The 141845-nt window shown below is 50.9% G+C and overlaps 7 protein-coding genes across 10 annotated transcripts; 4 read left to right on the top strand and 3 right to left on the bottom strand.

Moving 5' to 3' along the window:
• The first annotated feature begins 20832 nt into the window (after positions 1–20832).
• LOC122388296 (homeobox protein MSX-2-like) lies at positions 20833–26295 on the top strand. Its single transcript, XM_043379249.1, has 3 exons — positions 20833–20972; positions 25568–25717; positions 26052–26295. The coding sequence occupies exons 1-3, from the start codon at positions 20833–20835 to the stop codon at positions 26293–26295; spliced, it is 534 nt and encodes a 177-aa protein (XP_043235184.1).
• Positions 26296–29259: 2964 nt separating this feature from the next.
• LOC122388322 (fructose-bisphosphate aldolase-like) lies at positions 29260–30749 on the top strand. Its single transcript, XM_043379299.1, has one exon. The coding sequence runs from the start codon at positions 29375–29377 to the stop codon at positions 30467–30469; it is 1095 nt and encodes a 364-aa protein (XP_043235234.1). The 5' UTR covers positions 29260–29374; the 3' UTR covers positions 30470–30749.
• A 470-nt stretch (positions 30750–31219) lies between these two features.
• On the top strand, positions 31220–35673 carry LOC122388324 (regenerating islet-derived protein 3-gamma-like). The gene is made up of 3 exons (XM_043379303.1): positions 31220–31525; positions 34479–34769; positions 35222–35673. The coding sequence occupies exons 1-3, from the start codon at positions 31521–31523 to the stop codon at positions 35550–35552; spliced, it is 627 nt and encodes a 208-aa protein (XP_043235238.1). The 5' UTR covers positions 31220–31520; the 3' UTR covers positions 35553–35673.
• A 2329-nt stretch (positions 35674–38002) lies between these two features.
• On the bottom strand, positions 38003–41770 carry LOC122388323. Its single transcript, XM_043379302.1, has 6 exons — positions 41486–41770; positions 40995–41184; positions 40434–40666; positions 40049–40159; positions 39434–39621; positions 38003–38881 (listed from the first exon to the last, which is right to left on the bottom strand). Exons 1-6 carry the CDS (start codon positions 41663–41665, stop codon positions 38395–38397), a joined length of 1389 nt encoding a protein of 462 aa, XP_043235237.1. The 5' UTR covers positions 41666–41770; the 3' UTR covers positions 38003–38394.
• A 1938-nt stretch (positions 41771–43708) lies between these two features.
• LOC122388319 (protein TFG-like) lies at positions 43709–64729 on the bottom strand. 2 transcript variants are annotated; one of them, XM_043379294.1, is made up of 7 exons: positions 64706–64729; positions 61092–61225; positions 52115–52256; positions 51632–51750; positions 51197–51347; positions 46551–47190; positions 43709–44842 (listed from the first exon to the last, which is right to left on the bottom strand). In XM_043379294.1, exons 2-7 carry the CDS (start codon positions 61152–61154, stop codon positions 44446–44448), a joined length of 1512 nt encoding a protein of 503 aa, XP_043235229.1. In that variant the 5' UTR covers positions 61155–61225; positions 64706–64729; the 3' UTR covers positions 43709–44445. The 2 variants fall into 2 exon arrangements, with proteins under 2 accessions (XP_043235229.1, XP_043235230.1); XM_043379295.1 differs by lacking the exon at positions 64706–64729 and adding an exon at positions 64655–64691.
• Positions 64730–65299: 570 nt separating this feature from the next.
• LOC122388317 (furin-like protease 1) lies at positions 65300–140240 on the top strand. 3 transcript variants are annotated; one of them, XM_043379289.1, is made up of 15 exons: positions 65300–65587; positions 69494–69745; positions 84393–84491; positions 99035–99199; positions 116639–116767; positions 119904–120069; positions 121777–121949; positions 122599–122808; positions 123481–123579; positions 125875–125983; positions 126274–126391; positions 132655–132859; positions 133172–133259; positions 135150–135338; positions 138372–140240. In XM_043379289.1, exons 2-15 carry the CDS (start codon positions 69587–69589, stop codon positions 138932–138934), a joined length of 2472 nt encoding a protein of 823 aa, XP_043235224.1. In that variant the 5' UTR covers positions 65300–65587; positions 69494–69586; the 3' UTR covers positions 138935–140240. The 3 variants fall into 3 exon arrangements, with proteins under 3 accessions (XP_043235224.1, XP_043235226.1, XP_043235225.1); XM_043379291.1 differs by having other exon boundaries at positions 65300–65591; XM_043379290.1 differs by lacking the exon at positions 65300–65587 and adding an exon at positions 65660–65691.
• Positions 104349–107358, bottom strand: LOC122388318. Its single transcript, XM_043379293.1, has 2 exons — positions 105872–107358; positions 104349–105529 (listed from the first exon to the last, which is right to left on the bottom strand). Exons 1-2 carry the CDS (start codon positions 106766–106768, stop codon positions 104450–104452), a joined length of 1977 nt encoding a protein of 658 aa, XP_043235228.1. The 5' UTR covers positions 106769–107358; the 3' UTR covers positions 104349–104449.
• Positions 140241–141845: the final 1605 nt, after the last annotated feature.

The raw sequence follows: 141845 nt of genomic DNA, 5'->3' as shown, positions 1-141845 counted from the left end.
GCTTTCGCGATCAAAAGCAACATACCCATACATGCATACATACATACATGTTACAACATACCCCACCCGGCTCTGATACAACATGTACCTGCCGCCATCTTGGAAAAAACATCCTCGTGCTAAAAAACAGCGGACAGCTGGAGAAATCCATTTTCACTCACGCAGCCTTAGAACCTACCCTCACCACCGCTACGGAGATCTTTCAAATTCGTGCACATCTAAATGCCCAAAACACACATTTTCTTGCAACTTATTTTTTAGAATGACGTTAAAAAAACATAAAATCGGCTCTCACCTCGAGACGCGTCCACCCAGCCACACGACAGAACAGGGAAAGATGGCGCCCGGAAAACCTCGTCGGCTGGTCGTATCACGAGCGCCATCTATTGGATAAGTTTGGCACAATTCGCCCTGATACAACTTGGACATGATACAACTCTCCCCGCTCTCCCCTATAGCTTATTTTCCTTCTTGTCATAAGCTCTTGACATTTTCCTTCTTGAAGATAAACTACTAAAATTCGAAGACTACGTACATGAACTGAATTAGGTCAAGTTACAGCTTATTTTCCTTCTTATTCAAGCATAGGTACCTGTTACCTAACCTAAAGCTAAAAAGCAATTCCTCAAAAGATTGAAGAACCCAGTCTACATATCAAAGCATATCAAGAAAAATACTCGGCTCAGAAGTCAGATCGAGATGCAGGAAGAGAAACAACACATTGATCCGTAACTGTGCCAGACAGAAAGTGAGGAGATACGAATAGTGAGTAGGAATTAACATTTTTTTTGACAAACTAAGGTATATCATCATTAACCTTCCAGGCGGTGGGGGGGGGGGGCATTTTTTTGCCCCCCCCCCTTTAGTTTTTTCGATATATCTCGAGAACCGCTGCGCCGATCGTCACCAAACTTTCAGTACCCTCCCGGGAGCAGCTAGCGCACATGGTGACCAAAAATTTTCCAAAGGCTATGATAGGTTGGCCGCTAATGACGTCAGAGTGACGTCATTTTTGCCATTTTCGACCCAAAAAAAGGTTTCACGGGAAGAGCTGTCAGGCCTACAGCTTTAGAGATACAGAAAAATGTGTCGGACATAAAAGGTGTGAAATTAAAAGGGCTACAAAACTGCTATTTCGGTTTTTCGAATTTTTTGGATTTTGACCCCCAAAAATCAAAAAATAGATTTTTTGAATATAATAGCCAAAAAATCCAAAAAGTTTTTTGAATTTCGATTAAACCGGAATATATGTGATAGCCACTACCACCTTCTATCTACATACCAAATTTGAGATCGATACCTCTTTTTTTGGCCAAGTTATAGCGAAACAACTGTTCAAAATTGATGACGTCAAATTTTCAAACTCAATTTTTAGCAATTCTAGACCTCGTAGCGCAAAACAAAGACCACCATTAGACTCCCCGTGACGAGCTGCATCGAATCGATACCCATTTTATGCAAAAATATCAACTTTGAAATTTGACCTTTTTTGACCTGACCTTGACCTGACCTCCACCAGAAAGTGACCTAAACCGTACCTGATGGTCTTATAACCAACACCATTGAGTTGGAAATGAAAAACTGGCCATAAAACATGCATCGCATAACCTTAGTAAAGTTGGGCTCATGTGGTGACACTTGGTGACCTTTGGTGACCTGACCTGTGACCTGACCTGGTATGACCAGTGACCTCTAATAGCAACATATGTACTAGACAACTGACGCCTTATCGCTGATTTTCGACAAAATGCGTTTTACTCGGTGTTATAGCGCTTTCCCTAGAAGCCCCGTGAACGGTGAAACATTTTATCTTTGACCTGACCTGTGACGTCATCGGTGACCCCGAGGTCAATGAAATTTGGTTTCCTTCGACAAATTTGACAGGGCTATCGAACGCCGTTTGAATTTTCCGGATCCGTCCAGTAGTTTCGGAGATACGGGGGGGGGGGCAAAAAAGTGCCCCCCCCCCCCCCCCCCACCGCGCGGAAGGTGGCTGGTAGGCCCACCGCCTGCCGGGTTAATTTAAATATCTAATCAGAAGCCATGAAATGCCCGTTATTTGTGTCATACGTGAGACGTGAGAATAGGCTAAAGACCCATACCGATTCTATAATGCAGTGGCTGCCGAAAATCTATGATGGTTACTGGCGCTAAAATCCTATTAAAAATCCCTTTTAATATGAAAAATAAAGCCATATAACGATGAACACTCGTTTTTATGTGTTTTAGTGTGCATTAGTTCCTGGAAATACATATTTTGAAATTGATCGTTGTCTATATAATAACCATCATTATAACAAATCATGGGTTAATATGTGGAGGATGTGTTAATCTTAAAAATATCATAATGTAAAATATTGCATGCTTGTATCATAAAAACATGGAATTTGTCTTAAATCAATTAAACTGTCTAAGAAGCTCGTCAAAGTACGCCACAAATTCTGGCGTGAAATGGACGCCGCTGAAACCGCAAACAGCTGATGATTGTCGGTGTTTTGAGATGTGCACAGCTGCTCACGGTTAAAATCCTTCTACAGCATCCTCAAAACCAGCGGCTACCAATACCGTAAAGAGCGTGCCGTGTTTTCGATTTCACAGAGTTTTATAAGATTGCGTACTATATATCCAGCCTTCGAGTGCTGCCATATCCATTTCACGACGTTTATAAGATTGGGCCCTGGTGTGGGCGGTCTTATTCCCGCCGTTGACGTGACGACTGATACCGGCCAATACAGGCGGCCTGTCTCTCGTCTCTGCCGTCTTGAGTGCGACGGCGACGGACAGTAAATGGACTCGGAGAGATAATGTGCGCGCACGTGGGACGGCTAAAGTGAGTCGTCTATCGACCGCACTGTGCCGCCGGCGAGCAGTGTGGAGATCGGAGCGTTTATTAGTGTTTCCTGCGCCCACCATTCGCGGTGCTAACGTGTGTGTGTGTGCGTGTGAGAGTGAGCCGCTCATTCTGTCCGCTGCGAATGGTCATTTGTGTTGAGTGTTCAGCCATTGACTATCAGCTGTGAGCCGTGGGACAGTTCTTGGACGCGCTAGTAGTTTACGACCTTAGAGTGTAACATAGCAGTGATAGATTAGTTTATGATACGCACCGTGTTAGCGCTATTGTACGTCCGCGTTTGTTCGCTTCGCCGCTTCGGTAACGTAATGTGTGTCGTGTTGTACATTGTGTGATGGGTGTTTGTTGTGTGTCGGCCATGTGACGGCAATGTCACTGCCGCCAATGCCTCTCGGCCCAGCGTGTGTAATTTACGACATGCGTCAGTGTGTGACGGCACCCGGCTGCCGAGACCGCGCCGTCACCAGTTTTATGACTGGGTGATTGTTGGCGGGGATAATGCCTGCCTCAGTCAGACATTGTATAGTGCGTAATGTGCATTGTATGTGAGTGTATGTATATCGCGCATGTTGAACGGATCGTTACGAGTGTGTGCGTGCGTACGGGACGCTTGAACGATTGCTCGCTAGTTGTTGGATTTTCCGCGGATGATCGCGAAAAACCGGGCCGGCTATGTTAGCGAGCAAATAGGCATTTTGGATATCGTCGCAAAGACGGCCGGCGCTCGGAGCGCGGCGGTCGGTCCGCCGCGCCACGCCGCTCACATATGTGTCATCTGGCCCCTGTCCTGATTCTCATGCCCACGTGTTGTGCTACCACGAGGGCTGAGACGGGACGGGGGCCCGACAGTCTTCAACGGGACTCCGCCGGTGCGACACGGCCCGGTGTCATACGACGTGGCCGACGCGGCCTGAGTACGAACAGTCTCGAACGTGACTCCGCCGGCGCGACACGGCCCGGTGTTACGACGCGGCCGACGCGGCCTTACGTGAACGACGTGCCGAGAACGACGAATTGCGCTGCATCTGTGACCGCCGTATTTACCCGTTTTAATCGTTTCGCTATCAATCAAGAATAGACTTTTTCATATATGAACAATAACTTTATGGTCCTCCGGGTGACGAAAGAGAACGAGTACGAGAACGAGTGAACGATCGCGAGCACGCACGAACATTTCCGCATCGAACGGGTGAACTGAACGACTCTCACGAACACTTATTGTTTACAATAATTTCGTTGTTTTCAGATCACTATCAACAGAAACGTTCCCAAATCGATAATGGACTTGCTTCCGGACAAGAAATATCACAGTCCACCACAGCTAACCTTTAATGTCTCACTTTAATGTCTTGTTCGATAAGAGGAAAATACTGGATCATAAAGGCTGTTCTAATGCTCCCTCGCTTTCCGAATGCAGGCCTGTATGATCCACAATAACCTTCCCCACTCTCAGACTGCAGGCCAGTTCGAGCAGCGTCTGAACGCAAAGCTGAAGAGTCCAGACAGGATCCCGGACGGCTACCAGGAGGCGCCGCTGGCCTACGACGCCATCTGGGCCATCGCGCTCGGTAAGAGACACACGCCCTCCGGGCCATTGACCTCGGTAAGAGACAGACGCCTTCTGGGCCACTGGGCTCGGTAAGACGGACGCCCTCTGGGCCATTGGGCTTGGTAAGACGGACGCCCTCTGGGCCATCGCGCTCGGTAAGATAGGAGATGAACGTTCTTCCGGAGCCATTTAGCTCGGTAAGAGACAGACTGAAACGGGACGTAGCGCTCGGTAAGAGACAGACTGAGACGAGACGTCGCGCTCGGTAAGAGCAGGACAGACGCCATCTGGGCCATCGCGTTCAGTAGGAGACAGACGCCACCCGGTTCATCGCGCTCGGAAAGACACAGACTGAGACGGGGCATTAAGCAAGCTCGGTAAAAGAAAGACGGACAATAGCACATAATAGGATACGGACGTCATCTAGGCCATCGCGCTTCGAATAATTTTGCACCTGGATAGGTAAAGCAAGCAGGCATTAGCTCTGAAGTTAGTAAAAATAACTTAAGTTGCGTAGTGCATACCAGTCATGCATAACATGGGGAAAAGTTTGATGCTCTGATACAGCAACTGCGTTTAACCTCTTCTGCCTTTTCTTGCAGCACTAAACAAGACAGCGGCAAACTTGCAAACGCGAGGTCTTTATCTGGAAAACTTCACTTACACCCACACGGAAATCGCTGACGCCATAAAAACTGCAATGGAGCAAACATCATTCCAAGGAATTTCGGTAAAAGCGATATTTTATGTCAGCCACTGACTAAAAACGACTTCGCCCGTACAAAAAAGGAAAATGAGGAAAATATTAAGAGTAAAGAAACATCCAAGTAAAACCTAAGTCGTTCAACGTAGAAGAAGTCAGACAACGAACTCGCGAAGTTTTTATTCACTTTGCCTACAAACTTCCTGGGTGTAATTATTGCAGTATTTAATTCGGAATCATTACCTATGAATGTATAAGCCTCAACACATCTAACGTTTTTCCACCTCCCATCATCTCCCAGGGTCTGGTGAAGTTCAGCACGAAGGGTGACCGGCTGGCCCGCACTCAGTTCGAGCAGCTTCAGGACGGCAACTACGTCCGGCTCGGGTTCTACGACACCAACACGGACAACTTCACCCAGATCGCCAACGCACGCTGGATCGGTGAGGGCTTCGGAAATCATCCACGATGGCTCATTCTCAGTGAATTCCTTCAATTCGGCGTGAATTGAAGGAATTGAATGGCTGTGTTGTGTTAAGCCGACGTCAGACCCTTGTGTGACAAATTTGAGTCGCGAAGTATTACCATTCATCCTATCATTTATCATTTTATTCGTCTTCATCCTTCTTTGCTAATAGCATGATTTGCGCAGATCACGTCATCAAACAGATGCCGATCGTCATTACAACCCATCTGTTTTGACAGGTAACAAGGTGCCGCAGGACCGTACGATCGTGATGGTAACGCTGAGGACCGTCTCGCTGACGCTGTTCGTCCTGATGTGCTGCCTCAGCTTCCTCGGGCTGGCAGTAGCAGTCGGTCTGCTCTGCTTCAACTACATTTACCGAGAACGAAGGTCAGGGGATTAGGGGTTACGTAAGCGGCAGACAGGAATTGGAGAAAGAAAGCTTTCCTGAGAAGGTTGAAGTCCATCCTCCATTTCACCCTGGAGCGTGTCAGCCTCTGAGTATAAACTGTCGCTGCATGGTAATGATTTAGTGCCCTGAAAGCCACACGCAGCTTCTGACAGTTCACATCTTAGTGAGGTTTAACTCCTTACTTTCGTATTTATGCAGAGCTCAAATAAGTAACGAAATTCTCCGACAGTAATTTGCTGACCTCTGGCCTGTCGCCGAGAAATAAACAGGACCGGCGACCACATATAGAACGGCCTAAAGCAGACAATCGAGACAAAGCAATAATCCTCCCTCGCCCACTCCTCTTTGCTGTCACCATCCGAAGCGGCGCATCGGGCACCTTATTCACCTGTTTCACGGTACCCCTGTCCGACGGCAGGCTGATCCGCCACTCTCACCCGGTGGGTAACGACATGACGCTGGTCGGCATCTGCCTCTGTCTGCTGTCGGTGGTGCTGCTCGGCCTGGACGGACGCTTCGTGCCCGAACACCACTACCACGTGGTGTGTCAGGCGCGCACCTGGACGCTCAGCGTCGGCTTCACACTCAGCTTCGGCGCCATGTTCACCAAGATCTGGCGCGTGCATCGGTTCGCCACAAAGGCGGAGGAGAAGGTAAGATATGGATGCGAATATACAATGCACATGTGCATAGGAACAATAAATAGGAACACGGACGCAGCTACATAAATGTTGCGATGCTGTTTCATTTCCGAAAAAAAGAATATTGTAGAAATTACTTGGAATAACGCCATAGGCGGCGGAACGGGGAGGGCACCGGGGCACCGTGCCCTCCTTTGATTTTGGCATTTTAACATTAGCCCTATGGGCGTTGCATGGAAAGAATGGGACCAAAAGTCGGCAGTGCCCCCCCCCCCCTTAATTGAAGGTGTTCCGCCGCTACTGAATAACGCGACCTATAAGATTGCTTGCTTGCGACCAGGATTGCTTTTTAAAGCTGTTGATCCAGTGCAGTGACTTCTTTACCGACTACAGTGCATCTACTTCTAACAAAAGCTTCATTGTGGCCGTTTTCACGACGGAATAGCAGGCATCTATTTAATCCCCATTTGATCCTTTGGTTCCTCAGGAATTTTAGTAGTTCTTTTTAGTAGGTTCCCCAGCTTTCGAATGAATGGTGCGTTAGTTTGCTATTTTTCTATTAAATATCACATCGATTTACTTTATCTAAGGATTTATCACTAATATCAACATAAAGCGTAAGCACAATTATAAAATTATGAAATTATTAAATACTAGTACAATAGTTAAAAAAGATACTGAGTTGCCAGGCTACAAAGAATATATTCATTTATGGCGCACGACAGACATTTAGAAAGCAGCGCCCTGTTTTATTGCACGCTGCTAGCCGCTTCCATTGGGTTTTGCAGGCCGACGTCATTGGTCGTTACACGTATGATGTCACGCGACTTGTGGCCTGTCACGGCTCTTTAATGATCTCCACTAAATGAATGCAACAATGGCCTTTTAAGTTGATCTCTGTGGCCATCTGTCTATGGAGCGACCAATATGAAAGTTGGGTGAATTTACCGGGGTTACATGACTATGAGCAAGCAAATGTGTATCAGGAATGGATTTAGGTGGAGAATTGCGCTGGACCATGAGTGCTCGAACGCTCCCAATTCCACGCCGGTTTGGCTTTGGAGCCGAGACAGACGATGCGGGTCAAGGTCACCGCTGGGGTAACGGTGGATTGGCTGCGCCCGAGCACCCGTAACGCGGCACAATTCTCCATCTATGGATTTTCCTATTCGCTCAGCATTGTGATAGGCGTTCGTAATAGCATTTACTCTGCTCATGTACCTATCCCCGGTTATTTAAAAGAAGTTTTTGTGGGGGAATATCACGGCTTTAGGTACTCGGTGGCCCTATTCACGACTTTCAAAGAATGCTCCGATAACTAAACACCGCACAGACCTACTGCATTAGTGAATCTGACAGAAGGTCTGTGGAATTACATCCCCCCTCACCACACCCCTAAAAACTCATCCAGTGTCCAAAACCACTTTTATCGACTCGCCAAAAAAACAACAAAAAAACACACACACATACACACACAAAGCATGGGGCATGTCAGCTCTCAGTTCATTTATCATTGTCTTTACCATGGTTCAATTGCATTGCGCGATTTAAAGCACGTGAGTGCCTATATAGTATATATGTAGAAAATAATATCTACAGCAAAACATCCAAAATTACAAAGGCTACAATGCTTAAAAAGTAGGTTCATCAAGGAAGCCCATTTTTACTTGCGTTGTGTTGCCAACCATGCGATTCCAACGCGGGCTATTCGCAACGTCTGTTAAGGCACGTTAACAACTGACAAGCCGCCACCGCTGCCACTTATTCATAGATGGTTGATATCGCAGCTTGGGCGTCAGCAGCGCGGCCCACAACGCGTCGGCGCCAGCGCACGCAGCTGTTGGCACTCGGCAGCCGGTGTTGCGACTTAACGGCCGGCCGGCTCCATGAAGGAGAAGCTCTTGGTGAAGCTTTGTGATCGCCTCATAGCCGCCTTGGATGCCATCTTTCTTGGCAGATCCATCCGTTCAGATGGTACGGTGCAGTCTTGATAAAGGACGAAGTCCAACGCCGCTAACCCCGCGACCGCCACCCCACAACGTGGCCGCAGACCGAACGGGCGTGAGGGCCGTAAGGGCCACCCGCCATCCGGTAGGTGGCTGAGCAGCCGGGCGCAGCGGCGCCTGGGCGGCGGCCGCGCTGAGATGAAGTCCCAAACCGCCATGTCGCCATCACCGCCATCACCATTGCTGCAGCTGTTCCCAACCGCCTCAATCGCCGCCGTTTTGCCAGCAGTCGCGCCGCGGAATGGCAGAAGCTCCAGAGTAGCCTCCAGCGCCCCTCTCCGCACGTGTGCAGGTGCACTGCGGCCGCCGGGTCCGACGTCCAGGCAGAACATGATATTTCCATGCTGCTCCGACGGTGGGCTGGTCTTGTTTGGGCGTTCCTCCACTGTGACGTCGGTCACGCCTGCCCCGGCCAGGGCGCAGAGGCCGACGTGTCACCATCCGGTTGCGGTCCTCAGTCGGGTCGCAACGTGTACCTCTTCCGCAGCGTGGAGCGCGCTCCCGCTGGGCAGCGATACAGCCAAAAGTAGCATGCGGGCGGCCAGCGCTGCGCCGGACAGCGGACCCATGCCGGGGGTATGCCGGTCTCGGCCATTAGCGGGGTCGTCGGGGCCGAGGCTGTACATACAGCTGGTGACCGCGTGAGCCGCCAATCGAAGCTCACGGCTTATAAGCTCGACGCGGGCATCACACGCCGTCCCGATGGGAGCTCCACGACGCCGCCGCGAACTCCAGCGCGGCTCGCAGCGCGAAGACCAGTACGGACGGCCGGGGCAAACGGCGTGCGGGAGTCGCAGGCGACGTTCTGCGGACAGAAAGGGTTGGGCATAAGCTGGTCGACAGGACACTCTTGAGCCGAGCCTTTGATGTAATTACAGATGATCCAGAAGCATGCACAAAAATTAATGACACACTATTCTCATTTATGTATTTGCTACATATGATATGATATACCAGCTCATGATCAGTGACGCATTCTGGGCAATATGTTCTAAAGTGAAGTAACTGAAGTTACAGCTTAAAAGCTTAAAAAACAGCTTAAAAAAACACACACACATTCGATAGCTTATGAGAATAACATGCCTTGTGTGCTTAATGCAGGAAAATATTTTTTTCACTTTTTTAGAAACAGCAAAAGAGTTGTCAACAAGCCATGTCAACTATCTAAACAATTTTTATGGAAACTGCTCTAGCTAGCTTAAAGTTCCACAACGTTTCCGGAGCACCGTACCCAAACTCAGTTCATGTTACAAGAAAAAACAGTAATAATGCCTCCTAATTTTGAATGAAATATAGGTATGAGTAATTTGATTTGGAAAGCAACAAATTTCCGCACATCATTTTAGCAAAATTACTATTTTCTTCAGCCATCAGGTTACACAAAACTATAGTAAACTTTATGATCTAGTTTACACAAAACCAAAGCCCCGATTTTAACAAATGTAGATTAAATTTAAACAATTTTAAAAAATGTATCGTGGAGAAAATGAAAAGTGTAGATTTGTAAAGCCGGGATATTTCACGGATTAGGCACTTAAAGAAATATCTTCACCTTTCTTTGAGCCACCAGCCTTCACCCAAGTTTTACACGAATGTAGTGAAACAGACAATGTGGCAACTCAAAATTGTGATGGTTTGAGATAATTATGACGGTAAAAGAAAAAGCAACACAAGGTTCCTTACCCTCGTTTTTTCACATGGGTTCAGATGAGGCTTCAACTGTTGCCGACCTGAGGAGCTATAGGGACTTGAGCTTTCCAAAACTCAATTTCTAAGGGCACTGAGCAGTGTTTGGCTTTCACACGAATGCGATAGTAAGTTATATGAAGTTGACAAAGCAAGCAAAGCAAAGCATGATGCCCCGCGCGTCCGCCCGCGACCACGCCCCGCGTCCGACTCCCGACCGCCGCGTGACCCGAGGCGCCCGGCGGTCACGTGACCTACCGGCCGGGACTGCAAACGGCCTTCACCACCATTCTTGTATGACGTCATATCCTACTGAGGTGCTGATTGGTCGGAATTAGATACCTGAAGGTAATTATCTGCCGTAGTTATTTTTGTTTCATTGTTTTGCGTGTTTTCTTATATGAAATGTAATTAAAAAATTTGCCATATTTTAATCATCATTAAAACATAACTGAATAGGTATGAAAGAGAACTCGATATATACTTTCCTTGTTTTTAAGAATTCCGGAATTAGATACCCGAGGGAGCAAAGAGGGAGCAAGTTGCCACGCTGATTTGATACCTCATAGTCGAAAGGTGGGCTACTAGAACCGAAAATTGCTGTGTTTGTAAATAAATAAGTGATTTGAGGGCAAAGAATGCCCGGATTTAAACTTCTAAAATTATTTTGAACATAAAATATTTCAGTTTGAGGGATGTTAAGGCCTCAAAGAGTAGGTACTTTTTAGGTATCAAATAAGTTCCTCTGCGAAAGTTCCGTCGTGAAAACGGCTTGTGCAAACATTGGCTAGTCTGGACACAAAGGCGTATAGGCAGGTGCGCTTTTTCATCATTATATCCTTTTTTACTTTCGGGCTGACAATGCACACGATTTTCCCCTCAGATAAAGGTGCAGCCGCGGCGTCTGTACATCCTGGTGGGCTGCCTGCTGCTAGTGGACGTGGCCTTCCTACTCACCTGGCACATCATGGACCCGCTGTACAGGGACATCGAGAGCTTCCCGCTGGAGGACCCGCACAACACGCAGGAGGACATCAAGTTCAAGCCGCTGCTGGAGCACTGCTACTGCCCCAACCTCACCACCTGGCTCGGTAAGGAGGGAAACGAGTCCCGTGGTTATCGACTCAGCCTCAATGTCTGACTCTCATGTATGTAACGAACTTTGTCCTTGAGCTCTGGACTGTCATTGCCATCAACTGACTGGGGAAGGATTTCCCTATATCTCGTCTTCATACACACATGAATATCAATAAAACTTATGCTTCAACCTACATAACCTGTTTCCGGCAGGTATATTGTACGGCTTCAAGGGCCTGCTGCTCATCTTCGGTCTCTTCCTGGCCTACGAGACGCGCAGTATCAAACTGAAGGAGATCAACGACTCGCGGCTGGTCGGCATGAGCATCTACAACGTGGTGGTGTTGTGTCTGATCACGGCACCCGTCTCCATGGTCATCGGCAGCCAACAGGACGCCAGCTTCGCCTTCGTCGCGCTGGCCATCGTCTTCTGTTGCTATATCTCCATGGGGCTCATCTTCTTCCCAAAGGTATGAGTCAGCTCATGTCGCAAGCGATTGGTGTTGTCATGGATTTTGTTCTTCAATTTATCGATATTTATTCATCTCTTATTACAAATCATTAAAACATTCATAGCTGCCCAGGATCTGTGCCAAATGAATAGCAAACGTCAAATCCGTGAATAAATCATCACATTTTATAAATGTTATACTTGATACAACGGGAACTTTATTTCGGAACCCAGCCATAGTGAGCTTGTCACATTGTGCGCTCGCAGATTATGGACGTGATCCACAATCCCCGTGAGCGGGTGGACCCGGCTGAGGAGATGCCTAGTCGAGAGGAGGAGGAGCGCTACAGGAAACTGCTCTCCGAAAACGACGAGCTGCAGAGACTCATCGCCGAGGTGAGTAGAGATGCCCCGTCGATTCCGATATTTGCCCTGAAAATAACAAAAAATATAATATTGATTCCGTCTAATCATATGAGCATACACGATTCTCCTTCGTGTGTCCTCAACGCCCATTCCCATCGGTGTTTCATATCATTCAGGTCTCAGGCGACGTATAACACATCTCGCACTCCTTTCGGCAGAAAGAGGAAAAGGTGCGTCTTCTCCGTCAGAAGCTGCAGGAGCGGGCTGCCGCTCGCACCACCGGAGGAGCCGTGGTGGCTGCCCCCGCCCTGGGACTGGTCGCCGCCACTCGCATGCTGGACCCCGGTCAGCCGCTGGGTGGCTCGGGCGCCGGCCCGTCCGCGTCGCGCCGCCCGAGCGCCGACCGCCGTCCGAGCGCCGACCGCCGTCCGAGCGCTGACCGCCGACCGAGGGTGACGGTTGTCTGTGCCACTCCGCCACCGGGGGAGGGTGCTGACGCTGACCGATACAGTCCAACACCTCGGTCCCCCTCGCCCCGGCCGGAGACCCCGGACGGACCGTGTTTCAGTATCGCCGTCCCACGTCGCGGCGAGGGCAGCAAGGGCAGCTCGCCGAGCCCCGAACCGGTGTTGGCGGCAGCGGAATCCGAACGGGAGCCCCTTCAGCCCAGTCCGGCGCCCAACCAGTCCAGTCCGCTGACCAATCAGTCCAGCCTGACCAATCCCAACAGCCAGCTGTCTAATCAGTCGCTCCCAACCACAACTCCGTGCAGCCCCGTAGCGAACCAGGCGAGTCAGGTTTCCAAGCCGGGCAACTCTGTGTCTAACCAGCCTAGTCCAGTTCCATTGGTGCAGAGTCCCGTACCAGTTGTGCAGAGCCCAACACCACTAGTGTCGAGCCCTGTACCACTAGTTCAGAGCCCGGCACCACTGGTGCCCAGTCCTGCACCACTGGTGCAGAGCTCCGTACCCAGTCAGCAGGATGGCCTGGACGCAAAACCAGCCACCACTCCCAACGCCAGTCCCGTACCACCGGGGATCAGCGTCCTGGGCATCATCGCCTACACGAAGGGGCCGCGCAACCCGGCCACGGGCGACTTCGACCCCAGCGAGAGCTACCTGTAGGGCTCTCAGGCGAGGACGTGTCCTGCTGGAATCAGGTGGTGTGACGTTTTACAGGGTATGTGAGCATATGTAGGATTGGCTGGGTGGGGAGAATGGGAGGCATACATACATTTAAACTATAGCTGACGTCATAATGAACACATGAGTAGACATTTTCGGGACCTTTCACCTTCCATTCCACTTCCATGCAGACAACGCACACATAGGCGGCGGAACGGGGAGGGCACCGGGGCACCGTGCCCCCTTTGATTTTGGTATTTTAACATTATCCCTATGGACGTTGCATGGAAAGAATGGGACAAAAAGTCGGCAGTGCCCCCCCCCCCCTCCCCTTAATTGAAGGTGTTCCGCCGCTACTGAACGCACATCCATGCACCGAACCATGAATATCCATATACGGTCGTTTGAAAGACAGCAATGCCGCTAGATAATGAGCATTTAAAATGTCGTAGGGCGGTATAAGACCCTGGTGTGAACGCACAAACATGTGTAGTGTATGACGTGTTTTCGTGTGCAATGTGGGGACATAGTAAAAATGACTATGTCGTATCAGGAAGTCCGTGTGATGAGTTAATCAACGTAATGCAGATTATTCCTGGTTGACAATTTGATGACTATCATGTTCGTCGGTAACAACCAATCAAACGCTGATTGTATTAATTTTGCGATCTAACACACCAATTGGTCGCATATTATGATTTTAAGTAGAGCTGAGAAGCACCATTAATATTTTATATGTAGGTGACCTTATGCCCTAGTGTAAAGACGAAGAAACCAGACTGACCTCCAGAAGATGTTGAAGACGATGCTGTAGTCGACGATGATGAGAAGAAGACGACGAAGAGAAGACTTCACTTCACTTCACTTCACTTAAGGTCTTAAGGGCTTAAGGTCACCTACATATAAATTATTCAAGTAGAAACAATGCCCTACATCCAAGAGGCGTTCCGACAATTAAACAAGCACCATTAATATTGCTGCAAAGCATAAATAAGCGTTTCATGCTCGTAATGCTCGTAGCGTTGAACTTATTTTAATGACGGCTGTCACTTACTTTTGAATTTAATGCTGAATGGTTTTTAATTAGTAGATAAATCCCACCAGTGTGACGGCAACATAACAGAATGATAGTCGTCTGATTAGTCGAGTTTCCGATGCTGCTTGTGTTACCGTGTTTAGCCACCACCTATTTTGCACAAACACTTATAAGCATTTTTTGCTGAAACGCTTTTTAACTTATGGCTAATCAATGTTCTTATTGGTGTAATTTGTGTGTACCAAGTGTATGCAATGCATCACATGCTATACCCATATACCCATGTACCCATTTCCTGTGCTAACTGTTCTGTTGCGAGGGTGAGAGATCAACAGATCAAACAAAAATACTAACATTACGCAATGCTACGCGCTTGTAGTGGCTACCCGATATTGCTGTTAAAGAAAGAAATAATCTTATTAACCCTCACCCTGGCAGGGGGGGGGGGGGTCGATGCGACCCCCCTAAGGTTTTTCGAAGATACAAATTTGGCACAGCCTATGGGGCAACCTATTTGCATATGACCTAAAAATTTCAGGTCTAGGTGACCTTGGGTCAGGTCACTAGGTCAGAAAAACCGGTAAAAGGTTATGGTCAAATTTCAATTTTATTTTTGCACCTGTCCAACTCATAGTGTTGGACTGATTTCCTTCAAACTTTCAGGATGTGCTAAGTTCACCGAGTTGTATAACATATAGTTCGGGTTTTTTTATGTCCTGACCTGAGGTCAGTTAGAGGTCATTACGTCGTAATGTTGAACCTATGAGGAAATACTAAATTCGGAAAATACTGGAGATATCCGCTTCGTTCTATCACTTTTGTGCTTTGAAACCATAGTTCTTAAAGGAAAAGGGCCACCTTCGTGAAATATGAAGATATCGTTGTTTTTCATTTTGACATTATTATTTTTCATTTTCTTTTTAAAACTGGTGCCAGAAGTGCACAATTCGCTAAAAAGTATTTAAAACTATTTAACATATTGGTACTATGTTGATACTCTCTACGGCACCTACTGTATGATGGCATAGCGATGACGTCACACTCAAGCCAATCAGCGTTCAGAAGACAGACTCGTCGGATTGTGTCAAATAAGCTGATTTGTTAAAGCTGAGCTGGTTGGAGCTGATTGGTAAAAAACCAAAGCCTCGCCGCGGGTGGCTGTATTGTCGGATAAGAACGCATTCCTGGGATAAGGACGCATTCCTGGCGTATTTTCTTTTAAAATTGCCGATAACTACGAATGGAGGCCGAAATCGGCCGTAAGGAGGTAGACAGATAGGTTTTCGGACACGGGCTACAAGATGGCTATCTCAGTTTCAATCCCCATGTTAAAGGTGGCCCTTTTCCTTTAACAGCAGGTCACTTGGTGCTTCTTTGTTTGGTGTACTTATCCATGGGTCAGGTCAAATGAGGTTAACTGAGGTCAAATGACGTTTTTGCCAATAACTTAGCACATAATGACGCTAGAGCTTAAAAAATGGTCTCATTGTGTTGAACGTAATTAATTAATTAAAGTTTACTTAAAAATTAAGGAAAATTTTAAGTACACTTAAGCAAGCATTAAAGTATATCATTCGACGCGCCTTGACGTGCTGAGTTCACTGGTGCTTTTCTTTTTTAGTCTATCTTAATTAGATCAAAATTTATAAGCGAAAAACTTTTGACCTGTTTTTTGCGAAATTTTTACATTCATACCTCCCAAACGCCCTTAAATATTGACCTAAAGCAACCAAATTTGCACAGGGGCGAGAACTCTAGGGGGACCACCTACCTACCAAATTTGGTGTTTCTAGGTGCCATAGGAGCCAATTGCGAGGGGGGTCGCATCGACCCCCCCCCCCCCTCCCCCTGCCAGGCCGTGTTATGAAAAATTCCCTGCCAGGGCGAGGGTTAATGCAATCATTGCAATTAGCACAGTACAAGGAAGGAGCTTGAATCTCATGTTGAAGTTACTGATGTGTTCTGTTAATGAGATGTTGATGTGTTGGTAACGTTGACAATGGTGAGCCGCACCTATAATTGTAGACCAGCCAACCCACCGAGCTGTGTTGTAGCGCCACGCTTTGATTGTTGTTGGTTCCTCGCTGTTGCCCTATGATTGTCCAATGAGTGTATCATTGGTATACCACCCTGGCCCTGGTCACCAGTGTATAGACAGTCCGTTGAGCCAACTCGCCCGCGGCGCCGCCGGAACGTCTGTGGGGACCAGTGTACGCTCCACGGTCCCGGGACGAGACCAAGCTGAGCGGCACCCTTTTGAGAGAGGCCGCTCTCCTCATTTGCAGCTGGCGGCGCCGGCGGCGGTGCGCCTCATCTGTATTCAAAGCTGGCCCGATTGTTTGCTATCCGTTCGGAGGCCTGTTTAATCCGCGGCTGTCGCGTGGACCACCGCCGGCGGTGTGCGCCGCTAAACAATGCGCGATGTGAGGCCGGGCCACTTGTCGCCGGCCAGATTGAGCCAAGATTGCTTTGTGAGTTTTGCGCCGTCGGTTGGCCGCGGGCACCGAGAGCCGGAGAGAGAGAGCCGAGCGGCTGGAATCGCAGCCGAATCGCCGCCGGCGCCGGCCGCTCGCAGCAGCTTTGACCCGAATAAAGGTGCATCAATGCAACGCTTTCTCTTTGATGTCTGGAAATTTCTAGAATGTATGACTAGGTGTGAATAAAGCGCCGGAAGTCAAAGAAAGGCGCAGTGTTTGTGCCGCACGCTCTAAGAAAACACACTGAGACAACAATCACTTCTCTGAAACAGTAGGGGGCATGTATGTACATACATAAGCGAATACAAATATGCTGTGGCACTTAGTTAGGGGAAGATGGGGGAACACCGACCCCCTTAACCTTTTAGGGTCTAGTCACGTAATTTTTGACCAAATGATCTCTCAGTTTCATTGTATTGTCGCATCAATTTTACATTCATATCAACCAATTGTTTTCTTGTAGTGTCGTTCATAATTGCATTATTCCACATTTAGTAAAGGTCTACATTTTTCGGGGTAACACCGACCGTTGGGTAACACCGCCCGAGCTCAGCAGGCAACGCAATTTGCAGATTGCTGGACTATTAAGTTGTTCTTGTTATCGTAAATTTCGAGGCGTTTTAGTAAATTTCTAAAATACAGTGGAAACGATTTTATCATAAACCTGGGACAATGTAGTACTCATTTATATAACTAGACGACTTTAACCCTCGCCCATGTAGGGGGGGGGGTTGGTGCAACCCCCCCCCCCCCCCTGAGGTTTTTCTTAGCTACACGCCGAACCGTTTCAGATAGCCTGCTCAAATTTTCGGTACCCTCTGGGGCCTCCTTTGCGCAACTTTTGGTATTTTCTTTGTCAAGGTCATGTCAGGTCACGGAGTTATGACGTCATAAAGGGAACAACCTCCGGCCAGATTTACGCTAAATTGGAGATTGCCTTACATTGGTATAAATGCCGACTGACCTGACACACTGATGGATTGTTTTAGAATCACAACTGGCTGATTTGACATTGGCACAATGTCCGTTGACATTTTGAAGGTTACTAAAGGTCAAGGTGAGGTCAGTGACCTCGGTTGACCTGTAATGACTTCTTGCACTTGTATGCCTTTTCGGGGTATTTTGATGCCCTGAATTCGAATTTGCTATCCATTTCAGGCATCGTCGGTTGTTTCTTGTAGTTCATTTTGGGTCAGGGTCAGGTCAGTGACGTCACACGCCTGACGTGACCCAATGCACAAATGACCTTACAGACTTCCGATGCTCCCAACGCATCATTTTTAGAGTTATGACATCGAAATACACACCAAACGATAGAGAATTGATCAAGAATCACGATAGTGAAGGTTTCAAGTCGATATCTATTACCGTTTTGCCGCAATCGGCGCGGAAATCTGAAAAAGTTAGATTTTTCCGAAAATTTGACCTTTGACCGGTCATAAGTAGGTCAAATGTTGACCTAGGACCAAAAAAAATACCACCAATCGCGAGATCTCGTTGAGAGCAATCCGTTGGTCTTTTCCGCTAAGCTCTACGACGCTCCGTTTTCAAACGCCAGGGGGGGGTCGCACCACCCCCCCCCCCTGCATGGGCGAAGGTGGCAAAACACCGTTTACGGGCGAGGGTTAAGTCCCAAAATTTCATTTTCTCGAAATTTTTCATTATCCTCTAAAAAGAAAACATAGCAACAACGTTCTTTCTTTATTTGAAATGCGCCACTCCTGGGTTAGGTGTCACAATGTGCTTTTAAATACCGAATTTCCCAATTGGGCGGTGTTACCCAAGTGTCTGCATTTTTCTTTTAAAAAATCCTTCAATATGGCAGCACGACAAAAATTTCGCTAGAGCAGGAGCACGTAATGCTTGGATGAGTCCCAATTATGGCATAAAATACTTCTTCAGGACTAATGTCTGTCAAATAAGATCAGTTTTCTTCTGCTTATTATGCTAGAAAAAGTATAAAACGCATTCTCGAAACATAAAATTAGGAACGCCTCGCAAATCACCTAAACCAATGCGGTGCACTGCCCAGTGCCCATACCTGCACTTCTGTTGTCGTCACGCTGCCAAAAGACAGTCAGCTGTCGCTCTAGACCTTTTTATATTTCTGATATCGGGTGGGCGGTGTTCCCCAAAGGGCGGTGTTCCCCCATCTTCCCCTACATACAAGCTACATATACAACAGACATGCACATTGCACAGCGATTCACGAATACATGCAATATTTAGCAATGAGGCTGTGAAAGCAATAGCCAGTTAATAAACAATACTGTTCTTTAAACAGACTGCAACATGACAATAATATGTAACCAGACCTTATACAGGCATTTATCAAGACGACACTTTGGAATAAACTTTCATGGAGAAAACCCGCTGCGTGACTATCATGCAAGAAAGAGCTGATAGTAATAAAGGACGGACTATTACCTATAGCGGATTATTATACCAATGATACTTGTGCCTACTACAATTTGCATTGTTAAGCGCGTTTAAGAAGTCGCGGGATGTTCTAGGGTTAAATTAGTTAGACAGCAAGCCGTAATAGCGAGCAATCCACCCATTTATATGCTTTGGTGAAATGAGACATGCATGATTTAAATAAAAAAATAAACCACTAAAGGATCACGTCAGTGACCACTGCACCGCGTCGCGGAGTGGCGCACAGCGTTTTCCTCACTCGCAAGCTTCTGATCCCGCTCGCTAGATGGCAGTAAGCGACTGCGCCTGAAGGATGCTGTGCCGCAGAGCAGCGTGCGCTGCGGCACAGTATCCAACTGAGCGGAAAGGCACCGGCCGTGGTCCGGTGATTCCAGTGACGATGTGCTTTGACGATGCGATAATTCGACCACCCTGAAACGACCAATGCAAATGGTAGACGGAGCCGATATGTGTAAACATAGGTAACATGAACTACCTGGATTGGACACTTATGATTTTGATAACTTATCAAAATCATAAGGACACTTATCAAAAACACTTATGATTTTGATGAAACTTTTATTTGATTTACTTTGATACCTATGTAAATCGCTGCTTAGCGGCAAATGTCTGAGCAGTCAAAGCTGGACCAAAGCTGTCCCCGAGGAACTGGTCCTGGAAACGCCTAGATGTGCAAACTAGAAACTCAATTTTTGACGCAATGTTTTCAATAAAAAGCAAAAAAAAAACAAATTTCGAAATCCTTGCTCAAGTGGTTTTCCATCGAGAGCAAAAAAAAAACTACAGTTGAGGTCCTATCGCCCCCCCCCCCCCCACACCACCACCAACACCAGGAATAGGGTTTTTTCCAGTAATAGTTAGGGTTAAGCATAACGAAAACATGTGACAAAACCTACATATGTGGCAGCGTATAGGCTTCGACTTAACATTTACGTTAAGTTTACTTCAGCCATCTTCTCAACTAGCGCATTAATGGGTATATCCGATATAATTGTTAAGACTATAGAGCATTCAACCATTCGCTTGCTCCATCATTCCTTAAAGAATAAAAGACAATCCATTTTCATCTAATACGCCCTTACGCATTCTGATGCGCCATCCAAGGCAATTTGTCCTCAGAAAATCAGCCTTTGCGGACAAGTGGTCTCCACCTTCTCCCCTTCGTCACATCATAAACCCATTCCCTGCCAGCCAATCAGGCTCCAGCCCGCGAACCTCTAGCCAATCGGCGGGCGGGCAGGCGATGCCGACAGCTGGGGGCGGGGCCTATCCGTCCCGGGTGGCGGCGGCAGCGGAATGTGCCGCGATTCATCACCGTGACTGATGGGTGTTTGACAGACTGTCACAGGTCAGGAATCAGCGTCCGAGTCGGGAATCGGGTGTTGGACTCAGGAGTTCCAGGCTCAAACCTGTATTCAGGAGGCAAAAGCCAGAAGACTCGACGAGTCAGACTTGACATTCTTTAGCAGGTTATTCATTAGACCAGTGACAGAAGCCGGGGTTTGGAATCAGGTGCCAGGAACTAGGAGTCAGGAGCTGGGAGCCAGGATGAGTGGCGCCGACCCGCACCGGTCGTTCCTGATCAGAGACATCCTGGGGCGGAGAGATGAGGCGAAGGAGGAGCAGGAGGAAGAGGACGCCATGGCCGCCGCCTCCGCTGAGGATGGCGCAAACGAGGATTTCGGTACGTGTGCAATAATTTTACAGATCTGTTTTAATGGATGTAAGGAATTATAACTGTATAAATGGTTATTTCTAGCATTACACCAGCATTGTGAGAAAATAATTGAAATAAACATACTTTGCAAGGACATCGTTCTAACTATTACGGCTAAATAATGTTCATTCATTCGCTATTCACCTGTTGCTTCCGGTCTATCCCAATGTCACACAACACAGCAACAGCATAGTCGAATCTGGCTATTTCTAACCAAACGTCTATAAGCTTCATAAAGAAGCACATCAGCTCATTTCAATAATGCATAACTAGGTATGCGCATATCGTCATCACAAAATTTCCTCGTTTCCCAACGAAACAGAAAAGCTGACAAACCCGCACTCTGCTGATCATCTGCAAGCCATTATGATCTGCTAATCCTCGTTTGATATTCACAGAACATGATAACCATGGAATGAAAGCAATGTGTATTGCGCATACCGCGACCATAGGCGGTGGAACGGGGAGGGCACCGGGGCACCGTGCCCCCCTTTGATTTTGGCATTTTAACCCTAGAACGCCTAGGGGGGGGGGGGGGGTTGTATCAACCCCCCCCCCCCCCCTGAGGTTTTTTCGAAGTGCACGCTAAACGGCTTGTCGTAGCGGGCTGAAATTTTCAATACCCTCTGGGGCAACCTTTGCGCATCTTTTGCCGAAAAAAATTGATCGGGTCATGTCAGGTCACGGAGTTATGACGTCATAAAGGGAACAACCTCCGGCCAGATTTACGCTAAATTGGAGATTGCTTCACATTGGTATAAATGCCGACTGACCTGACACACTGATGGATTGTTTTAGAACCATAACTGGCTGATTTGACATTGGCACAATGTCCGTTGACCTTTTCAAGGTTACTAAAGGTCAAGGTCAGGTCAGTGACCTCGGTTGACCTGTAATGACTTCTTGCACTTGTATGCCTTTTCGGGGTATTTTGATGCCCTGAATTCGAATTTGCTATCCATTTCAGGCATCGTCGGTTGTTTCTTGTAGTTCATTTTGGGTCAGGGTCAGGTCAGTGACGTCACACGCCTGACGTGACCCAATGCACAAATGACCTTGCAGACTTCCGATGCTCCCAACGCATCATTTTTAGAGTTATGACATCGAAATACGCACCAAACGATAGAGAATTGATCAAGGATCACGATAGTGAAGGTTTCAAGTCGATATCTCTTACCGTTTTGCCGCAATCGGCGCGGAAATCTGAAAAAGTTAGATTTTTCCGAAAATTTGACCTTTGACCGGTCATAAGTAGGTCAAATGTTGACCTAGGACCAAAAAATATACCACCAATCGCGAGATCTCGTTGAGAGCAATCCGTTGGTCTTTTCCGCTAAGCTCTACGACCTTCCGTTTCGAAACGCCAGGGGGGGGGTCGTAACAACCCCCCCCCCCTGGTCGTTCGTGTTATGAGAAATGGCCTGGTCGTACGAGGGTTAACATTAGCCCTATGGGCGTTGCATGGAAAGAATGGGACCAAAAGTCGGCAGTGTCCCCCCTCAATTGAAGGTGTTCCGCCGCTACTGACCGCGACATAACTTCCTGAAGGTTCCTGTCTTGGTGTTATTTCTCGTTTTTCAAAACTACATATGCACTGTACTTATACAACAAAAGATGTCCTTTTGTTCAAATCAAACAGCGTTCGTGCTTTCCTCATATTTGCTATGAATTGCATAAAACATTCAACCTGCACTCTCAGGTAATCAGTGCTTTTGGAACGAGGGCCTCCAAGCTAGCTAGCTTAGGTCTCATCTCATGCCATTTTTTCTGCCTCCCAGTAGCTCGCGCATTTAACATTACGGCTTTAACTCTTCACGCTTTTCATCACAAGACAAATATTTCAAAATATGTCTTTACGCGACACTTGTCTTAAGTAGCTTTATATCTCAAACACCATGCCTGTAGGCTGTAACTCTCCTTTGCCTAATTTCGCTCCGATGATTCAGCTGGAATGGCTCACATGCACATTCGTATAATGTGTAGGGCCGGGGTCACGTTCCCGTGTTTTACGTTTTTTTAAAATGTTTTCACCATTGCTTTATTTTTAGGATATGGGACATAAGCAATAGGATCGCCTAAGCCAGGCTGTGCACACAAACCTGACTTCAAATCTTTGTAGCTTGAATGGCTTTCTTGAATGGCGATGGCTTTCCAGCTAAAGCTAGTCCAATAACTACAATGGTTTACACGAAATCCTTCCAGAGAGAGGCTTATAGACGGACTTTGAGCCACGAACAATATGATCCGCATTCCGTAACTCGTAGTCTGTAAACGAGATACCCCATGACACAACGAGGATAAGAAGGAGCGAACGTAGGGTAGTCCCTGCTTTCGCTCCTTGAAACCAAGAACCAAAATTATGAACGAATGTCTTATTTTGACATGAGAAACGCACATTTTTAGTCAAATATTTTTCTAATGCTTCAGATTCTATTTACACATTTGCACAGTTTTGGGAGTTGTGCTTTTGCTTGTTGGTATAGCCTTCCTATATGTATTCTTAGCTCTAGTTAGTCCAAGTACATAGTTATAACACCCATGCATGTCGGCCATAATAAAAATTCCTCTTCGGCACACTACCGAATACGGTGTCACTCACGAAGCCGCATCTCCCAAATTACCATCAGCGGTCAGTCTGTTGATTTCTTCGCATCAGTAATTGTCCCTATCATCATAAGATCGCACCTCATCAGCCGATGCGACACTCCCTCTCCCCCCTCCCCCCGGCCATTAGGCGCGCGATCAGCTCGCTTTTGGTGGCGCGAGGTGCCGGGAGCGTCCGGGAGCTCGTTGGCGCTAACGAGGCGCCGATTGGTGCTGGTGTGTGCTGATTGTCCGGTCTGTTAGTGGGACGTCGCCAGACAACAGGATCAGCCCTGTCCACTGCGAGCGACGGGGAGGGGAGGGAGGGAGGAGGGGTTCCGGAGAGACACAGAGGGGCTGAGCTTTAGCATGGTAGATGAGGTGTTGTATGGTCAGCGACACAAATGGAGCAGAAGATTGCTCAGAGTTAAAAAGCAACACAGCCCTCGGCTAGAAAAAGCGTATGATTCCACGAACACTAGCTTTGAATTGAATTTGAATTTGAACATTTAGCTTTGAAGCTCATAAGACCCGAAAACACTTATGAGAACCTTCAATAAATATGCTTATTATTGGCAATATGGATCTGTTCGCTCAGCGAACAAGAGCAGGTTCGCTGGTTTGCTCTCCTTCCGGCTGAAACAAGGTGGCGATCTTTAATCGCCGTTTTCCAACCCACCCAGCCTATTCCTCCCATGAAGTAAAACCAGTTAGACAACCGTTCAAATTTAAACACCGCCAAACATCTGCTCAGTTGTACTGTGCGCCGTGCAGACCACCTCCGCCCGCTGCGCCGTCTTTATCCGTCGTCCAAGGTGGCATCGCGCCGACCACCTCCCACCGTCCCGGCACCCGTCCCCGCTCCTCCGACACCAGTCCTGTCGGGTCGCGCCACACCGACACTGTAGCAGCGCTTCAGCTGCGCGCTTTTCCGCTCAATTTATGCACCAATTAGTCGTGAGGGGGCCGGTGGGGGGCCCGTTTTGATTGGGGCCGCCGGCGCTGATGTCGATTGTGACAGCTAACCCGTCATTACCACCTCAATGAGACGCAAACTAGTTTGTCGACGGGGGCCGCGGTGCCCCGAGCGGTTCCCAGGCAGAGGGGAGAGAGCGGAGGGGAGAGAGGGGTGGGCCGGAGGCGCCGAAGTGGCACTTCTGATAGAGGTTTGTGAGTGATGGACGGCGATGAGTGCTGCTTGGTTGGAAGGTGCATTGATTTGGGATTAGCTCTGCAGTTTTGGGAAATGCCGCAAAGTCAATACGTTGGAATAAGGACGACACTTGTACGATAGAAGTACACCCAGCATTCCACAAATATGCTCTTAGCTTCAAATGGAATGTCTCTTGAGCTGAGCTTTTGCTCTTGGATGTCATATGCAAGAGGAGGCTCAGGTATAGACGATTGCCGTTTTCCTGATTCGCCGCCCATTACTTTTGGTGATGATGTATTGAACAAAAATCGTTGAATGCCCATGCATGCTCCCTAATAATCTTTGATGCACGGTCAAAGAAAATGTATCACAACATCAAATGCTGTGGGCTAGCCGTTGTCATATTTGTCCATTTATTCATTCGTAAAGGTGCAGGTATGGAGTCTGCACTCTGCCCTGCCGTGCATCTTAATTAATGTCTTTCTCGCAGGTGCATATGGTCCATCCAAGTGTTCAAGCCACTCGCTAGCTTCGCCTGACAGCATTCGAGGCGGCTGCCAAAGCCCCGAACCAGCCTGCAGCGAACACCAATCTAGAAGACCCCGAAGGTCAGTTAACGGGACGATTGGCTAACAAAAAAAACAAAAAAAAACTGTGCAATGAATACCTCACAGTGCGTTCGGCTACTTTGCGCACCATTTGACGCCTTGTCTTTTCTATTTTGCTCTGTTCTTGCACCACTATTGTCTGCTTTGCTGTCCACAAATTATCCGCTGTGTAATGTGCCTATGTCCGCTGGTCGCCGTCACGTCTGTTCCACTGTGCTTCAGACGTCGGACGGCGTTCAGCCACGGTCAGCTGGCCTTCCTCGAGAGGCGGTTCCGCGTACAAAAGTACCTCTCCGTGGCGGACCGAGCCGAGGTGGCCGACACACTCACACTCACCGAGACACAGGTCAAAACCTGGTACCAGAACAGACGGTAAGAATGCGATTTATTGAATTGTAAGTTTAGCTCATAAGTTTAGCTTCAGCTACATTAGCATCAACACCACAGTTAATTCTTTAGGAAATGGAAATTTGGCTTGAATACCTATGTATTTGATAATAACATGCAAACTTGAAAATATCACGTCAAATAAATATGTTTTGCCAGCTAGCATTTCGATGAATAGGCACAATACAATGTGGTATTTTTAGAGCCGCAACAGGGGAACCGGGAATAAGTAGAAGACTATATGTTATGATTGTTTCTCAGCTACTCATCTCTCACAGCTGACACAATTTCTCCTGCATGGTCCATTCCAAACCTTCAGAACAAAATGGAAGCGGCAGAACCAGCTGCGTCTGGAGCAGTTACGTCATCATCCCAGTATGACGTCACAGGGCGACAAGCCGGCCGGCAGCTACCACAGCCTGCTGCTGGACATCCAGTCGGCGGCAGCGGCAGCTGCGGCAGCTGCAGCTGCCCAGGGCGGCTGTCTGCTGCCGACCTCGGCAGCGCCCGCCGTCTTCCCCGCCCTGCAGTTTCTACCGACCAGCTCTGGACACGTGCAGTAGAGGGTGGCCGAGCGTATGGAGCGATATGTAAGTACGTGCCCAGAAATTATGAAATGTGGCGAGGTGCGAGACAGACGGTGATTTAAAAGAAAGGTGATGTGATTTGTTGTTAAGGAGAGATGCAGGCGCAGGGATGGGTCATAGGTATGTAAAGTTAACCTAATTAGTATGTGCAGTTGTGTAAATCAGCAAGTTAAATACCCAAAAAGTGTTTTTATTTCTACTCGACATTGTGTGCAGTGGTAAGGCATAATACTTAGATGTAACTCTTCGCTATATGAAGCTAAATAAGAGCATGTGGCCTCGAAGAATGGAAAAAGCAGCTGGAGGTGTGGAGAGTGAAACGAGTTTGTGAGTGGGCGTAGATATTTGCGCACATTCCATGAAAATAATGCAGCTCGAGATCAGCTGACTCATGCAGAATCGCTTATTTTTTCCTGGTGGTAACGAATTCAGAAGCCATGTCTAACGACCAAAAGTACCGATTCATCTAAAGCAGAGCAGTGGTTAAAAAAAGCACAGTTTTGTTCATCCTGATGAAGAGTACCTGCAGCCCGACATACGATGTGTAGTTGTGTGTTCTGTACATTATATGAATTGTACATGCTGAAACTTGTAACTTGCATGCTTTTTAAAAAGTGGTTTACAGTGCTTTGAGCCATAGACCATAGACCATTAATGCACTTTATAGAGAGGTCTATGTCTGTAACTTACATGAATGTAGATTGTAGATATTTAAGCGAGACATTGTTTACTGTTATGTGTTTGCTTCAGCCGTTTGGACAAATAAATGTGACGTGTAGTGGTACGTGCGTGCATTTAGGTAAAAGCCATGAATTTTTATTATTCATCAAATAAAACGTCGGTTTAGACACACCTATTCGCTACAATAACTATTTCTGTTTACTGATTCTCACAAATTGTACATGGTATTTGACATTGCGAGTAGAGTACCTACAATCTACATATATATTTAGGATGACTCAAAGCTCGGCGGTCTCCCGGCGCCCGTCTCGGCTGCCGGCTCGGATTATGCTCGCTCTCCGGGCCGGGAGCCGCTCCGGAGTCTCTCCCAGCGGTGTTTGCGGCGATATTCACCGCGCTCCACCGGCACAAAGCCGGCCCAATTGGCGCCTATTGATATAAACTGGACCGCTTTTCCTTGCGAGTGGCCCGGTTAGGGGCCAATTTGGCCGGCCGGCTCAAAGCGCGTCTAACGAGCGGGCCGCCCCCGCTGCCCCGCGCCCATCCCCTGTCGTCTCATCCTGTCACCGCTGCCGTCCGGGACCGCTGGCGGAGAGGGACTGACGCATGAAGCTGGGCACCAGATCCGGGCATCATACATGGGCAGAACCCACAAAAATGCAACGACGACCGAGTTAACCGTGCCTTCCCCTTCCGACAGTGCCCGGTGATCACCTAGGTACGCGTTTTTTTCAGTAAGTTTTAATTTTTTAACACGCAATAGATCTCTCACAGCGTCTCTCTTTTTTAATACTGGTCAATACTGGTCACCTTGCTGGTCACTTTGGACCGTCAGAAGCGTGCTCTGGTTCATTTTAAATCAATAGGAAACACTGATACAAATAATGAGCCTAAACTTAAATTATCACAGCCAGCAACACATACACAGCGTTTATACGAACCAATTGGATAGCTCGGTGTCTTAGCTTTTTTGAGGTCATACATATATGACGTTATGAAGTCCATATGTAATCCGCTTATGCTGTGATACTCTAATGGTTTTTATAAATTATTTTGCAATAATGATCGTAGAATATTTGATACAGAAAGAACAGCGGGAGCAATTAAGGAGCTAAAGGGGAAGAATGCCACTATGCGTTGAAAGAAAAGGAAAGAGGGAAGAGATCAATAGAGAGATAGGAAGAGAGAGAGAGAGAGAGAGAGAGAGAGAGAGAGAGAGAGAGAGAGAGAGCAGAAAACATTGTTGCCGTTTTATTGCTTCTTGTTTAATGTTTCCAGTTACGCATCTGTCAGCTCTTTTATATCTCTCTCTATCGTTCGTGACTGCTCTACCGTCATAACTTCTCCCTCCACTCCGCTGCAATTTAAAGTCAGAGTGAGATGCGTCGGCACGACTCCAGCTCGTTTTAACTCCACATCATTATCTATTCGTGCCGTCTGCCAAAACGCTTCCTCTCTGGCATTCATAAGTTTTCCAATTAAAAAACCATCCACTTGTTTAAATTCAAAAGCGGCTCCAATTAGGACAGGAGCGTCCAATTTTTCGGAACGGAGCGGCCGGAGAGAACACCGCACTCCCAATGGTAAGTGCCGTTCGCCCCCCCCCCCCTTAGCTCGGCAGAGGGGCCGCTCAGACGGGCTCGAGCACCGTTCTCAAACTGTTTTCTAATTAGACCCTCGAACGCTAAACCGAGCGTTGCAGGCTTTGTGGTCGGGCACGGCCGGCGCTGTCGAGTTGGTCGCTGTCTCTGAGGAGCGCTCTGCGGACGACCTGGCGGGTCTCCGCTAACGAGAGGAGCGTTACGATAGATAGGGACATCAAAGCAGGCGGCTCTCGGCCACTGCTTGCTAGACTCCTCACTTCCGACACGTTTACTGAAAACAAAGGCCCGGCCCGGCCCTCGTACTGACATGTTGATTTTGGCTTGGCCGGCTGTTTGGGATAATGAAAGGAGATGAGATGAAGATCACGAATTATTATCTCAGCATGGTGTCTGGATTCTGAAAAGGTAATTACGTGTGGGTGTGCAAAACGAAGCAGCTGATTAGGAGCCATAGCGATACCAGCTTAAACAAGGGTGATGATCGTTTCGTCTGGAAACGCTGACTTCTCGGCATTAAACCTGGAAACTTAAGATGAGTGTAGGCATCGGGGACATTGTATTGAACGTGTCTGGGTATTTCCATGAGGCGTAGTCTACAGTATATCTCGAGCTTCAAACAGATTAACTCAGACAAAAATCAAGGCTAAAAGGCAGTGTTTATTCAGCGAAGCCCGCTAAAATTGAAAATAGTTCCCGAGACAAATTATGCGCATTGTCCGAACAAAACGCGGGAAATTTTTGCCGATCGTTCCGGGCCATAAAATTCCGATATGTGCACCCACTTCCACTACCCTCCTCCCGAGCTTCAGCGCGAGCTCGAGCAAATCGCTCAAGCCGTGTGCGCGTCAGGAAAGGGCATTTTGGCCGCTGACGAGTCCACGAGTACGATCGGGAAGCGGCTGGACGGCATCGGAGTGAAGAACACAGAGGAGAACCGGCGCGATTACCGCGAGCTACTGTTCACGGCGCCGGCGGAGCTGTCCGACTACATCTCTGGGGTGCTGCTCTTCCACGAGACCGTCTACCAGACCACGGCCGACGGCAAGTCCATGATGGAGCTGCTGCGCAGGAGGAAGCTGATCCCCGGCATCAAGGTGGATACGGGAGTGGTGTCACTGATGGGAACAGACGCGGAGAAGACCACTCAGGGGCTCGACGAGCTGTCCAAGCGCTGCAGTCAGTACAAGAAGGACGGCTGCCAGTTCGCCAAGTGGCGCTGCGTGCTGAGGATTGGTCTTAACACCCCCAGCTACCAGGCGATGTTGGAGAACGCCAACGTCCTGGCGCGCTACGCCTCCATCTGCCAGGCCAACGGACTGGTGCCGATCGTCGAGCCGGAGGTCCTTCCTGACGGCGACCACAGCCTGGAGCGAGCCCAGAAGGTCACCGAGACCGTGCTGGCCTTCGTCTACAAGGCGCTGCATGACCACCACGTCCACCTGGAGGGCACCCTGCTAAAGCCCAACATGGTGACGGCCGGCAAGACCAGTCGGCTGGTGTACCGCGCCGAGGACCAGGCGCGCGCCACTGTCGCCTGTCTGATGCGCTGTGTGCCGCCCGCCGTGCCCGGCATCACGTTCCTCTCCGGAGGTATGACTGAGGAGGAGGCCACCGTGATGCTCTGTGAGATCAACAAGGTGCGCGGGAAGAAACCCTGGTCGCTGACGTTCAGTTTCGGCCGCGCGCTGCAGGCGTCCGTGCTGCGGGTGTGGGCCGGGCGCAAAGAACAGGTGTTCGCGGCCCAGCAGCAGCTGCTGAACCGGGCCAGAGCCAACAGCCAGGCGGCACTGGGCACCTACCAGTCCGGCTCGTGCAAAGGAGTCGCCGCCCAGGCGGACCAGTTCATCAAGAATCACGAGTACTGAATGGGACCGCAGTGCGTTTGGTAGCGACAGACTACGAGGGAAAATTGAACTTTGAAGCAGACCTACGAGTTCAATAGGCTTGTACTTATTTATGCGACTTTTTTGTGTGCATTTCCAACCAATATCTAACCATCATAACTATTGTTCGTCCTCAACAACCGAGTTTTGTGCCGCCTACTTCACAGATTTAAATTGGTCACCAATCAATGGCGTCAATCTAAAACATTTTTTTATGTGTCGGCTTCGAAACCGAAATTTTGTAAATAATAATGCCTCTTCGGTAGAATGTTGTTGAATCAATATGCGTCATGCGATTCGTACCTACCTTTTTCACATCCTATAGTTGTTTTCACAGCACACACCTAGCGTCCTCGCCAAAAGCCATTCCAGTGCACACTGCACATAGCATCCCGCTGAAGTCCGGTCAACCGACTGGACGATGACCACAAATTAACTTCACTTGTTGCCTGTAAAACCAGCATGAATTGAGATCGACGTCACCGTCCACCGGAGTGGGAACTGGGAACTGGGAACCTGTCTGGAACCTTACCCAAACATGTTACATGCACTAGCTATTCATTTACACCCAGCGTAGTTCTGAGGCTCCGTCTCAGGTTATGAGTGATTGGTGTCACTTTATGACACCTAGCCTGAGCCGAGGCACCGGCTACAGTCATCGGATCGACCATTGTTCAACAGTTGGAGTCTGGAGATCTGAGAGCCACCCAGGCCTCATTGTGTGACACTGCCGCAGTCGTCAGTCGACAGTGCTCAGTGTCGAGTCGTCAGGGCTCAGTCGCTAGACGTCTGTCGCAAATCGTCAGTCATCGGTCGTCAGTCGTCAGTCGCCGTTCGTTTTTTTATCAGTAGGTAGCTGCGCCGATCATATCCATGCGAGAAAAGTGTTGAAACCAGCGAGTGTGTCAGTGCATCAGCCACACCGCCGAATCGGCCTCTCGTGGCAGTGTGGCGTGAGATCAGCCAAAGAACGGCGTAAGAAGAGGATCATTCATCGAGCTAAGGCTTGCACGGCATTTTTGGCAGCTTCAACATGAGGTGAGTGATAATGCTGTCGCGTACACTTAACTATAAAGCCACTATTAAAATCGATGCAATACACCTTTTAGGAGTTGCGACTTCTTCCACCACCACTACATTAATAATTAGAGAAGTCTGTAATGAGTTTTGCTCATAACCCTCGCCGGACCTATTGGTTTTCTACATACGCGCCGGCCGAGGGGGGGGGGGGGTACGACCCCCCCCCCCCTCGCCGTTTCGCCCCTGGTGGAGCTAGCGCGTCGCGGAAAAAACGAGCGGGTGCGCCGTTACCAGACGCAGAGATTGGTACCCGATTTTAAGGTTCTAGGTCAACCGGTGACCTCTGAGGTCAGGTCAAGTGCCCCAAGGTACGGTTCAGTTTTTGGTGAATAACTTCGCAATAAACGGCCGCAGAGCCGCGATTTTGGCAGCATCGTGTTCGCCTCGCTCAGGCGCGTCGAATGATATACTTTTTGTCCGGGTCAGGTCAACTTGGGGTGTTGACCTCAGCTCAAGGTCAGGTCAGCACCCCGAGGTCACGAAGTTGGTCGAAAGAGGTCATGTCGCATATCATTCGATTCGGCAGGTCTTCCTGAGTCCATTGGTGGCTTTCCCGACTCGCTAGCTCAATTTGATCAAGAGTTATTGACGAAAAACTAATATGACCTTGATGACGTCATAAATGACGTCACGCAAGGTCAACATTGCAAAAGTGACGCATCTAACCTTGCAAGGAATGCATCAAATCACGATTCTGTGTGCTTGAGATAGTTGGAGATCGTTCCCGGCGCCAGAATAGCAGTTTTCATTTTTCCCCATTGACTTATAATGGTGAGGTCACGAAAATGACCTGACCTCATATGACCTTTAGGAAAAATCCGAGATATAAAAGTTGTGAGACTCATAATGGATACTAGATCCTGCAAGTTTCATTTCCCTGTGACATCTCCTCTGGCAGTGAGGGCGTTGCGAAGTTGCGACATCTGAAGACCGTGCAGAGGTTCACTTATGACGTCATAGGTCAGTGACCTGACCTGACCCCAAAATGCGGTTGGTGTCAAAAGATCCGGCTTGAACCAAAGGTCAGGTATGCCAAGTTTCAGCTCTCTATCCCCAGCGTGTTCGGAGCTATCGCGAAAAAACCCTATGGGGGGGCGGCACCCGCCCCCCACCTCGGCCGGCCAGGTATAACACAATATGTGAATTACCTTTGACATGAAGGTTTTTAACACTTCCACATCCCACAAGGTTTAAAATCATCCTCATGACTCATGGTAACGTCGATGTCCAGGCCTACCGCCTATCCCTATCCCTGTTCGTCTCCAATTCCTCAGGAGTCAGGGAATCCTTTGGCCCTCAATGCTCCTGGTCCGTCTTAACCCGCGCGGGGCTGGGGGGGTAAATTTTACCCCCCTCGCGAATTTTTGCAACATCTCAAGAACGGCGGCACGCAGCGCCGCCAAACTTTCAGTACCTTTTCTTACATCAATTTGACACGTTCCCTGAAAATTTGAGCGAACTCTGTCGGAAATTTTTTGAGAAATTGACGTTTTAGTGACGTCATGTTCGCCATTTTCGCCTCAAAAACGGCAAAATTTCAAACGCCGCTAACATGTTCATTTTTAAAGGAAACAAGACGTAACAAAAAAGGTTATACGTAATTCTACTTTGTTTATCAAATGGCCATCTCGGTTTTTTGAAAATTTAGGATTTTGGCCCAAATTTTTTCAAAAAACTGACTTTTTTGGGAAAAAAATTATAAAATCCAAAATTTTGAGTGTATCGAAAAAACCGGAATATATGTCAGAGAAGTGGTCTATGTGCCCCTACATACCAATTATTAGAAGAATCGGTTAAAAAATGTGGGAGTTATTAAGAATTTTATGACGTCACGACACACAAAATTTTGAAAAAGGTTTTTTTTTGGAAGTTCTAGACCTCGTACGGAAACAAAAATAGCACCATTCGATTCGCCGTGAAAACTGCATCAGATAGACCCCTTTTTAGGCCTTAACAACCAACTTCAAAATTTGACCTCACTTGACCTGACCTTGACCTGACCTCGACCTGAAATTCATCCAGAGGTGGTCAATATCACTTATTGAGTGTGCCTATTGAATTCTATGAGTAAAATGACCCATAAAACATGTGTCGCACATGCCCTTTTCTATATTTTGTTTTTGGTGACCTGACCTGACCTGACCTGACCTTGACCTTGACCTCTGAATGATATTGTATGCAACGAATATTGTCTTGGTAGCCTAAGAACATGTTTTGGGCAATCAGTCTCAGTCCATGACTCCATTCTTCGGCAACTACGGTGCAAGGTCGATACTGTAGAAACTTGCAATTTGTACCCTTGACCTGACCTTGACCTTGACCTCAAACTTTAAATTAAGTACATGTTTTTAGTTGTTCGTGATGAGATCTTTCGATTGGCGTTTGAATTTTCCAAATCGGACCATTAGTTCGGGAGATAACAGGGGGGGGGGGTAAAATTTACCCCCAGCCCCGCGCGTTCGGCTGGAGACCCCAGCCCCGCGCGGGTTAAACTAGTCCAAGGTTCAACAGTTTTGGTCCTGTTCCCTACCCTTGTCCCCGCCTCAGAGCCTAGCCTAGCCTATCTCTACCCGAACAGTTCGGTAAAGGTTCCCAGCGTCTCAGTCCTAGCCCTGCTCCTCCGGTCATATCATGGAATAGACCCTGCTTTTCTGAGCGTCAAAGCATACCCATCAAATGATCAAATCCTATCCCTGCCTCTCTCGAAGCTGACCATAACCCCGCGGCCCGCTCGTTCCAGACCCAAATGTGTCCTCCTTCGAGCTCTTCCAGTCCTAGAACTGGCTCTTTCCTCTGGCCGTCTCAGGATTCGCCCTCTTATTACCCCGTGGCCCGTACCCGTCTCAGAATCTAGCCCTTTTGCTGCACCCCTCCTCAGTTCAGAACTGACTCTGCCTCTCTGCTCTCTCAGACTACCGTTGGCGCTGCTGTGGGCGACACTGGCACCCATCGCCCTCGCCGAACTCTGCGTCTGTCCTCCCGGCTTCCACCCGCTCGGCACGGACGGGTGCTACCATCTGGTGGCGGACGGTAGTTTCGGGGCCGTCCAGGTGGCGTGCCAGTCGCTCGGTGGGCAGCTGCTGAATGTCGCCAGCGCCGAGGAAGACGCTGCGGCGCGCTCCGTGATGACCAAACATTGTAGAGCCATGGTCTGGATCGGGCTTCATGACGAGAGTGAGAGCAGCGGAGAGCCGGAGTGGAGGTGAGTCAAAGAGGAGAATGGAAGAGGGACGCTCGTGATTTACCCCGCGTTCGATGTCTCTCGGACGACGAAGATTCTACGTCGTCCCGGTCCCGCCAATCCCGTTCAAGGTCAGCGGAGGCTTGGCTCATGGCTGTGGTTATGGAACGTGATTGACGGACGACGAAGAATCTTCGTTGTCCGAGAGACATCGAACGAGGGGTTAGAGTGAACGAGCTGCTGGTGCACTGAGGGGTATGCTGCGCCGCAGTACACCGCAGCGTCACGGCACAGCATGCGTCAAATGCCTTTCGCACTTCGCAGGTGACTTCGACTAACTTTCAAGGCATCACTGATAATATATTCACCTATCACTACGCTTAGATAGATCAGGCTGCTGAATCACGTGTCGTGTCCCACACACCACCCGCGCCCGACAGAGGCCGTCCAGCTCATGCCTGCCGTTTCCTCAGATGGTCGGACGGCTCGGCGCCCACCTTCACCGACTGGCACCGGGAGCCGGGGACAGGCCGGTGTGTTGTCAGCTGGCTCCACGGCGGCTGGCAGCAGCGCGACTGTCGTCTGCCCGCCCCCGGTCTCTGCGTTCATCCGTTTACCCCACCGCAGCCCTGCGAGCCGCCGCCCGACCGACTCCACCGCCACCTATCGGCCGGCGATGACAGGTGGAAGTTGGTGCCACCGCCGCCAGAGGCGCCACTACCGCAGCTGGCCTGGCCCCCGCAGTGGCTGCAGCAGAGGTTTGTGCTGCGAGACGCGCCCGTACAGTGGCACCAGTGGCTGTGAGTGACGCCAGACGAGACAGGATGCTGGCAGCAGCTGACGCCATGGCGGTTTGGCAGGGATGGATGATGGATCCCAGGTGTAATTACCAACTACGAATAGAACGTCACAGCAGACCGCTGCACTGGCAGTGTTTTGTAGGTGTACACTGTACAGTGGATCTTGTAAGGATCTCCAGACGCAACTAGATGGCGTTGAGCCTCAGTCGAGTCCATGTGAGATTCAAGGAGAGGTCACTACCGAGCTGGGCCCGATGGGGATGTGGGCGAGGAGGGGGCGGGGCGGGTGGCGAGGTCACGGTGCGGGTGACCTGTCAAACAGCCCCGGCGCGGCGGGGCACTGCCGCAGGCAAATGGCGCACTCCAGCGTTGTTCCAAATCGCGGTGGTGGGCCGGGCGGCCGGTTAGCTTGGCAGTTGGCTGCTTTTCAAGCAATAGAAAGATCGTATCGTTCGCCAGTTTTTTTACCGGCTGGCGTTCCATGCGTAGAGCGCCCTTTGGCAAATAATTATCACGCAGGTGATTTATTTTTTGCTGGTAAGATGGGCATTTAAGGTCAAATCAAGTCGCTTAGAGAAGATGAGGAAAAGTGGACGAATGCCACATTTTTTGTGCAGGAAGTCTGGAGTTAAAAAAGCTAAAAGTAATATGTGTGAGCCAAAAACAATAACATCAGTTAATAAAAATATTTGACCCCAAATTAGCCTCTGTTTTGTCTGACCATGAGTGTAAGACACCGGTCCTATATACGGCCTCGCACCGGTCCAACCGGGTTCAACCCGGCCCAACCTGGTTCGGCTCCCCCTTTTTTAATATAAATTTGGCCCGAACCATTTGAAAGAAAGGAATCACAAGGACAAAGTCCCCGCTGGCCGCTAAGCTGAGATTGTTGCTTTGACCCTGCTCTCTACCCTCTGATCAAGCAATTCCTGGTCTATGGCAGAATTTAGAGTCCAAATTTTAACGTGCACACATAGCCGCGCACGGCCGGTCCCCTCACTGACTTCGCCTGGCGGCAGCCTGCCACCAACCAAAACATACCCGTCAGGAGCCGCTCAAAAACGTCAAACACACGTCGCGTTTCGAACCCGGACTTTTGCAACCGGGACGTGCGCTCTCACCACATCGCACATGGAGTCCAACGCTCTACCGATCGAGCTACCGGGACGGACATTTACCTTGGGGTTTCGCCTCGTGACATTGACAGACGTCACACTTTGGCCGAACTTTAGCCGAAACACTGAGCAAGCTCCGCAGGGCGAAAGGTGCTTGTAGCGTTGAGGTTGGGTAACCTGTGAGCTGAATGCGATGTCGTGAGTTCGAGCTCCACTCCCGGGTCTGGTTTTATCTAGACACGAACCAAAACCTTTCCTTCCACTGCAACACAGATAAGCACGATGACATCTTTCCCCAATATCCTTTCCCCAATATCCTCTCCAAAAGTCAAAATTACCGCTTATAAATGTTAAGCTAAGTTTCATTTTTAAGAAAATATTTTTGGTAATTTGTCTGGAGCCATTTCGACTCTTTTTTTCTTTTCTGATTCTTTTCGACCCGATAAAATCCACCAAAATTAAACGTGCCAAATGAAAAATATCTTACTCAAATAACAGTTAAGAAAAGCCTCATCATGCATCATGAAAAGCATCATGCAACTATCGACTGAATAGTTGCATGCTATGAATACGAGTACGTCCTAGATTTCAATTATCATTGTTCAACATTTTGGCTGGAACTGACGCTGCCTCTGTCTTGCCCGTTTGTTTGAGATAATGATTCCCTTCAGTCGCATTCTTGCCGGTTCCACATGAGCAGGTTACCACCATACCGGAGTGAACGCACCCACAACCATCGTCCCGGCCCTCCCCTCAGCCTCGGCGCAGTGGCGGGCGGCCCTGGGCGGCCCACTCCCGGCGCTACGCACGCCCCATGCGCCGTGATACCGCGTCACTCCCCCTCCCTCCTTCCCCACAATGACCGGTGACCTCACTTCCCTCGGGATTTGGACTCGCCCTACCCCGACCGTAGCGCCACGTGGTGGCTCTGGAGATCTTAAATAGACCCACTGTACATACTCTGTCGCCAACTACTTGGGTAAAATGCAAGGTTAGAGCGCACACAAGCACATCGCATTGAGGTATTAGCTAGGATCAGGAACTGTTTCTAAATGGTTCCAGCTTCTGCAGTAAGTATATAAGTCGTATTACTCGAATGAATGTCGCGAGTGCGACTTGACCCGTTACTCGCGGGGCCTCAATGTGATCATGCGGTCCTTGACGAACAGATACAAACTGCAGGCATGCACGAGCTGTAAGTACTTACTTTGCTCTTTATCATGCTATCGCATAAGTAAATAGCTGTGAAAAATTCGTTGATTGCTAAGAAAACAAGGTAGAATCAACAGCGTTTGAATGTCAACATTGCACGGCCGTTGGGCATATTTTCAAATGAAAATAAAGCGTATGAATGTATATTATTCCGATCGTAAAAGCATATTGAAAAACCCTCAATATTAAAAAAATAAACAAAACGATCTCAAGCACAACATAAAAGAACAGTAAAATGACCAATTGGCACACAACACCTGCGAACGAAAACAATTGAGAGCGACCTAACCTAAAAGTACCACAATGGTGCCTCTGTGAAACTCGATAAACGAGTGTTTCTTGCCTGCGAACGTAAAAATAAGCAGTAACACTCACGGAGACATTACCAATGCTACTCCTTAAACTTAGCAGCAGCGACACGGAATAAAATCACTCAAAAACTACTCAGCCTCCACACACCTCCGTACCATACTCAGATCATAGATCAGAAGCCTCAGCGGCGGGCGTGGTCAGGGGGGTTTACCCGTACCACCTGCTATTGTAGCGGGACGAGTAGGCCCCCTGATACTGGCTATCTGTGCGGCGTGGGTCGGGCGCCGTCGGTTCGTATCGACCGTGATACTGACCGGCGCCACCTGCTCCACCGGGGCGTCGCTCCGAGTACTGGGTCTCGGCGCCGCTCTGGTCGTACCGCCGGTCCGCTGACTGGGAGGAGGTACGCTCTTGGTCGTACCGCTGGTTGGGGTACGACGGCTGGTACGACGGCTGGTGCAGCGTGTACGTGCTGGTGGGCTGGGCGGGCCGGGACCGCGGCGGTGGCGGCCGGTCCTCGATGACGCCAGAGGAGACGGCGGTGCCCCAGCCGCCGGATGACGACGCGCCGCTGTTGATGACGCTCTGGGTGTCGCGCCGGTCGGGCACGGTCGGGGTGGCTGCTGCCGTACCCCCGTCGGAGGACTGCACGGCCGAGCTCCGCAGAGGCAGCCGAGACGGAGAGGGAAGACATCTAGAAGCGGAGAACAGAGAGTGAGAGGGACAGAGCGACGGGGAAGAGAGAGGGGAGAGAGGGTGGGGAGCCATTGCCGGAGGGTGTTGAGCCGCCGACAGACTTCAGAGGCGGTGAGGAGCGCAGCATTGGCCGCGGCAGGCATCTGTAACAAAGAACGGCCGGTCTCAGGAACCCCGGAGACGTATGAGGGACCGGGAGTCAGAAAAGCCCGTAAGCCCTTTATATCCGTGAAACTGCTGCATGCATGTTAGAATAACGCTTAAATATCGCCAGGCATGCAAAAAGAGATACCAATCGGTAGTTACTGTGTTAGTAAAAGCTCTTTCAGACATATGACTTAGCATCAAAACGTTAAAAGACCGGTTACATCAACTACTTGCTCACATGACAAAAAGCATGCAAAAATTGACTGAAATCGTCAGTCTACCACTGCTTTGATGAAGTTCTGAACGCACTTTTTCACTGATAAAAGGTCCCGAGCAAAACAAAAAACAAAAATCATGCACACAGCGCTCGCTACCGACCCCAGCCACCGACCAGTGTCCTCACCTGCACTGGACCGGGTCAAACTCCAGCCCCGTGGAACACTCGTCCACTTTGGCACATTTACACGCGCAGTCGGTCTCGGACCAGATCTTGGTGCCCGGGCAGGAGGCCGCCTCGTGTTCATTGGAGCAGAAGCAGCGGCAGTTGCCGGCGTCATACACCTGACGGACGCTACAGTTGGACGCCTTCACCTGAGCCGTGAACAGCCAGCGGTTAGTCGGGCGGCGGATACGAGAGAGACGGCGGTTTACCGACGGTCAACAGTCAGCCGTCGGGGTCTGCATGACAAGTGCGCTTTGGGACCCAGTGAAACGGTTTGAGTAAGTCGACAAACATAAGAGTTACTGAACTGGGAGAACTACGCAGCAGCATGACACGGTACAATCGTTCAGCTAAAAACGATAATGCGTCGTGAGTTACGTCGCCCTTCATTCATTCATTCATTCATTCATTCATTCATTCATTCATTCATTCATTCATTCATTCATTCATTCATTCATTCATACATTCATTCAGTACCTTGTAACACACGGGGTTCGCTTATCGGTGGTAAGGATGAACAAGAAGCGTTAACTGTGATTTTTACGCAATACATAGAGCAAGTGACGGTGAACGTACCCTGCACGTGCATTCACATTCGACGTGTTTCTCCATCTCGATCCGTTTGACGCTCGACTCCTGGCCATCCGGCGAAATGCTCTCGTCGTCGGCAAATCGTAGCGCCAGCACCTGCAGAAAAGGAAAGGAGCGGAACGTTCTATTAATCTACATTTTCTTTAAAAGCTTCATTGATGCAACGAATCAATTCGGTTGCCGGTAAGTCAATACCTCCAATTTGGCCATGCACTTTTATACCCCAATGAAGAATAGGGTGATATTTATCTTGGCAAAAGACTTAGAATCAACCAAGTAAAGCTTGGACTACAAGAAACGGATCATCATCATCTCCAATTTTTCAGTCCACTCCCGTTCCCACATCTTAACACCCCAGTCTCCGACTGACCTTTTTGCGGACCCGTTTAACCTTCGAGGGCACACACTCGAGCAGCTCATGACCGCAGCAGCCGGAGCAGCGCGGTAGCAGCACACACGAGGGTGTGTAGACCACCAGTGGGTCGGTGGGCGGCGGCACATGCACCGGCACCTTGCGCGGCCGGCAGCCGGCGTCCTTGATGACGTTGCGGCGCTCGGAGGCCACCTCCTGGAGGTCCATGGCCAGCGGAGACGAGCTGGAGCCTGCCGGAGGGACGGAACGGTGGGGTAGGAGTGTGGCGAGAGTGGGACACGGTGGAGTAAAAAAATGCAGGTGTACACCTGCTACAGATACGGACTGGTGTGGTGCATATCGACGGAGACAGCCCACTAGCACATACATAGTTACAAATGGCAAACGGACGATTTAACGTGTTTCAAACGATCACTTGGCAAATTTAACGAATTATTAAACCTCGAGTCGGATCAAGACGGCGTCTGAGATTAGTATCGCCCTACCCAGTACAACGGGGAGTGGAACAGACGGAACAGAGCATGATCGCTCTGCCAAGTACGCAGGGAGGACACCTACCCAGTAGGGTGGGTCTGGCGGCTCCCAGCAGGCCAGTTCCAACCCCCATCGGCCGGCCAGTGGTGTTCGTGTCGGCGATAAACGAGGCAAACGCCGGGTTTGACGCGCCGCGTAGTGAGCTCAGCAGCTCGCCAAAATCCATGTCCTGAAGCTCCTTCAGACGATGAAGCGGAATCTTCAGCTTGCCTCTCTGTTAAGACGGCAAATGAGTTAGGACAGCGGAGTGGAAGAGAAACAGCAGCTTGTGCGCCGCACACTTGGGCGGTGGTAATTAACAGCCGACGAGATGCCGTACTCTTGATGAATGAGCTGTGTCGCTCAAGACGAACTTATTTTACACACGACGTTTGATGTTGGCTCAATATAATCAATAACTGTGATACACCTGTTTTCTGAATAGCTCTGACCTTTAATTGAGACCATTGCCTTATGACGTATTTATCCCTCCCGACGCCTTTAAGTACGACCCAGCGTCCACGGTCGTAGCTCACCTTCACACGAATCATGTCCCGTCGCGCAGTGCCCGTTTCGTTTCTGAACCACCTGTGTCTGCGGGTCGCCCGGTGAGCTCTATAGAAGTCAGCCGCCTCATCGGCCTGTCCGCAGCAGCCGGGAACCTCCACAACTACCAGCGAGAGGAGCAGCAATGTCTGCCACCAGCGCGGCGCCATGGTCTCCAACACCGGCACTGAGGGAGAGGGAGAGAGTCCGTCGTGCGCGCGCGCCACCAGTCCACTGAGCCGAATCCACGGCCGGCGCGAGGCCTGTTTGGAAAGCTCTGTCAATATTTGCACTACGTCGACTCTGCCCCCCGCGTTTGGAGGCAGGGGCGACGCCAGCGTCCAGGCGCCCGCCGACCTAACACTTTTTTCGAGACGGTCTTCCTGGAAGATTAGATCAGAGGTGCCGCTCGAACAGGGTCGGAGATCACTGTAACATGTTTACACTTCATCGACAGACTCACACTTCATCAATCATGTAATGCTTATTTCAAAGACGATCAAAGATCATCTGATATATTGGCTTCACGACTGTAAGTGAAACCTCGTGTCTCAGTTCGCCTTTGCGTAAATATCCCGCGCGCCCTCTGGAATAGGAAATCCCGGTGTGCGGTGACCAAGACTGACCTCGGAAGCCAACAATGAGCTCACGGTCTGGTGTCAGATCCGGCCACTGACGGTAGAGCTGTGGCTGCGTCAGCACCGGGGTCCGTGACGTCACAGACGTCATCCGACCGCCATCAAGGGGGGGGGGGACGTCCGGTGTGGTTCAGATGCCGGTGTTGGGTCATGTGGACTGTAACGGGACTGAGTGAGCAACATTTGGGGAAGCTCATTGATACAGCTCGCATCGACATTCGACTGTATGTACTCGTAAGTGGTAAAAACACCCAATGCTCCTACCGTTCGACAGCTGCAGGTACCGACGGCCCATTTGGAGCAGTACTGCTCTCTACAGACACAGGTGTTGTGCTGAATAGAGCACCTCGCGCCCCGCGGAACTCCAAGACTATTTAGCCGCAACGGGAGTGATTGACGAAGCCATGGGTAGCAGACTGAAGTAGGGGAGAGTGGGGCAAAGCGGCCACCCGGGGCAAAGCGGCCACCCGGGGCAAAGCGGCCACCCATCGTTTTAGCCCTTCATAGCTGGCGTCAGTTCCAATTTATGGTTTCCAATTATACTTCTCTTCACGGTCGTTCGAATGAGCCAGACCGGGGTTTCAGGCCCATCACCATTGTTCTGTGAAACGCGGAAAAGCATTTCTTGCCAGGTTACCAACTATGTTTACAATTTTTAGATGTTATTTTATTCCATAACCGTTTGGAATTTTTATAAGCGTTCTTGTCCATGCATTGCATGGTTATCGTACATGTATTCTACCAATTTTAACGTTTTTTACCCCACTTATAGCTAAGCTGGAATATTTTTGTCTCTGACGGTATGCGCGGGGCAAAGTGGCCGGGGCAAAGTGGCCACCCCCCAATTGGCCATAAGTTGTTTCCATCTGGATACAAAACATTATTTATATTCAAATGTGTCGTCATGCATTCATCTTGGCCACTTTTCAGTTGCATGAGTTACCAAATAATGCAATTAAATGTTTTTTTCATGAAAATCTTTTCTTTGTTTACCTACAGGTGGAAGATGATAAAGTAAACATCCATCCTCGCTTAACCTTGTCACCATCAAATACCCTAGTCGTGCACGAGGCAACTATTTTGTTTCTCATATCGGGACTTGAGAAGACGCCGGTGGCCGCTTTGCCCCAGGGTATGGGGCAAAGTGGCCAATATGCATAGGTTTAAAGTTTTGTCAATATCTTTCATATGTGAACGCCTTTGGAAATAAAACGCAGTTGAAATAAAAGGCAACTTAATAGGGATCACATTGGTATTGAAAGAATCTTTCCAAGTTTAAAAATCAAGCGTTGGCATCGTGAGAAGCGTTAGGGTGGCCGCTTTGCCCCACTCTCCCCTACCTACAACAAAACTAGCGAAACGAGAAACAACGACTTCGGACTAGGTGAGAGAAGTTTGGAAACTGCGGAACTGGAAGTATCGCAATATCATTATGCAATGGCGAATAGCAGCACACATATTTCAAGTGTCCAATTCGAGAAGCGTGATCGTGCATTAAAAACGGTTATAAAAGTAGGGATGATTGATTACGGGAATGTAGCCTTTCTTAAATAAAAAAAAACACACACACAAGGATATGCTTTCTATGTGTATTTATTAGCCGATTTTCGTACTGATCACACCATTCCACACAATCGTTCAGACTTGTTCCCGAAACGTTCCCGGACCCACAGTCTGTTTGCAGAGCCCGGCTAGATACACCGTGAACTATGGGGATCAGACTAAGTTCCGCGCGTAGGCACAGCACACACGACTAAACCGGGAACGCCAAATGCCAAGAGCCATATAGCGTTTTTCCATGGCTCCGTGATAAAAGCGTAACGTGCATAGCCGTCACACAGACCACCGTATCGGCAACGGAGGAATGGGCTGGGCGCATCGCCAGCCACTCTCAAGCAAGCACTTCAAATAAAACCATTTACGCTTCAATGTAGAGGAACCCCAATCGATATGGCTAACACCGAAAATAAAAATAAAAAGCGCAGAGTAATATAATTCGTCGGCAGCTTTTTGAAGACACCACTAGTGTTCTGGTGTTTCAATCTGTGCTTGCCGGGTGCCAGGAGCTACTAAATATCACAACGGCACACAGTTCGCGCAGCAGCGAAACTAAGCCTCACACAAAGATGTGGGGATGGAGGGGATTTCTCCCTCCGCTCTGTCGCTCAGCCGGCTCTAGCGAGTCACCCCACAGACAGACACACCGACTGAGCTCTGCTGCCGGGGCTGGCCGGCCGCTGGGACCTCACCTCACCTCAGCTGGGCGACACTCGGGCCGAGCACCTCGCCGACTCCGCGCCTACCCGGCACGCTCAGCGCCTCTGCTGCTGCTGCGGCCCCCGCTGCTGCTGCTGCTGCATGCCGGCTCTCTGCTGCTGCTGGGGCGCCCCCATACCGCCCCGCTGCTGCTGCTGCTGCTGCTGGCCGGGCTTCTGCTGCTGCTGACCCGGGTAGCCGTACCCGGCGCCCGGCCGGGCGTACCCGCCGGCGGCCGGGCCGCGGCTGTACGGGTTGGGCGAGCCAGCGCGCGGGAACCCGCCGCCCACGCCGGCCGTCTGCGGGTGGTGGCTGGCAGCGGAGGAGACGGGCGCCGCGCCGCCGCCGCCGCCGCCGTGCACTCCGCTGTAGGCAGGGTACTGGTGGGCGGCCCCGGCGCCGGCCGGGTGGTGCGGCCGAGGGCCCACGTTGGTAAGGTCCGCCCCCGGGTACCTGAGGGGAGAAGAGGAAGATTGTTATCTCGAGCTACAAAGCATCTTCCGGGAATCAGAATACAGATTGTAACGAGCCAAGACCGAATCCAAGCCCATAACGATTTATGGTGCAGAGCATTGAAAAGCACCGTATTCGGAAACTCGCAGCAGAGGGACAATCTACACAAAGTATCTTATGATTCGTTCTGTCTGTAGGTACCCGTATCATGGAAGATGAAATGATAAAACTGACGAGCAGATCAGCTACAACTAAACTAAACAAGCATCTGCGCGCAACATTAATGAACCAAAATTATTACGAGCGAGCGAGCGAGCGAGCGCAGCGAGCGAAGCGAGTCTTTTCAATATAACGGCAAAATCTCAGTATGAGCGGCCCGGCCCGGCCTGGCCTGCAGTGTGGCTAAATTCATTTTACGTTAGGGGGAGGATGTGGAAAAAAGGCCGGAAAGGATGTCGTTATTTTCATAAAACTTGACTTTGACCCTTTCTTCATACAGGTATGTCACCGTTTTCATGTAGGTACTTCACGAGAAAATGATGTAGAAATATTGAATAGGTACTTATAAGATTTTGAAGGCATTCTGATGTTCGGGAGAGGTTTTTGAGTCGGGTCATACATTCAAATATTTTGGTTATTCGAATGGTTGTCTTGGCGTCTTTTGAGAGTTTGCGAGGTTCGTGTTTCTCTTGCTCCTAAAAGTTTATGTTCGAGGTTACATTATAAGTTGTGACTGCCGTGAGGATGTCTTTATTTCTATTTTTAGGATGTCATTATACTTGTCATTATGGGTGGATTTTCCCGCAACATTACAATTTTGGACACACTGCCGGCCTGTAACGCTTTTGAGAGGCTTACATCTCAGCAACCGCTAGACCGATTGGCCCGCGGTCTTTTTTGCTGGGTAGCCCCATCCCTTCTACCCCGTAATTGACTACTTTTGATACATCTCAGTGACCGTCGTGGCACGTGCCACGTGAAAAGTCAAGCGTGTTCAAGCTGTTTTGCAAAAGTAGTGATTTTGAGAGGCTCATATCTCAGCAGCCGCTTGGGTGATTGTCTTGCGGTAATTTTTGTAGGGTATCTGCATCCGTTCTACCAAAGGTCGGATACACTTGATCTATGTGAGTGACCCCCACTGCACGTGCAAAATTAAAAATACAAAAAGAAGAGGTGCCAAATTTGTTCCCATTTCAATAACTCGGTAATTACTGGGGCGATTTCGCTGAAACTTGGCATACAGGTAGGCACCCACCAGGCAATGCATTCCCATGTCTTGCGGTTAGGATGCTACTGCACGTGCGCACGTGCAGGGGGCGCTTCCAGATCTCGAGAACGGCTGGGCCGATTGCGCTCAAATTTGGTACACGGTTGGGGACCAGTTAGTAAGGTGCCGTGCAAAAGTCAGTTTGGACCCCGTTTGCACGTGCGCACGTGCAGAATGCCGCTTCCAGATCTCAGGAACGGCTCGGCCGATTGCGTTCAAATTTGGCACACCGTTAGCGACAGGTTAGAAGGGTGCTTTGCACAAGCCCGTTGAAAGTACCCTCTCGTCCTTCCGCACGTGCAGGGCTCACTATCTCGCTCGCTCGTTCTTCGCCCAAAAGGTGTTTTACTGGTTATGTAAAGACTGAACGGGCACAAGTAATTAAAGACAAACAAGCTGTACTAAACAATCTGAGCCATCCCCTGCATTACAATCACTCACGGTCCGACGGCGTGTGCCGGCGTCTGGATGATGGCGGCGCCCATGCCGACCGGTGTGATGGCCGTGGGCAGTCGCTGCTGCTGGATCAGCTGCTGCGCGCCGGCGCTCAGGTAGCCGCCCGGGTACTGGTGCTGCAGCGCCTGCTGCTGCGCCTGCTGCTGGTGCTGCTGCTGGTGCTGGTGGTGCTGCTGATGGTGCTGGTACTGCTCCGACTCGCCGCCGGTCGACTGCTGGCTGACCGGGGTGGTTGGAGCCCCGCCGTACTGCGACTGGGGCGGCTGTGTCATGTAGCCCTGTGGGTCGGCAGCAGACACCGCCGGCTGCTGCTGCTGCTGCTGCGGCTGGTACTGGTCGGCCGGCGGCTGGTACTGCTCAGCCTGCTGCTGATACTGCTGCTGCTGCTGGTGCTGCTGCTCGGGCGGCTGCTGCTGGTCGGCCGGCGGCTGCAGCGGCTGCGGCTGCTGAACCACCGGCTGCTCGCCAGATGCCGTGTAGTTGCCGACATCCCCGGCCCCGTTGGGCTGGGCGCCGGTCGGCCCGGCAGCGGCGGAGGGCGGCTCGGCAGCCCGCTGGATCGGGTCGAACTCGCTCGGAGCGGCGGCCAGCAGCGGAGCACGCAGCAGGTGGTCACCGGCCGGCTCTGAAACATCGGTCACACAGGTCAGCTGGGTCACAGGTGATAAGTGAGCTCAGCTAGCAGCTACCGTAGTCAGGGTTCGGTATGCTAGGGACGCGACTCAAAACTGAAATATTACTTGTCGCGGATAGATTGGAAACATCTTACTGGGCGAATATTCATGATGGATTTGCTATTGAGACTGTGTGCGCCGGTGCAGATTGTTTTATATTGTGCGGCGCAATGCGAGCCCATCACCATGGCATTCCGTCGTACCTAACACAAGGTCCAGACACCGTTCAGTCACCGAACTCTAAGCGTGACGAAACACAACATAAACTAAACAAACAAAAGCACGCAACTAAAAATCACGCGCATGCAGTCAGTGTAACTCTACGGCGCAAGCGGTGCTTCGCCGTCAAACCACACAAAAATAAAGCGAAACCTAAACTAGACCATAAAACATCGGCAGTGTAACAAAACGCTGAAAATGTGCAGCAGAGGGACCGCGATCTCTCGCCAGCAGCCCTCCACCTTGGCTCGGTCGTGGTATAGGGCGGCGGGTGACCGAATGAGGAGTGCATAACGCCAAACCAGCAGTCTAGTCCACAAACTCCACCAGTTCTACCAGGATCTAGCACCGGCCGCCGCCCGCCGCCCGCCACCAGCCGGCCGGTAGGATCGCGTTCACTCCAACCAACACACGGGCCTCGGGGAGGAGCTGGTTCGGTTAGCGGTCGGGTAGGGCCAGCATGCGGCCCAGACTGACGGACACAGCCAGGGAGGACGAACAGAGAGCCAGCCAGGGGACGTGCGCACCGCGCCCGGCACTTACCAGTAGCGCAGATGTAAATTTTGACCTCCTCAAGGGCTACATGTCAGTTCGAGCAAACGCGATCCTATGAAACGAGAGGCTGTTTATTCAGGCAGGGCAGCGGCCGGCCACTACGAAGGAACACAGCGGTATAAAATGGTCACCGCCCGGTACCCGCGGCACACTCTGGCGCACTGAAGGCGTTTGTTGCGGGCTGAAACTGACACGGCGCCTGTGGCGGGGGTCGGTCGAGTACCGCACATGTACGGGGAGCAAGGGGGGCATTTGTCGTCCTTCCGACAGCGGCCGGCCGGAGCGGGTGGTAGCGGGCGGCGGGCCGAACACCGATCAATAGACCACAGTGGAAGGGCCAGCGACCGGGCGCCCTTCCACCCACCAGTGTTCACTGAGCGGACCTCCCCGATACAAGCCCCGGCCAGGTCCGCCTAGCGGGACCCTGTCCACGACACCCACGAACGGAGCACAGGCAGCAGCGACAGCCACACACGCACATCAGTCAGCGAGAGCAAACGACAGCGTGTGCAGTAATTGACGCCATACACGAGACAGGACTGTGCAGTGAAACCTGCGAGTTCAAAACAGACACAACACAACACAAGACGGTGCGTAAACGGTTGGGTTACACAAAAACGATACATAGCCTCGGTTGTAGACTAGAAATGGTATCCCGAGTAAAATAAAGCGGCACACGCGACAGACGGATACATGGCAACGCACGCGATCGATAGCAAAACACATGTGCCAGGGCGTACTACGCGAAATGAATGCCACAACGCCGGGCCTAAAATCGATACCAGGAGAGACTGCACCATTCAAAGGGAGATCTACTTTATAAATCGTCATAGCATAAGCACCACAGGCGCTAGATAGTTCACGGTTAAGCATGAAAAGGCGAACGATTAAGCATATAAGGTAATGCTATGCAACAAACACTTGTAGCTGCTTAACGAATACATACTTAACCTATGGACAAAACAGTACGGCACACGACAAACACAAACGTTTCCTTTCGGTTAAGATTGGTATACAAGGATGACAAGCGCCGTGAGGCCCTTTCAAGTTCTAATACTGCATTGTTCTCTAGTCGCGGAGGGCAAGTACAAAGTGACTGTATGGTCCCCAATCCCCTGAACGAGCTATATTCACACGCGAAAAAGAAAATAGTACCTATTGATTATTCATTGAATCGCGATTACCCATTCACGACCCGGTGTACCGAAAAACTGAGGGGCAAAACATTCATGTTCCGACTCGATTACGAACAAGTTTCTTGCATTTTTCATAAAAGACGCAGATTGGTTAAATAATTGCATAGCACACCTTCCCCCAACTACGCATTGCCCAGACTGATGGCCGTGTATCAGCACGGTCCTATCATTTTCCACAAACGGGGTAATCATACAGATTGTCCGTGCGCCTTCCAATAAGAGCATGTAACCAGCAGTTGACTAGGAATATGCGACTAGAGCTTATCTACGATTAGATTCGCGGCGGCACATTAATATTCTGATCCCTACAGCTCCTTAGACATATGTCGAGCTGTTAGCTCGGTGTGTTCATGTAGCTCAAACACGACGTGTTACGTGGATCTTATGGGTCTTTTCTAACAACACAGCAGCATTCCTTCTTGTAAACGTCGCGACACTCGGGAAGAGGAAGCACATCAGACGGCCGGGAGGGACCGAGTCCGGTCTCGGGGCAGGTAAGGTCTCGTGGCGGGGCTGGTGAAAGGTGCGAGTACGGCCGTTGTTTGTGTAATTGGTGCAGTGTTTATGGGGAGGGATGGGGATGGCACCGGTCCAGGTGCCACGCATTGCGTGGGGCGGGGGCGGGGGGGGGGGGAAGGCGAGGGGAGGGGACGGTGTCTCTGACGTCACACGGCCAGCGGAAATGAGCCCGACTCGCACGCTAAGGCACGGCGTACGACCCAGGATGGGCGCGGCACGCAGTGGACTGGCCCGACCGGGCTGAACCATCGGTCACAGAGCCTCAGACAGCAGTCGGCGTGTAGTGACGCAAGCGAGAAGCCATTCAGCAGCTCAGCGGACGGACAAAACCGCGCCTCTGACACCAACTTCGCACTAAACGGTAGCGCCAATTCAGCATCTCTGACTGAATTTAGACTTGATATTCTAGTTGCCTAAATCTCAGTTACCAGTTACCCGCACGCGCCAACGCCTGGCGAACAAACAAACAGCACGTTTTTCCAGTGATTTGTGAGTCAGTGGCGGTAAGACTGCCCCGGAGTCGGACAGGGTCACGGGGGACGAAAATAGCACACACCGCACCGCTCGCCGGCCGGCGGCGGCTCGGGGGCCACGGAGCGAAACAGGCCAGCGGGGAGGCGAGCGCGACGGCCGGGGGGTGGCGCGGGTGGTGTTCCGGGGTAGGTAGAGTGGAAGGGACGGTGTACCGGGCAGGGGAGATAAAATACTTTGGCAACCAGTTTTTAGAAAGATAAGATTTTAAGAGGTAGGCTGGCTACTGAGCTTGTGCTGACATTCCGTCATACCCATTTCACCCACCAACTTCCTAACGTTTAGAGTATCCAACAAGGTGCACAGCAGCCTCCGTAGAGGGCCCACCCGTGAGTTAGTTGTGACCAGCTGCTCGCCAGAGACCTGTCAAGGCCTCATTTCGCGAATGGTCTGCCGCCTGGGCGCGGCCAACCCAAACATGCTGCCTGAGCGCTGGTCTGACGGTCGTTCCGAGCTGCGCACACCCGGCAGGAAGCCCGTATCTCGTCCCGGTCGGTCCTACCAACGCAGTGGCGCCAGTCTCACAGAGACGAGTGGCTAGGCAGTCTACCGGCGCTGCTAGCCGTCCAGGAACAGCTACGGCTCGCAGATAGATACTCAGCAGCTATTGCGACAGTAGCGCGTGGTAGAAGAGTGTGTCGGGTCTCACGACTCCAGATCTCGAGCCCAGAGACAGAGACAGACACAAAACACGAGCGAGCAGAGTTCTGTCGGTCTAAAGCCAGCAGGCACCAGGGACTGTGGTCTGCTGTCAAAGGACCACCACCCGGCTGATGTATCTGCTGTTATCTGCCAGTAGAACAGCAGTACTGACAGCAACAGTTCTAAACACCCGTCGAGCATCGCCTACCGCCGCCGACTGAGCGCCTGGCGACCGCCGAGCGCGCCGGCTAGTGGAACATGTCCAAGCCGGCGTGGACACACTCGAATATCCAACCTGAGCGCTTTGTGGCCGGTGTGCTGGGCGGAGAGCTGTCGGTGGATCCGCGCCGCTGCCGGCCGCCGCTCAGCTCCTGGCTCTCCAGAGACTCCAGCAGGCGATCGATCCGCTCCCGCAGCTGCCGCAGCTCGCGGCGCACCAGCTGCACCTGCAGTAAGGGGGAGGGGGAGTGGTCAGCACGCGGCGAACCAGCTGTTACTGCAGCAAGGGGGCAGTCAGTAATTGACTAGGGCCTCCTTCAGCGTCCAGCAGCTCCTCTGTACCCCTTTGTCCCTCCCTTAGAACGCAACAGCGGTCTCTCAGTACGTAGTTACGTACCTGCTGACCCTTCCCCGAGATCGTATACAGTTCACAATGCAGTTGATTATTGTCTCTTCAGCCCTCAATGAGACCGTGTCTGTCCCTGCAGTCCCGCAGTCTCTTAGTTCTTACCTGTTGACCCTCCATGGGACCGGGCCGGCCATTGACGAACAGGGTTATCTTCAGAATCCTGCTGCACTGGATGGCGAAGGCCAGGTCCGAGCTGTCGAATATGGTGATTAGGTCCCCATCTGAAACGGCCAACATGGCGTCAGAGAAAGGGCAAATAACGTAACGTCTGCCGGAGAGAAGTTTTCGAGCAACGTGGTATGTGAGCAGTCTCACTCCACGACAACGGCGGAGAAGAAATAGCATATCACTTAGTCCATAACACGACAAAAAAGTTATTCGACATTTGCGAGGCCATTGGCGTTACACACAAACGGGTAATTCAACATCATAAGGGTCACAACCATCATGACGTAGATAGCCAGACAAGACAGACGCCTTCACCTCATAAAACGCATGCAAAACGGTCAGATGGGACCCGTAGTACCGAAGCGCTAAAATCTTTGGCGCATTGCCAGCGAGGCAGTCGCCAGCGGCGTCACCCACCTTCGTCCTTGTACTTGATGAGGATGTCGTCGTTGTTGTTGATGTTGCCGCGGAAGACGCGCTGCATCATCAGCACGAGCTCGTCGTAAGTGATCTCCTCGTTGTGAATGGGGATACGACGGATGTCGTTTCCCAGCTGGACCTGGTGTGAGAGACGGACAGTCGGGGTCGCGGGATTGGGGTTACACTGGAGTCGAACCTCGATCGCGGCCGCTTGGATGTTCCAGGTTCCAAAAGGATATACGAAGACAACGGATCATACTGCCTTACAGTAGGATCATATTATGCTTGGCCACAATTGTGTTTGTTCAGACATTTTATTTAAACTGAAATAAATTATTACGAGCGAGCGAGCGCAGCGAGCGAAGCGAAGTCTTTTCAATATAACGGAAACATCTCAGTATGAGCGGCCCGGCCCGGCCCGGCCTGCAACGCTTTTGAGAGGCTTATATCTCAGCAACCGCTGGACCGATTGGCCTGCGGTCTTTTTTGTTGGGTAGCCCCATCCTTTCTACCCCGTAATTGACTACTTTTGAATTTGATACATCTCAGTGACCGTCGTGGCACGTGCCACGTGAAAAGTCAAGGGTGTTCAAGCTGTTTTGCAAAAGTAGTGATATTGAGAGGCTCATATCTCAGCAGCCGCTTGGGCGATTATCTTGCGGTAATTTTTGTAGGGTAGCTGCATCCCTTCTACCAAAAATAGGATACTCTCGATGCATGTGGGTCACCCCCAGTGCACGTGCAAAATACAACAATAAGAGGTGTCAAATTTGTTCCCATTTTAATAACTCGGTAATTACTGGGGCGATTTCGCTGAAACTTGGCATACAGGTAGGCACCCACCAGGCAATGCATTCCCATGTGTTGCAGCTTGGGTGCTACTGCACGTGCGCACGTGCAGGGGGCGCTTCCAGGTCTCGAGAACGGCTGGGCCGATTGCGCTCAAATTTGGTACACGGTTGGGGACCAGTTAGTAGGGTGCCGTGCAAAAGTCACTTTGGACCCCGTTTGCACAAGCGCACGTGCAGAATGCCGCTTCCAGATCTCAGGAACGGCTGGGCCGATTGCGTTCAAATTTGGCACACCGCTAGCGACCGATTAGAAGGGTGCTTTGCACAAGCCCCGTTGTAAGTACCCTCTCGCCCTTCCGCACGTGCAGGGCTCACTATCTCGCTCGCTCGTTCTTCGCCCAAAAGGCGTTTTACTGGTAGTAGGCTGTCTTTCTCTTTATATTCATAACAGCAGAAGATTCTGCCAGTCACACTCACAACCTCAATGGAATTAAGCAATAACCGTTATGGCAGGCCTGACAAGTAGATGACCATTTATATAAGGATCGTTTACGACTAAAGGCACCGACCAATAAGGAAAGTGACCGGCTCAGCGAGCAGTGGTTCGAGCAGGAAAACCTGCAGCACTAGCGTAACTACTGGATAACCAGAATGAGCAGGACGTAACAAATAAAGAGAGGACTGTCTCTGTGTAGAACTTATGTTTCTGTAAAATGCACATAGTACACATTTCACCAGCACACCCTCCCCAAGACTGCGCCCCCAGTTGGGACCCATTTGTTACGGACGAGTCGATGTTATGCCGAGGTGAAACATAATGTTATGATGTGAATGAATGAGGTATGAATGAAAGAAGTTATGATCGAGATTCGAGACGAAGCGATGCGAAAACGAATGAATGAATGAATGAGTATACTCGAATGAATCAATCGATGCAGTACAAATAATCGAGTCGATATACACGATAAACGATACTGTGTTCCGAATTATGGTTCGAATCAAGGTTGGCATTAAACGAGAGTGTTCTACTTATTTTTAGCACAAATTTATCACTGCTTTTGTAAGCTCGAGAAACTGTACTCGCGCTCTGATAATGGTAATACCGCTGCGGGCGGTGACACCCTCCCCCCTGAATGTGATTGCACGCGCATTCCAGGCCGGGCACAGTTCACACATCTGTAGTCTTCGTATTCACAGCTGTGGCCTGTCGGCCTCCTCGAGGAGACAGACTCTCGTTGCGGGTCTCTGCAGAAGTCTCTGTCGACAGCGCAGCTTCAGCGACCGCACCCGGCCATCCGCGCCAGGGAAAACGTGCGTGACGCGAGCCAGGGGCCAGAGACCTCTTGGAACATTGTCCTCTATCAGCAGCACCAGATCGCCGATCTGCAGGCTCCTTCGCTCTTGCTGCCACTTCCGCCGCTGTGTGAGACACGGCACGTACTCCCTGCGCCATCTCCTCCAAAACTGATCGCTAATGCACTGAGCTCGACGCCAACTCCTTTTGCAGGGAGGGTCCGCTGGGTCGAACAGTCCTGGCGGCAGCGAGCAGGCTGGGTGGCCAAGGAGAATGTGCTTTGGAGTGATGGCCTCCAGATCAGTCTCATCGGTGCTGACATGAGTCAGCGGTCGACTGTTGACGATTGATTCCACTTCAACGATGACTGTGCTTAGAGTTTCTTCCGAGACGACGACTCTCCCGAGCACTGCCCTCAGCGCCCGCTTCACAGACGCCACCATTCTTTCCCAGATTCCTCCCATGTGAGGTGCCGCCGGCGTGCTGAAGTGCCATTCGATATCTTCTTGCGATAGCTGGTCAGACAGGTACTCTCGATTCCAGCCAGCCAGAGCGCTTCTCAGTTCTTTCTCCCCCTTTCTGAAGCTTTTGCCGTTGTCCGAGTATACTCGAGCTGGCTTGCCGCGTCTCCCGACGAATCTTCTGAACGCCATCAAAAACGAGTCGGTGTCGAGTGAGTTTGTCAGCTCAAGATGGACTGCTCTTGTCGTCAAGCAGGTCACCAGCAAGCAGTAGCGTTTCTCCGTTTTCCTGTTCCTTTTGATGAGCAGTGGTCCGAAGAAGTCGATTCCCACGTTGTGGAAGGGTCTGCAGTCATCGAACCTGACTGCAGGCAGATCTGCCTCTCTCGGAGGCTGCGGTAGAGCCCTTCGTCTGCGGCAGAGAGGGCAGGCAGATAGCACGCGCTTGACGGCGGCGCGTGCGCACGGCACCCAGAACTTCTGACGCATGTCATTTATGACATGCTCGACTCCGGCGTGCATGAGGGATGAGTGGTAGGCAGTTACGACGAGCCGTGTAACCTCTGATCCGCGGGGCAGAATCACTGGATGCCGGGCCGTCTCGTCTAGCGGGGCGTTGGAGAGGCGCCCGCCTACTCGCAGTATTCCGTCGCCGCCCAGTTGAGGTGAGAGTGACAGCAGACTGCTTTTGCTGTCCAGAGCCTGGCCGTCACTGAGTCGGCTGATCTCAGCTGGGTAGTGTTCGGCTTGTGTTTTCCGGATGATCAGCAGCTCGGCCTCCTTTAGCTCCGCCACTGTGATTGGTCCCGATTGTCGCATGCCCTTATTTCTTCCGTAGCTCGCTTTGAAGTTTTTGACGAACCGCATTTGCCAGGCGACAGTTCTCTTGTAGCGAATATATGATGAGAATCTACTCGGGTCTGGCAGCTCAAGTGACGAGACGCGTCCTCTCGAGATAGCACCGACCATCTTCACCTCGGGATCGGTACTTTCAGGCGGTGGGAGGCTGATACCCGCCGGCCACTGCTCTTCGTCTTCAGCGAGGAAGGCTGGCCCTTGAAACCAGCGCTCACTCGTGATCAGCAGGGCAGCCTCAGGCAGCCCGCGCGAGCAGTCGTCAGCAGGGTTCAACTTGCCGGGAACATGGTGCCACTGAGAGGGCTCCGACGAGTCTTGTACCTCAGCGATCCGGTTGGCTACGAACGTGTGGAAACGTCGGCTGCTGCTGGCGAGGTATTGCAGGACAACCATACTGTCACTCCAAAAGAAGGTCCGATGAGGTTGCGGTGAAAGCTCCTGCGAGACAGTACTCGCCAGGCGCACCGCCAACACTGCCGCCTGCAGCTCCAGACGGACGATTGAGAGCTTCCGCAGCGGCGCCACACGGGTCCTGCACATGACGAACGAGCATGTGACTTTTCCCGTTACAGTTTTTGCTCGGAGATAGGCGACGGCTCCAAAAGCCGTCTCCGAGGCGTCACAGAATACATGCAGTTGTCTCTCAACGACCAGATCGCTGCCATCTTTATAGCTGCGAGGGATTTGCAGCTGCTTCAGGGTTCTCAGCTCCGTCTTCCACTTCTCCCACTGCTCCAGCTCGGCCCCGGTCACCGGCCTGTCCCACTCGAGCCGCAGGGCCCACAGGCGCTGTACCAAGACTTTTACCACGAGCAGGAAAGGAGCGGCGATGCCAAGCGGGTCAAATATCGACGCCACCTGCTTGAGAATGCCGCGTTTGGTCGACGGTACGTCGAGTGGCGATACTTGCAGCCCGATCATGTCCATATTTGTGTCCCACACGATGCCTAAAACCTTTTCAGTAGGCATTTTTTCATCCAGATCTCTGACGGAGGCGGCGCGCTCAGAAGCTGGCATCTGAGCCAATACTTCACGGGAGTTGCTGAGCCATTTTGTCAGCCGAAAACCCCCACTACCGACGATAGCGGTCACCGCCTTGGCACGCTCAACTGCAGCAGATATAGTCGACTCTGATCGGACGAAATCATCGGCGTAGAAGCTGTTCCTGACGGACTCGCGATCGGTGCAGCTGCCGATCGTACTATCTTCCGCCGTCCGACGCAGCACGAATGCTGCCGATGCTGGCGACGATCTGGCGCCGAAAATGACGCGGTCCATCTGATATACATCAGGGACTCTTTCTTTTTCCATGTCTCTCCAGAGAAAACTCAGTGCCGCCTGATCCTCTTCTCTGACCGCGACCTGGTGAAACATCTCCTCGATGTCTGCAGATATTCCGATTCGATCTTGCCGAAATCTGATCAGGATTCCGATACTGCTCTGCAGCATGTCAGGTCCCGTGAGCAGGCGGCTGTTGAGCGATACGCCGGCGTAGGATGCTGCAGCGTCGAACACGACTCTGACTTTGTCGGGTTTGTTCTTGTTTACGACTGCATGGTGCGGCAGAAACCAGCGTCTCTTTGTCCTCTTCTCACGCTCCTGCGGCTTCAGCTTTCTGGCATAACCTTTGCTGAGGTAGCTCTCGAACGTCTTCTGATAGGCTTCCGCTTTCTCCGGGCAGCGCTGCAGCGACCTCTCCGTGCGCTCCAGCCGGTCCACCGCTGCCGTGTAGTTGCAAGGCAGAGTGACGTCATCTTCACACCACAGCAAACCTGTCTCATAGCGGTCTCCACGCCATCTCGTAGTGGTTTGCAGAAGCTGCTCGGCGCGCCTATCGTCTTCAGATGCAGACGTCTTTGAGCTGTATTTTGCGCCGAATGAGTCTGTCAGCCAAAATTCTTTCAAAAGGCTATCCAGTTCGTCTTCCTGAGTGGCCTCACGATGCACGTGCAGGACGTGCTGCAGTTCGGGTGGCACCAGTCCTGCCACAGTCCCCGACAGGGACCAGCCGAAATCCGTCCTTATCGCGACGGGCTGGCCTCTCTTTCCAACACGAGCTTCCCTCTGGACGATCGCTTCGGAGACGTTGGCACCGAGCAGCACCTTCACCTGTTCGGGACGAACGTCACGTATGTCCAGTCCCTCGATATGCTTCCATTCAGCTCTTTCTGTGCGGCTTATCTTAGGAGACGGCACGCTGAGAGTCGGCACAGTCCAGACTTCATCCACAGTTATGGAGGTGGTGGTTGCGTCCCGCGACAGAGGGTGCAGCTCCAGTGCCACTTTCAGTGCCGTTCTTGTGCGTCCAGTTCCTTCGATGTTATCCAGGCAGAGGGATTGAGCCTCTCCTTCGAGTTTCAACGTCTTCAGAATGTCTTCGCTGCAGAGAGATACCTGGGCCCCGGAATCAAGAAGTGCGAAGGTATCTACGAATCTTCCCTCTGATCCCATCACTCGGACGGGCACAGTCTGCAGGAGCGTCTTGGTTTGTCTCCGCTCAGAGCCAGGCGCAGCTGCGGCCACAGTGCGGTGAGATGCAAGGGTGCCAGACTCACGCTGGCGCAGAAGCACTCTTCTGCTCCCGTGCAGTGTGGGATGGTGCCGCCCGGTGCAGCTGTCCTCATCGCACTGGCGGCCAGAGATGCAGTTTCTAGACTGGTGCCCCAGTTGAAGGCACGAAAAGCACCGGCCTGACTGGGCGACGAATAAAGCTCGTTCTGTCTTCGTTTTCTCGATGTATGGAGGACAGGCAAGCAGGTTCACGTGATGCTGATCACAAGCGCGCTGCGCTGCGCTGTTCGGTCGTTCAGCTCCGGTGGGTGACGTCTGCTGCTCGCGCGCTGCCATTAGCGCGGCTCCACCGCTTATCCCAGCAGCGGTCATGGCGCTGGCCTGACGAGCCGGTCGGTCCGTTGCACTAATAGCGCTGCGGCTCTGCTTCTGAGGTTCTCCTCTGATCCGGTTTCTCGGCTGCGACTCATTAGCAGAATAGAGCCGGTCTGTCGAATTTAGACCAATCCGCGCTTGCTTGTCAAGCCAGTCGTCAAAATCGATCAGTGATGGACGAATTGGCTCCATCTCCACCACCGTTTTTCCCCACTCTCTTCTCAGGTCACTCGGGAGCTTTGTTACAACCCGTCTGAGGTTTTCGGTGCTGTCCAGGTCGCCAGTGAAACCCATTTTTTGCAACACCTTTACAGCACAATGCACAGATGCATGGTATTTCTCCAGACCGGCGACATCCATGTGTCGCACCGGCGGAGCATTGAGCACGGCAGCGAGGTTGGCTTCAACAATATCCTTCTCCCTGCCGAACCTTCTCATCAGAGTCTCCAGTGCCGGTTGATAGTAGGAGCCATCGAGCAGCATACCTTCAATCAGCTGTCTTGCGATACCCGTGACTGATGATTGAAGGTGAGCCATCTTTTCGGCGTCTGACAGGCTCGCTTGGTCATGAATTAGTGTCTTAAACAGGCCGATCCAGCGGGGCCATTCACTAGGATTGCCGCCAAAACGGGGCAGCTGCATTTGAGGCACGCTCCGCTGGCTGGTCGACCTGCGGCCGACAGAATCCTGTCTCTCGGACCTGTTCATTTCAGCGATCCACGACGTGGCGGCTCTTCCTGCTGGAGGGTTCTGTTCTCTGTGGGGAGCAGCTGTAGATGGCGGCCTGGCGGCAGCTCCTGTGGACGCCGGTACAGATGCTGCAGTCACTGCTGCAGCTGCCTCTTCAGTTGGCTCGTCTTCACCGGGCCCAAAACTGTCATTTAGATCGTCCCTTCGTTCCCATGCCAAGTCACTTTCAGCGGCTTGCTGCAGTCTGGCTTCCAGCTCCGATATTTCCGCCGCAGCCTCTGCTCTTTTAAGCCTTTGCTTTCTCTCCAGTTTCTTCCGTTCACTCTCTAGCCGTTCCTCTTCTCGTTCTAGTTCCAGCTGCTCTCGAAGATGCTTGACCGCAGCTCTCTTCACCTGAGCTGCAACTTCAGCCTGGCGTCGGGCTTGCTTTGAGGACACAGAAACTGCTGACACGGCCGTGGAGCGAGAAGAACTGGAGCTCGATACGGACCTCCCGTCATCACCTCTGGACGACAGATGCTCTTTTATCTTTTGCTTCACCTCCTGCTGGGTCCTTGCAATATCAGCGTAGTAGTCGCGAGCTGCTTGCCTCTGGTCATCACTAGTCAGAAGCTCTAAAAGCTGACCATTAGCTTCATCGAGCTCACCTGCCAGATCATCAACCTGTAGCAGAACCTTCTGGATCTCTTCCTTGGATCCGTTCACCAATATCAGCGTCTCAGCTTTATTGCAGGCTCTGGTGAACTGGGATTTCTTCGAGCTTCTTCTCTTCTTTATTTCTTCGATGTGGACTGTATTCATATTTACGTTAGTCAGCCTTTTACGTATATTGACTGTTAGGCTACGTTAACAGAACTACATTGAATGACGTTACGTTAACATTATTTCGAAAACGAACAAACGATCCGGCCCGGAGGACCAAATTGTTACGGACGAGTCGATGTTATGCCGAGGTGAAACATAATGTTATGATGTGAATGAATGAGGTATGAATGAAAGAAGTTATGATCGAGATTCGAGACGAAGCGATGCGAAAACGAATGAATGAATGAATGAGTATACTCGAATGAATCAATCGATGCAGTACAAATAATCGAGTCGATATACACGATAAACGATACTGTGTTCCGAATTATGGTTCGAATCAAGGTTGGCATTAAACGAGAGTGTTCTACTTATTTTTAGCACAAATTTATCACTGCTTTTGTAAGCTCGAGAAACTGTACTCGCGCTCTGATAATGGTAATACCGCTGCGGGCGGTGACACCATTGGACGCCCAGGACACGCCTATTTAGAATTTTAGATACATGACGGGCAGCAAAGGTAGGACGTATGAGGGCGCCATGAGACCATGAAAACTATTTACAGTCACCGTGATGAAAACGGGGCCATTCTCCTAGACGGGCGCCGAGTGATTGAAAACGCCACGGTGACTGTAGAAAACGCTAAGTGGTCCAGGGGCGCTGAGAGGCCAGAAAGGCGCCAAACAGTCGAGAGATGCACGGTGGATAGAGACATAAAGGCGCTAGATGGTCAGGAAGGCGCCGTTAGACCATGAGAATGGCACAGTGCTGTCAAAAGGGCGCCGAGTGATTAAAAACGCTATATCATCCAGGAACGCGAGACGGTCAGGAGGACGCCGTTGGAGCATGCGAAGGGCGCCGTGCTCTCGAAAGGACGCTTGTAAAAGACTTGTGGGTGCATTTTCATCATTGTGGGGGCATAATTCAGGGTTGTGGGTGCATTTCTGCTCCCACAGATATAAAATTACACCCCTGCTGAGAAGTAGGGGAGTGCTCCCACGAGGAAAGCCAAGAAGGAGGAAAGGTTACTCTCCTCTCCCTTCCCAGCTACTTACTATGCCGCTTTGACCACTGCCATCTCAGCACCTCAGCATGAATTAGTCAGTGAAATCATGCTGTTCAACTTATAATTTGGTGGGTTACTAGGAATAGTGGAGAGCAAATGAATATAGATGAAATGCATTTCTCACCTTTATAATAACCTTTCCATCAAGGTCTGGGAAGCTGCTGGTTTTCTTGGTCTCATTATCCATTTTTGTACTTCAGTATCCAAATCAAAATAAAGAATCCTCAACAATGTCACCACTTTGGAGCTTCAACAGGCCTGAAGGCACACAAAAATGCACTGTAAGTTATCAATAGTGTGTTGCAAAGCATGCATTAGATATATGGAGCATGCCAACCATTTAGCTATGCCACTGTAGAATATATTGTTTTACCTCTATGACTATGACTATAACTGCAACAGGTATAATTTGATTGTGTGTACAATATTCTAGGTCAATATGTATATAGTTCATGGCAATATAGTTCAGTTTTTATTTACTTTTGAGCCCATGGTTACTGATGGACACCCATACAAAGTCAGGACATTTCCAGCAGCCTCAAGGGTGTGATGATCCTCATTCACTTTACAGGCAGTGAATGACCGAAATCAGCTCCTCTCTGAGGTGGTCTGCGCTGCGCCCCATCGCTCGACTGCTTTAAAGCGAGGCTGGGAGCACCCTGGTCCCACTTACGCTACACCACACCTAATTCTGATTGATCCTGGACAAGCCAAATACCAGGAGCTCAATGAGAATGGGTACCACCCACAGACTCTCACTATTCCTGGTACTGTAAGACGTAAGGTAGGTGCAAAGGGTGATTTTCATGATTCATCCCAGGGGGAGGGGAGGGTGTCCAAACACCCCTCCTTGGGATTTTACAAATATCAAAAAAGGGTGTACCATTGGCTTTTCTTAGCAAAATCAATAAGGTATTTTGCTCAACCTTGAATCGGATGAATGAGAGGGGGTTCGGTCAACTTTGCCTGCTCTATGGGTTAGCTGGTGTGAAAAATGCAAGAATTTGTGACACAAGCCACACAAGCCTATTGTTTGCACTAGTGGATGGTTGCACATTTAATAGTTAAACAACCATACGAACAGCACTCTAACAAAAATGTGGAATGGCACTAAACGTCATTCCTCCCATTTAACATTTGTCATATCAGTAGGTGGAACTATGGTCATGAGTACCCAAATATAGGAACGTTCCCATTTTTGGGAACGGAGTTCCCAAATATGGGAACGGGCGTTCCCATTTATGAGAACGGAAGGTAATTTTTCGGCCGTTCGCCCACTAAAACTTATTAGTGCATCACGTCTCAAAAAAGTGCACGCTAATTTAAGTACCGTAAAATGGGGTGTTAAAGGGACCCTCCCACCTTCAAAAAAGTTAATGAATTGGCATGAAAGTGATGTCGCTCGGTTCAGAAAGAGCAAAAACGAATATCTACCAAATTTCATCGAAAAATATTCACCGGTTTTCAAGATATTAGACTTTTACTTTTGTTTACTTTTTGGGATCTCCGCTGTTCCTAGCGACTTTATTTGAAAGTGCGGCATTTGTTGCGCGCAAAGCAGCATATACCACCGCGTGCTACAAAACGTTTTAGTCAAACTTAATGACGGACGTTCGAAAGCCTGGTGACGTCATCAGATTCCCGTAATGGTTAAGAGATAGGGACCACGCTGGTCCCACCCTGCAAGTAAAGGGAAGAAATTTCTTGAACACCATAAAGCTGCGGGGGTTGCGACCAGGGTAAATGGTGGTTTCTGAGCCTGGCCGCAAACTTGGCTATCTCAACTCAAAACTAATGTTAAGGTGGGAGGGTCCCTTTAAGGGACAGTGGGGTGCTAAGGGACAGTTGCATGGGAAAAACTTTGAGTCATATTAACTTCCTAATTTGAGAAGGTTCAATAAAAACTTCAGTGTGTTAGTTGACACTGTTTTGCTCTTGACCATAGGACAAAATGGTATGGTTTTTCATGCAAGTGATTTGGTTCAAAAATGGATTTGAAAATCATGCTACATTTTCACAAAATTGAAACATCTCCAAAACTCTGTGTGTACCACATAAACTAGTAGGTGTAGAGGGAAAATGAATGCATAGGTGTATTGTCACATGTATTGTACATGTTTCCTGAAAAACGTGTGCAAATCCACCCATTCATTCATCATCCTCTTCCTCTTTTCCGGACAAAACATGCATATTTTGAGGTGGATGTGGGGTGCTAAGGACAGCTGAAGAAAAAATAAAAAATAATATCTAAATAAAGTTTTCTTTCAGTAGGCATGGAAAACACCAAATTCCACATAAAATGCTGGCAAGTTCATGCTTTTATCTCTAACAAATCTTAAGTTATGTAACAAAACATCTCAACACTCTCTTTTACAATGATGGGTCAATGGAGACTGATGTAGGTAAATGTGATGTCATCATAAAAAGGCTAAAACAAAGAAGGCAACATAATGACAAGTGACTAGCTTCAACATGGGCTTTTATTGATGACAGAAGGGTACTTTTTGGTTCTGTTTACCTTATAATTAGCACATTTTCCAGAAGCGTTAACTGCATTACACGTAATTGGCTAAAAAGGTCATTAGTGGTGAATGAACCTGACTTGTTTTGTGACAGAATATGCAAAACATTTTAATAAATAAATTGTGTGCCCTTCCACACCCCAATTGTGGGCATTTGATGACCATTTCTTGGAATAATATAGGTGTCCCTTAACACCCCACATTGGGGTGCTAAGGGACAGTGATAAAAAATAATAAAAAATAATATGCAAATATAAATCTTAAAAACTTTAATGTGGCAGGCATGTAAAGCACCAAATTCCACATAAAATGCTGACAATTTGATGCTTCTATCTCCAACCCTTCTTGAGTTATCTAACAAAACACCTCAAAACTGTCCCTTAACACCCCGTTTTACGGTATCTACTAAGTCTCTATAAAATTATCTTTAATCTGACCGTTGAACAAGGAAATTGACCGTCGAATGATATTTTTAATGATTTTTTGAAATGACGGAATGGTGAAAACATGCATTATACTACATTTAACATGCAATTTTAAGGAAAATGAAGCGTTTTTTACATTTTGTGGTCAAGTATAATAATTTTCACCTGGTTATGAAGTTTCATACTAGCGACACCAGATGCTGACATTAGACATATGCAAGCGAACACGCGGACAGTCCCGAGGTAATATTGTTGACTTTTGGTGTCGGGGCGCACGACCGCGTGGAACGTCGGTGATTTTACTTAACTACTGTTGTAAACTCAGTTTCAGTGGTTTAAAATCATTCAGTTGTATTTTATCAGCCCGGAAAGACATATTTTATTTGGATGCTAGCTGTTTAGCGTTGTTTTATAAGGAGCGTCATGAGCGTGGTTTTTGTCTTCCGTGTTTCTAAGCATGATCGTTTTGGGGGAATTTCTCTTATATAGGTCGCTCTGTGTGGCTTATTTATAATTTTCATGCTGATTTCGATCATTCCTCGTGCCCATCCTACCAGGCCTTTTGCCACTTACACTCATTAAGAAAGGAAAAAACTAGATTTTCATTGGGACTAGGTGTTTGGAGGGTGTAACATGACATATTCACGACATAAAACTGACTTGAGTCCGATTTATGTCGTTGTGTACCCGGCTATGGTAAGCAACACTTAAAAAACTATTTCACCAAACATGCGTCATAACTTCACAACAATTCACAAAGGAATTATTTCGTCCCAAAACACCTCACCCACCCAACGCCGGAGACATTCGACGGCGATTTCAGGTCTCGAGTATCGACACAAGACACGCAAAAGAAAGTCGATGTCGGAATAACATTGACGCATTTTGGCGTCTTCTTGTAAAGAACTTTAATTAGAAGCGTTATAACTTTGTCATATTATTCAAAATATTTATTTTGCAGTCTGATTGAAGTTTTTATGGAGTAATTAGGCAAATAGCATTAGATATTTATTGTTTTATGAAATTAGCGTCATCAAAATTATTTTTATTCTGATATTTGCAATACTTTTTTATGCCCAACCTTGAAAAAGAACCTTCTAAAAGTTGCATTCATACCGCAGGATAAAAGCAATAGTTGACAGGGAAAATATTTCAATCAGACCGACCCCGCGTTCGATGTCTCTCGGACGACAAAGATTCTACGTCGTCCGGCCAATCCCGTCCAAGGTCAGCGGGGGCTCGGCTGCGGTTATGGAACGTGATTGGCCGGACGGCGTAGAATCTTCGCCGTCCGAGAGACATCGAACGGGGGGCGAGTATCAGAAAAATATCTGCCTGCCTGAGAAACTTCAAACCCAAGCCAGCAATTTGGTTTGGCGCTCAAGCCCGTTTTAGCCTTTCATATGGAAGCAAGAACCATCATTAATCATATGAACTGGCCTTCAAACCGTTTCTTTGCGCGTTGTGGCGCGTTGTGCTGTTTGCGTGGATGTGTTTGTGTTTGTTTGAATGTAGTTTATTTGTGTGTAAGCATTTGCATTTGTGTACCTCTTGTGTATTTTTGGAGGACATTCACATTTGCTGACTGAGCTTTGCGAGACCAGTGGCAATCATATAAGCGGCGTCAAGACAGGGCATCGCCGCATCAAACTAACTGAAACTAGCACGAACAGGTAGGTATGTCGAATTTCAATTTCGAAATTGAAATGTGTGCATTTCTGGCAACTTTGAAAATGATTCAGTGCTCTATAGGACCCCAACTAAAGATTTGATAATGGTGGGTCCTTTTCATTTCATCTTACATTCAAGCCATGTGGTGCCATTACTGGCAAAAAACTTAGTTATTTACCCTTAATCAGTAATTAAGCCAATAATGGGCTAAATTTTTCAGTTTGACACTGTCTTTATTCATGTTCATTTTCCTGAAGCTAGTTTTTTTGCAATGGATTTATAATTTTGTATGCTCAAAATGATCAAAAAATTAAATAAAACTTTTTTTTTATAAAAGTATTATTACGGAGCGAGCGAAGCGAGCGGAGTCTCATACTGAATTAAGGGAAAATCCTGAGTATGAGCGGCCGGCCGGCCGTGGGGACGCTTTTCAAAAGCTAATATCTTAGGAACGGGACATCCGATTGACAAGCGGTCTTCTTTACTGAATGTCACTTGGACGTAAAAGTTCTGTGGTGTGATGGCCACCATGCGTTCTTGCCAACCACCGCACGTGGCGCGTGGTAAAGTTGGACATTTTTTAAGAACCCCCCAAATTGCAACCTCAATAACGGCACAACGGTTGGGCCGATTGAATTGAAACTCGGTACACAGTTAGGTCTCCATCAGATAATTCATCTGCATGTGTTAAGGTTGGGGTGCTACAGCACGTGCGCACGTGCAGGGGGCGCTCCCAGATCTCGAGAACGGCTGGGCCGATTGCGCTCAAATTTGGTACACGGTTGGGGACCAGTTAGTAGGGTGCCGTGCAAAAGTCAGTTTGGACCCCGCTTGCACGTGCGCACGTGCAGTGTGCCGCTTCCAGATCTCGAGAACGGCTAGGCCGATTGCGCTGAAATTTGGCACATCGCTAAAGACCGGTTAGTAGGGCGCAGTGCACAAGTTAGTTGGAGGTACCCCCTCGCAATTTCGCACGTGCAAGGCCCATCCTCTCGCTCGCTCCGTTGGTCGCCCAAAAGGCGTTTTACTGGTTTTTATGTTTTAATAAAGGAAGACCCACTCTATTTAATATATTGTTTGACACGGAAACTCATTACATGTTGACCATTCATATTGCTTAGTTCAAGCCTACACATGCGGAATTGACTGTAACCAGCATGCTGATAGGCTGACAATGATGCGGCTGCATAATCCTTAGCAAGGCACGCATTCCTCTACAAGGCACTTTACAGCAAGAGAAATGGAATATCTTCGTCCATGGTGATCATTGGGCGGTAAAAGCTGATTTGTGCTAGTCTCAGCTCAGCCATGACTTTGCCCTACTTATCGTGACCTGCTGTCTTACTTTTAAATTGAAATGTTGGGATTGCTTCTAGATGGTTTCAGCTAGATCGTCCAGTAAATGTGTAGATGAAGTATGGATGGTGAAGATAAAAAACAGAATCTAACCTGACAAACCCTTAGTCGTACCTACTGAACTACAACCTTGAACCTACAAACCTACAACCCACTAACCTAAAACCTACAACCTACAACCTGCCAACTTGCCAACCTGAACCATACTTCATCTACACATATAGGTACCAATCTTTCCGGCAATGAGCAATGCCTTGCACTTTGCTGAAAAGGCTGTTTCTTTGTAGACTAGCTCAGATGTTCAGTTTCAGAGATGATCCAGGGGTTTTAAATGCCCCCGGCCCCATCCCCTCGGCCAGTGGTGCTCGGCTGGAGGTGCAGTCAAAGTGCAGATGACTGAAGGCTTGTGGATAGCTCTGCAATGGCTGGTGTGAAAATATGTTTTATTTATTTATTTATTTATTCATTTATTTTTCGTTTCACCCGACAACCACAAACAAGTGGGCATTACAACGGGAACTGACAGACACACTGATGAAAACATAGCTGCGCACCATTCGTACTTTTCATAAAACATCGTTATCATTTGCAGTTAACGATGATGTGTTTAGAGATCACATTCTTTGTTCTAACAGATTTATTCTTGACTGGTCACTGGTCAGGCCTGTGACCTTAGAGCTGCCGCTGATTGCCGCTACCTGGCCGCTTGGAACAGCGTGATAGTTACGTTTAGCACTTGGTCCACTGGATATGGTGCTTAAACCAAGCCAACCAACCTGACCTTAAAGCTAACCCATGTCAAGGATAGGCTCCTGAATTGGATCTTGCATGAGTTAGATAAGTGCTCGACTCATTCAGGTCACGTTAAACTGCTTCAGATAGGTGTATGCTGCACTGCATACCAAATTGGATATGTAAGTACCAAGTACCTATGGGTTTGATTTGCTTGCTGACTCTCCAAATCCCATTCATTTTTTTTACATGTAGAGCCATCACGACACTGCCACTGAGGTCATTGCGACGGTCCAATGAAGTATTCAGCTCGCCAGTATCGCCAGTTTGTCCAGTCTCAGTTGAGGTATCTGATGGGTTTGCCATGGTATCAGAGGCCATCAAAGAAATAGGTTGTTATTTTTTGTTTATAAGAAATTTTGTCCGAATGGATGAGGGGATGACATGGGCCCGGATGCCACGCTCATTGCTGCTTGTTGCAAATGACACCACGGGGCATGGCCCCGTTCACTGTTGATGATTTTAATCGAAAGTTGAACATATCGCAAGTAGATGGCGACACGGTCCTCCCGGGTCTAGCGTGGCACGCTCGGTATTTGCCAGCTTGCTGAATATAGAAACACTGGTCAAACGATGTGGAGCTTCCCGGCTGCGAACTCGCTGCCACCATGGAAATACTCCATACTGCCACCGAGTTACAGGAAGGGACGCTTTATCCAGTATCCACTAGGCCACACGGAGGCATTGGATGCATTTGTATTTAAATTTTAACAAGACAACAATTCCTTTCTCACTAACTTCTTTATATGCAAGCTGTCACATTTTTTCCTAAATTGACTGTTTTTATTCTGTTGTTCAAAGATTACACACATCATCATTCTTCAAAATATGTGGGTACCTACCGACGAACACTACCGCCAAGTGCAGCGTTGCGAGGTTGTCGTGTTTTTATGGTCACGCCTCACCGGTCGGTAGGTGCCACAGTTCCACCCCCATCGGGTTCAACTCCGGACCACCTTGGCGAACAAGGTTGTGTCCGGTATCGCCTTTCCGCCCAAGGCTAAAGAACTCAACGCCTTTTTATAAGCACGTCGAAAACACACCGTTAGATCGTAAATCCGTAGGGTACCTACTAGTAGTTGTGGTTGTCATGCATCGATCTAACCAAAGCGCAGTGAAAACTGGACAAACTTGGGCTCTGTAAAGGACCATTATAAATGATAAAACAAGTGCCCACCAGGAAGCGTACGAATCGTGTTGCCCTTCCTATGGTATGCCCTTCCACTTCCGCACACTTACGAGTGCCTATTTAAAAGTATTTCTGTTTAAAACGATAAGGCTTCGAGTCATTCCTTTATCCAGCCGCAGCCTTGGGTCGGCGCCCCCGCTGCCGTGTGCGTTTCGGGCCGGTGCCCAGATGCCCCGATATCCCTGCAGTCGTCTCCCTTGGGTGCTGCGTTTTTGCGTCGCACCGGCCGCCGCCGAGCCGGCCGGCAGATGCAGCCGAGGTCTTTCCGCGCAATACACGAGAAGGCCGGCCCGGCCCCGCGCCGCTAATCGCCGCACGACAACCGAAAGTGCCGCGGTCGGCCGCCGGAACCCTCCCCACCCCCGCCCCCGCCTCCGCTGCCGGTCGGCCGGTCGGTGCTGGCCGGCGACCGCAGTCGAGCGGCGGAGAGCGTCGGGTTAGGTCGTCCCGCGGCGCCGTACGGTCCAGCCCGCTAGATCCTCGTCCCGTGTCCGACTGACTGTGTGTCGCCGCTGTCTGCCGCGCTGTCCGGTGCGGACTCTGACCGGACTGTGTGCTGCTGTGTTGCCAGGCGGACGATGCGAAGGTAGACACTCCACCGGTGAATCTGAGCGCGCGGTGCGGTGCGGAGGGCGGACAGAGGCTGTGAGGCGCCGCGCGCGCGATGGCGGCTGTGACGCGCACGCTAGCCGTACTGCTGGTGGTGCTGGCGGCGGCCGCAGCGGCCGAGTACACGGACACTTTCGCCATCTGCGTGGACGGCCATGATGAGTCGCACGCGCGGCAAATCGCCGAGAAGCACGGCTTCGAGCTACTGCATCAGGTAGGTGCCGGCGCTTAGGCGCGCAGTGGTGGGGTGGTTGGGAGGACAGGGTTTCCAGCGGTGTTTGTGGGACAGAGGCGGGGATTATGCCGTGGCTTGCAGGGACACAGTGCGGGACAGGTGGCTTAGGGAAACTGGTGCTTCAGTTTTGCAGGATGTCTACCGTTTGTCCGGGTTTGTTTGTGACAGTTGTGCATGTGATGGACTGGTATCATGTTTCCAACATTGGTGGGCCCAGGCAAAAAACATTCAGCCGTGTCGGCATTTGGGTGCTCTTTAAACACGAACCTCAATTGAAACATTCCATGCCCATAATATGTCCGTTTGCTGACGTTGGTTCTAACGTCAAGCATTCAAGAGCGCTTTAGTCTTTTCCCATTTTTACGAAAATTGTAAGAACAATGGCATTTGTAGTAAGCCGCTCGATCTGAAATGTGCTCTTCTTTGCTTGTTGGATCTGCTATACTTGTGTGTGTTTTTTTTTCGTAAGACGTAGGTGCTTGACCGAAGTAATTACCATTAAGGAAAATTTCGTTTCACAGTGTCATGCGTATGCGCAGCGTTGTACTTTCTGGGTCAGTCATGGGCTAAATCCTCGTGCACTTGCGGTGAATGAGGTCAAAGGGTCCATACCATGTGTACCGATTATATGTCTATAACCGTCCCTACCGTACTTTCTACCGTTATCGCCGCGACTGACCCTAAAACGTGAAAATGTTGATTTTGCTGTAATCGTCGTGTTCAAGAATATAACTTGACATGGCTAGTGGACAGCGGACAGTGTCCCGTTAACTTTGATTTCCATTAGCGATATAATGCTACATTGCGATGGGTCGTTGTCGTCTGACGCTTTATTACACCCGATAAGCTATCAACGTTATTGCAGAGCGATACGCAGGGTTACGTGGGCGCCCCGTGCCAACCCGACTGTCACTCGGGTAATATGGACCTCTGCGAACGTCTGTTGTTAAATTTACGACGACCATGGCTCCTTCAGTGTCTGGTTTTGCCTCGTTTCCATAGCCGCACACTTATCAAATAGAGCTATTACACGAGGTCGGCTCAGCACTCAGCAGGTGGTTTGGATTGTATTTATTATTTATAACGTTACACGTTGATATTTTATCGAAGTATTGTATCTTGATACTATTTACAGGTTATTTCAACCTGAATATCTCAAAGCAGGATTTGAAATAGAGTGCTTGATGAAAAACTGCAATGCTCTTACTCCAAAGATCGTATGATTCGTTTTGTGAACCAAAGCTTCAGCGTTGTGTAAACTTTTCACGATGTTTGTAGGGGATGTAAATTGTGTATTTGAATAACCATCATCCAATGATTCTCTTTCTGAGGCCTTTTTCATTTCTTCGTTACACACCAACACGCACCAGACTGAGTTTCAGCGGAATTTCAGTGATGCCATCTCCCTGAACTGTGACTCACCGCGACTCTATCACCGTCTCTGTGCGTGGCCTGCTGACTCTCTGGGTACTCAGCCGGCCGCCCTGGCTCCGATAGTGAGTCAGCTGTTATTCGACATCGCCCGTGACCGCCGCGCGCTGCATCACATCCGCGGCGGCTCTGACCGCGGCTCGCAGGACGATACGTAGGCGGATAGTTCTGTCCGGTTGAACCCGGAGTGTGCAACATACCGTTACGTGAATGCCTGATAGAGATCTGGGGGAGCTTTTGTACCTAGGCTCTGTTACACTGAGTTTCGCTGCGCAACGCGTGGGGGGGTCTGTGGATTCGCTCTGCACGCGTCACAGTTTGCAGTTTACTCCGAGATATACACAGGATTGCGGGCAAGGCGACTGTCGCAAAGTGCGTTTATTTCGGCCTTCCGGCTTGCCACTCATTCGAATCAGTCCGTGACGCAGACGCGCGCGTGATGCATCTGATAGCCGTGACGTGACTTTGCCTGACGGATGGACGCTCACCTCGTGACGGACGGAAAAGAATCGTCACGAGGAATGGCCGTCGCTGGCGCTTCCGTCACGGGCCGACCGAGCTTCGCGTCCCGTTTCGTTTTTGTGAACTGCTCTCTGTCTCAAAGGAATGTGACGTTTTTCGAGTATGCGCGCTCCGCACCGAAGGCATGTTGGTCGATGTTCCGGGCAATGACGTGAGTCTTTCAAGGCACACCACAATACAAATTACCAGCCGACTTTGGCAAGCGGCTTTTACATCGGCAACGTGCTGTGCTTCCTGTAGAATATGTTTGCCGTCCAGAAATTAGACAACTCCATGTTCCTCTTGCACAACGCCGTCATATGAAAGACAGCATCAATCAGTATCTACCCCACCCCACGCTATTCCCATCCGCCTTATACCGATGCCCATCCACCCCGTTCCCGCCCCCTCGTCCCGCTGGACTCTTGCCACGCTTATTGCGCATAGCGGCGTCGGCCCCCAGCCGGTGCGGTCGTCGGGCACCGCCCGGTCGGCGTCGACCGCCCGCTTTACGACGATATTGTGTCGGGGATGGCTGCCGACCCGCGCGGCGTCGGGCTTGACGCCTGGCGACTCGCCCGTAGCTCCAGACAGAGCTTTGGGACTTGGAGGCTGCGTTGGATGTGATAGCGGCTGAGAAATTCCTTGGACTTCACGGCTTTTGTGAAGGAATGACTAGAATTCATTGCGTCTTTTATTTTTGTAAAGGAATTGCTTGCGGAGAGGTGATTCATCCTAGTGGGTGTTTAGCAGTCTTTTGACGTCGGGAGTTGTATCCGGCACCGGATGGCTGTCTTGTAAATCCTCGCTGAACATGTAAACATCGGCTATAAACATATGCTCCCTGGAGAACATGCATATATGCCGATCCAAAGGTCTTCGAATATGATCCTGGCCCACAGCCTGCCTCGTTGGAGATGGCCTGTTGTACGACATCGGTCTGTCGTGTTTACCGCTGTCCACGGCGACACATGCGGTGATGGATGTATTCACATGGCCACACATACAGGTGTAGCGTATGACCGGTGTCCACTGTCTACCGTAACACTTGCATATCCACATGTGGTCTCACATGTGTGCCTTCTAAGCGCACACAGCTGGGTAGCGCCTGGAGGTCTGCCCGGCTCGGTAGACCTCAATAATCCCGTCCTGGCGAGAACAGGTGCGCGCGAGGGGAGGGGAAGAGCTCTCCGGGCCCCACCGGTCGCCGCTAGGCCACCCTGGGCGTTTGTGGGGGGTCTTATTAGTCCGGGACCACCCACGGGACGAAAGGGGAGAGGTGGATAGGGGACAGGCAGAGGGGGATGGAGTGGGATGAAGTGGGTGAAGCAGATATCGATCACTTGATCCCTTCCTCTGTGTGGTCTAAGGTCTTACTGCCGCCGCTGTCACCAGCACCTCTGCTCACACCCTAACTACTGCTACAGTGGCGTCCACTGCCATCACCTCTACCTCTGCCCACACCTAGCTACTACCTCCACCGCTCCGACCTCGACCACCACCGCTGCCGGCGGGCGGAGTCGTCACCTCCAGCCGTAACTATCGACTCCCGGCTTAGGGGGCGGCCGATGATCAATGCTAATGTGGGTCGGGTCGGCCCGGCCGGGCTCAGGGGACGTCGTCACCGCGACCGCCGTGGTGATATTTTACAGCCACGACGAAACGCCGCCGCTAATGGCCTCCGCGGCTTTATGTCTGCCATGAATCCTATATCTCTCCGTGCCTGACCCTCAGGTCGTGACAATTTGTCCCGGCGACTTTGAGAATGTCGTTAGTTGGGGTATATTTGCAGTCTAATCGTGTCTACTTTCGGTCCTGTTGTTAATGATTCCTGGAACTTGGCGGAGACCGAGTTAGTCCTCGTTGTCATGGCTAGAACTTTACATGGACTTGTAAAGAGCTTTGTGGAGGGTTGACATCCTGTTTCTGTCTGAAGTATATGATTGCATTTTAATATTATGTAAATGAAGTTCCCGTTTGCTGAGGAGAATGGCTGTCGTGTAGCGTAGGTCAACGGCTCGTGCAGCCTATCACGCCATCGCTTTTGTCAATGTCTGTTTCTATTGAAACACGTATTACAAATGCCGCTATATGCCCGTTGTAATTATCCTATTCCCGTTGCGTGATATTGACGACCAGCCCACACAATATCCATGATTTATGTAGGTCCACTCAGTGTGATGTGTGGGTCGCTCCACAACGAGCGGCTGTGGTCACTGGCCACCGGGCGTCGTCTCTGTGTGTAATTACTCAGGCCGCTCATCACCGTGGTCCAAACACACGGCCAGTACGGTGACGGACGGCCGGCTGTCGCGGCGGTCACAACACGTCTTCGGCTGTCACAGCGCGGCCGGACCGCGCCGGTCCTGGTGGGTGTGGCAGGTGCAGGACGGCGCTACCCGTCCCCAACCACTGGAGTGTTTGCTGGGCTGGTTGGTTGGCGCCTGTTCGCCCCTTCGCCCGCGCCGCTGAGGAGTGTGTACTGTGTAGGTAGTGCCTCAAGGGCCTCATGGGCCGGACGTGAGTGGCGGGGCGACATGGTGGTTGAGCCGCCAACCGTTGAGTAATGGGGAGCCAAGGACCTGAAACGCGCCGCTGCAGTTCTGTTACCGCCCCCGCACCGTGCAACCGCGATGAATGGCGGTGTGTGTGTGCCTTGTGAGCGGTGGCGGCTCCGCCAGATGTGTTAGCAGCTGGGCAGCCGGCTGTCTTTAGAAGTGGTGACTGGGACCGCAACCAATTGCAGGAATGTTGGGGCAATGGTCATGTTAGTTTGAGGCCACTTGGCAGAATATGGGAGGAGAGATGGTAAAGTTAGTTTGAAAAGCTTGCAGTGCCATGACCCTAACCTCGGTGGAACACGCTTTCAGTGAATGCCTCCCCTGGCTCTTAAAACAAGTTCTGACATAACCTTTTCAAAACTTCTACACACCTTTAGGAGCGGACAAACACTCGCCTGAATGAATTCAATCAAACTCTGTCATAGCTGGGACAAACTTTATGGTTTGGCATTTCAGCGTGCCTCTCGTTCCTTGATAAATTGAACCACTTTTTAAATCTCTGACTGCAATCACCAGCGGAGTACATATTGGATCTGGAGCCGGCTGAAATATTCCCTCCCATCGCGCTGATACATCGTCGCTTATCGACGGCAGGAGCAGCCGGACTGGTGACCGGGATTGCAGCAGTCAGCTGCGTTTTCGGCGGCGGCGGCAGTCTGCCGGTCTGGTGGGCTGTTTCCACTCATCTGGGCTCTGCGCAGGGTAGCCGTGCAATTGGCCACAGCTGGGGTACGGTGTGCGGAGTGCGGAGCCAAGCCGGTCGCGTCTCTGACGGTTGCTCTACAGACCGAGGTCGAACCGTCTCCGTCTGGCACTCTTCAGACTGAGGTGGACTAGGAGGCGAGACGGTTAGAGTAGTGTACTGACCTGGATGGGATCGTCTTCTTCTGAATGTTGGGATTGAGGTTAATCGGAAGCCAGAATAGAACTGATGTATGCAGCCGATCCTCCAGCCCTGAGTCCTGCCCCGTGAGGACAGCGGCTCGTAATGAATATTAGGTGGTGGTCCCGCCGGGGAAGACTCGTTACGCCAAGCTCGCAGTCAGAGGATGGATATGCCTATAAGTTATAACATATGATGCAAGCAACCAACATAACATATTACCTAACCGTGATACACCACAGCTGCGGGGCTACGGGCTGTCCCGCCTTACGCAGTAGGACGTCGTTCACGATGGGGCTTCACCGGAGAGCGGCCGACCTCCTTGTAAGGATGCATTGGGGTCGGCAGGGAGACCGCGGAACTGGCGACATGTGTGCCCGCAGGATACTGCAAATGGGCCGCCGTCTCCTTCGGGTGACGGTTTATGGCCAACTGAACGACAATCTAGCCGTAAACTGAAAAGCTATGTCGTTCTTTTCCAGTACCCTCAAAGTTTAATGGACACTTTTCATAAGAGCTGCTTTGATAATGGAAACTTCTCATAAGAGCTGCTTTGATGTGTAGTTTTCCAGATTGAATGCCTCAAAAGCAGCTGCTGATGTCAGGAGAATTGGCCGCGAAAGTTACTGGTAAACAAAACTCCTTTGAGCTTGGTCTGCCTTTGATCCACGGAAAAGCATATTCTATTAATTACGGGCCCCGTGTTAGTGCTTCCTTCCCAATTCCGGATGGTGAGGCAGGCCGTCGTGGCAGTGCTGCCGCCGTCTGTGCTGCTCGGCCTATCGTCGGTCGATGTTGGCGGTGTCTGTGATACACCGCCGGCGGAGGTGTATTGTCCCTTAGCTCCCCCAGCCGACCGACGCCATCCATCGACACTAACAATGGCGACGAGCTTGGCTTTCGACGACCGGGCTTCACTGCCGTGGTAGATGGCCGTGCCGTGACGGAGGCTCGGGAAAAGATGGGGACACAGGGCGGCGACTGCGAGCCACTTCACCCAACTTCCGTCTGATCTGAGGGGCAGTGTTTCTCTAGAAGCTGTGCGCCGGAAGGGGGAGGGGGGCCAACTCCCGCCGTCCGTCTCTCTCCTCGAGTCATCGCCAGACTTCTAAAGACACATTAGCCACGCCAAGTGATCGTAGGATTAGCCGCGGGCGGCGGCCGGAATCAAAATGGGCTCGGTGGGATCGAGAAGGGCTGGGATGGAGTTGGATATTGATGTGCAGCGGAAATAGACTGGTGCTGGATTAAAAAGGATGAGACGAACCGGATCCAGCTGGAGCAAGGAGGATGAAGAGATTTGACTTAAAGGCACAAAAAGTTGAAAGAATCGCCAGGTGCCCGTAGATGTCTTTTCTTTTCCGTCGTTCGTATCAAGTTATACTAGGATGTTATTTGGTATTGAGAGACGTTTATCTTATCGAAAATTAAGTGAGCTATATCATTTGGTGTCTGGAGTAAATGATCAGACATTTTCGCTCTACCCAGCGTCTTCCACTTCTGTCTTCTGCGACCACACCTGAGCGGGCTGAGTCCGGTTCCCCTGCGGCCGCTCTGCGCGGGGCCAGTCCCCTCCTGAGACTCCAGACGACGCTCCAGGATCCCCTGGACGCCCTGCAGCTCGCCAATGTTTATTGATAGCTTCTGAGCACCAGCCGAGCGCGCAGCTGGATTGTCTTGATTGGCGCACAATTGCATTGCTGCGTCCCTCCCAGGGATCTGTGCTTGGAGCGTAGCTCTTTGTCGATTGTTATTATTCGGAGCTGTCTGTGTTTCTCGGGGAGGAGACATATCCCCCAGGAGTCGTTGATCGATCCGGGGATGTGGGTGGAATAGTGTTCCGATACGATAATGCATCGAGTTCGATACGTGAGAGCGTCCCCGAGTCGAAATGACTCGTAAACGGCTGGTCATTTTCGGCATCAGGCAGTCCATCTTTCATCACCGTTTTGTTGAATCGGTGTGCAACGGTTCGTTACTGGACATTCGTCAGTCACAAACCTGGGTCAATAAAACTCCGTATTTTATAATTCACGCCTGATAAAGCCACCAGCATGTGGTGAATGACGATGGACCTGCTGTAAACATACGTCCCTGCATCTACATGCAACATGCTGTGCACTATTTAACAGCCGTCTGGGACTCGTCTAGGAGTTGTTCAATCGATCCAAGCTCGTGATGTGGCCTGGATTACGGGACTGAGAGGTCGCCCGTTGGCACATTGATCGCTGGCCGACTAGACAGATCGACCAGTCATCTGTCCCGTCAGCTGCTGACGGGTGGACTCACCATGGGTTACGGTGTGTCCCCGCCCGCCTGTGGTCAGTGGAACGGGGGTCCCCAGAGCGCTGCACTGCTCGGATCTGCCCCGACACCAGTTTGAACCAGTCGTTCCCGAATTTATGTATTGCGGACAGGTAAAGGTGTATCTGAGTTAGTATGTGTTGCGGGCATTGACCATTCGCGTTTTATTCTCGTTTTCTGTATGCAGCAGATTGACTCGAAGAAATGCGATATCTCGCGTTCATTCTACTTTTCCTTGTGTCAATACCAATAAACATCTATCGTGAATTCCGGAAATGAAGAGAGACGGATGCTGACAGACTTTCGGGTGAACAAAGCAGGCGAGGAAGGGGACGGGGCTTTCGAGAAAGACTATTGAAGGGAGCTTTTTAAAATGACGCGGCTGTAAACTGACTGGTGACGGGTCCGCGTCTAAATTCCGCGCATCCGTTGACTTTTTAGGTGCTGGTGTTCGTTCTGGCTTCGGGACAGGGCCATCCCTCCTCCTTGATTTGCTGCTGCTTTACTTAGAGATGAATGCACCGGTCCTTTCACATAATTCAGCTGCCATCGCCCACAGCGGCCGCCTTCAGAAGACGCTATGTCGGCCAAGTGACGTTCAATTTATTCGTCTTGACGGATGCTTCCGTCGGCCGTTAGTCCGACTACCGTCCGGCGCAGGCCGGCACACGGGGGTATTGTCTCAGCGGAGTGACTCGAGTGTTGTTATTGGCCCGCTGCTGGTGTCTGAGAGGGCTCCTCAGAGCGCGGCGTGGCGTGCGCGGACTGTCGACTGTCGCAGGTGCGCCGTGTCGGTGTCGTTGCAGAGAGGATGGTCTCTCACCAGTCTCGGAAATCGTTACCCGAGTTCATGTCTGTAACTCCACAGCCTCTTTTGATTTTTAATTCAATAAAATGGCCACTTGCCTGTAGGAATTTTCTTTTGCTGGCAGGATGCAAAGCATGAAAATTCAATTATTCTTAGCTTAATTCATATACTCAGCTTAATGCGCTCCTTACACCTGGTCCACTTAACACCTTCTCATGGAACTAGTTATTGATTGTACAATGTATGTCGTGAATGATATTTTGGCTAGAAATTAACGGTCGGACTGCTTCGAGAGGTGAAGGACAAGGACACGTAGAGTTACCGTAGTCAAGTCACATCATGTGCGCCGTTAGGTCTGGCTCGCTGAAACGGCGCAACGGAGTGATAAGGCTATCATACGGGCGCTATCGTGCCCTTGAGACTGTGTTAGCGACACTATCGTCCGGACAGACGGTGATTTTCAGATGAGGATTTTCTGGGACATTACCGGCACTGTCCCGCGCCGTCCCTTCCTGACTTCTCACCAGCGCCATCATCGATCCCAGAGCTACTCTCGCACTGGCGTCACGCGTGTTCCTGGTCCGGCTCGAACGCCGTTTCTCTGGAGAGTTCCGAGCTCACAGCTCGGCACTTATCCTGCTCCGGAGCGTTTGCTTCGTTACCCCTACCCTCTCCCGTTCCCCCGCCCGGTTACCCAGTGTCGACTGCCGGCCTCGGTTGCCGACCGGGACGGCTGACGGTCTCCGGCGGTCGTATTGATCCCGGTAATATCTCCTCCGAGAGCCCGGTTCGCACTGTCACCGGCCGGGGGGGGGGGGGGGGCTGTGACGGCGCCCGTACCGACTGAGATCGGCCGTCCCGCGCACCGGGTCTCCACGGCAGGTCATCGGCACAGAGCGCCGATCCGCCCGGAAACGGCGGCTCAGAGCGGAGACCGCCTGTATTGATGGACGAGGTGTGTTTGTTTGGTGAAATAGCATTAACAAAAGCTAATGGTGGGGCCGGATTGTGAACGTAACTCAATGCCGCTGCTGTTTGCAGTCGTCTTTTTAGAATGCATTTGCCGGCACAGAGCGACTCAAATCAATGTCCGAATCAGTCAGTTGCCAATGGCGTCGTGACAGCGTTCTAGCAGCAGCTCTGGCGGCATTTACGTCCCAGCTTCAGCCATTATCGGAAATCAAGCTCGAGCTTACCGGTGATGTTCGCCGAATTGGTGCGTATATCGTCTCTGATGACACTCGTCCGTTATCAATGTTTCCATTATGTTCGCCCCGTCTCCGGCTGCGACCGTTTGCGATGTGATTTATTGTTACTTCTGTGTGCGCCTGAGCGCTTCCCTTGATTTATCTGCCCACTTTCTGTCTTCATTAATGTCGTGCGCCTGGCTTGCTGCCATTGCAATCTACACGGCTATGTAGCGGCCCACTGAGTTCAATATGTTCTGTGTCTGTCGGGACGCGGAGCTTGGGTGGCTTCCCATTGGCGTCATCTCATTCGGTCGCCACTCGTCTCCGTTCGTTTCCTATTCTCCCCTCACCCACTTCCAACCTACCGGGTGTGGACTGTGGACGGGACCCGGTGGCGCTCGTCCTGGCTCTCACAGCCACCGTCGAGTTTCGTGATCTGACTGTGACAAGACGGGTGAACCAGGTCGGTGGCGTCGCTAGGTTCCTTGGATGATCGACCGGAACGGATCGTTGTAGCCTGGATGCGGTGGTGGCACTGCGTGTTGGACGGCCGACTTGATATGCGCAGGGACCCTGCCTTAGGGTCAAGGTGTCGGGCCCAACATCTCCAAACAGCTGCAGTGGGCGCCAGCTCAGCGCGATGGCCCACCTCCGTTCAGGGTCTCAGTCAGGGTCAGTGCTGGTCTCAGCAGATGGGTGAGGCGGTCATGCTCTCCAGTCTCCGGTTCGGTTGTCGCCAGCATGAGAGCGTGGGTTTCAGTGCTGAGGGTGAGCGTAGGATGGCATGTCGTCGCCCACGCCGGCAGATGTTTGAAACTCTGCTGCGTACGACTTACCAGCTGTCATGCCGTACTGTCTGACCGGCCTCCTCATGCTGGCTCTGATCGCGGACGGTCGTCGACCGAATGTCCGTAGAACAGTCGTACTCTGGTCGGATGTGAACCGGGGGCGGCATTGATATTGCAATCGGCGCGCGTGGGATGACGTGCAGAGTGCTGAATTGATTTGATTTAGGATTGGATTTCAAGTGGAGAGCATGCATAACACCATTAGGAGCTGACAGGAGTCGGATGGCCCTCACACGGGCTTGGTGACAGCACATCTGTAATTAATGTCACCACTGTCGTATCTCGTTACTTCATCTATAATTAGGCTGCACATACCCGTTGATGATACGCTAAATAAATAAATAATGCTAAACTAAGGCATACTCCGGACTGAGAATCACAGCGGAAGTTGCTGGACTTTCGATCCTGCAGCAGCACCCATCTCAGCCTCCGTCGACCCGCCTCGGCGCGCGCGTTTGGCTGGCCTTGCTGCGGCCGTGGCCATGGCGGCGCGGCGGACGGCGGCCCGTGAGCCCCTCACCGCGCGGTGGGAGCGGGCTGCGTGCCGCCGTGACCTTGGCCCTGGCACACGGACACCACGCCGCCCCAAAAAACAGCCCGGGCCGTCGCCGGCCCCCGTGCGGTGCCGTCGGACCACGCCGAGCACCGACCTCTGCCAAGGGTCACTGGAAGACGCCGTTGGTGGGGGAAGCGTTGGTGCGTTGCATTTGTTAGCGCTGATTAGTGACAGTCAGACAGATTGGCTAAGCAGTGGTGCATGTTTGTTTGAAGGTGTTTGTTTTAGTGGACTTATTATGGCTAATGAGGGGTCGTGTAAACCTTGATTATAAGTCATCTTGTATCTCTACTCAAAAGCACCTCATCAGATGAAATGTTGTTTATTTGCATGGACTCAGCCCTCAGGCATGCACAACTGCTTGAAGTTCTATCACCTGGCGTCTTGGGTTCATTGCTCTCTGGGAAGAAATGAAAGACGTGTTAATAGACGGTAGACCACGAAAATATCGTCCCTCAGATGCTTCTGCAGATGCTTCTTGTATTATCATATGCTTCTGTTATCATTAACAATGGTTTGTGAGTGGCGATCCGCCACCAGGTGCCCGATAACCGTATCCTTCATTCCATCTGACTAGGCCTGACATTTGACTTTTTTCAATGCCTTCTGTGACGTAAGCAGCTTTCTGTTAGCTATCAAAACATTGCTTGCAGACAAAATAGGACACTGCCTCTATTTTCCCCAACTCATCGATCGTTGCGTTCCATCACGCCATAAAGCACAGTATCGCGCCAGTCAGTCGCAGGCCGCCCAACGGCCTGAAACTGGGTACTGTTATCGTGACTCGGCTGTCCTACTAGTGACGTCATACGGTGGGCTGGCCAGTGACGTCACAGCAGCCCAGCTGACGGTACCAAGGCTGCTGCAGTGCTCCGGACGGCGGACCTCCCTGCCGTGACTGTGCGTGCCTCAGTCGGTCAAGGCCGATGTTGTTTCCTCAAGACATGGCTCACCTTCCTCCGGCAACATCTCACCCGATACATAGCCCTTTGAGACTCTGTTGACCCCAGGGAAATGGGCGCAAAATGACCTAAGTAGTCGACGCGCCCTAAAGCCCCAATTAACAAACAAACAAACCAGTGAACCAGTGACGTCACGTCCGATGGATTTGCGGACTCCAGTGACGTCAGTTGGCTGATGGATGGTGTCGCGCCGTCTGCCGGGGGCGTATTGAGCCGATGGCTTGGCGCGGCTCGGCGCTGTTGATGGCCTCTGAATTGGTTGGTCTGTGTTTGTCCCGGAAACAGTCAACACGACGCCCCCGCGATCGCATCACCTTGGTGCGACCTCAGCGGCGACGCGACCCAGTGACGTAGAGGCCGCGGTCCAGTGACGTAAAGACCGCGATCAGGGACGGATGTTGGTCGAAACAGGGGTTTCTGATTCGCAGGATGTGTGTTTTACTGACGTCAATGAATTCAAAAGTCCGCGACTTCTTAGTGTCGCCGAGGCCGGAATGATTTCAACCTTCCGCTTGTGCGGTTCTGCATTGTATAATGAAACTACGCGTCTCCCCGGCTTTGCAAAATTCCGTTGAGATTGTTATGTAAGGCACGCCATCTAATACCAATTATCAGACATATTCTACTCTCGTGGAAATAATCTTGAAAAATGGCCTCTCGGCTCTCGCGAAAATGACCCAGATGCTCTCTTCACTTGAATAAGGCTCTAGAGACGCTTGTTTCGTTTTCGTTTTACGGTTTTACGGCATTTTACGTTTTACGGCATGAGCTTTGCGTTCCGAGGGAAAGACAGATGCGACTGCTTCGAGTCTATTGCCCGCCCCGACTCCGTACCGCCCTCTCTGGCACACCATCCTGGGAGACCCGATCTCCCGCGCGCTGGGCGGACGGCCGTGGATGTCGGCACGGGACGTCCGTTATGGTGTGGTATGCTCTCCCTCTATATCGGGTGCTTGGCGGCACGATGAGGCACCCTCACACATTCCGGTGGTTACCGGACGGCAAGTTTCCCGGTCGAGAGGGATAGCAATCAAGTAGACTGAATTCCTTTCTGTTTTCAGTTTGATTTGGCCAGTGGTTTCACCCTTGGATATCATGTCTCTTATGTTAATCCACATTAAAAATAGGAAGACGATCGACAGTTACTTCATCACGGGACTATTCAAAATTATAATAATGTCTCCAGCACATGTTATTCAATGATATGCATGATGTGCTATATTCCAAAGTTTATCTAATGAAATCTTAATTATTTCCATAATCTGGTCAAAAGCGGCGTGCCCTGCATTATTCATTGGGGGTCAATTTATGCAGTCCGGCCGGTTTGTTGAGCGGAGTTTGGGCTGGCTCATTATTCTCCCCAACTCTCGGCGACAGTTGGGCAGTGTGCGGCGGCTGTGTCCTCCCTCCCGTCCCCGAGGGTAGCATGTGCCGTTGGACGAGCTCCGGTCGCATCGGTAGTATTATTCCTTGTCTGAATATATCCTCAGGCCGCTACCTTCTGCCCAAAGTTATTTAGTTTTCCAAGTAAGCACAGCATTCACTTCGTGCCCCCAACATCCCGAAATTTCCGCCGGCTGCCCGCTGTGCCCTGAGGTCAGCGTGTGGGAGGGTAGCGGTCCCGGTGGCTCCTCGGGGGAGTACGTATTCGTATCAGATCCTGGCCAATCCGTCATCATCACTGCCAGTAGCTCCTCTGTTCGCCGCTCCCCGCTGATTAGATGAGCTCGTGTTGGGAGTGCGGCGCCGAGCTTATGCTCCCAGGCGATCACACCGCCCGGGGAAGAGGGCCAAGGAGGGACCGACTGAGCCCAGAGCCACCAATGCATCGTTAGGGCGATGTTGGTGCTATCAGCCCTTGGCTACCAGCGATGAGTGAGGAATGCAGATAAGATACAACTACTTAGGTATCTGCTTTGACGTCTTAGACGGCGGAAGCTTCAAGGACTCATGCTTGGTTACGTCCGTGTACTCACTATCATCATACACTCTACGTCAGACAAAGAACATTGTTTGCCAATGTTCTGATATTTGAGTGATGTGGGCAAAATGCCACGAATTCAATGTTCTCTTTTTGTTATTTGTCGCAACTCGCAGCGCGGGAGTTTTCGTTAATAATGCTGGGGTGTATCCATGATCCGCCGGTAACATGCTGTATTGGGAGTTGATATTTGTTACCGATGCCATGTTACCTTATGCAGTTGGTGCATGGTCGCGGTGCCACTGGTGCCTGCTGCCTACTCGTATTTTTGTCAGTCGCTTAGTTGCAACGCCACCTTGCCGCTCACAGTTGTCTGACACGTCGGTAGCTGCACCAGGAAACATTGCACCAATTGGGTGAGACGGACATGCAATGAGCTGGACCGGCCGGCTGCTGGACGCGTCTGGCTTGTCATTCGTTTGGCGCCTGACATCTGGTTAGGCGCCGTATCGCTCTCTCGTGTCTTGTTAGCGCCCAGACTCGCGTGTTATTTTAGTGGTGGGCGGAGACGTCATGATGGTGGGCTATGACACCTCCAATGCTGCTGCGAGTGGAAGTGTTTCTTTTTTATCCAACTGACGTGCTTTTCTGTCTGTTTCAGATTATAGGCGACTGTTACCTATTACGGCATCATGAAGTTAGAAAACGATCGCTATCATCTAGTCCTGTACATCATTCCTTGCTCAAAAGCGAAGATAAGGTAAGTTGATTTATGGTCTTCATGGAGACTGTATGTTTTATGTACTGCCTCACATTTTTAGGCGTAAGTGCGCGATACCTTGTCATAACACTTCACGATCCACTCACAGATAGTTTACAGGTTTGATATGACTTGGACTTTCAACCGATCATCTCCACTGTGAATGTTTGTCTGATTGGAGCCAGTTGAAGCTTGTTTCTGGTTTTCCCAGCGCTTTTTGAATATAGTGCCGTCATTACCTGACCCCGTCAGATGTGTGGATGGAGGCTGACGGTTTTCGTCAGTGGCTGCCACTGTGATCAGCGTCGTCCGTGACCCGTGACGAGCTGGGATGTCTGTCCAGAGTCACATGTCGTCTCTTCTCGCCACCCATCGTCAGCCGGCCCCGGCGTCGCCCAGCTGCTGGCTGGTCCTCGGCCGTGTCTGGGCACTGGGGAGAAGCTGTTTATCTAGGCAGATTCACTGAAATCCAGCCGTACAAGAGCTCTGGTCTGAATCGATCGGCGGCTGCTCCAAAGGCAGCCCGGCCTTCGTCCGCGCGCCGCACGCACCACTGCAGTGTCGTCCATGCATTCTTTTCCGGGAGAATGTTTGCTGGAGTATTCAGCTTACGTGACTTCTATTGCAGCTAGCACTGGAGCTGGTGCACCGTTCTATCCTGTAATGCAGTCATAACGACTCACTTTATCACTTTATAGCTCACTAAATACTTAATACAATTGTATTGTATTGTATTGTATTTACGATCATGGGCGATCCACACATGGCGTGGCGATTACTGCCCAACAGTTCCAAACAGTCTGCTCGTTACCATCATCGTTACCATCGTGGCCTGCCCAGCCCCTGCGCCGCTACCTAGACCAGCAAATGGAGGAGCCGTCCTTCATGAATCTGCCTAGGGCCTCCGCTGCGGAGGCAGACTTTGCAGTGACGCCATATGACGGAGGCCACATATTGGCGCCGCTAGGCTCCTGTATTTGAACTGCTCAAAATAGATCCGACGGACTTACCGTGGGCGAAAATAAGCGGCCCGGCGCTCGCCGTCCGGCCGCCGGCGTTACTTTGATCGCCACACGTGCTCAGGCTTCGGCTGAAAGGCTATTGGATTCGATTCCCATCAGATTGACGATGGCTGGATATTTTAAGATGGCCTTATAACGTGTCCACACTGGAGAATGATTGTTACTGGCTTTGGCAATGCCTTAGGCTTCTGGGTAGGTAGATGCGGGTATCTTGCACCGCATTGAATTGGCTGTTGAGTTAAATTTGACTGGTCGTCTTAGTGCGTCCCTGGTGGTCTCCCCTTTCCTCATTCCTCCCAGCCACACTATGTATAGTCGATTCAGATTCTGCTATCGGGTTAGCAGCAGTACGGCATGAACAGCCTTCTGAAGTCAGAGGCCAATTACGTGCCTGAGATTCCTCACGAATGTCTATTTTTTAGGGTAGTAGCATGCAAAACGTTTTCAATATAACAGCTAATACGGTATGCTTACACTACTTCGCGTGAGCTACCGACGCTGGTTTTCGTGAGGTTTGGTTGATAGGTTGACTCCTTTGCATGGTTTGCTCATAGAAGAACGAACATCCCAAATTCCAGTCTCCATTTAACGCAACTGAACCACCACTTTGTCAATTTACAGCGTTGTTCATCCACTTTCTCCGTTCCTCTGGGATGCTGTCGCCAACCGGTCCAACTCTGCCCTTTGTTGCTCTGGTCCCTTGGGGCCGCTGTATTTCGTGTGTTGCCGAGCAGTTCAGCGCCGCGGCGCTCTGAGGACACATCTGGCGCGCTGCGTGCAGTCGGCGGCGTTTATTGACGCACACACGGGCGCCAGTTTATCGTTGACTCGGAGCGCGTGTGCGCCGCCTTGTGACGTCACAGCGCGAGGTGGACGCCCCCGGGCGCCGATGACCTTGGTTGACCCCGGCCGCCGCCCGTCGCGGAGGGTGGAAGCGGGTGGTTGCCGCGCCGGTTGGCTGAAACAGTCACAGATGGACAGAGTGATGGGGCCGTGCCGGGCCTCCGCGCCGCCAAACGGTCGTCGGAGATGGACCGATGAGGTTGTGGCCGGTCATCGGTCAGCAGTGCTATCGGAGCGGCCGGAGCCGGCAGGCCGCCCCGAGATTCCCCGGAGAGTCCCGACGACCTCCGCCCACTCACCAGGTGTATCGCAAGATGGGGGGGGGGGGGCGTCTGATTACACAGTGTACGTGTACACGTTTATAAAAACTACACAGTGTACGTGTACGTGTCACGTCTGATTACAACGTGGCGCGTGGCGCCATTTCTCAGATCTCGAGTGTTTCTGAGTTCGCGCGGTGGCCAGCGCCCTCGATCAGGGCTTTCTGATGACATCCATCCGGTCTAGAACGAACAGCTTCCGGCGTCGGCTGGGCTTATTTCCTATACAGTGATCGAGCTCGAGGCGGCGCTCAGTTTGTGCTGGACCGGCCGACCTTCTGCCCTGCTCGGTCCGAAGACTCGGGGGCGGTGGGTCGGACGGCTACCCGGCTCGCCCGGGACCGTCTGCGGGTCATCGGCCCCGCACCGTCGCGGGTCGATCGGCGACGGTTCCGCCGCGGCCGACTGAATGAACCCGTTATCAGTGCCTGCTGACTGCGTTGGCCGTCCCCGCTGACTGTCCCGCTCCGGCCGCCTGCGTTGGGACCGCTTCCGGATGGGGCATTGCGTCTGGTATTTTACTCTTTCCTCATTCTTTGATGCTACTGTTTTGGTGAGTGGTGGAACGGTGGTGCTGGTGAATAATGCGCCGGTGATCCAAAAGAAACGGCACTTCGCTATGCTGGTTGGAGTGTAGGATCCTCCTCAGTATTTTTTCAATGAGGAATTGCTCCTGTGGGCGCAAAATGACCTTGTAGTCGGCGCGCCCTTAAGCCCCAATAAACAAACAAGAATTGCTCCTGTTTTCGTAGTCCAAGGATAAAATGACTCCTGGCTTGCGTCCAGGGAGTCTTCAATCGGTAAGTTCCCAAGTGGAACAAGGAGCGCAGAAAGGGACTGTCCTTTTGGGACCGTTCTCCCTATCGGCCTTCCACTACATTCCCGGGACGTTCAATCAATGGGGACGACCGATCGATCTTTAGACAACGGATGGGTTTCTTTGTGGATGTTGATGAAACTGTGGAAGGCGAACCTTTTGTTGAAAAATAAATGTGATGGGGAGGGAGAGACCACTGCTGACAATGGCTCCATTGATAGTAGAACTTTCGTTGCGCTCTTCATGGTTGGAAAGTCTTCATTCTGCGACGTATTTTCCTGACTCTTAAGCTTGCGCAAACCATTCATTGACGTTATATTTTGAGCTGCTTAGTTCTGGTTAAAACCCGCGCCCCGTAGGGGGGGGGCCGAAACGGCCCCCCCTTGTCCTTTTCCGTCAATATCTCCTAAACGGCTGGAGATATCGCCACCAAACTTTCAGGACCCCTCCGGGCATCAATTTTACACATTGTGACCAAAAATTTTTCCAGAGGCTATGATAGGTTGGCCACAAATGACGTCAGAATGACGTCATGTTCTGTCATTTTCGACCGAAAAAAGACCTTCGCGAGAAGACCTGTCAGGCCTACAGCTTTGAAGATACACAAAAATGATCAAGACAAAAAAGGTGTAGAATTAACAGGGCTACAAAACTGCTATCTCGGATTTTTGAAATTTTTGAGTTTTGACCCCCAAAAATAAAAAAAAACATTTTTTTGGGTATATTAGCCAAAAAATCCAAAACGTTTTGAGTTTCGAAAAAACCGGAATATATGTGATAGTACCTACCGTCTTCTATCTACATACCAAATTTCAGATCGATACCTCGTTTTTTGGCCAAGTTATAGCGAAAAAACTGTTCAAAAATGATGACGTCAAATTTTCAAACTCGATTTTTGGCAATTCTAGACCTCGTAGAGCAAAACAAAGACCACCATTAGACTCCCCGTGACGAGCTGCATGGAATCGATACCCATTTTGTGCAAAAATATCAACTTTGAAATTTGACCTAATTTGACCTGACCTTGACCTGACCTTTACCAAAACGTGACCTAGGCTGGCCCCAAAGGCTGCCTAACCTACATAATCGCATTTGTCATGTAAAATGGACCATAAAACATGTATCACACGACACTTTCATATTGTGACCCCCGGTGACCGACCTTGCTGTGACCTGACCTGGTATCAGTGACCTCAGATAGCAAAGGATGTGTTTGAGGAACAATGTACCATCGATGTTTTTCAATAAATTACCAATTTACTCGATTTCACAACACATTTCTTGAAATGCCTGTGAACGGTGAAAATCCGACCTTTGACCTTACCTGTGACGTCATCGGTTTGACCTAGGTCAATGAAATTTGGTCACAAGGTAGTTCCCAGGTGGGGCTATCGAACGCCGTTTGAATTTTGAAAATCGGCCGGTAACTTTTCGAGATCTAAGGGGGGGGCCGAAACGCCCCCCCCCCCCCCCCTACGGGTGGTAGGGTCCGCCGGTAGCCCTACGGGGCGCGGGTTGCGTATTTACAAATTGCAACCGAGCTCCGCCGTAGGGTATTTTATTTCCGCCGTAGTGTATTTCACTTGGGGGATTTTCTACCATACATCTGCCTGAGCTTAGGGTAATTACAATTTGTTGGCGACGTTCAAAAATGATGCACCTTTTTTCGCAGTATAGGATATCGCATGTGCGTATTTCTGCCTTTTTGGGTGCGCTTTTCCCTCCATCGGTTTTTCGTGAGTAACTCGCGTAAAAACCGTCCGATCGCGACGAAACTTTCAATACCCCCGATTTTATCAACTTTACACCTACCCTGAAAAATTCATGACCCTGACCCAAATGACCTTTGACCTGTGACCTGTTTCTCGAGACCATGTTTGGCCCGAATCGCGATTCGGCGTATGTCGGCTCGCATTAGCCGCGCGGTTGCTGTCTTCACGTGGTTTCAAGCGTTGAAACATGTGATATGATGCTGGTCCCATGCATTAGGGTGGGTGTCAAGGTCACCTGAAGGTCAGGTCAGCTCAATGACCTTTGATGACCTCGGTTCACTTTTTCGAGTTTTACATGTTTCTAGGCTAGTTTTTGGAGCTGATTTCGAATTTAGCAACCATTTGAACATAACAGGGGGTGTAACGAAATTATCCGGACACCTTTCTTCCCGCTGTAATTAAAAAGCAAAACAATCTGGTACTTTTTCTTTTAACCCGCGCCCCACTGGGGGGGGGGGCTATTTATAGCCCCCCCTCCCGTTTTTCTGCAATAACTTCCGAACCGCTTGACGTATCGACCCCAAACTTTCAGTACCTTCGGCTGCATCAATTTGACACCTTGTGTCAAAATTTGAACTTCGTACCTACCATAGGTCGGCCGGAAATGACGTCAGAGTGACGTCATGTTCGGCCGATTTCGACGCAAAACATTGAACCACGGCAATCACTCCCAAGAGCTCAGTTTTTAAGATAGATCCAATTTCTTTGCATGAGAGGACTCAGAATAGACTGGGCTATCAAACTGCTATCTCGGATTTTCGAAAATTTTAAAATTTCGAAAATTTCATATAATAAAATTCAAAATTTATATTTTTACATTTTTTTCAATTTTTTTTGACTTTTCGAAAAAACCGGAATATATGTGATAGAACGCATTATTATGACTAACTCTAGCAAGTTTTAGCTAAATATCTTCAAAAATGGCCAAGTTATACGCATTATTGCAAAAAATTAACAATTATTAATTTTTCAAATCAATTTTTTAGCACGAATTTGACATCAAACGCCAATATAAATAGCACCATCGTGTTCCTGAGCTCAAACTGCATCCAATAGACACCTTTTTTGTTGAAAAATTTGAACTTCAAAATTTGACCTTTTTTGACCTGAAAGTGACCTGACCTAAGCTAAATTCGACTCAAAATGACCTCGAATGACACAAACGACATCAAATTCGAAATCTTTGGCCTAAATGGACCATAAAACATGTGTCACGTGACCGACGCATGATATAATATTTTCTTGACCTGTGATGACCTGACCTTGACCTGAAAATTAAAGTACAAGTTTGGTACCCTCAGGGTATCTAGAGCATCTGTTCACGAGTGTGTGAACCAACAATGAGCCTGATCTGACTTGTAAGACGGCGGCCAGAGCCCAAAACGTGAACAAGCCAAAATGCTAATAATTTTTACTTTGACCTGACCTGTGACGTCATCGGTGACCTCGAGGTCAATGAAATTAGGTTTCGCCCGACAGTTTTTCCGGGGCTATCAGACGCCGTTTGAATTTTGACGATCGGCCCAGTAGTTTCGGAGTTAGGAGGGGGGGCTATGAATAGCCCCCCCCCCCCCCCCCAGTAGGGCGTGTTATACGCAGACCCCAGTGGGGCGCGGGTTAACTGAGCACGTAGCCACCTTTCATAAAAACACAGTGGCGAATGTTCTGGAGCATTTCAGCCAATGGATTCTCCAGCACACTGGCTTTGATGTGGACCAACGCCGTCTAAACCTGTGCCTGCGGTTGAGCGGTGCTTATGGCGGGTGGCTCTTCATACACCTCCTGCTGAACAAGAGCCCACAGGTTTTCGATTGAATTGGGATAGCGACTTTTTCCAAGTCATAAGCGTTAGCCCAGAATGATTGAAGGTTCTATCGGCATCACTTCCCGTTCTTTTAGGGACTTTTAAGTAGCGCGCCCGCCGCCGCCCCGCATGAAGACAGCGTGGCTTGAATCAGGCATCAGTGCGCGTTCAAAAACCGTGCCCTCCTATGCCGTCTGGTTGAGCGCCTCCAATCATTCATTGGCCAGTATGTTGCTCCGGTAATACTTGACGTTGATGGCGGTATTCTGTGACACTATGTCCTATTGGAGCATTGCTAAGCAGCTGAACATGCTTCAGATCTGGATATTACCCGGATGTTTGACGGCGGCGAAGGCCAGCAAGCAGCTGAACATGCTTCAGATCTGGATATTACCCGGATGTTTGACGGCGGCGAAGGCCAGCAAGTTCGAGCGGCTGGCCGCCCATACATGGCCGATTTGACGGTTCTATAATACAGCTCAAACGGCTTAGGCTACCCATCCAACCAGACCACCTCACCGTTATCTTTCTTCGACCAGTGGACGCGATCTGAAGTGAGGCGAAAGGTGGTGAACTGGTTGTTTTCCCGTCAGTGTCAGTTTCGTTGTCTTTTTCAGTTTGAAGGGCACTAGAACCAAGTTAAAGGGCGGGTAGCGGTGAACCATGATATGGGACCTCTTATTATCTGACTTGGTAAGAATTCGAGTCAATTGGCGGATTGATTGGTGCCGTTTCCTTGCCGCTATCTTGATGACTCTCCTCACCACTTGAAAAAGGGCGGCTTTTGTGGTCGCGACCGGGCTGAGTCTGCCACCGAAGTCCCAGCTTATTACGCCTCAGGCAGATGTGCAATTAGCTGCTGCTGATGTCCAGCTGCTGGCAGACCAGCTTCTGGCTCATGACGCCGTGGATGCCGCCATGCAATTTTACCACGAAAGGAGAGATTTATCCCTTTCTCGCAACTGCCTTAGACGAAAGTCGAAAACTACCATGTGAACCCGTCTGTGAATCGACTCCTACTCAGAGCAAGAGTAACATGACAAGGTCAGGTCACTGCTGAGCTGAAAACCGATAGCAGAGGCACGTATTCATCCAATATTCCCACTTCTAACCTCAGAAAGGATTAGGAAACTGTGCAAACAGATATGGCGAAAAAATGGATGTCCGGACAATTTCGTTACACCCTGTACTGAAGTAGTTTTGGTGCCTTCGTAACATGTTACGAAGCTGTCAGAGAAAAAAATTAGCGTTCTGCCCCTCCAACTTTTGCTGATTTGTAGAACTTCTTTGCTCAGCAAACCAATCTTGTTCGCATTGAGGAGCTTTGAAATGTCTGTGTAATTCATAATGTTAGTTCTGTAATTAAAAAAATTGATTCAGTGTTGCACATTATCTAACTTAACAACCGGGCATCGCAGGTTTGACGGCTTTTGCTCCACCACCTTCCCTGGAAAAGCTCCACCCTTGCCTATGGGGCAAAACATAAGGGACAAAAACACAAAACAAGACAGATAAAAAACAAAACAAAATTAACTCTTTACCTAAAGAAATTCAGGCTGGAGCAAAAACATAGGTAATAGGTATCTATGTCAAATTAGAATGAATGATTAAAATCAACCCGACCAGGGGCCGTATTCACGTCGACTTCGTAAGTCAATTTTCTTTCGTAAGTATAATTTGGTATTCATGTCGACACTTCTTAAGTTTTTTCTTACGAAATGTCTGGATATCTACAAAAATCGGTATTCACGTCAAAATTCGTAGGAATATCTTAAGAAATTCGTAAGAAGCGTTTGGTGCATTGACCTTTGCCTTAATCATTGAGATTTAGGGATCCTTCTTGTAGGGATTTACACAACTATCCATTGTATATAATTGATAGAGACAAGTAGAAAAACACGGAACAAATAGTGCATGGACGCGTTTCGATTATTAAATCTTAATCAGCATGACATACCCACAAAGAAAACAAGATATCTTGTTTTCTTTGTGGTTATGTCATGCTGATGAAGATTTAATAATCGAAACGCGTCCATGCACCATTTGTTCCGTGTTTTTCTACAACTATCCATGCATTTGTGCATTTCATTTTAGTGAAACCAGCAAGACGCCTTTTGGGGCGACAAACGAGCCAGCGCGCGAGTGAGCCCCCCACACATGCACTGTACAGAAGTGCGAGGGACTTCCAAATGTTCCAAAAATGCGCCACTGTTGAGTGTTGGGGGCGCCCCTCTTCTACTGGGCAAGCCCAACTTCTGCATGAGGTGCCTTATTTCTTGACATTGATGGACATGCACTTTTAGTGGATGGGTAATCACCTGCACCCCCATACATATAGAAAGTTACACCACTGGGGGGGGGGGGGGGTCCGTAAGACTCCCCAGCCTTTTGGCCGCTGATCGGCTTGGCCGCTGACCAAACTTGAGCGCAATCAGCCCAGCTGTTCTTGAGATGTAGAAGCGGCACCCTGCACGTGCGCACGTGTAAAATGGTTCAAACTGGATTTTACCCGGCACCCTCCGCACCGGTCCCTATAACCGTGTGCCAAGTTTGAGTGCAAACGGTCTAGGCGTTCTCGACATCTGGAAGCGACCCCTGCTCGTGCGCACGTGCAGTAGCACCTCAACCGTGACATATGACAACGCATTTCCCGGTAGGTGCCTACCCACATGACAAGTTTCAACACAATCGGGCCGGTAATTGCCGGTTTTGTAATAAGAACAAACGTGACACCTGTTTGTACTTTGCACGTGCAGCGGGTGGTCACTCACATGAATCAAGAATACCCGATGTTTAGTAGAAGGGCTACAGCTACCCTAAAAAAAATACCGCAAGTCAAACGTCCTAATGCAGTGGTTGCTGAGATATAAGCCCACTTTAAGAAATTGGTAGTCTCAAAAGCGCTACTTCTGCAAAACAGCTTGGACGCCCTTGACTTCTCACGTGGCACGTGCCACGATGGTCAATTAGATGCATCAAGATAGTAAATTGCGGGTTAGAAGGGATGGGGCAGCCCAACAAAAAGACCACAGGTCAATCAGTCCAGCGGTTGATGAGATATAGGCCTCCAAAAGCATTACAGGCCGGGCCGGGCCGCTCATACTGATATTTTCCCGTTTTATTGAAAAGACTTCGCTTCACTCGCTCGCTGGTAATAATTTTGCTCAATAATAACAGCCATTCTTAGTCCAGACAACCGTTAGTGTCAATTCTTAAAATAATTCGTCATTTTATTCTTAGCCTACTGCACTGATTTATCGTTGCGTCAGTTTACGACAGCTCGGTGAGTATTCGTAAGTTCACCATACCGTTAACATTATGTTCTTACGAAAAACTTAAGAAATTCTTAAGATGACACGACGTGAATCGCACTTACGACATTCTTACGAGAATTCTTAAGAAAAGGTCGACGTGAATCGCAAACTGTCTACGACAATTTTTTTACTCGTAAGATATTTTTGCTGTCGACGTGAATACCAAATTTTCGTAAGAAGTAGGTCGTGCGTAAGAAAATTCTTACGAAAATAATCGACGTGAATACGGCCCCAGGCCTTATGGTCTGACCTGGTCCAAACCACATTACTTCGCCTAACTTAACCCAATTCAACCTAGCCTACCACAACACCTGCAGAGGTACCTTCCTGGAAAAATGACGCCCAGGGAGGTGACTGTCCAACTTATTGGAATACTACCATGATTGCTTGTCAAAATGTGTGTTATTATGCTCTTGTTTGACAAGTGATGTATGATAAATGTGATATTCAATAATTGTCTCCTGGCTGTTGACTGGAGTGATCAAAATATTCAAATAATCAGGGTACAATGCTGTGCATAGTGCACACTAATCATGTTGTTTTTGTGTAGGCCCTCTGTGCATTGTTTTGTGCACTGCTATGTGCACCTTAAGTAAAAAAGTGACTGGTGGACTGGTGGTACACTCGGGGGCAGATTGATGTTCTACAACTCTTTATCCACCGGGTTCCCATGGCTCAGCATTAGCAGCAGCCGCCTGGTACCGGTAGACTGTGCCGCTTCACTTACTTGTCAAGCGGCACAGCCTACCCACCCGTATGACACCGGTCTGGGTCGGTGGCTGGAAGGTGATGTGGGCCGCCTGTGACGTCAGCGCAGCGGTGAGGGCCGAGCCCGGAGGCATGGCTCGGGTCGGCGCGGCGCGGCGGCTGGCGAGGGCTGGGGAGTGAGGTGGGGTGGGAGCACGGACATCGCGCGGCTGAGCGAGTGTAGTTAACTTTCGCGTCTCAAGGCGCCAATTATTCTACCTAACAATTGTGCTAAAGCAGTTGTTAAAATGTCCTATCCCCAAGACAGCGCCTATCATCATACTTGCAATGCACATTACGACACACTTAAGCGTGGCAATGGGACAGCCGATAGAACTTATGTCACTCGTGCATCGAGGTGCGGAGCTATATTTTGTATAACATATTAGTATTAAGGCCTTGATTGAGCAGATTGGTGTCTATTGTTTCGCACGGCAATCGTCCAGAGACGTGGGAATTGGGGGTTATGAGTAGTGCCGCAGCCAACGCCCCAATTTAAAGCGATTATTACTGTAGCTCTAATGTGTGGTCGCAGCCCCCAATAGCAAACCGTTTCAACTATAGTAGGAGCCAAAAAGTCGGACACTCAGGGGGGTTCGAACCGGGCTTCTCCCACCGGCCAATTCACGACACGAGCGTTCATCCACTGAGCTACCGAGAATGGTCCCCATCTGCACAAAACAAAATGACATTCACCCGCTAACCGCCAATGACAGTATTGTGACATTTGATCGCGTTTGACCGCGGCGGATGGTCGCTGGTTTCGGCAGCTCAGTGGATACACGCTAGCGTCGTAGGGTGACCGGTTGGAGAAACCCGGTTCGAACCGTCCCAGGTGCGTGACTTATTTGTTTGGAACGGTTTGCTATTGGTGGCTGCGACCACACATTAGAGGAACAGTAAGAGTTGCTTAAAGTTGGGACGCCGCGCTATCCACAAACCCCAGTTCCCACGTCTCTGGACGATTGCTGTGCGAAATAATAGACACCAATGAGCTCAATCAAGGCCTTAATACTTATCTGTTAAAAACAATGTAGCTCCGCAACTCGATGCACGTGTGATATAAATTCTATCGGCTGTCCCAATGCCACGTTTAAGTGTGTCGTAATGTGCATGGCAAGTATGATGATAGGCGCTGTCTTGGGGATAGGACATTTTAACAACTGCTTTAGAACAACTGTTAGGTAGAATAATTGGCGCCTTGAGACGCGAAAGTTAACTACACTCGCTCAGCGATGGTCCGTGCTCCCACCCCACCTCACTCCCCAGCCCTCGCCAGCCGCCGCGCCGCGCCGACCCGAGCCATGCCTCCGGGCTCGGCCCTCACCGCTGCGCTGACGTCACAGGCGGCCCACATCGCCTTCCAGCCACCGACCCAGACCGGTCGCATACGGTGTGGGTAGGCTGTGCCGCTTGACAAGTAAGTGAAGCGGCACAGTCTACCGGTACCAGGCGGCTGCTGCCAATGCTGAGCCATAGGAACCCGGTGGATAAAGAGTTGTAGAACATCAATCTGCCCCCGAGTGTACATGACAAAAGGTTGTGCAACTGTGAAGTTCATGCCCTTGGTCTTGCTGGTGCCCAATGCCTATAGCTATAGCAGGATCAGTGAGGGTTGTAGACATGCTACATACATTGTGCATTGAAGATATTGGCACAAAGTTCATCCGTAATTACTATGCTTAACGCCTAATGTAAGAAGCAACATAAATGTCCAGATGATAAAGCTCTCTGGTCAACATCACACAAATTTATTGACATAGTTTGCAGGTGCATATTTACATTCATAGCAAATACTTTCAATTTGATTCAGAAACTAGGTGCTAGTAAGCTTGCATTTTTGTAGGTACAACAATGACCATATATTAAATCATAAAAAACCTCATGGCATTCATCACATACCTTTTTACCGAACAAGTACCTATCTGACAGCAATGATTCTATATTTTGTCCGCAATCCATCTATATCTCAACTGACACATTGAATTTGAAATACCCTAACAAAACCTATAACTGTACATAAGAAGAATGCAATACTACAAGAACTATGAATTTCTGAAGTTATTCTCACATACTGGAATGTTGAAACTCTACTTTTGTCGTCCGTTTCCACGTTTGATTGAGCCATCATATAGAACTGTTTTCGCTCTTCAGTCATAAGCTTTCGCACAAATCTTGAATTTTCACACATCATCTTGAACCATGCTCCAGTCTTTTCAACAATGTACTATGTAACATCAAAGCAATTTTGATTTGTTTCAACAGCTTCAGATCATGATAGGCTTGAGGTTTGTTACAAACCTCTACAAAATGTGTATCAATTCCCAAACTAAGTAATTGATCATATCAGTATTTGCAGTTTCCACACAATGTTTCATAATATTATTCTATGTTTATATAAAGAAACTCAAATAATCCACAAATTGTGTTCTTGAAACACTCCCACTTCAAGAATTCACAGCAATAACAGTACAAGTCCAGAAGCAAACAAACATTGCGCCAGATTTCGTATGAAACGCGCCATCATCCTGAAGTTTCTACCACAGACGGTAGTTCACCTGCAGCCGTAGTGCGAAAACCCCTGCCCACCTTACCCCACGGCGGAGCTCGGTTGCAATTTGTAAATACGCGCGCGGGTTAACGCATAACCTGTCAGCTCCAGCTAGTTGTACTTACTCTCGTCCGGTATATTTCGGAGTAACTACGTGCAATCGGCATCCGACCACTGACCAGCTAGTAACCCGGTTAGTTCAGGCTACTCATTCAATCGACGGACTGGCGACAGTTTTATTCTCTGGCCTGAAACAAGTTCAGAATAGTTCCAGCTACTCGTCTCCTCGCTCGAGATGTTATAGTCCGTTGGATGGTGTTGGGTCAGTTCTGGCTACTCTCCGGTGGCAGCGGCGGGCCTCAGGCGTTTCTCTGTACGCGGTATATTGTTGGGTCAGTCGGGCCGCGCAGTTCGCTTGACTGGCCATTCAGTCGACAGTTCTTGGAGTTGCCCTCCGGCGAACTCTGCTGCTGGCCGTACTTGCTCTCCAACGAATTGTGCTGTCGGGGGTCATTAGGAGGCGCTAGCCGCGTCACCGTGGACGCCATCCAGAGATGATGTGCAAAGCTGACCGGGTTTGTGAGTGGTGCGCTCACGTGGTCTTTCAAAAGCAGTCCTATGCTAAGCCAGTAAATATGGTGCATTGCACTCAATATGTTTTGGGATGGTGTAGCAGCGTGGAACTCGACCGATTCCACTGCTATCATGTTTACATCGGTCATAATGTTTTGCGAGGCCGCAAGATTGCGCTGGAGGAAATGCTGGCCGGCTATGTTTGCGCCTGATTCTGGGGTGCTTACGATTCTGGTCACGAATACGCTCCCTCGCCCTCCCCAGTCGTTTGGACGATAGTGTGGTATAGGTCATACCAGGCCGGGCGCCGGGGCCTCACTGCCGGAACAAGTCGACAGCGACCAAGTGCTGATGTAACCTAACCAGCGAGCTGATGATGTGGTTAGCTGGAGGCGTGATGAGCCGTTTTGCTGTGTATTTATCATACGCCGCCCATGGGAACTGATGACTGTTACGGACATGCCGTCATCACTTTTTTCTGCTGCATGGAAGTCGATTGCGCCGTCATTACACCTTTGCAACGGATGAGAGCAATCATTGGGGAAGTCATTGGGAGGAATGTCTGTCGTGTTGTTATGTCGCGTTGTCCTGTATAAATGTCTGATGGTCTTTGTCTGTATTGTGCAGCAGCTGAGGAGCATGCTACGTGCTCGATGGTGTGTTCGCTCACTTGGAATGACCGTGTGTTTTACTCGCCTCGCCGAATGACATATGAGACGATCTGTTCACTCGGTATGTCATATGTTCATTCTGACCCCATGTTTTCTCTCTCCCCATCAGGTGACATTTGTGGAGCAGCAGAAGGCCAAGCGGAGAGTGAAGCGGGACCATGTGGAGCCGACGCTGCGGCATCGGCGGAGAACGCGAGACGGCCGGCATCAGCGCGCGCCCATCTACCGGTCCACGTACCTCAACGACCCCAGCTGGCCGCGCATGTGGTACCTGGTGAGTACCGAGCCCCGAGCCTCCTTGAACCGGTGTTACAGTCAGTCGCCGCCGGGAGGGTGCGGTCAGAAAAATGTGCATGTTTGGGGATCTGATGAGTGTTGGACATCCATTGCACATCGCGGCTGGAGATTGCGCCTGCGATCCAAATAAATTCCTTTTAGATCTGTTTGGTAATAATGTTCGACTCCGACTTCGACTCGACTTCGTTCTCGAGTCTGAACGTGCGATATAGGTTCAATTTCGAGTAATAAAACGACAGCCGTGCAATCGAACGAGGCTGTATGCTGAGGTCTATTCCAATGTTATATTCAGCTGGCGTGACGAATTGTTCGGTCCGGTCGCGTGCGTGGTCTCCGTCAGTCGCGTTCGGCGCCGATCGTGTTCGACTGTCAATTGGTCTGCGCTGCAGGACCGCCGGACGGCTGAGGCCCAAGTCTCTGGCCCGACCTGTGCGGGCCGATCGGGGACCCGGCGCCGGCCCGGCCAGGGCTGATTTGTTCACTGTAAATCTGAGTATGTTGATCTGCGCAGCGCTGATAAGGAGGCCGAATTGCGTCCGGTCGGTGCGGCGTTATCTCGTCCGTGCTAACAGCCGAGCTCAACTCCCCACTCAGAGCACGATCCGATATACACATCTGCGGTCTTGGCATGTCTGGGTCATGTCATTATCAGATTGACGCCTAAATTAGCGACGATCGGACAGATAACGACCCGTAAAGTTTCCAGGATCGGGTCTTTTATCTACTGTTGAGTGTGAACATGTTTTGGATTGATTGGCAGGCGCCTCGTCGTTTGAATGGCCTGCTCGGTTTGAGTGTTTTCAGGATGATGTTTTCCTAGGAAACAAGGCTGTCGTATCGGTTTACCTTCGCGAGGATTGTTTGGGACATTCGGTATCGAATAGCGTTCAGGCGATATGTTATGATGTCCAACAGATCTGACGCAGTCGATCATGTATTTTAAGGCAAAGCAAGTAGTTCTCCGAGAAAGTCATACGAGCTGATAAATGACAGTCCCTGGAAAATGAGTTCTGTGTTTTTCAAATTATTGTTCATTTTAAATTTGAATTACTGTGGCACCTTTCATCCCCCACACTTCTCGGACGTAACCCCAGCATAAGAGTTCAACACGCACCCCATTGTGGCACGTGCAGGTCGCCTCATCAACACGTGCCATCCTGAGACGAGAACTCGAGCTGTCCTGGCGGTCGCCATCTGACAGTGGTCGTCGCTCCTGGAGCACCTTTGGATCGGATTGGCAATTGGAGCTACTGCGCTGGCAGTGACCCTGGGGCACCTCCGTCGCATGGACTGGCGACTGGAGCTGCCCTGGTGATCGCCATTCGATTCAGGTCGCCATTCCTGGGGCACCTCTTGGCCACATGGACCGGCGTTCGGAGCTATTAGTAAAGTAATCTCGGCTGGTGCTGCGCTGGTGGCGGCCCTGGCCGCCACCTGACCCTGGCCGGCCGACATTCCGGGCGGCGCGGGTCACAGATCACACGCCGCCGACGGCTGTGGTTTGACTGCGGTCTGTCCGCGGCTGTGGCGAGCCGCAGCGGCCGTCGTGCCGTGCCCAGGCTATGTTTCTTGGTGGGAGAGCGTGGGCGGCACTGGCAGACAATGCATTGGATGCTGGTGGTTTGAAGAGGAACGGTCGGCCACAGAGACGCGCGGACGAAGTATCTTTTGCCTGTCGTGTCCACGTTGACTCGCGGCCACCCTCCCCCATCCCAGCCCCACCATTTGGCACGGCGCACCGTCTGATGAGACCAGGATAGCTCGGCCGCCGGCTGCCGACGCGCCGGTGCCTCCGCTGTTGCCGATTGTGGCGCAGCCAGCACCGTTGTGATGCACTCCACGCGCCGTCGGCGGCGGATGGCGCAGCGTCCGCGCCGGAGCTGACGCGCTGACAGCCACTTCCGCCGGAAGGATGAGGCTTCCCGCTTGGCGGCGACGGCGGTTGCGGCATCTCTGAGGACGGGAGTAATGGGTGCACTGCTAGAGAGCGGCGGCCGTAGTAAAGGAAGTCTGTGTCTTGTTCGCAAACGCTACACAAAAATGACGACGCAATGAAAGGCAAATTCGTAGTGAACGAGGTAATTCGTCAAATGCTTCGTCCGAGGCAGATAGCGGTTACGGTAGTCTGCTTTTCTCCCAACCGGCGGGATCGGGTGGGTAGGAGCGCCAAGTGGGCCAGACCGACCCACCTGCTCGGGTTGACTGACTGGGGCTGCCTGTAGACGTGTAGACCTGTCAGGTCGGCCTGCAGTCCCGTCAACTGCCGGAATTGACACGGCCGACCGACTGCCGCTGTCTGCTTCACGCTCGGGAGCTCGGCCCCGATGATGGTAGGGTGTCACGCTCGGTGGGGGTCCGGAGTTCGGCGCCGTTGTCGACGCCCAGTGTAGCTGGTCGTGTATTGAAGAGATGGTGGGAGTAGATGATGGCGTTGGATATGGAGGTGGTGGTGAATGTGTCCTGCCCTCAACCCACCTTACTTTCCTCACTTCACCACACACTCACTTCAACTCACTCATTTCGCTCCATCTCACCTGACCCATGTGATCTCACCCCACCTTTCAACTCCTTTGGGGGAAGGGGTCAGGAACACCTTTCCCCTTCCCCAGCCCACCCCAGCCAGGCCCCCCGGGCCTGGCTGACCCTGTCCGACCGCACTTCCCGTCCGCCGGCCGTGCGCGAGGTTACGCCGGCGGTCTCGGCGTCTGCTATCCGCTCTCTGAACTGGGTCAGGGAGGCTCGCCGCTCGGCGATCAGCCGGTGGGCCGGTTCCTACCTGGTCACGGTCCCCGCGGCAGGTGCTGGCGTCATGGAATTCCGGTCGGCGCCGGGACTGGGTGACCAAGGTGACGGTGGGCTCCAGACTGACGGAAACGTTATGGTGAAACGAAATATGGTGGGGAATCGTGTGGAAATCGTTGTGGTGGAAACGAGCTATGGTGAGGAATCGTTGGGATGGGACGTGCTTTCGCAATGTGTTGGGCTTTCTTATGAGAACTGTCTGATCAAACATGCTTAGGGATGTGCGGTGCTCTTCGCAGTGTGTTGGGCTTTCTTATGAGAACTGTCTGATCAAACATGCTTACGCTTAGGGATGTGCGGTACCACAATGGGGTTTTCCTTGTTTGGGTCGCTACGGCCCAAGATTTCATCATCAATGTCAAGGCCTACAAACTTGACGCCGGTACGATCACCTCTCACTGCTCAGCTTTGCTGAGCCCTAACTTAACTGGTGCACTTGTTTGTCGGAGCTCCGGTCGAGCTGATGCACCCAGTATGCCACATTCCACACCTAACTGCCGCCCCCACCCGACTCCCCTGTGGGCGAGTGGCTGAGTCGGCGTCTGCCGGACCCCGTTTGGACCGGGCCGACTCAGCAGTACCGTCCTCTCCCCACCTGGTGACGTCACAGACTCTATGACGTCACTGTCTCGTCATGACTTCACATCGCGGCGCCCGCCCACGGAATGTCATAATGTGCAGTGTGGTTTGCAATATTGGCAGCGGGACAGCAGCTATGAGGTGGTCTGGAAATAGATGGCCGGCCGGGCCGTGTTTTAGCTGGCGTGTCGTTTCGAAGTCAATGGCGGCATGACGGATGGCGAGCAGCTGATTGGTTTACGGACTTAGGGCGGCTCCATGAGACATGGTTTATGTGTCCCGGATGAATGCACAAGTGTCTCCGAAAATCACCGTCGCTTTGTGGAGCGATGAATGGTTCTAGAAAGGCGTCGCTGCGAACTGCGCCGCTCTTGAGAAAATTGGCACCATTAGTTTTTACACGCTCCAGGTTTAATCTTACCATCATAACCTGGCCTGTTATGCTGTTCCAGCTAATGATGCGCCCACTGATTTCTCCCAGCGTCATATGGATCGGATCACGTGTTTTTATTCTCGGAGGGTGACGCAGTTCCGATAGGACCGGGGGCTGTGGTAGATGTCGCCGGCTGGCACAGCCGCTTCCTGTATCTCCTCAGCGAAGGCCTGCGAGCAGCTGCGGCTTCATGAAGGCGGGAGATCTGATATATCTGAAATAAAGCGCATTACTGAGATCCGTTTCCAGCCCGGTACCAGATTATTACTTTTTTGTATGACCTTAGCCTTGATTTTACCTCTGTGCGTTGTGTAATCTGTCGTCAATGTCAGGCATCGTCAGCGCCTGGCCCGTCACTGAGGCGGTGTGGCACGAATGCTGTAAAATAGGAGAATTTACTGGTCTGAAAGTAGTGTGGTATGTGAAATGCACGCACCGCTTTGCCGTTTTGACCGTCAATCTGTGCTAGTCGCGCAGGTGCGTGCTGCAGCCAAATAGCTAGAATATATGAACGCTTATTTACGCTCACAAATTAATGTAGTTATGGGTCCTATAATCGCCCTGTCACGCGACCCCCAGGCTGCCCGGTCAGTATCTACATATTCGGTCGGGCGGACCGGATACCAGCCTCTGTTACGGCAGCGACGCGTCACCAGTGACGCCGTGACGGCAGTAACGGGCCGTGCCGGGTCGCGTGGTACGGCCCTGCGGGTCGTGACGACCCGGTCCGCGTCACAGCCACTAACAGGAGTGACGGCTCCAGCGGCGATACGGCCCAGGGTGCCCAGACTCCAGAGCGTGCCCTAAAGCCCTTGTTACACTGCCGAATTTTGGTACACGAATGTGCACGAATATGCAAGTCATCCTATGTCGCGGATCGATTCGGGATCTTTCTTCCACGGTCTTGGCATTTCGCAGACCAGTCGTTGTCCACCGCGCGACTTTAACGGTTCGTCACGACCGCCACGAATATTTCATGAAAAATGAAAATTTCGTGGCCGTTCGCCGAACTTATAATAAACGAACATGATCGCCAAACAGTCGCCGAGTCGCCGCAGACATGTCGCTGCGTGCGCCGACTTGTTGCCAAGTAGGGCTGATAATCCCGGGACTTTTTGGCAATCCCGGGATCCCGGGATTTTAGAAATGCAATCCCGGGATATCCCGGGATCCCGGGATTGAGCAGTTTTTATTTTAACCTGTCTTCAAAGCAGAATTTTCTTGCAATATCGTATGTATATGGCGCATCCTTACCATCATAAACACAATACCAGGCATACACCTTCACCCCGAACAAATATAAGAGCATGAATGACATTGATCATTGTATTTCTTGTTTATATTTCGAGTCAGGATACAGTAGACGTGCCTACGGATTGTGGTCGTCTGACCAGCAGCATGTCCTGGTCACATTCACTTGTTACGGTAGTAGCACTTGAGGAAGCAAAGTGCATCAACGACTTCGTCGCCGAGACTCGACCGCACTTTTGTAACGATATTCCCGACAGTGGAAAACACTCGTTCCGATTCAACGCTCGTAGGAACTATGCCCTTCAGCCAGTTGTAGGACAGCGCTACCATGCCTGTCCTTCCTGAGATAGGTAAATTTTCCAATTCTTTCCTTATGGCCTTCGTCATCATCAGAGAAGATTGCGAAAAGTTAATCCCAGACGGGCATGAACTGGTGCCTTGCTCTGGAGCTCTAACCTCATCTAGAGCTTGTTGAAGCATCGACTGAAGAGACGGCGCTGATTCAGGATCATCAGCGTCCATCACTTCTGTATCTACACCTACTTCGGTATCATGCATCTGTTCTCCCAATCTTTCCATCATGTGGACAACTAAGTCCTGTGCTTCCTTGCGAGAGGCACTAGGAAAAATATCTTTCCAGTCTCTGTCTGCCGGCATTTTGTTATGGAGCGATTGTAGGACTTTAGCCGCACGTGACCGTCTCTGTCGGATGCGCTGTTTCAACGCATCAGACAGTTTACATGCAATCGCGCAGTCCTCCTTGTCAAGCGCGCTTAACATAAACTTTAGAGCAGCTTCAGCCTCCAATAGTCCACTTTCTCTCCTGCATAGCGCTTCTGCTCCGAGTTTCATGATTCTCAGGCAGCGAATGAGCGCAGGTATGGCGGCGTATTCATAATCATCGATCATTTTCATACGTTTGTCTCCTATGTCAATGAGTGCTTTGTGGACAGCTGCTTTGAGGTTATCAAATCGTTCTAGCATGTCATACAAACTATTCCATCGGGTTTTACAGTCTAGCACTAGCATCAGTTCCTGCCCACGCTCCTCTCTGACGTATTTCTGAAGGACTTCATTTCGTACGGGCGATTTTCTAAACCAGCGGACAATGTTTCTAATGCTTTTAACGACTGGAGAGAGCGAACTATGTAGTTCGTGGTGACCAGTAGCACCAGTAGTGTTTTCTTCCACGTTGTCGTCCTCATCCTCGTCATCACCGTCGGATTCATCTGACGAGTTCACCTGCAAGGCGACAATATCCTTACCTTATTAATCTATATAAGATGTACATATATTAAGGGGTCATCCTGCTGTGTTGGCTCCTCGGATTATTTGTAGATGAAGATTTACGACTCTTTATGCTTTAAGGAGAGTAATTGCGCGATGCGGATGAAACTGAGCTCGATGCTCTTAAGCCTTGTTCTCTGGGTGAAATGTTGTTTGTTCTTTGACTCTTATGAAGTGAAATCGCACAGTAAATGATACGAACTTTGGTGCACAATTTTCTACCATTTCGTCACTGTTATTCTATTTTCACGCTAGGTGCCTATATCAGATGTATGCATAATTGTATACTAAGCTCACCTGGTTAGGTCCACCACCACCACGGTCGTCATCTGCTTGTTCAGAGGTCTGCCCGGCGTCACCCGAGTACAGAGCGTCGACAACGGCGAGGTGAACACCGTGTGCGAAGCAGAGTTGGTGCTCACATGGCAGTGACTTCCCGAATTTCACCATCACCGAAGCTCCGTCGGTTGTGACGCAGGTGACGTGCTTACTGAGTTCAAGGCCAAATTCTGCCAGCTTGCCCTGCAGAAGATCCAGACATTTCTCTGCTGGCATCGATCCGTGACAACGCGCGACACCGAGACCCCACATGTTACCTTCGCAGTGAACAGTCACGCTCATATAGCGACGGTTTTTCAGGGACGTATACTCGTCGATCGTAAGTGAGAACCGTTTGCCATTTGACAATTCTTCGGCCAGCTTCGCCTTCACGTCACACTTCAGGCGAGCACAGTGTTTGAGGACACGCCGGCGGATCGTGTTGTGATGGGTTGGAAGGTTTTTATATCCTTTAGCAGCCAAAAGTCCGCGTAGGTCCGGTGAGGTACAGAAAACTGTAAAAGGTATCCCATCTCTCGCGCACATTCTAGCTAGGATAGCATCCAGGTCGTCGTCCGTTTTGGAAACATAGTAGCAATCTAAGGTCTTCATTCCTTTTAGATGCGGTGCCGTGGTTTTAGCGCTCTCACCTTGACCTTCGCCGGACACGTTTTGCGGCGTCTCTCCGGATCGGGATGGTCCAGCAACACTCATACCACCATGCTTGCTCCTGAGGTGGACGTGAAGTCCTTTGGTGGAACCTCCAGATATTTTCAGTACCTTTTTACAAAGACGACACTTTGCTGTGTGGCCATCTTGACTTCTTAGATAATGTTCCCACACCGCACTGCCTTTAAATTCAGCAAAATCCGACATTTTGGCAAAGTTAGCTATAGCTTATCACAAAGGCACGTAATTAATAATTATTCACTAACGGTAACCATGCCCAGGGCGCCCGGCCAGCCTCATGGATCGTCCAGCCACGGGGCACTGACAGTAACTGAGCCACCAGACGGACTCCCACAGTCACACAGAGAAGACGGCCGACCTCCTCCCACTCGATGGACTCGAATTCGATAGTCGGCATAGTATGTCATCGTGCAAAATGATCTGTTAAACCGAGTACGCGAGGGACGTCGCGGGGAGCGAGAGATGAGCCGAGAGAGAGCTCGTCTCTCGCCACATTGTGGAGGCTGAGACGGTGTGAAACAATGTCAATTAGGTATATATGTAACCAATACTTGTGCATAACGACTTTGCACGGCGTAAGTAAGATCTTTGGACATAAAACTGCACTGTAATGCGTTGTTACTCACTTACCTTTTTTTACATACCTACTATCAGCTACACTTTATGAACGATGTTTCTGTACGGAAAATATCGGGATCCCGAAATCCCGATGCTTCTAATCCCGGGATTCGGGATTAATACAATCCCGGGATCCCGGGATCCCGATCCCGGGATTATCAGCCCTATTGCCAAGGTATCGCCGACTATTCGCAACAGATTCGCCATTCATTCGCGATGTTCGCCGAATCATGGATCAGCTTCGACCTGCGCACGATTAGGGGGGCCCCCCACCCGTTTTCTTCAAATCGGGCTCTGTCGGCGAACTGTTCGTCTCTGTCGGTGAACTGTTCGCTGATTTCCTGCACGACGTGATTCGGCGACAGGGTCGTGGCCAAAATTCGGCAGTGTAACACGGCCTTAAGCCGTTCATTTCCGAATGCAGTTGTTCGCTCTCATCGGCTGGGTTCTTGAGAACTTGCCTGACACGGCGAGACACCGAAACGACCGCCACTGAACGTTGTTGGTTGTTAGACGTGGGCTTTGCCAGCTGTGGCTAAACTTAACCCGTTATTGTCCTGTGTCCAAGGGAACTTCGTTGATTGCTTCTCAGGTGGCTATTAGAAGCGACAGTGTGGGACCAGGGACGTGGTCTACGTTTGACTGTAGATACCCGATAGCGCGTTATGTATAATTGGTGACCGAGGCTGATGCGTGGGTTCATGGAGTCATTTCCATGTTCATTGTGTAGTCGTTCTAATTGGAGATTTGGGCGTTTGTCATGGATTTGCCAATATTTGCCGACTTCGGTCCGTCCAGGCGACTGGTAAATGGAAGCAGTCACGGATCATCCTTTGTGCAAACTACGGCGAGCGCCCGCTGTTTGCCTTGTATCGCGGCTAATGGGAAGTTCCGGTGCGCGGGGGCCGTCCGGATGCAGTCAAGATAGGCTGCATTGGGCCCGCTCGATGCCGGCCGCCCATTTATACCTGACTGCTAATATCGAGCCGGATCCGGCGGTGAAGTGGCAGGGTATAACAGATGACGCCCGGACGGCGTGGGTGACGAGCTGTGAGCTGTGATGTCACAGCTTTTACCGTCGATCCCTACAAACTGTGTCCGTCCACCCTTTGCCGTGTGGCTTCGAACAGGTAGAGGTTTTTACGGCCTGATTTGGACGTTGTCCTCGAACTGAGTTGATGTCCGCGCTGATTAACGTCAGCCGCGCCGTTAGCTGCTTGTTGAGCGGCGATCGGCTGTGACTGGACTGTGGCTGAAGCCCAGCTTTCTTTGGTGGACGATGGTGCTGGCGCTGACTGTGGCTGGGCTCTGGCTCACCTCTCGACACTGACTAATGTCGCCAGTCTCTCGGCGCATCCCGCCGGCACTAGGGACGCTCCTGGCCCGCCGTGGCTCTGTCTGTGGCTAAGGCCCACCGCTCCCAGTTGCCTGGTGTCCCCGTACTCCTGGCTCTCTCGCTGGCGCTGGGGACGCTCCTGTCGGCCGTAGCGCCGCCGCCGTCTCACATCCGGTTCGGTGGCGGCTCGCCAAACCCAAGGCCGCACGGGAAACTGGAGCGGCCGATGGGTGGCACGGCGGGCGCCGGGCCGCGGTACCGCCGCGGTCTCCGGTTCCAAACTGTCGCCGCCCGGTGCTACTGCGCCAGTCGCCGGCCGCTGGCTGTCCTGCTCGTCCGATGGTCTTTGAATAGGCCATAGGGTGCATTTGTACAGTCCTCAGCAGACTGCGTGGTAGGTATTCTTTTTTCGACAAAACCGATAATTACTCAAAGGCTATGTTATCAGTCGGTCGGAACTCACTGCAAATAGATGCGCCATGCTCCACGCCTTCGATTTGGTCTATCACTAAACAAAGTATACGCCTTGTCTGGTAACAAAATGCAAAAGTTTGTTTTGAGGGCAAATATTAACTTTTGGGTTTTGTCGCCAAACTGGATGGAACATGAATACGATGATAATGCCAATCTAAGCTGCGGAGTCTCGCGCATCTTGCTGTTACGATTTCCGAGTGACCGATAGCATAGTATTCGCGTTATTCTCGGTTTTGTCCAAAAAAGAATACCTACCACGCAGTTTGCAGAGGGCTGTACCTGGAACTGGGTGACTCGAGCAGTCATAGCTACCGTCGTCAGCCTAACGCGGGGCGATCAGTCGCGACAAGATCCAACCCTAACCTGTGTGACTTTTCTCACATGGGAAGTCGCAAGCTGATGAGCCCCACCCGCCCACTACATGCTGCCACGGTGGCACGGATAGGCTACAACACGGGCGGGGTCTCCTGTCCCAAACGCAATCCCTTTGTTATCCGCGGCTGCCGTGTCACGTTACTGACGTCATTTGTCCGGTATCGCCCAATATGACGTCATTACACCGGTGTAACTCGCCGGTAGAGGTGTGGAGAACGGAGCGGGCTGGTGATGGCAGTCCTGGCTCGGCGTTAATATCCGGTTGGCCTCTCTTATATAGAACATTATATGTCTTGACACTGCCTATTGCTGGTCGTATTTGAGGCGCAAATGGCGAAACATCCCGCGTAATCCTCTTGGCTTCGTTTTATTTTATGGGCTCCACGCTGCACTGGGCTGATGCTGGACAGTTGGCATGGTAGGTTGTCTTGCATTGAATCGGATCCTAGTCGGATCCGGATCCTAGTCGGTAGGTGTTATCACCATGGTATGTGTTATGTTATGTATTATGTTATGTGTGTGTGTTATGTGTGGTGGCGATGAATAGGGTAGATCTGATAAACTGATGACTGTAGTTCCGATTGGTATCATTTCATCATACGCCGCTACGAAGGTGGTCACTGAAGCTATATATTGCTTACGTAACGACTGTGACCCGTATTTCCTCTGTGAATTTCGCCGTGCCTCCGCTGGGTCTCCTTCCCCGTCAGTCGAGACGGTGGCCATTTATTCCACCTTGTTGGTGTGTGGGAGGCGGCTCGTTTTGGCTCGCTCCGGCGCGGTGCCGCTGGAACTGGCTCCAACTGACTGATGTGAGGCGCGGTCTAGCAGCACCGCTGTAGGAAACTCGTCCCATCGCGCCGCCCTAAATGACCGCACCGTCGGCCCCGCGGGAAAGGTGAACAGATTGCACAGCGTGCAGAACGAATGAGCTCATCGGAACCGCTTCCGCAGCCAGGCACTGGCAAAGCGATGGATGGCAATTTACCGGCACCCGACGAATAACTTGCGAGACTTGCTTCACTGCTCAGCGTTCTGATTTGGTCGCTGCCCTTCTTTGTTCTTTTTTTTTCTCTGAATCGCTCGCGACACGCGATGTCAAAACAAGCCGTGGGTTTAATTTCAGCATCTGCTTATTACGCCGTGGTGTATTCTGGCCGTGTTCTGACACGCTGACGGTCGTCGCGTGCCGGCAGTGTCGCTCGCTAATGAGAACCCGGCTCGGTAAAGACCACGACTCGGTGTCCTTGGCGCAGGGTGTGGTCAGTCGGCTCGCTGCAACTCGGTTCGATGGTATCACCCGTCCATCTGCGCCCAGGTGGTTAGTACACCGCGCTGGGTGCACAGTTTAACACTACACACACCGCCGGCGCCGTGCTCGACTCGAGGAACTGACCTGGGGCGGACGCCGCTCGCGCTCGACGCTCGCCGCCACTGCTGCTGCGGTCTGCGTGACCTCCATTCGGGTCTGGTGTGAAACGGGGTTAATGAAGACAGCCATTTCTGGGCGTTCGCCTGCAGCCCACGCCCATCTGAAAACGCATTTTTTATGGATGATTTATGCTAGTGACCAAGGTGAACCTGAGCGAATCTCTCTGCTATAAAGTCGTCAGCCCTGGGAGGTTTAGCTTGTTTGCAGTCATCCAAGGCTCATTTCGGATTTGCCGACGTTTCGCTGACTCAATCCGTGTTTCGGCGCTCCCCATCTCGCTAGCTCTCTCTCGCTGGGCGCTGTTTTAGTGCGCAGCTCTGGCCCACCCTCCAGTGGCCATGCTGTTTTACACGACACGTGCTGTAACCCGAGCGGTACTCCCATGTTCTGGTGCACGCTGGAACCGAGGTCGATCACTGACCGGACGTTCTGAGCCGTGCTCGGCCGTGCTCAGGCCGTACTCCACCGTGCCAGGTGTCCGTCTTACTGCCCGACTCAGCACGTGCCCCGGGGCGGGTTCACGGTGCCGAGATGACGTCCGGCACACGCGGCCAGCTGGCACACCTGTCTCGGTGCGGCCCGTGCACGCTGACCTGCCGAGTCGACCCACCACGGGCCAGGCTGGCGGCGGCGTCCAGTTTCGAGAGGTTCTGGCAGGAGACAGCGGCGCAGCTGGCCCGTCGACCGGCCAGCGCAGTGGGAGAGGGGTCACCTGACCGGCCCGGTCGACGCCGTGCCGCAACTTGAGCGCTCTGTGGCGTAGGCGCGACGGCAGTCTGGCACGCGGTCAAACAGCGCGACGGCTCGCCGACGGCCGGTGCAGCGGCGCAGGTGGTCGCCGGTCACGTGGCAGGTGCCCCGTGTTTTGGCAGCGATGGAAACTCGGGATGGGAGTGGTTCGCGTCATGTTTCGGCATTGACGTCTCGTGATTTGTCGTGGCTTAGATTCAGACGTCTGCGATGATGTTATAGGGTGAACTAACTTGGTAATAGATACGTGTTTCAGGCGATATTTTCTCGATCTGACTGACCTATTTATCATTCATCTTTCGTGATTCGCTCTTTGCTGGAAATGTGACGCTAATACCGTCTAACACCTGCAGATAACCGGCACCCCACGCCAGGCGCGCGCCCCGTCAGACGCGTTCGATGCCTGCCGTATTTCTGGTGCGTTTTTCGGCCGGTGGCTGTTGGTTTTCGTCAGCGGTGCCGCCACAGCGACACGACTGGCTGGCACGGCTGGAGCCATCAAACGCTCCGTCTCCGCCCCCGCCCCGCCCCCGCTGGTCGGCCTGGCTCGTGCCGCTGCCCAGGCGGTAGGGATACCCACGCTGCAGTGCGTTTGACGTCAGTGACGGCCTTTCGCTCTCCGTGTGACGCCGGTATCGGTGCCGACATTCGACGATGTTTGGACCCCGGGGATGCCGCGCGAACGCCGGCCGCGGCCGGAGAGTCGGCATGTGATGGACATTTTAATCACTTCCGAGGCGCCGAGTCCAAACAAACTGTCCGCGCTGGCTGTCGGACCGGACGGCCCGTCGAATGGAGCGACCGACGTTGCCGAATCGAGGGGAAGAGGAATCGGCCGTCGCTGTCGACCTCTTCTCTGGAGCGTCGCGTCGGCCGTCTGAGCGCCACAATGGGCGACGTGGATAGGCGACGACCGGGTGAGGGCCGGCCTGTATTGATCCGGGTGATATTCTCCTCCAGACACTGCATTTGTGGCGGAGCCGGCCGCCGGGGTGGGTGTTGGACCGGGATGGGAGGAGGGTGATGAGATACTGCTGTGGGTGGGAGCTTCGCCTCAGGGGGAAGCGGTGTTGCACGCGGACAATCTGCAAACATATAATGCCAGAGCTGACCGGTTTAAGTCCTCAAGTGCTGTGAGACGTCGTACGCTAGGAGAAAGAAGATGAAATGCGCCAGTTGTCTGGTAAAGGTTATGTGAAAGGTGATGAATTGTATTTTTAGTTCGCATAACGTGCTGTTAGTCTTGCTCGCTGATCCGAAGTACGGCGATGGCTGACAGACTGGATGATGGGTGCTCTTGCATTATTCACATTTGTTTGCTTACATCGCTAACATGTGTATGAGCGCTGTTTCGCTAAACACACATTGGCTGAACAATCAGTTGACCATCTTGACTCTCGAGTAACGGACTAGCAACTGGCTAGCGGCTGCCGTTTGGGGTCATGAATTCCGTTGCCGATAGCGCAGCTCGCTGATGGTGCAGTATCGCCCTGTCGAATGCTTCAGATGGGCTGTTCACGATTGCTATCGTGAGTGTGCCTGATTCACGACAGCCGCGTCTTCTGACGCCGGGTGAATCAGCTTGGAGTGGTCAGTCGACCCCGCTATATTTAGGGGCGTTCTCTGGGCGACGGCCGCGGACGGGACCGCCTCTGTCCGGCTGTCTCGGCGGCCGGCCGGTCCGAGCCGAAAGGGGAGTGATGACGGCCTATCGCCGCGCCTTTGTTGCGATCAGTACTGAGTGGGATCGAGGCCGCCCGCTGGCCAAAACCGGGGGAGACGGCCCACAAAAACTGGGAACACCATCTCACAAACACGTCCGTTGCCGGTGTAGAAACTACAGGGGGCGACAATTGACGGCCGAGTGCTAGTTATCAGTTGTGGTGCTGTTTTCGAGATCTTCTAGCACCTCACGCCTTATACACTGGCGAGATGTGTTCAATGACGAGTGCTTGCAGAGCTCGGTCCGTGGGCGGTTTTTATTCTCGTACCCTGCGGTCGCCTGCTGTGGGCCGGTTTAGCCCTCTGGTCTATAACTGGTCTCGGCCCTGGCTGAGTCGATGAGTGCGTCACTGCGGTCTGCGGGCCGGGCGGGTCCTTTTACAGACCGCGGAGCCGGCCCCACCTCACACCGCCCGCGTACTACACGGCCATCCGAAGAATGCGGATGCTGCAGACTCGGGCTGTATGGTAATCAGCCGTGCTGGCTGGCCTGCCAGCTGGCTGCGCGGCCCAGCTGTTACGCGAGTGTGATGGCCAGTGAAAGCAGCGCCGGCACGACTTTGTTTCTCGCTGCGGCGCTGAAATCGTTCGTTCTGCTTAATTTTGCACGGCGGCGCTAAGTTGGCAGCTGGCCGAGTCTCGGTGAAGGTTGCCAGGTCAGCCCTAAATATGAAATACCATCGAGCAGAGGTACGCGGTATCAGGCGGTGCCCTGTCCCAGTTCTCCGCCGGATAGCTGTGCATTTTGCATGCGGAGCACTCAGTGCTGTCACGCGAGGCACCTCGAACATACAGTCGGGCTGGTGTCGAAACCGAGAATGGAGCTTCCGCAACCGAGCTAGTGCTGCCGCCGGGTCGTTAGCCTCCCAGGTCTGACCTTTTTGGCGGTACCTATGCACTCAGGTCACCACGGTTGGATCGTTTAAGACATGTGGGAGATAGCTCTGCCTCCCACGAGGCTGTCAAGCCGTATCCTGGTCTGTGAGTGAGTAGCTGCCAATAGATTGCCTGCCTTTGTGATATATTCAATATTGGTGCTATCATATTGTTTCGTAACTTCAGCATAGGTGCTTGGGACGCCCAATGAAGACACGAAGACAGTCCCATTTTTTGCAGAATGCAAGTACTGATTGATTACCTCCTGGCACGGTAGTGACGAACCTCTGTGCTGCCTCACTTTTTCAATCCCAGTAGCGTGCTGTCCAGGAGCATACAATGAAGCAGTCGACTGGACCGTCCATAACTTGTATGTTCTACCATAATGTCAAGGACTCTTCGTGACGTTGTCATCCGTGTTACTAAATAATGAATCTGCTTCGGCGACAACTCATTCGGCCGCCGTTTTCCGCGGACACCACGATTGACTTTGGTAAACGTACCCAAGGAACGGGTGCTGGCGGGTGTCTATCCAATAGGCGGGATGCTGGCGGGTGTATCTATGCATCATATAGGCTGAGTGCCGGAGGGTGTATCTATCCTATAGTTGGGGTGCCGGCGGATGTATTCCATAGACGGGGCGCCGGCGGGTGTATCTATCCGATAGGCGTGGTGCCAGCGGGTGCATCCGATGGGCGGGTGCCGGCGGGTGTATCCGATGGGGGGGGGGGGTGCTGGGGGGTATATCTATCCGATAGGCGGGGTGCCGCTGCGTGACCAAAGCTGACGTGCCTCGTGCTGGCGACTTATTACATAGCGGTCGGTGGAGGGTAGATCGACTGCAAACACGGCCAGCCTTTATTGACTCGGTGACTGCAAATACAGCCGGTCTGTATTTACTCACTGACGCCCGGTTGGGTTGGCTGCTCGATCTCCGCCGCTGGCCGCGGGCTGGCTCTCGTTATGACCTCTCGGAAGTGTCATCGCCTGCCTCACGGGCTCTGATCACACCGTTCGGGCGCAGAGTCTAGATAGCGGCGGCACGGCCCGAGGTGACGATCCGACTGGATCCAGGTGGCCTGGGGAGGTGTGATTGGCAGCAGCCCTCTGCATCCTGTCAATAAGCCAGTGGCAGATGCCCCATGTGATAACCCACCATCTGACGGCCGGCAGACGCCCCAGCTGGTAACTCACTGACAGCTGCCTCAGGCGATAACCCAGAGGCAGCCGCCTTAGGCGATATTCCATCGACGGACGTCACGGGGCTGCGGCCGACCGACAGTCGGTCCAGCTTTTCCAAAGGTTAATTAATCAGAGCCAGGCGTGACGCCTAACCTTCGAGAGTCGAAGACGGTGGTAGTTGAATGAGAGGCGACAGGACGGAGGTGATCGGCCTGCTCTCAGCGGTCGGCTGTCCTTCCGAGCGCGATGTGTGCAGGTTTTGGCTGCTTGTTGGGATTTTCCCTAATTGTTTGTTTGCCCAACGTTAGTTCCGTTTTTGTTCTCTTATCAGAACTAGGTTTTCACTTCCGTACGTTTATTGTTTTCCTACGCGTTATGTTTTTCTATTAATTTACTTTTTGCAGTAATTAGCGTGCCATTCCGATCATGGGATTCTCTTCGATTCAGCCAATAGAGATGCCATTAATATCGAGTCCAACGTCCTACACACACATATTTTTACGAGGCCTGGTGGCTGGTTCTCTTGGCTCAGGATGAACTTCAAGGGATTTCATCCTTCAGCCTACTTTAAAACAATCATCCGTCTATGAAATGCAATCTACGCATTTTCCATGAGAGTGAGCAAATGCACCCAGGGTTTCTGTGGGTATTTGTTTAGCTCATCAGCGCTTCACCCAGCCCCGCCCGGAATCCATCGCTCCCGCTCTCATCTCTCATGGAGTGCCTCGCCACAGGTCGCCCCACCCTTTCCCTACACCCTCGCATAGGTCGGAGGCCACCCTCGGCTGCAGCGGTGCCATTTCCGGGGCACGGCAGCCTTCCATTAGCGGAAACAGTCCGTCGCATTCCCTCATTCCACTAACGCCCCGCCACCGCCGCCGCCGCCGCCGCCGCCGCCGGGCGGTGGGCGGTTGGTGGTAACCGTCCAACAGCTCCCAGAGGTCCCTGAATGCACGCGCTGCCGTGGCAAGAGGTCGTTGTGGGGTTGATGTGATGATTCGCCGCTGATAACCTGTGATGGCTGAGCGTTGTGTTGGTGAAAGTCGGGTCGAAACGTGCATGGTGCGTTGGTGTGACCTCTAGTGGGTCGAGCTGAGCTGACCGAGCGCGCCCGGCCTCAGCTGGTCTGTTCGATAATGCTCAGCTGATGTATAGACATTTGGCTACTCGATGCCGTCTTATTATTGTCACTGTTGTTGGGAAACATGTCCACAGATACACGACTATCAGTGTGTACCCAAATGTGTGACCGCTGCTCCTTGCTAACCTTGCCTGTCTTGTGTGCCCTCAGAACCGCGGCGGCGGCCTGGACATGAACGTGCAGGGGGCGTGGTCTCAGGGCGTCACCGGAAGGGGCGTGGTCGTCACCATCCTGGACGACGGCCTGGAGAAGGACCACCCCGACCTGATGGACAACTACGTGAGTAACTTGGGGATGAGTAGCGGAGGACTAACGGAGGGATCATCCTTAGTCCAACGGGCGGCTGGCGGTGCGGACGCAACCGTTGCCCGTGTTCAAACTAACGCTCGTAATCAGGGCAACGTGATGCATAAAGTGGTTTAAGCTGTCAACCTTTTTCAAGTGTTTTTTTTCTCGATATTTATGTTTTACCTCATTTTATTTTGATTAACCCTGTCGCACATGGCTCGCTGTATACGGCCGTTGTACCTGTAATACACAGGCACTACACCAGCTTAGGTCTGCTAAATCCTCGTTGACCATCCGACACTTTCATACCGTCGAGATGGCCGACTTTGACATGTTTATGAAGACAATGGACTGTTTGTTGGGTGAATTCTGAAACTGGGCCATTGTTCAGCGTCTAGGCGAATCTTGCCGCCTGTATTTTATGTCTCCCGAGTGGATAATATCTCTTCACTGTCCCTAGAGCGTTGGCCCATTTTTCTTCAGCGCATTGGCGGCCATCGTATATTCCATTTCAGTGCTCGGCTCGGACGCGTTTATGGCACTGCAGTTAGGTTAGCAAGTCTGTCTGTCTCGTTTCATTGGACGCCCGACTGCACGTCTGGATCCATTGCCTGCCCTGTATGTCTGCTGAGTTAAGCCCGTCCTGCCGTTTGCAGCGGTCGGCTTACTTAGGCCTGTGGCGCGGGATGGGTCATTGTCGGCACAGCCGACCCAGACGTCGCTCGTTTTTGTGTCTGACAGACCCACTTTGGGCACCAGATGCGCGCTTGGACCAACCCTAGAAACGGCGTGCTCAATTTCTTTCTGTCCCCATTTCACCCCCTCCCACCCCTCCACCATTTTACTTATTGGCTCCCGTCCCCGTCCCGTGCTGCCCTCCCGGTCTGAGTACCTCTCTCTGCATCACTCCAGTTGTCCGTACCGCCCACGTCCGTCCGGTCTGCAGCTGCCTCGTCTGAGGGCCTGTTCCCGCTCATTGGCTCTCTGTGAGTCAGCCGCCGCCGCCGTCGCCGCCGCCGCCGCCGCCGCCGCCGCCGTGCAGTCTGCCCCTAGTCTAACGGGGCCTGGGGCTGTCCGCGTCCGACAGTGTCTGCTGGGTGAATCAACTGTCTGCGGAGAGGGGAGAAGAGAGTGAGACGATGGTGTTGGGGATGTCTGATGAACTAAGTCATGCATGGATTGGTCACATTGGTCTACTTGTGGTGGATTGGTCACCGGAACTGGGCGCCTGCAGGCTACGTCAAGGACCAGTGATGACACATACACGCGTGATCAGGATCTGCTATCGCTTCTTGGAATGTTATCGGATGTGCCATGGTGTGATGACGTCTAACTAGATGCACTTAATGTTTAAAGCTATATGATTCATTGGCTATCTCAGGAACTCGCTGCTGCTTCGTTGCTGATGCAGTAATTGAGCGCAAGTCGCAAAATTTCGGGACGTCCCTTAGCTCCTATTAGCAAACGTCTCCACAACGTTTGACGAATGCGCAATACGCATGCCTCCTTGTCGCCCTGATTTTCCCATCACAGCCCTTGGCACAGGACGTGTGGCTACTTCTCGAGTTCACTCCGCCGACTTCCTGAACCCTCTCGGGAGTGCCGCGGCCTGGGCAGCCGAGCTGACGTGCCCACCGAATGGGGCCGGGCGTGTGCTGCGACCGTTTGCCCACGCGGTGACCGCCGGGCCTGGCACGCAGCGGGGGCGCGCGTGACGGCAAACTTGGCCACACGTGCGTGCGTGTGGTATGGAACCGGCGACGCTTCCGTGAGGGATGAGACGGATCGGTATGGGCCGAGGCGCTAGGCGGGAAAAATAGTGCTTGGGAGGGTGGGGAAATTGGATCGAGGTGTAGATCGAAAGTTTTTGTCATCGGAATAATGTTCCTGGTCCCCTGTTGTGAGTGGAAAGAAACTCATTATGTAGGTCGTGGAACATAGACGCTGTGTCTGTCTGTGGTGGAGGGTGTGGTGTGTTTGCTGTTTATGCCGGCTGTCCGTCTCCGACTACTGGTCTCCACTGTCCGTGTGTCCAAACATCACCGGCCCGTCGACTCCCGGTGGCACCAAACAACTATTAATAACCATCACTCAGTGGTGGCCACACCCGGAACTGCTAAGCGGTCGCCTGTCGTGTGTTAGTCCGCCTGTCGCCACCCGATACGTCACTGCACCGCTCTGTCGTCGCTGATATGTCATCAGACGACAGACCTGTCGTCGAGGCGGCCACTAATGGCCTGTCGCCGCCGGCCGACCGACCCGTGTACCCGCCCGAACGTCAGTTGGCGGCGGCACGCGCACGTCCGTCCCTAGGGATCCATCTCGCGGGAGATGGCTGTCAGAGCGGCCTCACTGGCGATTCTGAGCGTGTCACGAGGCGGCGACACTCGTGTTCTGATATATAAGCACCGCTGTTTGGAATTTCTGCTGATCCGTGTCGTTGGTATACGCTGTTTATTGAAATTTCACCAGTTTGGCGTCCTCTAGGCCCGGGCGCCGGTTCTAGTTCAGTGAATGTTCCATTGGTTCCGGGAGATTGTGCGCCCTTCCGTTCGGCTTCTCTTTGGTGTTTGGTCTTCCCGGAGCGTTTCTGGGAAGCGCGGCAGCAGCCGGGTGTAGATTGATTCCGTTTTATCTGCCGCTGAATGGAGCAATTCTTGCCTCAACAAGATCCGACTTGTGCAATGGTTTCTAATCTTACTAGGCTTGTCTCTTCTCACATCATACCGCGGCGTCTTTCCTGGCTTTGTTCTGCTATGTCGTTTCGTGTTGTGTTGTGTTATGTCGTGCCGCTCACCTTGTTGTGCCGTACTTTGCCGTAATATGTCATCTCTTAGCTCTTCTCTATTCTCCCACGTAACTATTTTCTCCGGTGCTCGTTAAATGTCCCAATGACTGACCGATCCCCTGATCTCTCCCGCTCACCCACGACTGACCCGATGACTAAACTCACCCTCTCCCTCTTACCCACAGGACCTAATGGCTGACCCCGTCCCTACCCACAGAACTCTGATGGCTGACCCTACCCTCCCCACTCATATACATTTTACCTGACCCAATGAATGAACTCACCTCTCATCCATGATCCATAGGACCTGGATGGCTGACCCTCCCTCACTGCCAACAGGACCCGATGGCCAGTTACGACGTCAACGGCCACGACCCTGACCCGCAGCCGCGCTACGACCTGAACGACAGTAACCGACACGGCACGCGCTGCGCCGGAGAGGTGGCCGGCGTGGCCAACAACTCGCTCTGTGCCGTCGGCGTCGCCTTCGAGGCCAACATTGGCGGTGGGTGGGGGCCGTGGGAGAGCCCTTGTGGGTAAGGCTTGGTTTGGCTGATTATGTCACGGCTTAGGTAGGAAGTGGTACGGTGATCTTGGTGTAATGTGGTACCGGAAAGGTATGTGTCGTGAAAGATACAGTAGTGGTTGTTTTAGGTGACCATCTGCTTCGATTGGTTTCAAAATTTCAATGTTAATTTCGATCATAGATAACATGAATCATGTTATCTATGACGTTATCTATATCTATGTCGATGAAGATAACATGATTCATGTTATCTATGTTTCGATATATTTTGTACCTAATTGCTGGCGGCGTGACCCTCATGCTATTGAGAACTACGGTTTTAATTACCTATGATCGATCTTTACTTGCAGAAGTTTTATGTGATTTTCAAGTTCAAGGAAGTATTCGTTTTTCATAATGTCATATTGCTGTTGAGACCAGTAAGTGGAGCTCGTAAAACTTCGGCGGTTGTCGTCAGTGCCTGGCCTGTTTCTGCCGGCAATGAGGAACCGTCGTAAAGGCAAACCACTGCACCGTGATTCATATAAGTAACGATCCGGGGCATTGCTGGCGCGCAGTCGGGTGAGCCCCCGACTCCGTGCCGTAATGTATGTCGGGGCAGTGGCTCGGCGTCGGACGCCTTGTACCCAGGACCTGAAATGCATTATTGATCGACATTGAAGGAATAAAAGGGGAAGGCTGGGGTGGATATATTAAATGCTCTGCATAAAATGGAGCCTCATACTGATGAGAGTGACCAAGCTTTCCAGCCTAGGTACCGACTACTTTCTGTTGAGCTGCACTATTTCAGTTAACAGTATGGAAATTCAATCTTCGATTTCCCGCAATTGTCTCGTTAACCTTTGCTAAAGCTAATGCGATATAAGGCAGTCTGTCCGTACTGGGGCCTAAGTGGAATTAAATTGGATAAGTCTAAAATTGAATGTTAGCTGTTCAACAATATGGAAATCCACTAAATGCCCTCACTCTCGGAATGATTAATGCGGAAGATCTTCGCCCGTATAGTCGCTAAGACGAGGTCTCTCCCTGCTGAGGCCCAGCTTTAAAGGATCGGTCTTAGTATTGACCGTGTATCATTAGTGTCGTCTGCATTGATCCAGCCCGAAATAGTATGTGGAATAATGATGTTCCTATGGTTACTCTCAGAAACTTACGCGAAAGCTCTCCGAAGAAGCATTTCTTATTGAAAAGCAAGTTGATCCTTTCGGCCTGACCTTTAATACCTTTTACAAATTCGGTTGGATCTTGCATAGGTATGATTTTTTTTTCTATATTAAGGCGCTGTTTATTCCTCTCCTCTCCGCCGATTTTGTTCTCCTGCAAATTATGGGCTTTGTATCTCGTGTTCGCTTTATTATTTACATATTGTTATAACCTGTCTCCTTTGCTCCCGAGAGTAATGTCCTTGTGCATTGTTCCCGAAATGCTGTTTAGACGGTCATTTTCTCAATCGCTCGCCTCGCTCATGCGTCCAGCGATGGCCGACACACCGTCAGCCGGGAGCCGACGGTCCGTTTTCCGGGCTCCACACGTGTCCTATAGAGGTCCGTGACCGCGCCGGCACCGGGCCGCGCCGGCCGGCCGCAATCCGCATGTCCTCCCGACCTTGTCAGCCAGCTGCGTGTCGGTCCCTTCGGCCACCTGTCGGCGGGTGTGGTAACTACAACTGCGCCGCTCTGCCGCCAGGTGTTCGTATGCTGGACGGGGAGGTGACGGACGCAGTGGAGGCGCGGTCCCTGGGCCTGAACCAGAACCACATCGACATCTATAGCGCCAGCTGGGGGCCGGATGACGATGGAGAGACAGTGGACGGACCCGGCGAGCTGGCCAAGCGCGCCTTCAAGGAGGGCATCGTCAACGTGAGTTCGCTCGAACACCCGCTCACGACTCATTTTCACCGAATTACGGCGGACTTGAGTTTTCGGGAGGTCGAATTTGATCGGATTAATGAGGTGCGCACGATCATTTGCAGCCGCGGTGGTGCGTTAAATCGCGCCTGTGCTGTAAATCACGGTGCTGTTAATTTCATTTGAAATGTTATATTTGGCCGCGCTATTACGACTGTCGTAAACATGTCATTACGATGGCAGTGAGTGCGCCGTTTATTTCGGCTTATGAGTGCCGCCGTGTGTATTGATGTTGGCCGAGCCATCGGCGGCCGGGAGAGGTGACCCAACTGCACCTCAGGTCGCGTGGCAACGCAAACAGCAGGAAGCTACAGCGGCTTTTTTGTTGAAGTCAGTCTCATTATAAGAGTTCATTGAGTATTTTTCCATCCAAAATACCTCTGGCGAAGAGGCTATCCTCGTAATTGTAGGCATTCGCTCTGGGTTCAGAAAATGTTCCTTGATGATTATCTTGTCTTACCTTGGGCAAATCCAGCGTAGATGAATTATATAACTGCTGTTCTACGTCTTATTGATCACGTTCCCAGATCATGATCGGACTTCTCGGAATGTGTTGTCATTACCGATCCCACTGTGACTTTTCCGACCTCCCCACCTGCAGGGCCGCAACGGCAAGGGCTCCATCTTCGTGTGGGCCTCCGGTAACGGCGGCAGGGAGCTGGACAACTGCAACTGTGACGGCTACACCAACAGCCTGTGGACGCTGAGCATCAGCAGCGCCACCGAGAACGGCGACGTGCCCTGGTACTCGGAGGCGTGCAGCTCGACATTGGCCACTACCTACAGCTCCGGTAGCAGCCTCGAGAAACAGGTACAGACGTCGGCAGGCTAACGAGAGGGCGGGGTAGGGTGGTGGGGGAGGGGTACGTGCAGCTCAACACTGGCCACCACGTACAGCTCGGGCAGCAGCCTCGAGAACCAGGTACCGACCGGACGAAGGGTTTGAATGGGGATGGGAGGGGACGGCATGGAAGGGAGGAGACGATGACGGGACGAGACGGGATGGGAGAATAGTCACAAGATGGGACTGAAACATGTGAGAGGGATTGCCGAGCATCCGTCCTGTGACTCAGGCTCCTACTTGTACCTCAAAGATGCTGCACTCAATTTCGCAACCATGGAGCACGGCCAGAACTTGCATTACATCGACACCTTTTTTTAAACCCCACATTTGTTCTCCCGTGAAGTTCAGACAAGTTGTTTAGAAACCTTCAAAAAAGGTACAGTCACTCGATTTTTCTCAAGTTTGTCTGTCTTGGCAGATCAAGCAATGCCAGAGCAAGCTTACGAACACACAAATTTGATCAGGATCGGACGATTGGACACTTCTAAAAAGAGATCTTTCGTGCTTCCCGGAAATTCACCGGAGAACAGATGTGGGGTTTAAAAAAAGGTGTCGACATTTGCTATCTACGACTGATGTGGGATTTAGCTGACGACCCTGACGACATTGGTGGCTGACTGTGTTCGCGTCTGTCCTCAGATTGTGACCACGGACCTCCACCGCGGCTGTACGGCCACACACACGGGCACGTCAGCCTCCGCGCCGCTGGCCGCCGGTATCTGCGCCCTGGCGCTGCAGGTAGGTGCGGGGGTGACCTGGATGACCTGAGTCAGAGCGGTGGTCAGTGGTGGGTGACCAGGGGCGGGGAGGGTGATGGTAAAGGTGGTGGTGGTGAAGAGGGTTGATATCGTGATGTCCATGGTGCAATTGTGCGCAGTTGGGCTCGAGATTAATGATTGAAAACTTCATGTGTGCATTTAGGTGTGCTGAAAGATTCCTAAAGAAGTAAAGAATTTAACAAAATATACCATTTGTCGACACAGAAGAGGCTTGATGCACGCCATACAGACATGACAAAGACATCTGTCGTCATTGCTCACGACAGCCTGTCGATGTATCTCAGAAAGCAATCACACGCCCCACTCGGTGAGCGTATCTGTATCCCTGTACGGTGTTCGGCGACCCGAGGACAATCAGCAGCGACTAATAGCCAATAGAGAGGAGCGATGGCCGGCGGTACGGGCCCTCCCGCACTGGACAGTAGTAATAACGTGTCCGCTGTGCCGACCTTTCCGTGCAGTGGCTGACGCTCATGAGTCCTGTCTGCCCGTCTCGGTATGTATACGGGAGCAGTGTGCGGATTATGGGGATCTTACATGAGATCTCCTTATAGAGGTCGTATGTAGGATCTCTATGGTGTGGATGGGTCGGTCGTGTGCAGTGTATTGGGGTTGAGATGGTTGCTCTTTCAGGGTGGACGAAGCCCGCTCGAAGGTGTGGCTGATCACCTTGTGTTTTCCCGCTTCCTCGGGGTAGATTCCTATAGAATGGATGGCGTGTGCTGGGTTCAAAGCTTCTCTGAGAGTGAGGTGACCTTTCCGGGCGGTGTTATTTTCGGTCTGCTGGCGGCAGCTGCTGTCCAGTCGAGTGATTCGATCTACTTTGGGGTCCGCCTCGCGTGCCGTGTCGCTGCGTGACGTCACTGGCCGGATAAATCCGCAGTGCGCCGCCGCTACTGGCGGGCACTGATCGGTCGGCCGTGCCGGACCGGAGCCGCCTCTATACGCGCGGTGACACCTAATCCATCAGGCGCTATCGGCCGGTCATCCAGCGGTCACCGGCCCGTCCATTCAGCTCCCGTCGACCGGCGCCGCCACCCCGTCACAAAATGTCACAGTGACCCTCAATGGCGGGCGTTTGCGCCGCGTTGCCAGGCACCTGTCCCTCCAGTGACCCATCGCTCTTTTTGTGTTCAGCCGCTGCATGTTCGATGAGGCTTTTAGTTTTGATGGCTGTCGCAACAGGTCGACTGTGTCTGATTGGATTGGCACCGGCTGCCGGTTATAATAGCCGTCGTCCAGCGTCCGTCTCGAGGCAACTGCACGTCAACAGAGCTATTTCTAGAAAAACACATCAGCAGCTCAACCGTTCACAAAACAACGAGTGCGCGTCAACTGACCGATCGAGCGGTAACACAGGAGACAACGGCGCTGTCGTCACAACAGTCCGCCGGCACAGAACAGGGAGGACAAAAACATTGAGCGCCGGCGGAGCGCCCGCTGTCGCCATCGCTACGCATATGAGCGCTGAAGTCAATACGGACCTCATTTCCTCTGTCTGCCGAACGATGCGCCTGACGCGGCCGTCGTCTCCGGGCTTTGGTCGGGGTTGGAGACCGTGTAGTCGGGTTATTGCCTCTTTACGGACCATTCGCTGATGGAGCCGTCGGGATCGATGGCCATTGGGTGAGAACGGCCCAGACGGCGGCGACGGAGGCCGGTCGTAAGTGTGATTGAAAATAGCAGAGAAAGGGTGCCGAGAGGGTGGCCTACGGACCACAGAGTTTTTCGGCTAAGAGTGGGGTGCTTTGCTATTCATGCATTAGCTGGTGACTTTAAACTCCGATGAAATCTTTGTATGAGTTAGAGCTACGTTACGGTCATGATATACGCCGATAATAATGAAAACAATCTTTTCAGAGAGGTCTTCTAGTGTTAAAGAGCTTTTTCTTTAGGCCAGCTGTCTCCAGCCTTAATGAATAAATTCCCTGTTAGCACTCTTTAAAACAGCTCTCCCCGAACCGTATAATCCTTTCAGGGAAATGCAATGTCTAATGCCATTAGCTGATCTGACGAAGCCTGGAAAGTCCATCAACCACTTGGCACTTTGTAGCCCGCTTATCTGCCCTGGGGGAACTCCCATGCTGGGCTGGGGATTGGGGAACCCCTTCGTCCCCATCATAGCAGCATGTTCGCTCTGATATGGCACAAAAGTCCTAAACTCGATGATCCCGAAACCCCGGGCGATCCCCGCCTATCTATGACCACGCAGCTGGTCAGCTCTCTGACCTGTCACCCCGCTGTACCCTCACAGGTGAACCAGGATCTGACCTGGCGCGACATGCAGCACATCGTGGTGCGCACGGCGCGTCGGGCCAACCTGCGGGCGGCCGACTGGGTTACCAACGGCGTCGGACGAAACGGTACGGGGTGCTGGAATACTTGATGGGGGAAGGGAGGGAGGGTTGAAAGTGGACCGCCGTCTTGATAGTTAGGGTGGATGCGGTAGCTATATCACATTTTGAAATATGAATCAAAACAGCTACAGCGACATGACTAAATTAGATCGAAATTTATCTCGTCAACAGGGAAGATCGAATTGTTGTAGTTTAATGTTCGCTCCTTTTGAACTTTGCGGCTGTCATTTTTGTAATGTTTTAAATAGCCGATAAAGCTCGTTACACATGTAACCCAACCCGCTCGCTGTCAACAGTGAGCCACTCGTTTGGCTACGGTCTCATGGACGCCACGGCCATGGTCAACCTGGCCAGGACGTGGAGGCCCGTGCCCGAACAGCGCAAGTGCGAGACGCCCTCCGCACACGTCGACAAGTGAGTGGCAGGGGGCGGGGGGGGGGGCTGGGCCGGAGGGTGAAGACTGGAGAAGGGTGAGCCGTGAGGGTTTTTTTGGAGCTGATGTGATGAAATGTGATCTGATAACGCTAATGGGATATCAAGTAAAGATGCCCCAAATTTGCAATTTCATTACCCGCCCCGCCCCGCAGCTACCCCTTGCCCAACCACAACTACCCGCAAGCTGATTTTGGCTTGGCTGAACCCGCAAAAAACCCGCAACTTTAAAAACCTTCTTTTGCAAGAAAAAAATACAGCTGGGTCAATGCTAGAGCTATGTAAACCTTACTTGCTTCATTGCTGTTCAGAAAAAGACAGCCAAACAAATAGTAAGCAGACATGTGCATGGATCCGAGAGCTGGATCTATGATCTCAGTGGATCTCTCGACAAAATAGAGGGGTTGGATCTATGATCCGAGTGGATCTCTCGACAAAATTCAGGGGTTGGATCTATGATCCGAATGGATCTCTCGACAAAATTTAGGGGTCGGATCTATGATCTCTGTGGATCCAGCGGGCAAAATTTGTGGAGGACCTATGATCTGTATGGATCTCACGACAACATGTAGCCAATGAAACCCTTATCCTACATAATTGTACACCTTACAGTGCAATACAATTGAGAATTGTCACTTGTGGACATGGTTAAGACCAGTTGTAATCATTAGGTATCATCATTAAATTTGAATTTAAATCAACAACATTTGTACTACATTTAAAATAAACCAAGAACATGCACATTGCTACTTTTTGTGACCAATTGTAACTTTTTCAAGACAGCACTGATGACAATCTTATCAACAAGCTACAGCCACTTTAATTCAATGAACAAACAGTACAGACAGATGCAGTGGCAGCGGGGCACTGCAGATTTTCATTTTGGTCCCATTCTTTCCATGCAACGCCAGTAGGACTAATGTTAAAATGCCAAAATCTATGGAGGGCACTGTACCCTGGTGCCACCCCCCCCCCCCCCCTGTTCCGCCGCCTATGGACAGATGTTAGGAATCAAACCTGGAAGCCAAATAGGTCAGTTTTGTTAAAAATAATCCAGCAATCCACTTCTGCCAGGTATGAAATCCCAATCCAGAATGTTCGTATGTGCTATTAGTATGTGCAACACAATTTCGATTTAGTAAGAATAGCAACCATACCTCAAATACTTTCCTAATAAAATTACAAGTTCAAAAATGGCATCAACTTCTTCAGATTACATCTACTTTTGGCATCGTGCCACGGCCTTGGTGCCACGTGTGGTGCCATGCTGTGCTTTCGTTATGAGAGAGCCTCCCAAAAAAAGACAAACGAAATTCACAGCTCACGTTTTGGTAATATTGTTTTATTACGTCATTATCGTGTGACCAATGAAAAATCTTAATTTGACTAAAACCGTAATGATTCCAAAAGATTCCCCGTAATAGGCCCTTCAAACTAATGACGTAAGATATTAAGATTCTTTTGAAAAGTGAATAAAATAAAGATGCAAGGCGCACACCCGGCTCAGTAATACCGTTTCAGCTTACGTTTACGTCATTAAATTTAACGCTACAAAGATGGTATTCACAAACAATCGTATCGCAAAATGATGTGAGGCAAAAAAATGAAAATTCTTTTGAAAAAAACTCAAGACTTTTGAATTTCCAGTTCGATTTTTTATTTATTTTCATTATACTCGAAAGTAGAACGCTTAGCTCATTTGTTATTTGAAATGACGTCACGAGTTCTATTTAGATACTGAATAATCATTTTACGGTAAATATCCAAGGCCATTAAGGCCTGGCTACACTATGCGTTTTCTGCGTGCGTTTTTTGCGGATTTGCGTTTTTTACCTAATATCTCTAGAAGAAAAAGTAAAAAATAATATGATTTTTACATAAGTTTTATGCAGAAGTTAATATAACTCTTATATTAACTACAATTGAATATAAAAAACATCACAAAAACGTAATATCGTTTATTTTTCTAGAACGATATTACGCAAAACCCGCAAACACGCAAAAAACGCACGCAGAAAACGCGTAGTGTAGCCAGGCCTTTACAATTGATATTTCGCTTTCCATCGCTTCCGCAGGCTGTTGAATATTTGTATACTTTTGTTTATATCTCAGTTAATTTTATCAAATATTTCTTTCAATAGATTGAAATACCTTTACCTAACCAAGCCACATGTGTCAGTATCATCTTTTATTGTTTATCAATCAATTGTGTTAGCTGGAAACTGGAAAGCCTCATGGTTGTCTAATGCAAGATTGTCTTATCAATATCATTATGTAGATTCTAACATGAATTGTGATGTGGTAGGTACCTAGTAATGTATTGTTCATTAGTCATTACTTTGACTTACCTCTATGATAATTGTTAATGCAAACTTTTCTGTTGGTATGTGAACAATCTTCATGTCACTCAATTCTCTCAAGTTGTGACCATCATGAGCCTCCTTTATTTTGTATTCTGTATAATGTAACTGGATGCCTTTACTAATATGGCCTTTGTATAAGATTGTTTGTTTCTAACCATACTTTGGTATAAGGTATTCATAACTTCTTGTGAAAGAAAGTTGTTAACATTTTGAGCACCTATGAGCCATGATCCCAATGGATCTCACGACAAAATTGGGGAGCCAGATCTATGATCCGAGTGGATCTAGCGACAAAATTGAAGGGTCAGATCTATGATCCCAGTAGATCTCTCGACAAAATTGAGGGGTTGGATCTATGATCTGAATGGATCTCGGATCGGGATCCATGGGATCGGATCTTAGATCCATTTTTCCGGATCCAAGCACATGTCTGATAGTAAGGACTTCAAATTGCTATGCTCAGTCCTCAGGAAGTGCACACTGGATAGTGGAAAATGAATAATGCATCAATACACTTGAAATTCCTTTCGGAAAGGAGTTCAATAAAATCTTTCTCTCACCTTACCCTTCAGCATTGGCTGAGGATCAAAATTTCACTCTGGCTCCCTCTCAATGTTAGGCTTCTGGAATGATATTGTTATCTAAATGAATGTTGATATAAAAAGATTTGCGATTTCCAGTTAAAAATAAATAGTGACACGCTGAATAATGAGTATCCAGTCGATCTACACATAAAACAAATCATGCAAAATCCCAGCGAAAACCATCTAACCACCAATGAACCCAATGGAGTTCTATAGCCTTGAATGAACCACGCATTTCTGGAAACATGCGTCAGAAGCGTCGCCAAACAGCTGATCGCAAAGAAAGTTACAGCGACTAAATTACAGCCGTAGTTAGTGCGAACTTGTCGCAAAGACAGCGTTACAATGCATATTCATGTGCCATTCTGATAAAATTATTTTACTGGTTAAAGGTAGACTGCCACCATTTTTTCACAAAACGGTTTTCACTAGAGCTGAGCCACCTATGTCCCAGACTGAAGTCGGTTTTCCGAAATTCGAACCCGTTTGCGAGAAATCGGAGACCAAAGTTCAGTTTGATGCCATTTTTTTAGTCCAAGAAAACCGACATCTCTACTGTTTATCGATAACTTTGAAACATGAATTTTCTTATCTTTTGGTAAATATATGTCAAAACTTTGATTGTTTCGAGATCAGAGAAGAATTTTGGAGTGTCAAAATAAAAGTTAAACTTATATATTCAGTAGTTCATTTTTTCCAAAAAAGTGTGGGAAATGGGGTTTAACATGGGCCAGACCCATTCCAAATGAGCCATGATTTTTAAATGTTTTACGAACTTAAATGCAAAATAAATTAACCCGCGCCGGGCCGGGGGGGGGGTGTTTGAACACCCCCCCTGCGGTTTTTCGCAGATATCTCAAAAACGGCGGCGCGGAGCGCCGCCGTTTTTGGCACACCTGTTCGTGCATCTTTTCCGCACATGTTGTAAAAGTTTCAGACCCAGGTCGCCTTAGGTCAGGTCACCAGGTCACGCCAAGTGACCTCACCTCAGAAAAAATAAGAATGCTCGTCATAGCTACACCGATTGATCGATTGCCTTGAAACTTTCAGCGATTGATTAGAGCAACATTATCTATAAAATGTATATCTCGGAATTTTGATATCGGTGACCTAAGGTCAGGTCAATTTTGCGACCTCTCCATTATAAGTCAATGGGAGAAAATTGAAAAGCGTCTGTTTTGCACGAACGCTATTCTAGACACTCTCAAACATCGAGATGTAGATAAAATGGACACACTGAACCGGAAAATGGCAACTGTGACCCCTCGTTATGTCCCCGAGGTCATCTCAGGTCACGAACAGAATCTAACAGTTTTTCGCTAATAACTTCTGATAGAGACGTGCTAGAGCGCTGAAAATGCCTTAGATGTGTTCGGCTCGACGTTGCGGATCGACTGATATGCAACATGACCTTTTCCGGTCAGGTCATGACCTTGACCTGAGGTCAAATTTTCAAGTTGACCTTTCAAGGTCAAATTATAGTTCATTCGACGCGTCTCGACGAGAGGAACACGATGGTGGCAAAAGTAATGTCATGGCTCTTTTGAGTCAAAAGTTATTGCCGAAAAAACGTTTTTCGTAAAAACGGCTATTTTTGGAGTTTTTGCCCTCTGGAGGCTAAACCGTTGACCTGAGGTCAAATCTGAGAACATTACTCAGAAAGGTCTGTAAAAGGGCTATCGAATGCGCTTTTCCGCGGCGCTGTAGCTCTATCGGTTCCCGAGATAGCCGTTGGCAGTTTCCAAAATGTTGAAATAGTGAACATTTGACCTTTGGTGACCTCTGGTGACCTGACCTTTGACCTGACCCAAAAAATGACCGAAGTGTTTTCGTCCTTATTTTGGACGTTCTTTCGATTGCCGCTTACCGCGTGTCGCTACGTGGCCCAGGAGCCGACTTAGAAGGGGGGGTGTTCAGACACCCCCCCCCCCCCGGCCCGGCGCGGAATCTCAGAGCACCGGCCCGGCGCGGGTTAAACATGGCCAATTTCTTATGAAATCATATATTAGTAAATCATAAAATACCTTACTTTTTCAAATAAAATGTAATAATCTTATGACCTTGAAGTCTAGTGATGTGTAAACATTGTCGCTAGACATTAACCGATTGATAATTATATGATAATCGACAATTTTTTCGCGATTCACGTGATGATACTTTGTCAGGTGAATTCTAAAATTTTGTTTTGTCCAGGGAATAAATCATAGGCCGATCTGAGAAAACTTTTTGAAGGTGGCAGTCTTCCTTTAAGAAATAAAGAGACAGTAAATACTAAATTAAATGCAATAATTTTATAGATGGTCTTGGTAATGCTCTCCGGCTGGTCCTCAGCCTCTATCGGCATACAAATGATAAGGAGGTAAAAAGACAAGAAATAAATGCGACAAGCTACGTGGTTTTGTATTTTGTAACATGTATAATTGCTATTTTGAAGTATTCAAAAACCAAGACAGAAAAATTGATTGTAAAATTATTATTACGTCATCAATGACAGCTTTCCTTTTCCTCAGAGACCAAAATTGACGCAGTCAAATGCCAATCCTTGTCAGAATGTCGGAAGTGCGCCAGTATTGTATTGCGTGATGTTTGGGCCGCATGTCAGTCAATATTTTGATTTTTTGTAAGGGTAATTGGTGTGTTATTTTCGTAATATAGGGTGAGACAGAACGTAGAGTAGGATAGGTAATCAATGAATTTCCATCAAATTTTGTTTAGCTGATAGCTCTTTTTTATGCCGACCAGATGCAAATAAAGTAACATGTGGCATTTGCTCTGATTTTAAACATCTCATTTAAGTCTGGCCCTTGATATATTTTTCTATTTGGTTCTGTTTTAAAAGTTGTTTTGATGAATATTGTATTGTTAACCTGAGCAAATGCACTTGGCATTGTGTTTTGCATCTAAAAAAATATTTTTTTATAGGTTCTAAGGTCTGATCGCCAAATACCCGCCACACGACAAGTTTTGCTTCTCGAACCCGCCAAAAACCCTGCGGGTTTTGAAAACCCGCAGAAAGCGGGTTCGCGGGTTCAAAAAATGCATCTCTAATATCAAGGCCTTGCTGTTCTTTCATTCAGTTGTGTTGGATTGAAGCTTGTGCGATGTAAATATTATCGTTTATGGTTTTTGGTAGGTTTTTGTTATTTTCTGTTATTCTCAATTTTCCCCTGAAGGCGGAACACAGGTGGGACCATCCAGTGACGGTGCTTTTTGTGTCCCTCCCAACGCCCCTCTGTGGGCGTCTGCCGCTGTGCTGCCGCCCGGCCGACCCCTCTAACCCTCCCCCCGCGCCCCACAGGCTGGTGCCGTCTCACAGCAAGGTGGTGCTCACGCTGACCGTCAACTCGTGCGAGGGCGTCAACTACATGGAGCACGTCCAGGCGCGCATCAGTCTGGACGCCACGCGCCGCGGCGACATAAGGATCTTCCTGACGTCGCCGGCGGGCACCACCAGCACACTGCTGGACAAGAGGCCGCACGACTCGTCCCGGGCCGGATTCAAGGTCGGTGCGAGAGGGCAGTAGGCTGGTGGGGACTGGGGATACTGGTCGAATGGCTGGCGTGGTATTAGGGACTGAGGTGAAGCTGCTGTATTTGATGGGTTAGAACGCGAGTGCTAAGAGCTCTAGGAAGGAATAGAGCATGAAATGGTCAGAGCCCTTATAACATAACCATCTGGTATGTCATCCCTTGCCCTTGTCTTTTTCTCACATAAAATCTAGAAAAGCCTTCCTCCTCTCACATTTTCATCCCGTTTGTCAGTTCTGCCTGTTTCGTCCGCCCACTCAACCTTCATGATGTTGTCTCTCCCCCAGGAATGGCCGTTTATGACCACGCACAACTGGGACGAGTCGCCGCTGGGTACCTGGTCCCTGGAGGTGCACAATGATGGCCGATACACCGGTAAGTGCCCTCTGCCCCACCCGCCCTGCGCCGGCGGTGCCGCACTGGGGCTGCGCTCACCACACCCGCCTCTAGCGCCGCCGCCCAGCACCGCGTGACGACCGTACTTGTAGTGCGCGCCGCTGTCCATAGGTGGCGCGGGTGTCTCACCGAGTGATTTTGGTGGCGGGGTTTGTCTCTGTTGGCTGGTTGGTGGTGGTGGTGTTTTGGTGATGGATTGACGTTTGATTCGGCACGCTCCCGCTGAGGCTCACCGCTGGGTAGGTGACGGTCCGCTGTCCCCGGTCCCTGATAGTGCGGGTCGTGCTGGATTCCTCCCATGCCTCCACCCGGTGCGTCTCTCAGTCCCGGGGCTGACTACCTCTCAGTACCGCCCCTCCGCCCGGCGTGCGGCGCTGCCCCTCACCGCGCGCCCTTCCCCCAGGCGAGGTAGTGTTAGCGCACTGGACGCTGGTCACTCTGGGGGTGCCTTATAACCCGAACGCCGGCCGGCCGGCGGCCACGGCGCCGCCGCCGCGCCCCGGCGTCCACGTCCGCCACTCGGAGAAGCGCCGCGAGCAGCAGCAGAAGCAGCAGCAGGGACGCGCGGCGTTCCGGCCGGCTCTGAGCGGCTCGGCAGGCGGCGGGCGGCGGCCCGAGCCGCGGCCGCCGCCGCCGCCCCCGGGTCGCCGCCGGGGTCACCAGTCAGGTACCGGTGGCTGCCAGACTTCCAGCCGTGTGCCGCTGCCGGCCCCGAGACGCCGGACAGAGAATGCAGTCTGCACGTGACCCGCTGCCGTGCCCGGCTCGCTTCAGCTGCCTGGCGGCTGACCCTGCCCGTCCTTAGAGGCCTGCCGCCCGTGTCCCTTACCCCAGTTCGAGTGGCGAGGTTTGAATGTTACCTCCTCTGATCAATGTGGGCTGATATCCTGTGAGTCCCTGTTACATGCTCGGTTTGTTTTGGCCCGTTTCCCTTGAATTTCCTCCTTGGAGTCATTCACGTTGGGCCCTTCAAAGTCTTTCAGGACTTAGGTTTATTGAAGAGGCAACGCAGAGTAGCTGTCAAGTCCTACATCAGTCCGATGGACAGACTGAGCAGTTCGCGTCTCCCTCCCCGATTATCCGTGTTCTCGCATGCATAGAGCTGACTTGGCCTTGTTCGGTTTGTCTGTTGATATTTGCTGCCTGACATCTGCCAGCAACGACTTGGCTCAGCCTGACCTGGCGCCCCCTGCCCGGCGTTTTGCTGCATTTTGGTGTTGGATTTTTGATTTCTTGATTTGACTGTGTTGAGTGTGTGTACCAAAAATCATCGAATTATATGTCCCCTGCCTGCATTTTTAACGAGTTTAATTGTTGTATGTCCCAGTCTTCTGTTAAAGCTCTTTACTTTATTTTAAAATGGTATTTTCCCCCTTTTTCTTGACGTGTTTTTAGATGTGCTGTGTTTGCTGGGCTTTATGCAAGTGCTATCCTACTTACCGTATCTTTGCTAATTGCTGTTATGGCAAATTATAAGCGTAATAATTCGTAGGTTTTGGTGAGATGCATCTTCGCAAGTACCTATTTTTAAAACCTGCGGTGACCTTGCTATGGTTCGGTTTCTAGCTTCGTGAATCTTTTTTTTTACACTGGCTCTAAATCAATTAAAGAAATGGGAAACATATTACGCTTGTCTCTAAATTCAACAAAATAAATGACAAACATTTATGCTGTTCGTCATTTCAAAAAAAAAAAACTACCCATATTTACAATGGTGAAAGTTTCCGATGCAATGTCACTTTGGCTGCCCTGTTTTTGGTACGGCTACAATTGTCGCTGCGTCTGCCGGTTGGGTCCCCCGAGTTCGTCTGACCATGGAGTGTCCACCCCGTGCCCCCCGTCTGACCGTCCGGCCCCGGTGTGTTTCAGCCACCGTCTCCGACTGGACGCTGGTGATGTTCGGCACAGAGGTGGAGGCCGGCACGGCGCCGCCGGCCCAGCCGCCGCAGCCGCCGCCCACCTCCAGCACGGAGCGCTCGGCGGCGGCGCCCACCACGGCGCTGCCGCCGCGACTGCCCGGCTGTCTGCGCGCCAACACCTCCGCCTCGCTCTGTCTAGGTTGGTGTCTGGCCCTGACGGTGGTGGCGGCGCTGCGCGGGCCTCGGTAACGCGCCGCGGCCGCGCCTAGCTCCCAGTCGCTCGCGCCTGTCTGTCTCTGTGTGTGTGTGTGTATGTATGTGTGTCTGTGTCCGTGCAGCTGATGACGCCTGTATGCCGTGTCCGGCGGTGGAGGGGCTGACCCGGCCGCCGGCACCGCCCTGTGATGTGACGCCGACCCCCGCCGTGCTCTGTAGATCAGTATTGTGCCAAACGATTGCTCACCGTTACTCGCTCGCCGCACCGATCCGCCGCGCCAGCCCACCCACCCAGGAGAGCAGGCGCCTCAGTTCAAATGACACCAGGAGACTACCCGTCACGATGTTGGCTTGTTGCGTGCGCGCGTGTTTGTTAGTGTGTGCGTGAGTCTGTAGTGCGCCCCCGCGCCAGCTGCGGCCGGCGGCGGCCCGTCGCCTCAGTTCCTATTATGTTGTTGGTGTGCGGCCGAATCACCGCGGTCAGGCGTTAATTATGGGCTCTGTGCGCTGTTCGGGGCGCGATCGGTCCGTCGGCGACCCAATCACCGTAGCGCAGCGGTGTTCATCGTGATCTCAAATATCCTCCTTGTTTTATCGTACACGTCTATGTAATATGACCTCGCTGTTTTAATTGATTCTTGCCCCGGGAAGTTGTGTAGGATGTGAGATCGGGTGTCCACACCGTCAGCAGTTATCGTGTGTGGCCTTTTGGCTCTGATGTTGCGCGCGCGCCGCCGTTTTTCGCCTGTCTGCGTCATCACCGTGCTGCGCCTGTCTGATGTCTGCTGTCTGCTGTCTATTGTCTACTGCTTCTGCCCTCATCGGTCGGTCAGGGGGAGGAGCAACTCCTCAGTCCTCACATATCGAACTCCGCGCAGCCCGGCTAAAGATCAACTCACAGCCCGGCGGCCGACCGATGATTATAAGACACGCCCGTCCCGCCGCCCTGTCCGTCTGTCTGTGTGTGTGTCTGTCTGTCCATGTCGACTGGTCCGGCTGGCTGCAGCGCTACTATGTAGCGCCTGTCTGTCGCCGCGGTCCGGGGCGTCGGCTCGACACAATCGTTTTCCAGACCGTGATTAGTGTGATTACAAAGGCGGCGCCGAGCGGCGCGGGGCCCGTCAGGAGATGGCCGCCCACAGTACAACGCCAGACAGAGAGAGAAAGACGCGCCGCCGCCAGATGGTGTCACTTTTAGATCATAGTTTTATACGCGATCTTTAATACTCATTTCCCTTTGCCGGTGAGATGTGGATCATGTCAATAAATGAAAGTGTTGATTCAGTGTGGAGTTGTTGGTGTGCTATTGTTGTACATGTCGAGAGGTTAAAGCTGGTGGACGGTTTGCTGGATATTACATACCCTGCCGCATACTTGAATCTGTCTATCTGCTGCGCCTCGCTGAACTCTGACCTGTGAACGTCAGCAGTGCCGAAGCAGCAAATGCTGAGCAGCCGCCTTCGAAACAAGAGCTCTCTTCGCTTATAAACTTTGTTTTCTTATATTTTCCACTATATACTATATCAACCTGCCAACACTGAATCAGTATAACCGTATCACAGATGGCATTTGCTTTCGCTGCTCATCGAAACTAACCTCAGACGTTAAGCCTCCCTCCACCTTCCCCCGTATGTGACAAACCATCTCATTGAGTTGTCTCACGTCTGTTTTTCCTTTTCCGTTGATCCTGCCTCCTCCTGTCTCTCACACTCTGTCTCGCCGCGAGCACCTCTGGCACCAGGTAGCAGTGGTGGTGGTCGGCGCACTCTCCCCTCCCCGCTGCCCCTCCGCTATCTCTCCGTCTCTGTTTCTCTCTCTGTGTGTGAGCGGGCGGCCGGTCGCCGTCGGGCCGCGGCCGTCACTAACCACGCCTGCGCTGCCGCCGGCCGTCGGCGGATCGCCGGCGGCGCGCCTCGGGTCAGACGGGTCGCAGTGCGGTGACCCCGGTGCTGGTCAGGTGAGTGGAACCACGGCACGCGTCAGACATCCCCGCCCCGCTCAGTCCGGTGACGGCACTAACCAGGCGGCTGCGGGACGCCCTGTGATGACGGTGAATGGTCTCCTGGGTCGGCGCTGCTACTCCCTGGCCGGGATGGCCCTCCCTTGCAAGTTTGCCGGGTGGGAAGACCGGGGTCGGGTCAACTGCGCTGCTACCAGGGAGGTGTCTGCCTGTCTGGGTGGCTGAATGGCTGACTGACTGCGTCACTGAGACGGTGTTTGTTTTTGCTCACCGGGAATGACCATCCTGCTCCCCGCCCACGCTTCGGGGTGGCCGCCTGCACGTTTATATTATCCACAGGGACAATGGACAAAGCGATCGGGTCGGTCTCGTCTGCCACTTAAGCTCCCCTCCCCGCCGCTTCTTCCGTCTGGTGTGGGGTACCGGCTTTGGGCTGCTCGACCGTCTTCTGTCCTTTCAGTTAGTGCATGTGGCTAGTAGCGTGTGTCTGTAGACTTCAGTAGCGCCCGTCTCTCTACTCTGTGCCCTCGCTGGCGTCCTGGCCCGATCCGCTCACCCTCTAACCGGCTCCGCCGATCTCCCCTCTCTCTGTCCCTCTCAGCCGAGCTAGGACATCTCCGCTGCTCGCTTCGTGTCTCCGAGTGCACTTTCGGGGCGCCTTTTCGGTCTGATTGCGCTAGTCGTTTGTGTTGCGTTGCGGTGCGGTGCGTTGTGTTTCAGTTTTACCGCGTATGTCTGCTGATGCTGTGTCTAGCCATTGCATAGTTGTAGTGTGTGCAAGGGCTAAACTGCATTGCGTATGTCATCGAAACACTAGAGTGATGTTGTACTTGAAACTTCTTAACCTTCACGTTATTTGCATGTCTTGTTTTAATAACATTATCAGAGGAACCAAATATCAGTACAAAGTAACTTCATTGCGTTTTTTATTGTAAAGAGGCGATAAAGTAAATCATACTTCACACTGTCGCCTGCCCTGTTTTCGCCGTGCTCTTGTCCCTCCGTCCGTTCGTCTGTCCATTGGTCAGGGTCCGGCTGACGGTGGGTGTTTTTCAGAGTGCGAGCACGGCCGGCTGCTGTCGGAGGGCTCCTGTGTGACCGACTGTCCGCCTGGCCGGTACGCCGACCGGGACCGGGCCGCCTGCCAGCCGTGTCACTACACGTGCGCCGAGTGCGACGGGCCCAACGACTACCAGTGCAGCGGGTGCCACGGCGACGCCACGCTCACCTCCGGTCCGCTGGGCGCCCGCTCCTGTCTCAACACGGAGCTGCTGGAGCGGGCCCGCGCCGCCGACCGCTGGTACGGCGGCGTGCTCACCGTCATCGTACTGCTGGCGCTGGCGCTGCTGGTGGTGGGTCTGCTGTTCTGGCGGCAGCGGCGCGAGCGGGCGAGCGGCTACCGCGCCCTGCCCGTCGGCTACCTGGCTGCCGGCGGAGGCTACACGGACGCTGAGCCCACCTCCAACGGCAAGCCGGCAGCGAACTTTGTAACGGTGGTACAGCCGCCGGGCGCGCCGCCGCCGCCGGCCGCGCAGACCCAGCTCGATCTAGTGGCAGAGGTAGAGGACTTTGACTCGTCCGGGGAGGAGAGCAGTCTGCTCGGCTCCGCACACAGCTAGGAAGAGCGATGGGAGAGGGGAGACGCGGTGGGTGAGAGTGACAATCTGAAGGCGGGATGTTGTTAAATAGGGCGAGGCAGTGGTATGCATGATCTGTGAAGCTATGGGGAGAGAAGTGAACACTCTGACAGCGGTGAGGTTCACTCTGTGGAGAAGTGGGGGTTTGATGAGGATGGACCGGCAGTGCATGCGTAATATTGAAACTGCTCGGTCTGAACCGAGGGTATTGAAAGGGCATCCTGTTTGCTGATTCGCCATGGAGTGCTGTGCAGGAAGGGACAAGTGCGCTTGTGTCGTGCTCTCTGCGCATGTGTGGGGATAGCTCTGAGCTCTGAAGAACTAAAGGGCTAGGCCATCTTGATTGTTTCTCGTAAATGATGGCTTATTGTTCTCATAAAGGCACCCTATTCTCAAATGGAGGAGGGACGGGGGCAACACATTCTGAGATTCGATGAAGGTCCTCCGGGCAAATGTCCTCATCATGTTCTTAAATGGGCAGGTCCTCTTTGAGGATTTACTTCGTTTTTAGACTGTGCTTTCCGGAGAGAGTATTGTAGCATTTTTAGCGTTTTGTGAGCCATTTCCATGTATGCCGTCCGTTCTGGGGGAATATTCCCGTCCCCGTCGTAGACAAACCTCGATACATTAACGATCAACACACAGTGCTCAGCCGCTACGAATGAAGACAGGTACGGCAGCTTATAGCCTATCCCGACGAGCGAGTGTTTCCTCGCGGCGAGCTGTAAAGGGTGGTGTATTCCGGTAGTGTTTCGTGGTATGGTCAGTTTTATGTCGATGCTCGTGGGGAATCGCTGATTTGTCCCACAGTGACTAGCCGTTGCTGTGCCGTTTTCCAGTGTTGTCCCGAATGTGGGTGCTTAGATAGCACTGCTGGCTGATGGGACGAGCGCTTTGTCGTGTCGTTTCCAGTGTTGTTCCAAAAGTGAAGTTCTGAGACACCGCGGGCGGATAGTGGAGATTGTGGGCGGGCACCGCGCCTGGTCCCCTAGACGTGCATAATGATCGTCCTAATCAACACGGTCGTCATATCCATGAATTGATGAGAGATTATAGTGGGATTACGGGGTGAGCCGATTCGTTTTCTGATATTAAATGAACTGGCTGAGTTGGTTGGATGAATGTATCGAGTGCTGCAGTGAGTCAGTCGCTAATAGCGTTTTCTATACGGTTTTGTGGTTCTTCATCCTTTGCTCACGTCGTTTTTACGAACGAGTATTGTGATAATCATCTATGAGCGAATGTTTTGTATTTGTGTATTCTGATATAAATATATAGTTTGATAGAACAATTGTGTTTAGATGCCATCACAACAGCTATCATGTACGCACCACAATCTTTCAGCGGGTTAAGTGTTACGAAAGAAGTTCAGGCATCTCCGGCTCCGCCCAGTAGCAATGGTCACTTGACGTGATGTATCGACACCGTCTGCTCCGATCAGTTTATTGATGCATGCAGGTGATGGCCTTTGGCTCAGGAGAAGCCGTTGTTAAGGCAATATTGACTTTCATCCAACTGTTCTTCGCCGACGTGGAGTGAGATGAAACAGATGTAACTATAAGGGTACATGTGGCCTTGGGGAAGTGCCCTCCGTCGTGTGACGGTATCCCTGGGAACCGTTGGTCCGCCCTGTGGCGGGGAAATGGTATTGTCACAGCCTGGAACTCGGTTATCAGCTCGGATGCCTTTACCCGGTCAGCACGAGTCCAGCAGTCCACCCGTAGCGGGAGGCGCCACCTCAGTATCCGTCACGTGAGCTGCTGAGGTGGCGCTGGGGTTCACGGTCGGCCGGGCGCTGGACAGGGAGATTATAGGGTTCAGGGCTGCAGCGAGATTTGTGGTCAGGGGTTGGTGCCTCTCTCTCTCTCTCTCTCTCTCTCTCTCTCTCTCTCTCTCTCTCTCTCTCTCTCTCTCTCTCTCTCTCTCCTCTCCCTGCCCTCCCTACCCCAGTATCATCGGATATTCAATGACCATGGCTGTCACCTGACGAAGGGAACGGGAACCGGCTGCTGGAGGGGCACGAACAAGGCGACCTTCATTGAGGATCAACAGTCTGTCCCCGGGTAGGTCGACCGTCGAACCACGGATCGCAGACCTCGGGGTATGTTGAATGAAGGTCGAGCTCACCTGGCTGCGAGGGTGAGCCGGGAGATGAGGTGATACCGCCGATAAAGGGACGACAGTCCCCGTGTGATGGGATAGTGTAATATTAGCGATGACGAATGTTTTCGAAAAATATATTTCATTTCTCGGGCTGTCAATATGAGGCTGGAAACCGTCAAAATCATCCGGTTTTCATGCCAAGCAATGTGTCTATGTACAAGTTTAATCGGCAGTCATATCTGTGACTGGTTACCCACACTTCTGTAAATATTTATTTCCCCTTCAATTTTCGCATAACGCAAAAATGAGCTGCGCGCTTATCTAACCGTTTGTCGTTTACACACCTATATAGTGCGTAAACGTCATACGGCTATACAAAGCTAACAATGGGAAGCACGCCTATTGTCATGTCAGACGGACAGGCTGCTCGGCTTGCACGATTGGTTGCAGAGCGTGGTCGTTGTTCCGGTTTTTATTTCTGTGGCCGGCACTGCGAGCCGATACTGACGGTCGGCACCACTTGAAACCGGATAGACAGCAGAGGTAAAACACACTAGCTGGCCTTAGAACGTGACCTGCTGACCAATTCATCGGCTATCGTGCGTACAGCAGGTCACGTGTAGCCGGCGAGGCGGAGCCCTGCGAACGAATCTGCACATTTACGACCCGATAGGCCAGGCCTATGGTTCTAAACCGCGCTCCACTTGAAAGTGGCGTCGCTTTCCACACCTTGCCGCGGGAGATAGAGGATTTAAAAACTTGTTTATTGGTCAGCTCCGCTCATGTTCAG

Source organism: Amphibalanus amphitrite, unplaced genomic scaffold, assembly GCF_019059575.1.
Source record: "Amphibalanus amphitrite isolate SeventyFive unplaced genomic scaffold, NRLGWU_Aamphi_draft 000317F_arrow, whole genome shotgun sequence".
Taxonomy (NCBI): domain Eukaryota; kingdom Metazoa; phylum Arthropoda; class Thecostraca; order Balanomorpha; family Balanidae; genus Amphibalanus; species Amphibalanus amphitrite.
The sequence above is the reverse complement of the archived record's forward strand: the minus strand, read 5'-3'. Positions and strand labels throughout refer to the sequence as shown.

What these genes read in the sequence shown, in the direction of transcription:
- LOC122388296 (XM_043379249.1), top strand. Translation starts at nt 20,833, where the DNA reads ATGAGTGGCGCCGACCCGCACCGGTCGTTCCTGATCAGAGACATCCTG. An exon ending in GCAAACGAGGATTTCGGTAC is followed by an intron (nt 20,973 to 25,567) that starts GTGTGCAATAAT and finishes ACTGTGCTTCAG; the next exon opens with ACGTCGGACGGCGTTCAGCC. An exon ending in ACCTGGTACCAGAACAGACG is followed by an intron (nt 25,718 to 26,051) that starts GTAAGAATGCGA and finishes CCAAACCTTCAG; the next exon opens with AACAAAATGGAAGCGGCAGA.
- LOC122388322 (XM_043379299.1), top strand. Translation starts at nt 29,375, where the DNA reads ATGTGCACCCACTTCCACTACCCTCCTCCCGAGCTTCAGCGCGAGCTC.
- LOC122388324 (XM_043379303.1), top strand. An exon ending in AGCGGAGAGCCGGAGTGGAG is followed by an intron (nt 34,770 to 35,221) that starts GTGAGTCAAAGA and finishes CCGTTTCCTCAG; the next exon opens with ATGGTCGGACGGCTCGGCGC.
- LOC122388323 (XM_043379302.1), bottom strand. Translation starts at nt 41,665, where the DNA reads ATGGCGCCGCGCTGGTGGCAGACATTGCTGCTCCTCTCGCTGGTAGTT. An exon ending in GGGACATGATTCGTGTGAAG is followed by an intron (nt 41,185 to 41,485) that starts GTGAGCTACGAC and finishes CCGTCTTAACAG; the next exon opens with AGAGGCAAGCTGAAGATTCC. An exon ending in AATGTGAATGCACGTGCAGG is followed by an intron (nt 39,622 to 40,048) that starts GTACGTTCACCG and finishes TTCACGGCTCAG; the next exon opens with GTGAAGGCGTCCAACTGTAG.
- LOC122388319 (XM_043379294.1), bottom strand. Translation starts at nt 61,154, where the DNA reads ATGGATAATGAGACCAAGAAAACCAGCAGCTTCCCAGACCTTGATGGA. An exon ending in CATCAAGTACAAGGACGAAG is followed by an intron (nt 51,751 to 52,114) that starts GTGGGTGACGCC and finishes TGGCCGTTTCAG; the next exon opens with ATGGGGACCTAATCACCATA. An exon ending in GTCCCATGGAGGGTCAACAG is followed by an intron (nt 51,348 to 51,631) that starts GTAAGAACTAAG and finishes CCCTTACTGCAG; the next exon opens with GTGCAGCTGGTGCGCCGCGA.
- LOC122388317 (XM_043379289.1), top strand. Translation starts at nt 69,587, where the DNA reads ATGGCGGCTGTGACGCGCACGCTAGCCGTACTGCTGGTGGTGCTGGCG. An exon ending in GTAGCAGCCTCGAGAAACAG is followed by an intron (nt 122,809 to 123,480) that starts GTACAGACGTCG and finishes GTCTGTCCTCAG; the next exon opens with ATTGTGACCACGGACCTCCA. An exon ending in TCTGCGCCCTGGCGCTGCAG is followed by an intron (nt 123,580 to 125,874) that starts GTAGGTGCGGGG and finishes GTACCCTCACAG; the next exon opens with GTGAACCAGGATCTGACCTG.
- LOC122388318 (XM_043379293.1), bottom strand. Translation starts at nt 106,768, where the DNA reads ATGTCGGATTTTGCTGAATTTAAAGGCAGTGCGGTGTGGGAACATTAT. An exon ending in GTGGTGGTGGACCTAACCAG is followed by an intron (nt 105,530 to 105,871) that starts GTGAGCTTAGTA and finishes GTCGCCTTGCAG; the next exon opens with GTGAACTCGTCAGATGAATC.